At 39.7% G+C, this 123091-nt stretch overlaps 1 protein-coding gene and 1 long non-coding RNA gene across 7 annotated transcripts; both read right to left on the bottom strand.

The window, feature by feature from the left end:
• Positions 1–4331: 4331 nt before the first annotated feature.
• FILIP1 (filamin A interacting protein 1) lies at positions 4332–110636 on the bottom strand. Of its 6 annotated transcripts, none has more exons than XM_027697071.1 (8): positions 110249–110636; positions 82254–82394; positions 68585–68863; positions 48938–49111; positions 46773–46951; positions 19747–22552; positions 12617–12840; positions 4332–5106 (listed from the first exon to the last, which is right to left on the bottom strand). In XM_027697071.1, the coding sequence occupies exons 3-7, from the start codon at positions 68855–68857 to the stop codon at positions 12634–12636; spliced, it is 3639 nt and encodes a 1212-aa protein (XP_027552872.1). In that variant the 5' UTR covers positions 68858–68863; positions 82254–82394; positions 110249–110636; the 3' UTR covers positions 4332–5106; positions 12617–12633. The 6 variants fall into 6 exon arrangements, with proteins under 6 accessions (XP_027552872.1, XP_027552888.1, XP_027552881.1 ...); XM_027697087.1 differs by having other exon boundaries at positions 12783–12840; positions 110249–110635; XM_027697080.1 differs by lacking the exons at positions 4332–5106; positions 82254–82394 and having other exon boundaries at positions 11322–12840.
• On the bottom strand, positions 54299–66833 carry LOC113974204. The gene is made up of 3 exons (XR_003536477.1): positions 66752–66833; positions 55255–55260; positions 54299–54309 (listed from the first exon to the last, which is right to left on the bottom strand). It is a non-coding gene; the product is annotated as an uncharacterized LOC113974204 (long non-coding RNA).
• Positions 110637–123091: the final 12455 nt, after the last annotated feature.

Genomic DNA, 123091 nt, shown 5'->3' with positions numbered 1-123091 from the left:
AAATTTTTTTCTGATATCTTATCTGAATTTTCCCTGTCTCAGTTTCAGGCCATTTCCTCTTGTTCTCTCACTGCAGGAACGGCAGAAGAGATCGACCCCCACCCCACTACAGCCTCCTTTCATGGAGTTGTGGAGAGCGATGAGGTCCCCCAGGAGCCTCCTTTTCTCACAACCTCAGCTCCCTCAGTCGGTCCTCAAATGTTTTGTGCGCTGGCCGCGCAGGCGCTGCCGACCTGGGCAGGGCTCCGGGCAGGGATCTCCTGTATTACACACAGGGCAAAGTTAAATCCAGCCGTCTTGTGCCCCATAGTCCGGGCGAGGCCTGGGCCCGCAGCCTCCTCACCCCGCCCAGCGCTCCAGGAGGGCCCTCTCCCGCGCCTCGTCCTCCCATTGCCATGGGGAGGGGTGCTGGTAAAAGGCAGCATCCAATGGGTCGAAAATGGAGAAGTGCAACTATAGAGACGTAATAATGCAGGAGAGTTGTGAGAGCTTAGCGGAGCCGTGCATGCTAACCACCACTTTTGGTCAGCTGTCAGGAACTGTGTGACTGAATCAGTGCAGTAAATTGAATTGATCAGGTTGGAAGGGACCACAGAGAGTCATCTAGTCCAACTTCCATGCTCAAGCAGGGTCATCCTAGAGCACATCACACCGGATTGCATCCGAAAGGTGCTTGAATATCTTCAGTGAGGGAGACTCCACAACCTCTCTGGGCAATCTGTTCCAGTGAATGGTCATTCGCACAGTAAAGAAGTTCTTCTTCATATTCAGGTGGAACTTCCTGTGCATCAGTTTCTGCCCATTGCTTCTTGTCCTATTGGTTGGCACCACTGAGAAGAGCCTGGCTCCATCCTCTTGACACCCTCCGTTCAGATAGTTATACATATGGATGTTCCTGTCAGAGTTGTTGCATTGCCCTTAGGAGCTAATCTGATTGCATTACATAGAATCACAGAATCATGAAATCAATTAGGTTGGAAAAGACCTCTGAGATCATCGAGTCCAACCTATGACCAAACACCAGCATGTCAACAAGACCATGGCACTAAGTGCCACATTCCAGTCTTTTCTTAAACACCTCCAGGGACGGTGACTCCATCACCTTCCAGGGCAGCACATTCCAATGCTTAACACCCTTCCTGTGAAGAAACAGTCACCTTGTGGAACGCAGTGCAGGAGTATGTATTTGTATCTCAGAATACTTGCCTTAGCAGGCTTTCCTCATCCTAATGCGACATTGAAAGTCCATGTTTCTCACTTTATTGGCACTTCTGCATTACTCTTTGTGAGGACTCTGTAGTCCTTCCTCTGTAGTCTCTAGAGTGTAACCAAAATCCACTTTCGGCAAGTATTTATGTATTTACTTGACTTTAGGGAAAAATAATTAGAATTATTTAATAACTTTGTAAGCATGTAGTTCCAGTCTTAAGACTTTTTAGCTGCCTGTAGAACAGTTTCCCTAAAATAAATGCCTTTTAGTTCTCTGCAACAGCCAGAGTATAAGCCAAGACCACTGGGGGGAGCAAATGACTTGTGCAAATGAGCCTCTGCGGAGGCTCAAAAGGCCTCTTGTCATAGACAGCATAGGGAATTTAGACATATAAGCATCTAAAATTTAAGAATTAATTCGGTGCCTAAAAAACTCTATAGGGTACAAAAGTTAATCCACAAGTATTCCTTGTGTCATCTGTGGTAAAACTATATCTCATTCCTAGTTTATCTTTTCCATTATCTTGTGGGCCCCACCTTTTGCTTCCATTCCCCATAGCTAAGCTGCTTGTCCCTAATATCACCCTTTTCTTTATTATATTATCTTTTCCATTACCACCTTCAGCTATGGCAATATTTATTCCCACAGCCTTACAGAGAATCAGGGAAGCTCAACCTGGGATGCCAAAGGAATAAGACTGCATCTCTCTCTGTGCTGAGAGATGGCAAGAAATTTCTCTGGCAGCAGGATAACGGAGAGGCAATATTGGGAAGCTGGGACCTGACGCTGCCAGGTGTGAGAAGACTGGCAAGAAAGGGCATGTTAAATTTGTCCAATTATATTTCACAGCAAGGCAAAAGGAAAACTCACAGGCTGCATAATTTCTCCCTAGAAATCAAAGTATTTGAGATTTTTTAATAGATTGAAACATTGTATTTTATCACCTATAACTATACCCACAGAGGTCTTTCAATCCTCTTTAGACAGGAAGAGATCTTTAGGAGAAAAGTAGATCTTTCACTGGTTTTCTATTACTTCAAAGCTACTGATATCTTTAGCCCAAGGCAGCCTCTTCATTGTCTTAGTCTGAAAGCACTTCTTGATTACCTCCTTTAGGATGACAATACTTGTAGAAATTAATCACCTTTAGTCTATATTAATAGATTTCTTCCTGAGTGTCTCTGAAATACAGGCTAATTATGTGGCTAATGCACTTTTATTACTTATTTGTCTTAAATTCATATCCAAATAAGGTAATGTAAAAAATTGACCAAGAACATAAATGCATTGAAGATGAAATCACCAGCCTCCTACTCCAAAGTGCTGCAGCTCATCAAAATTATTTCAAATATATCATGAAGTATTTATGCTTTAAACAAATCTTTATTTTGTGAAGATTAAAAACTTAAAAATATATTTGCCATTTGTTTAGGTATCATAAACTTACACTCATATTGAAGTGGCTTTATATTAAAATCTAGACAAGGAAAAATATTTTCTACTTTGATTTGGACCTTTTAAATGTAGAGTCAATTTCAGAATATGATTTTACTTATGGCTTATTCATATTTAAAAGCTGAAGTTTATTTCGGGCGTGTCACTGTCACTTTCAAATAGACAGGAATTTCATTCCAGATGAGCTCAGTGTAGATCTTAACATATACAGGTTTTGATTCTAAAGTGATGTTTTGAAAATACAAGATCTGGGTCACTACAATATTCATTCTACTGAGCAGTAAACACTATGCGGCACACACTAAACTTTATTCACTTCAGCTGTATTGCTCTCTGAAAGCTGGAATTGTTCTCGGATTGCTCTAAAATATGATCTACAGACACAGCTATATTATTGGCATACATTGTCTGCTGTACAAAAAAAATCCACTCCTTAAAAATCATGGTGTACTAGCTAAGCATAAGATATACCAACAAAATTACTCTTCTGCCAGGATAAGCAGTGCTTATTTTGATTCCTCAGTATAGCTGTATTAGCAAACCCTTTACAATGGAGATCAAGTCCAAGGCATATCTCAGAATATCCTGCTTCTCTACAATGTTAGCATTTGCTGCAGAACTCATATGTAGAAGGAAAAAACAGCTCCCATGGCTCCAGTGAAGATCAAATTGAATACACAGCAGTGCAATATTCCAGCTTTGAAGATGGACTGACCTAGTCATCCCAGTGGGATGCTGAGTTAATGTACTCTTTCTGGCGTCTCACAGCACATCTCCTTCAAGCATCACCATTTTCCTTTCCAAAAAAGTAGTTTCTCCCAGTAGCTTCTGCAGTTAAAAAATCTGCAGTATTTTAAATATATGCCAATGACTTATATTAAAAATAATTGATTATGAAGTGTATAAGAAAAAAAAGACCCTGCCTGGGTTGTATGTAGTTTTAGATATAATTAATTCAAAAACCATATTAAGTATAGCTGCCACAGAACTCTCTGGATGCTACTTGAGAAGCTACAGCTACCAGTGTAAAAGGGGCCCTTCAGTATGTGCAGAGTGCATGGTGTCTAAGTTTTACAGTCCTGCTAGTCCAGGACTAAAGATTCTGACTGTACCAGTCAAACATCTCTGCCAGTGCTGTGATGCACAAGATTAGAAACAATCAAGTCATTAACGGCTTAGTGATTGATCCCTCTCCTTAATTTCTGAGCCTACAAGAAAGATGGAGAGAGACTATTTAGAAGAGCATGTAGTGACAGAATAAGGAGGAATAGTTTCAAACTGAAAGACAGTTTAGATTAGGTATTAGGAGGAAATTCTTTCATGTGAGGGTGGTGACGCACTGGAACAGGTTGCCCAGAGAAGTTGTGGATGCCCCATCCCTGGAAGTGTTCAAGGCCAGGTTGGATGGGGCTCTGAGCAACCCAGTCTAGTGGAAGGTGTCCCTGCCCACAGCAGGGAGTTAGGAACTAGATGATCTTTAAGGTCTTTCCAACCCAAAACATTCTAGGATTCTATGAATCAGTTTTACTCTGTACATCACTGTGACACCAGATGAGACATAAGTCAAAAAAAGGAACTTCCAAACCCATAATTCTGTCCCCATAAACAAATACAGAGATGAGCACTGCCAGCCTTAAGCAACTGGAGTTAAAATGCAAACACTTGATTATATTTGCATAGTTGTGAAAATTTATTAGTTACAGTGTAATGAAAATCAACCTTTTTTTGGTACAGGCAGAAGTAAAAACATACTTTACATTAAAAAAAATCACAGCTTTAAAAACTGGCTTACATTGTTTAAAATGAGCAAACCTGGTTGTATTTCAAGGCATTGGACTTTAATACCTAATTTTATGCCAAACCATCACACAGTGCAAGAAATATTCTGCAATAGTACAAATTCCATACAGCAGTGCTGAATACTTTTCCACTTAAACTCAAAACATTGCTGTAGTTACATTTTTCTTTACAAACTCTCTATTACAAAAATATCAAATTGCAAATTAACAGTGTATTCTACAAATAAATGCGCCATGAGCAACAGGAATTGCAACTTTGGGACAGTTACTTTACAAAGTGTATTATAAAAATAAATTATATGGCAAATATCAAACAAAATCAAGCACATGCCTTAGGCTTTGCAAATAAAAGTGAAATTCAGCTGGCAGAAAGAATGCTTCTCTCTCTCTGACTAGGTACTTTCAAAATGCCAGCAAGGCCCTTCATTTTTAAAGCTCTACCAAGAAAAAAAAAATATATAAAATGTAATGGAAGCACTAATACTTCCATGAATAGTCAGTAGCACAAGTGACCCTGGTGTTGATGGCAGGGAGCTTTACAGTGATCCATCCCACAGGCGTGGAGGGTAGTGCACACAGGGAGCTCTAGCGGGGCCGTAACTCATCTAGAGTTCATGCGTAACTGGTGAATGATGACACTCTCTAAAAGAAAAGAGAGCAAAACATTTGGGTTTACGAAACTGCAAATGCATTCATTGCAAGTTACTTTAAAGAAGAACAATTACAGTGGCAGTGCTAGGCATTTTTCTAGAAACATCTCACAGACTTACCCTCACATCACTGCTTGATAAAACTGTCCTGGCTAATGCTACAGAGGGAAACTAAATTAGTTCCTGTCTAGGGCCCAGAGCCCCCTTGCTTCCACTTTGATGTCAAGACTATCATTTGGTCGTCCATAGGGAAAAGAGAAATACAGTTCAATGGATTAAACCACAGGGACACTAAAGTTTCAGTTCCACAAGGAAGACTTGGAGTTGGATGTCTTGTACCCTGTCTAAGCAAATCCATCATAAATCTGATGACAATTCTGAAATGGAGATGAGGAAGACGTACGGGACCATTTCTCACTTTTTCTATTTAAACTTGGCTTACAAACCTATGCTGGATTTATTCAGCAAGTCTTCTTGAATTTGCTACTGACTTTAATGGGAATAAATTTCAGCCACAGCATGCAAATAAGTGTTGGCCATTTCTTCAAAAGGCTGGATTTAACTTTGGCCTATATATAATATAGGAGGTCCCTGATCCTGATTAATTCCTGGCTCTGCTGAAGTACTAATGACCTGGTCCGTTCTTCTATTCTGTATACATGGCTCTTACAGGCAACTTTTTTAATATAAGAATTTAGCTATCAATGACATTTTTCTCTGAAAAATTGTGTTTTATGCAGGAAATTATTTTTCTTAAGATTCCTTCCCTTTTTAATAGTCTTAAGATTTTTCAAGATGTACACGACCCAAGAAATGTCACTAATCAAATCATTATTGCCTTTGACATTTTTATTGACTTCTGCTTTTTTTGCTTCCTAACTAATATTTGCAAGATGTTTAAGTTATATTATAACTTAAGAAAGAAAAATGAAAATATTTTCCACGTACTCTTACTGCCAGAACTTTGCCACTAGATGGCAGATCATAGTGCTGATGGTGATTCCTGAATCAGAAAAGCAGTGTTGAGGCAACATCCAAGACAATACGTTAAGGCAAATGAAATAATAGAATTTCCCAGACTGAAAGTATTTATTTTCCATACAATATATCATTAACAAATGATTTTCAACATCTTAGATATATATACCAGTTCTACCACATTTGAGCAGTGAATGTGAAAGAACCACAGACTACTGTATGAATTTACCTTACAACCAGTGCTGTTCTAGCTTGAAGCTTTTGTGAAATACGATGTTAAAAGCTGCATTTATATAATATCAGACTGTAACCTCAGGCAAACTCTCCCCTAATTTCAATGGGAGTCACGTGAACTCTATATGAAACAATTATTTTCTTAATATTTGCTATGCACATTATATATTAATATGGAGTTTAGACTTGAAATTCTAAAAACTAATTGGAGAGCAGAAAAATATCATGCTCCTTGTTAAGGCTCAGTCACTGAATGAACAGCAAAACTACAGCAGGTTTCTCAATCTGTCTTCCTCCTACAGGCCCAATACAGCAATTTTGCATGAGTAGGAGAAACAATTTTTAAAAAATCAAATAATTGTCTATCAGTTGTTTGTATTTGAAATGCTTACAGATATATATACATATATATTATACACACACACACATACTGTAGTTACTAAAAGAGGTGTCTGAGCAGCTATTAAGCTAAAATTAGAGTAGGGCATATTTTGTAAGAGTTCTTTTGGACCAGCTTCTGTAGGAATATGATTATATCTGAATGATATGATTACATAATTTTTTTTAGGGTTATAGATGTGAATAGTTCTAGGAGCTATGAATTAACTTAAACAATTTATTTTCATGACAGTTAATGTGAAACAACTAATTCTGCTTTCAGTCCCACTGATGTAAATCAGAACTTCTCCAGGAAACTCATCAGGATACCAGTTCACATAATGAAGCACATAAACTGACATTTTAACATACAAAGTTTAATTTCTTCTTATAATATATACAAACAAGTAACACCAGGTAATACAAAAATGTATGTGCCACAGAGCACACGCCCAAGCAACAGAAGAGAACATACATCAGTAATTTTATTTTTAAAATCCCAATGAGAGTTTTTTTGTTTGGAGAACAATTCACACCTGAGTGTTTAACACCTGACTCCCAGAGCTGATAGTTCTGAACCTCACAGTAGTTAACCCTGGTGGCATTTTCAAAAAAAAGCCAGGTTAAGAGCAGTGTGCAGGGAGTAAGATTCAAAGTGAAGTTAACATCTGTAATGAGAAATGTTGCATATAGTTTTGCCTGAGAGAGCTCAGGCAAAATTAAGGGAATAAGGATAACTCACATTGACGTAGGGGAAAAAGCCATTCCCCTAAATGAAAACAAGTTTGAAAGATGAGCTCACAGAAACTCTTGCCAGAAAACTACGTATTTCAAAGCAACTCAATGAAATTGGCCACTGATGTGTGATGGGAACATATAATTGGTCTGAAAATTGTCCTGACTGTTGCGGTTTATGCCAAGTACCTGAAACCCAGCAGGTAGCTTACTCTCTTTAAAGACATGCTCTTCCACATCTGATCAGAAATCATGTAAATATTGAGCATGTTTTTGAACATTAGTAGTGTATTTCAGGCAGTGACCTATGACTTGGCATCCAGTTGGCATGAATCAATATATTAATGTGGCTTTAATTACTCACATGATGCTAATTACTATTAGCTGTAAGTGGTTTGCGGTTTAAATACAGTAACATGCATATTCTGTGGACATGTTCAGAAGATTCACAAAGTGTTGTTTGATTTTTGAAAATTCACACTAATGGGTGTCGCAAAAGGAAAAACGGTGCGCAAAATAAATGAAGATCTGTTTTTCCTCTACCGTTAACTTAGCATGTTTACCAATTTTGAGAGAAATCCCTCAGGCATGAGGGTTGAAGCTCTGTGCTCCTTCATTTTTAGTCACACTTACTCAAATGTATTGATCTGCTAATGACTACATTAGCAATACTCACATGTAGCAGTAATTCTGGTGATGGGAAACACAGTAGAAAACTTATTAGGAACTAAATTTAAAATCAGAGAGATCACCCGGAGAACTGAGGACTTTCTTGGTCCATGTGTGCTGCTTATGAATGAGTTGGCATTTTCCCTACTCTTCCCCCTCTTCACCTTACTGCTGTCCTATGTTCCCAGTGCTTGGCTTATCACAACTGCTTATATGGCCATGCCATCAGCCAAAACAGGATATTTCTTCAGCCGATGTTGAAAACTACTAAAAATGCAAAGATTGGTTCTCAACCACCTTAGTTTCCTGACGAACCATTTTAACTATCATTATGACTCTGAGTTGAGTGTGTTTTGCTACTGAAATTGTTCCACTTCATTAAAAAAAAACAAACAACAAACAAAATGACAGAAAAAAAGGTAAGAGAGAGAAAGTATGAGGATGAGTGATTCCAGATGATCACTTAGGAAAGCTTGTTTTCCACATTATAATCCACTAATGTAGAATACAAAAAAGCCCTGTAAATAAAGGCCCTAGTATTTTCCTATGGATTGGTGTATCACAGTTGGATTCTTTGTTGCCTTGTCAAATCTGAGGTTTGAACAAAGCTTGTCCTTGTGGTACTTCTGACATCACTCTCTTGTGTTCATTCTTTGATCCTGTATGAAGGTGAGCTCATGCTCTACTCTTCCGCGCAGTGGGGCACTGCTAAGATCTTGCTCCTCTTCTCTGCCGCCCTTTTCATTAAACTGGATAAAATTCTTATTCTGAAGACTCCTATTGCTTTGTTAGGTTTGGTTGAAATTGGTTGATGTGTTCAGTGTTATTCATCAGGGAAGGACAGATGGAACGATGGACGAACACAGACACTTCATCTTATAAGCTTTTTTTTTCACAAAAGGCTGGGCTCAAAGGCAGCCTTTGGAACAAGGACATGAAAATAGGGGGGCTCCCTCCTCCTAGTTCAATATCCTGATCACTCAACCACTCACTTGTTTCTGCTCAGTGAATACTGAAGCACTTCATGCAGAACAGCCCAGCCTTCAAAGGAGGGAATAAGAATGCCACCTTCTTCCCCTCCTCAGTCTGTCAGTGCCATTGGTGAACCTGCCTGCAGCTGATGTGAGTTTGAGTCTCCTCAGGTATTGGTGGGAAGGGGGATCTGTCTCCTACATTTGAAAAAAGGTTTCAATCAAAAATTTTTTAAAATAAGTAGCAATACCCCTGCATTTCTGTGGTATTTATCTACTAGGAAGAATTCATGATTCCAGTCACTTTAAAACAGCCCCTGGTTTCCTGTGCCTTCCTTCTTTTTCTGGCCTGAGAGCCTGGAACTAAGCTATATTGAAGCTAGCCTTTCTTTGTTTTGCCAGATTCCTTTTAATTCGGATCAGTTCCCCAGTTAGGTTCAAACACTTGTGCCAGCTCAAGGGACACATGTTGAGTGACTAAGTGAGCATTTTCTTGGCTGGAGATGACAAAGACAGGACTACAGCTTTCCCTCCAGAGTGGGATTACATCCTGACTTTAAGTGACCAAGAAATTGTGGCTTGACTTAGAAGCTCTTAGAAGAAATACAGGAATACCTGGATTATGGATCTTGGTGAGGTTCAGAGGCTGCAGTGCTAGAGTTAACTCACAACAGAAACACTGACTAGACAAAGGCAGTGGAAGAACATCAGGAAGATCTTCAGGATGCCTCTGGGGCTTAGATACTGTCTTTAGACTTGGTTGTTTAAACTGTCTTCTGGACCTGACCTATTGAATGGAGAATCTTACTGTAGTCACTAAACATAATTGCCTTCAGACTTAGAGGAAATTCCAATATAATACAGAGAGTTACGCTTCAAATTTTGAGACTTCTGAACTACAGGCTTTTTTTTTTCTTCATCTTAACCTTCTTCTACCTTTAAGAAACAAGGATAAGTTCAATTAAAACAGATGTTAAAATTTATAACTAAATACCTATTTTTAGCTAACAGTTAAACCAGCTGCCTGATTCCAGCTCTTTAGGTTTCTGCTGTGGAGTGAAAGTTCCTTTTTGTTGTGCTTGCCCGGGGAAAAATAACAGGATCCTCAGTCTGACCTGTCTGGAATTTCTCAAATCTGTCTCATCAAATCCTACTGACTCCACAGGAGCAATCCCCAGATTGCGCCTGCAGTTCTGGCTCTAGTTGAACCAGCTTGTGTGCCCTGGATTTCAGGTACTGTGCGGCTGGCTTGTTTCTTTGGGTGAATTAGTTTCTTAGACCTCAAACAAAAACAAATTTTTCAACCACAGGTATGCACAGAACATTGCCTTGAGTGCAGCAACAGTTAACTGAGGAACTAAGTTTCTTTGATATAAGGAAGGCTTAAGGCAGCTGTAGTTCATCACTGTATCAAGCCACATTAGCTTGGGGCTCATGTTCACAATATTATTTAAATGACTGTTTTGACCTTAAGACTTGCTTCCATGCCAGTATTTAGAGTGAATATCCAGGAAAAAGCTCTTAAAAATGTGTTTTCTTCAAACATCTGTTAAAAAATCCGTGTTACAACAAGAACAGTAAGATCTCAGCAACAATTTATTGACATACTGAGGCTTTCAAGTGATAAGAATTACTTGAGAGCATCTGATGTATTTCTGAAACAGTAACTCATATTGCTTGATAATTCCAGTTTCCAAGTTTTATCTGAAATACTGAATAGGGTGTTAGGAAATATTCATCTGATTTTTGGATGTCATAGGAACCAGAACCTTCGAATTAACAGGTACTGTAGGTGCTACATATGTAAAAAAATCAAAACCTACTTCTTTTTTGATGTGGCAAATTAAAAAATGCCCTTCATGCAAATAATAAAATACTAGCTTTATATTTGAATCTTAAACTGGAGAGCAATGCAAAGCACAGACTGAAAACTAAACAGTGCTTGGATGAATATAATTTTGTTGACCTTCTGTGACAGATACTTCCATCAAATCTCTTCTCCTAGACAGAAAGCCATTTCATATTTCACCGACTGGTGCATTTTCCTTTCTGTGAATTGTATTTATTATTTATGGGTGGTCTTCCCGCCTTGCTTTCTGAAAGCTGTTTCAACCACTGGGTCCTTCACAGCTTGCTGAGATGGTTGAAGCATTATACAAACTTTAAACCCATCACTTATCAGTCTGCTTGGCTCCATTTCTTTTGGTTGAGACTTTCTTCTGTGGAAATTGATCGCTTAATGGAAATGTCCTTTAATAACTTTACTGTTATTAAATAAAAAATCATAACAATCATGGGCATCCACACTATTTCCATGCTGGAACAATTTCTTAGAACATGCTTTAAAAATGCAAGCATATAAATGAGGAAATTACAAAGAGGGAAGGAAAAACAATGAATCACCATGGTATTGTGAGGCAGTCTGTATTTATGACAAAATATTATAAACTGAAAAATGAGACTAACTTCCTTATCAAACCCTCTCTTTCACTGTCTGTACCTGAGCTGTGTCTTTAGATAGCAATTCCTGCCACCAGCAGTCTGTATTGACTTCCCCTGTAAGACATACAGATGCTTGACAACTAAGGTTTAATTATAAGATCCCAACAAAGAAAACAACAACTGAAAACCTAGTTAAGTCAACAGAGTGACTTGCTTCATAGCGTTAGTGGTCTTTGGAGCAGGCATAAATGGACTGTATTGATTTTAGCCAGATCAGTGTTTCTTCAGCTTTTGCTAAAGACTAAACACTTTTTGGCTCACGTAGCTTCATCTGAGCCCTGAGCTGGCAGTACCCAGTGTGTGTAAGTCAGGGACCCGGTTCTGAGTACTGTCTACAAATGTTAATCCCCTCTGGAAGAATTAAGTTGGTGCTTAACACTGCTGCTGCCAAACATTGTGCTACATCCCTACGCCCCCAAATTCTGTAACTATCTTGAGAAAGCACCTCACCACTGAGAAATGCTAACTCGGATGGGAGGCTCCTCGAGAGAAGGCGGGTCACATAGTGCCCATCCTTTCTCTCTTCCCCTCCCTCCCACAGCTGAGGTACTAGCTTTCAGTAAAACAGGACCTCAAATGCACTGTCTCCTGGCATTGCTTCCCTAGGCCAAGTGGCATTTCAATAATGTGATCACAGGCAGGAAGAAAAGTGTCCCATGCAGTAGCAAAGGTGCAAAGTGATCCGTTAAGGTGAAAGACAACCAGTAAAAGTGACCAAACTTCCTTCAAATGACCAAGTCCATCATTAAGAATTCCTGAACTAGATTAATAACCTAGTTTAGCTGCACCATTCTCATTTCCTAGACTGAAAATCTTCCTGGCATACAAGAACTGCCTTTATGATGGCTTTTTTTTCCTTTTTTAAACTTGAGTTCAAGAAAACAAAAGGATATTGTTACTTAAGTAGTCAGTGCGCACACTTATTAGTTTTTTGTAAGTGACAGCTGCAGGACTTCATTAGTACAGGCAAACGTGAGCAACTACATAGACAGGGGGGCTGACTTCCATGGGAGCAGTAAAACCTGCAGAACGTACCCCCTGAGCCACTGCCATCAGCCCTGACCCCCGCCCAGGGAGGCAGAGCTGCTGGCTGAAGATTTCTTCAGTTCTATTTTCATAGACTGAGTCTCGGCACGAGGCTCGAATTTTGTCACATTTCCTGCTCCCGGGGCTGCCACTACTGGCTTTCCTGCTTTCATACCTTTTGACACAGGAATGCGGGTGGGTGTAGGTCTCGGGGATGACCCATCCTGGCCTGTCTGCAAAAGAGAGAGACAGAGAAAAATGCCATGAATGGAGGACTTTTTCTTCTCATGTATTCTTACCTTACACTTTTCATCGGTTCTTCATTTATCTCTTAAGCAACACTATTCCAAATCATACCCATTAGCAAAGTAACGTTCACATTTGGAATCTGGCTGTGGCACGTACTGCTAGAATATGGCTGAAGGTACAGTCGAGATCAAATGAGTTTCCCAGATCTGAGGTCCAGTGTTTTGAATCAAGGTGGGATCAGGATGGGAATCGTTGCAAAACTCCCATTCCACACCACAACACAGTGCAGGCTGACCTTAGAGGATACCACAACACTGGCTTAGTTGTCAGACAGGTACAATATTAGCATTGTGTACAGAGACTAACAAGGGTCCTCAAAACAGTATAGCCATGTGAGGCTAACACTGAACCCAGGGTAACTGCCATATTTTCAGAGCTGGGGCACGATAGCTTAGCATTATAGATAAAATTGAATTTTACTTCACAAAGTATGCTGGGGTCATGGCTGGGGCCACTTATTTCTGCACTGGAAGAGCAGGGGGGTTGAGAGAAAGAGACAGAGCAAAGATTGGGATTTCCTTTTCCTGTGACTGTGGTAGGAAGGATGTAGGAAAAGGCTCTCCCCCTCTAGCCCACCCACAACTTAATGAACTCTTGTGAAGGCGAAGCAGCCAACCTAGATTTCCAGGGATACCTCATGGCAGTGTGGACATGGTCATTTTACTGTTTCTGCCAATCTGCTGCCCTGGCCAACAACCTATCAAGCACACTTATCCTCAAGTGTGAGTACTTCAGAATTAAAAAAATATATATAAAAATGGCCTAAGTGTTTGGTCTGGGGCAGGCAGACCCAACATGGCTCATGTGCCCTTCTGGAGTCTGAGACAGAGGCCAGGCCAGAGCTATCCCATAGCTTTGAAGTTGCAATCAGTTCATATGCTTAGGCAACTGAATCCCATCCTGTAAACGCACAAGGAGTACTTGGATAGGATAAAAAGATTCAAAAGGGCCAATTGCATTTTCTGTCTCTGTTGACCAGATAATGATGCACGTACTCTGCAAGGTCAAAACTGGAAGCTACCTCCTATGAACCATGACCTAAAGAGAATATTTCTAAACATGACAATTCTGAAAGGAAAATGGGCTTTATCTCCTGCAGTGTGCAATACAGACACAAATATTCATGGTGACAACTTCAGTGTCTTCGCTGACTTTCATATGTGATTGTTTTCTGTTCAGATAACGGATGAAGATTTTGATCTAATGAAAGAGAACAATTCTCATAAGATCCTGGAATTCTAGCTAGGCCCATCTGCTAAATTACTAAACCCTGTAACTTATGACACTTAAGCAAAATAAAAGTAAACTACTGACATAGACTCGATTAAGGGATCGTGTCAGCTGCAACATGTATTTGCACATTTACTAAAAAATGCTCGTAAAAACGCTCAACAAAGGAGCACTTTTCTCTCTCCAACATTTTTCAGTCAGTAGCATCAGAGCTTTCTGTCTGCATCCTGAGTATGCAAAGGAAAACCATTCCTTAATCTTCTAAGAACAGTTCAAAACCCCATGTGTACACTCAAAAAAAATCACAATTGGAAAACTTGAATGCAGTCTGCCTGACAGGAAGGAAGCCATTTTCAATAACTAAGAGCAACATTTACAATAGCAGTGTAAAGGCTAATATGGAACTCACATGTAGATGTCAAAACAAGTTAGGCCCATACAATTGTGTAGGGCAAAACATGCAAATACATTCCATCAGCCTTGGAAAATATGTCAACATCCCAGGGAACCCAAATGACAAACATCTTGTACTCCCTGAAAGAGTTTCACAGTGTGTAAACATGAGGCAATCAAATGGAGTAGCTGGAATCTCAGGCATTTCTTCAGCTTTATTCACATGTAAATTATTAACTGAGGATTTGGGTGCTTTCAAGTTACTCATTTCAAGGCTAAATCACTCAAAAGCACTTTGAAAAGAACTCTAACTTGGTTCAAATTTCTTAGTTGCGTTCCTTACAGCATACTAACATGTTCATCCTATGGAAGCTAATGCCTGCTTCACACACAGTTGCTTAAGTATTTTGTGTTTGCCAAGTGAAATGGCACAAAGGTGCCTCTCCAGCCCAGCCGGCAGTCCCCTCTGGTGCGTGACAGGGCAGGCAAGCAGAGGACACTCTCCCCTGTGTCTGTCCTGTCTGGCAGAAAACCCACAGGGCTGTCTGTCTCTTCGTCATTCCTTCCAAGAAAAAAACTCTAGACCATTCCTTCCAGCTCTGTTTGTCTGTAGGCTGCTGCCTTTTGCTTGATCCAGGAATGTGGATCCAAACAGAAAGGAACTCTTACACAGCTAGCATGGAGCGCATGAGATGAGACCCCATAGGACGCTGGGTGATGTGGGTTGGCTCTGACCTAGTGAGGCAGTATGTGGTGTTCGAACACCACGGGGACCGAGTGAGGTTACTAAAGACATTACTGAGAGTGAGATGAACACACACAGCTGCTGAGCTGGTTCAGTCAATCATCAGCCCTCACCAAGGACACTGGCAGGTTTTATTAACCTGTGAAGTTGCAGTAAGGCTGGACAGTCCCATTAAAGGAAGAAAAGCAATTTGAATATACAAAACATTTAGCATGTTTTAGTAGTTTGTAACAGATCTTGCTTGGTGCATTTTACAGACACACACCAGTGCTTTTATGCACACATTGACTTTGGAATATTTTAAGAACAAAGGTGATTTTCAGCATTTGTTCCTGATCAGATCAGGGCCCAGCTTGCCCTGGACAGAAATGGTTCAGTTCAGTGACCAACAGACACCTAGTGTAATTTGAGATGCCCTGGGCTACTCAAGCTAGAGCTGGCAGATGAGCCACAGGACCCAAGGAGAAAGGAGACATGCAATCTCTGATAAAGCAGCTGGAAGTTAGGTAGGCACTTAAAATGACACTAAAAAAGTATGTTTAGGCAATTGCATCCTGAAAGAGTGGGACTGGAGAACTAGCCAATACAGTCAGTGGACCCCAGTGGGCAATTCAGCTCACACTGAAGCTAGCTGAAATCTCAGCTGAAATCGCACTCCAGTCTCCATGGAGCCAGCACACAGACCTCAGTGATGACAAGGGGACTGATGACAACAGGCTGACTCAGGTGCCCACACTGAGGCATCCTGTGCCATCTGAGGTGTCCCATCAGCTGCCATAGCAGAAAGGTACAGGTCTGTGCTATGCCTCCCAGCCTCAAATATGTGTCTCAACTGCCACAGGACACACAGCCAGCACCACACACCTCTGCACGGGCAAATGAGCTGACCCCTGGATCTCCAGCAGCTCTAGCAGATGCTTAGAGCATATCTGGGTCACCTACAAAGAGCTACATTTAGATGCTGACCTCAAACTAAATGCTGCCCAAATGAAAGTAGCCTTATAGCTGCATAAATGCGTGTCTAGTTCGCTCAGGCACCCAACAGCCTCTCAGCTGTGCCTTCCTGCTCCGGTCACAGGACGCTGTGCATGGTTGGTGCTGTGCCACTATGCTGGCTCTGCTGCAGCCAGGATTCCCTCTGCTTTCTGCAGATTTGCATGGCACTGAAGTCACTGTGGAGCCTGGCAGCATAAACAGCTGGCACTGATGTCAGGCTTGTAGGAGGTGGGGAGCACAGGGATTACGTGATTATAAGACTGACACCTATCCTGGTAGCCAAAGAAGATCCAAATTCACCAGCAATCCTACCACCAAATAAAAGGTCTGAATCAAAAAACAGGATATTGGCACCACAGTTTGTTTTGGGTTTTGTCCACAAAGAATATTTGTTTTTAATACTGTGGGATTTTTACTGTAAACTGTATGAACTGTCCTGGGAACAGGAATTTGGGCCAATGTGCTAAGGCACAACCAGGCTACAGAGTTTCAGGCTCATTTTGGTCTCCATATACTCTGTGGTCCACCTGTAATAAAAAAATAATCTCCTAGGTCTGCTAGGGTAGTTCAAGTATCTCCCTAGGAGTGGGTTTGACTCTAATCAAGCTAAGGAGAACCAACCCCCTGTTTTCTACTTCAGTGGGAACTGTCTAAATCCATAGGCTGCCATAGAAAAGGCAATTGCCATTTTAGGGTTTGGTTCTTTTTCTTTTTTTTTTTCATCAAAGTGGTGATGGTTCTGTTAAATGCAGAACTCAATCCAACTGATCAAATAGTCTCCATCACATCAGCTCCTACCATGGAGACCCCTGTGGGACTGTTGTGATGAGACCTGCTGTTCAGCTGGCCAGCCTTGGGCTTGTCCAGCAGGCACAACAGGAAGCACTTCCAAAACATTTGAGTCCAGTGAGTCCAGGCACCAGTGGAGATATTGTCACTGAGGGGTGCCTTTTTTGTTTTTTCTTGATTAAATGCTCAAAAATTTCTCATGTTCTCCTTCAGAGGCCTCTGTCTTTCTTTGGACAGGGTCTCATTTTATATAATAAAATATAAATCTCTAGGTACTCTATAGAGTATGTCAGTGTCAATCAATGCAACCAGAAACCCTCTTAATCCATGGGATTCATGGGATTCAAAAATCATGAGGGTCCACAATGAAATCACAGTCTCTGGTTTTGGACTCACATATGCAGACAGACACCACAGTTCAGGCTGAACATTTAAAAGTACTGTGTGTGCACACTGAAGATTACTCTATAAATTCAAATGGGAAAAACTAAATGTTTTCAAACAGGAAAACGGTAACTACAAATCTGTTATAGAAACAGATGAGACCTAGCAATTTCAGACTTCCCCTTTGTAGCTTGGCACTGCATTAGCACATTGTACAAAGCATCTCGTATGAGGAACATTAAGACAAAACTTAAACCCAGTGAGCTAAAGTAAGCAGCTGTGTATCAATTTGTCTGGTTTGATTTTGTTAACTTAAACCCTCAAAATTGTATCAATGTTGGTTTCTGCTAGGGTTACTGAGTAAATGATCAGATACTTGTTTTTTCTGACTGTTTGTAAAGTAATTTGCAAAAAATACGGGGAATATACAACTTGTTTTCTTTTTTGGTTTTTTTTGCAGGAGGTTGGGGAGGAAAAGGCACATTTGGGCTTGTTCGAAGTTGCCTGCTCATCTAACTAGGGACATTAAAAAGCAGAGGGAAGCATAAGATAAAGTAAATCTTATGGTTGAACTATTTTCCTTACCTTCCAAATCAGGAAGGATGAAGAAAGAAGCCAGTTTTTAGCCAGAAAAAAACAAAACAAAAAGTTTTGTCTGCCATGGTTCAGTGCATCATCACAGTAGAGACAGACATCTAGTTAAAAAGAAAAGTTTAAAAACAAGTTTTCCAAGCTTCTGAGAGACAAAGGAGCTTGTAATTAATTAATTCAAGACTTTTTAAAAAATGAACAGTTGCCTCTAATATGTAGGAAAGCACTGTACAGTAAATGTACAACAATACATTATATATGTGGGGAGAGAGACAGCACGTGTGCAACCCACAAATCTGTATGATGAATGCAAGTTTTCTTAATGTCAGAAGGCTTAAATGGGAATGGCAGCCTCTCTGCAAAGGTGTGGAAGTGTATCTTAAATACACTTCGATATTTCAGCTTGGAAAGAGATGGCTGAAGAGGCGTGTTGTAGGGGTCGGCAGACTCCTGAGCTGCATGGACAAATGAACAGGGGATAACTATTCAGTATTTTTCAAGATACAAGAAAGAGGCTGTAAACAATGAAGGTATTGCATAAAAGGTATTGAACAAAAGAGCATTTTTTCCAAAGCCCACAACTGAATTCACTGCCCCCGATGTTGTGGAAACAGCAGTATAAATCAGTTCAAAAAGTAATTTAAAGAATAAATAGAAGAAAACTCAGCCATCGTCTATTAAAGACAAAGATGTTGCTACAGGCCCTGGTTCAGAAAGAAATAACCACCTATTGCCAAAAACTGGGAACAGACACTGAGGGAAACTGTGTGTTTACCCACTCAAAATAATCTTCCCCTAAGCATCTGTTGCAGACTCTGTCTAGCTAAGTAAGTTTTTGGACTAATACAGTACTGATGGTTTTCTATTTTAGTTAAATTCTTCTTTCTCAGGGTATTTCCAACTAAAGCAACACAAAACTGCATCCAGTAATAAACGGGGGGAAGGATTATCAATAAATACTGCCCACTGTGCTTAAAGACAGAGGTGAGAAACTGATTGAAGTAGGAAAAGCAAGCTGGGGTACCACCACAGAAGCCCAGAGAGAAAGCAGAAAAAAATATGTTAAAGGAAGCACTATTGTAATACAGCACTTGAGGAAGTTCAGAGGAACAAAAAGAGCTTTACTATTCACTGGCTGAAAGAGGCTTGGAGCTGTAAGCAATGATAATATGTCTCCTTACTTATTCCTTTGGAGTTCAGTATTAGAGCAGACATTAACTGAATTATAACTATAATGGGATTATACCAAAGAAAGACCAGCCTGCATGATCAGTCTAAATACCCACCAGCCAAGCCAAAAAACATGAGGAGTATTTTCAAAAGTCAGGAATTGCAATCACAGAAAATAAAAATACAATTTCCTACTCCGTCATCTCCATCATTCTTTGTCCATCTGTCTCTCACTTTCAATTTTACTGGATTGCCATTATGAAAATAACTTGAAAGTAACTTTGAAGGGACTTCCTCTGAAAATTACTGCTTTAGGAGATAATACCAAAAGTATAGAAGCATTCAATAGTGGTACAAAAATATATGAATCAGGCAAATTCTGATTTTATAATTAAGCTCGTATCTGAAACAAATGTAGGGAAGTCAAGAGTTTCTCTTCACCTCACCCATTTTCCTTCTGATGTCTCAAACCCAAACCAGAGTTGCCCTTCTCCTTACCATGAAGACTACATCATGAGACTAGGCTGCTTACCACTGATTGTGTTCCTCGTGTGGAAGACGTTGTAACAGGTGTTATAGTGATGGTACTTGTCACCTTGCTCGCTGCGGGTCGCGAGGACAAGTTGTTTCGAGGTGATCGAAGGACGGTACCAGTCACAACTTCTTTCTCTGCTGCTATGTTCACTGGTCTCACTGTTATCACAGGACTTGCACCATCAGGTACAGCACTGGGAGAACGTTTAAACTGGGAACCTAAGTGGATGTGGATTTTGTTGTCTTCTGTCGTAATAATGTTGGCATTGGCATTGTACTTGCGGATTGGAGTCGGGACGGTTTGCTTTTCTGGTGTTACTTTGAAGACAGCTCTTCCCAAGGTCATATCTTGTGACTGTGGAGAGACAGAGATTTCTGCTGGTGCTGCAGATGTTGATACTGTCATAATCTGAATTGGCGATGCAGGTCTGTCGGCAAAGGGTGCTCTCCCTCCCTCTGGGGACTTTTCCCTGGAGAACGTTGTTATAGTGACTGGAGACATAGAACGATCTGGGCCCATTGGACTTTCACTGCCTTTTCCTTTTTGTGGCATAACGTTTGGAGAGGGAATGATGGTTATTCGTGGCTTCTGATTTCCCAAAGTAGGAATGACAGTGGTACTTGAAAAAAATTCCTCTGCAGTTGGACTGGTTATCTCCAAAGTTGCTGTGCTGTTCTCATGGTCTGGTGTCACCCGAATATGAAGAGGTTGACCCTGTTTTGGTGAAAGGACAACCTCTCCAGGATGTGCTGGACTACTGTGGGTCCGGGCTCCTTTATCAGGAGTTGCCTGAGCCCCAGTTTCCCTCTTTTTCATCCACGGTATCCAAGATTTCCTCATAGCAAGCTCATTTGCTGCTGGAGGATATCTCTCGAGCACTGAAGAACGCTCCATGGGTTTTTTCAGACCTACCTGTCGCAGATTGCTCATGATATGATTCTCCTCCTGGAAGGATTTCCTTATAAACACTGCTGGAGTTTCTTCTTCTGCTGCTTCATTGCTTACGGCATCTGTCTGCACGCCAGTGGATGTCACAGGGACATCGACCATTCTTCGTCCATTTATGCTGGGCCTCAGAGCACGGCTGTAACGCTTAGAAAGCTCAAGCTCTCTTGTTAGGTTCAGAACTTCCTGCCCCATACTCTTGTTTTTGTTTTCTTCTTCCATGAACCTTTGCTGCAGAACTGAATAATCAACTTGGAGCTGAGAAAGCTGGTCTTCTTTGTTCATCAGCTCATGGATTTTTTCCTTAAGAGCTTGAACTTCTGCTTTCAAATCTCTGCTTTTGGCCTCTTCCAGACGAAACCTGTGCCTCAGTTCTGCCTCCTGGCTCACCACTTCACCTTTTTCTATTGCTTTGGTTTTGGCAATCTGGAGTTTCATTTCCTCCAACTGTTGAGAAAGAAAGTTAGCTTTATCCTGCTCAGTCCTAAATTTCTGCTCTAGCTGATCATATTCATCTTCTGTCTTCATCAAATCTCCTTCAACCACTTCCAATTGTTTGAGACGTTTTTTCAGTCTTTCAATTTCAATGGTGAGTTCCTTAATCTTGTTGTCCTCATGACAACCAGGCTCTGGTCCTTTCCTAGTTCGACCTCTTGTAATTTCTCTTTCTACTTCCTCCACACCATCAATTCTTTTCTTTAACAAGTCAACTCTACAGCTTAGTTGAGAGGATTTTTCTTCTTCACTTCTCAGTTTGCCAATTAACTCATCTCTTTCCTTTGTCAAACTAGACACTTTTTCCTCCATTTCAGATTTCAGTTTCAAAAATTTCTTACTTTCTTCTATCAATTTCTCTGTTACATCCATAACTTTCCCTTGTTCAACTTTAAAATTCTTGTTCAGACCCTCAACCTTTTTTTCCTCTTGTTTTATTTTCTCCATCATATTTTTTCGTTCATCAACCAACATTACAGTAAACGACTTCAGCTTTGTAAGGTCATCTTTTAAGCTTATTTCAGCCTTTTCCAACTTGCTTTCTGATGTCTCAAGGTCCTTCACTCGAGTCTTTACCACTTCCAACTCATTTATCAAATCCTTAGTCAAATTCTTTTCTTTCTCCAAGTTTAAGTGTAGCTGAGTGCATTCAGACTTACTTTTACTGAAAGCCTCTTCCAGCTTCTCTAGTTCTGACATTCTTTTCTGCAGTTTTTCCACTTCAAGTTTCAACTCTTTGCTATGGTGCTCCTCCTCTTGCAGTTTATTTTTCAGCTCTTTGCACTGGGATTCGGTTTTTGTGATCTCTTCATCTTTGCCCTCCATTTCAAGCACACGCTTGCGGAGGTTTTCCACTTCTGCCATTAAGCTAGAGTTCCCACATTCCCCTTTTGCTATTTTATCTCTTAGCTCTTGAAGTTCCTCCTCAGCTTTTTGAAGATTTTTGTTAGTTTCTTCCAGCTCCTCTATTCTGCGAGTCAACCCCACTAGCTTAAGCCTTAGCTGTCTATTATGTGACTCTTGATTACCCAGTTTAGCCGTCATCTCCTCATGTTCTTGAGAAAATGATGAAGTTTTGTGTTCAAGTTCTGCCTCTAACTTCATCAGTTTTTGTCCATCTTCTTTAGTTTTTGCACTAATAATTTTAAGCTTTTCTTCTTCTTCTTTTAGTTTTTGGGTTAAGTCCTGTATTTTCTGGCTTTGTTGACCAAGTTGTTCAATATGCATTTGTCTTTCATCCACCAGCATGAGTGCAAATGATTTGAGCTTGACTAGTTCTTCTCTTAGTTTATTGATTCTCTTTGTATGTTCCTTCTCCTTCCGGGCTTGATAGACTTTCTCCTGCTCAAGAAGTTTCTTCAACCTGAAACAAGTTGGAAGAGATGCATTAAACTAATATATATATATATATGTGTGTGTGTGTATTTCCCCATTTTAAAAATCATCTTTGTTTTAGTTTCTTTTTTTATTTCAAGTAGTCTTGCAAGAAATCACAGAATGACTACCTACTGCAGTTACATTCCCAAACCCAATATTTTAAATTACAAAAGTTAAATGAAAAATGTATAAAATCATCTAGAAATCTGAAACACAGTGAAATTTTATACATGTATAGATAAAAAATACATCTGGTTTTAATTTCTTTCTATTTATTTCTCTGTTAGAATGATGTTGGTAAAAGTACATAATATTCCAACAGGACAGGTATTATCTACTCACCAATTAATTTATATCAAACTTGTTTTACAAGGGGGATTCCTCCTTATGTCTTGCATATAGAAAAATGTGTAAAGATAAAAAGTGAAAACTGGTTGCCATATGCAGCCACACATAAATGGACCAATCCTGGTTTATAAAAAAACCAGCAGGACAGAAGATACATTAGCACGCAACTGATAACTATCTGGGCATCACAGGCATACAAAATTAGCAGGAAGATAAATTTGCCAGCACATTGACTGTTATGTTAAAAAGTTTCCTCTTCCAAACACATTTCCATTTAGTAGATTTTGTGAACCACAGGCATCAGACTAATCAAACCTTTGGCTACAGCTAACCTCATCTGGAAAATGCTCTTCTCTATATGGTCTGTAAAGGTGTATTTTCAGACACTATAAAAGCTCACAATAGACAAATTAGATGTATCCTCAGAAGGATAATAAAGACCTACATTTTCCAGCCTTACCCATGCAACATGGAGAAATTATTAGTAATGTAAGTATTTTATACCTGTGATTTATATTCAGGATATGCTGACATCAGCAGAGGAAGTTCCTGAACGTGTTAAGGGTTGGACTTGATGATCTTGGAGGTCTTGTCCAACCCAATTGATTCTATGATTCTGTGCTGTAAGCATAGATTTCTGAGGATGGTGATCCTCAATTGACAAAGAGGTACAGACAACACAGGGATGTATGCCCTAGCAATCTAAGAGCTTTATTGTAAAAGCAGCACTCCAACTTAGAAAGACAGAGGTACACACGCTGAATTTACTGTGAAATGGTGTTTTCCAAACCACTGTCATAGTACCTACAACTCCCATATACCCTATCAAGACATGTGATAATTCAAATCCACTTGCTTTGTTTACCCTATTGTCTGAAGCTTTTCAGCTTCTTTTTTATAAATGAGACACACATCGAAGTGATAATAGTAGAGCAATTAATGCCTGTTAACTGACTTGCAATAACTGGACCATTCATATCTTAGCAAAGAGACTTTTATCAGTATTTTTATCTTAAATGCCAGACTGTAGATGATAGCGGGTGAAGCACAGATATAACATTCCTCTCTGCTACCCCAGCAATGAAGCAGTGCAAAGGATTCTGGGGCACAATGTCATACACACAGGATGTCTCCCAGAGCCCTCACCTGAACTCTAAACTCATAACAGCCATACTAACTTGGTACTCCAGCAACTGTTAATGTTTCACTCCTTTCTCCTTGGGGACCAGAACAAAGAGGAACTGGAAAGAAAAGCTACAAGAAAAGAGAAGGAAGTCAGAAAGCAGAACACAGGATGCAGTAGGTAGGGAAGGAGAAGGCTAAAGAATACATTTGAAAACAAGAGTCGGATAGAATGTGGGAGTAAGAGAATAGTAGGAACCAGGGGGAGAGAGAAAAACAAACAAACTTTACAGCCAACCTTGCTGGGTCACAGATTACTCTCAAAAAAAAAATTCTCTTTAGCTTTGGCATCTCTTCGGAAAGGACTGAAAAGGCATGCTGGTGGATAGGTCAAGTTAAAATATCAAAAGGTAAAAAAAGACCCACTGTCACTCACAAAGCGTGCACTTTTCACATTGAAGAAGGAACTTTATTGGCATGCAATATATTCCCTGGCTGCTCTATCACACTGCTACACGTAAATGTTTCTGCCAAGAACTCTTCCTCATCTCCCCCAGGCTATATTTTTAAAGAAATAGTATGTACCCTTCGACAAAATATTTGCCAAGACAGAACAATGTACCCTAACTTAGTGGTGCTCTAAATGACCCATCTCCCAAAGTAATGAAAATAATAGAAAGTTTCCAGCCTCTCTTGTCCCACACTCAAAAGGCTATGTAGAGATGCTTAGAAAACTGCCTATGATTTTTAATTCCTAGGCACGCATGTGTGATTTTCACCCAGCAGTTGCTCCAGGTGGTATACACCAGCCAGGCTGCTAAGCAGAGTGCAAAATAATTCACTGGCAACACATGGCCCCATGTGATTACCTGAGAGTCTACTGGGGAATAATGCCAAGAAAGCCAACAAATATCTGTTAAACTAAGACCAAAAAAAATGCCAGTCATGAGACTGAGTAACAGGAGAAGAAAGTACGTTAGCTCTGTCACTGCCCTGCCGGAGAGCTAACTGGCCTGGCCCCTCTGGGAAAACAAAGCACTGTAACTGTGCCAATACATGGAGGTGAATTTGCTACCATATCTCTGCTGAGCAAGGTAGGAAGCAACATGCAGCATTTTATCCTGCCTCAGCTTTAACATGGTGAAACTACACAAATCTTAGATTTGACAAGTGAACTTTCAGAGAAAAGACACTTGACAATACTTTTGTTTTCCACGTCTAGGGGAACTGTTTCTAAAATCTGTTTCTGTGGGGGATGAATGGGAAAGCAGCACACAAATCTGTGTGCTAATTACCAAAGTAATTAACAAACTCTACACCTTTTCGGTGCAACTTCTAAACACCAAAATAAAGCTGAGTTTAAGCTTGCTCCCACTTTCCGCTTTTCCATTCTTGTACAACTTTCATACTTCAGTGGTTAAACTGGAATTTCAGCAGACTGCAAGGTGAGGTTGTTCCTTCTTGACCCTCAAAAACAGATTTACTACCAGGCTTCTCATCTGACTGCTCCTGCTAATGTTTGCTAAGTAAGGCAGAACCACATGGGCTCCAATGCAACACTAAAAGCCTCTCAGACACCCTGCATGTGCGTCTTCAATGTGTTATCCAGAGCAACTACATTCTGGATTGTCAAAAGGTTGAAAACATCTGCCTTCAGGGTCAAAATCAAAGCAAAACAAAATCTTTTTAATAATGAAACATGGGGCTACATACAGCGAAAACACTGACAAGCCAACCATTTGGTACCCCCAGCCCAGTCCCTGTATTTGCTGTCTTGGTTTGTGGTTGTTTCTGGAGATGGGAAGAAATGTTTGGATACAAACAGGGGTTTAGCATCTAGATCCCATGTAGATATGCTCCAGTTCCCTGTGGAGAGAATGATCACATTGCCTGCTCCTCTACGGACAGCACTGCTAAGTCTGTGTGTTTCTCAATGGCTTACCACAAGTATCATGTCAAAGCATGCAGCCCAGGTCATTCCCCGATTACATGATCTTTTGTTGCCATGAGAGTCCTGGTGGTCTCTCCCTCTCCTTGCTATCTGTCCTCCCCACAAAATTTGAAGAACAGGTGCCCTACAGGTGTCCAATACTCAAGATGATCACATTACCCCTTGCAGTCCACTGGATAAATGAAGTAGCAAACCCTTAGGTATGACTGTGTGCAAACTGTTAACTACCTCAGCTAAAAACAAACACTCCAGGACAATGCTGGTCCCTGATTTTGAACCATAAAGAAAGATGCTTGGCTGACATGGCACAGGATGCTAGACTACAGAAGCTACCAATGCAATCTCATGTGGTCCATGCTGCATAGGGAGATGCACCTCCTGCATCCCTCCACAGCCTTAGCTGTTCACAACAAGGGTAGCAGGAGGGAGGTCTGTGGGCAGCCATGCTGGGGAAGTAGGCGACTGAGGACTTTCAACAACGAATCTCAGCTTGCAGAGAAAGCAGACACCAGGGTGGAGGAAGACCAACTATGGAATTAGTTTTAACATCTTTCATGAATGCTGTGCTGGAAGCAGTCAGCAAGGAGGAAGGCAGAGTGGATGGGCAGTAAGCAGGCCTTCCCTCTCCTCCTTCCTTTAGGTTTCATTGCACAAGGTTTTTCTGCTTCCCCTTTCCTCCTACAAGCTACAAATTGATCAACAGAGGAACGATGGGATGCTGATAGCTACAACCCTACTCTTCCAGAGATGTGCCTTCATTTCTTTTACTATGGTTATATTCCTGTGCTTCATCCTACCAGTTCTGACTGCCTTACTCAGGCTGGGGCTCATCATTCCTTCAGGTTTGGATGGTAAACCTGGTCCACACTATACCTTTTTTCCCGCCACACCCTCAGCTGCCAGAAAGTCTAGTTATCCTGTCAATGTATTTGTACGAGGCACTCCTGGGTTACAGCATAGAGGCAGTTTGTAAAACAGCACATTGGGTATGTTGGGAAGTGATGTCCAACACAGGCAGGGCTTTGGTCTGCTGCAAGAGAGTCCCTGAGTCTGCCCTGAAGGAGGCATGGATGGCTGTATCTCCTCCTTCAAGTGAGAAATGCTGAGTAGCTGAAGGGCTTCTTGCTGGAGTGTTCTGAGTGGTTTAACATTCTCTTTAAGACCAATCAGTTCATTGTATCAATAAAGCTACAGACTTCACTTATTGTTTTTTCTGGTTTAAGTCTACATGTCAAGTGCAATCACTGAGATGCACAGGAGAAACCCCACAGTACCATTTTTACAGTGTCTCTACTCAGACTAGAGCAAGACTTTATAACATTTTCATGTTTTTGAAAGACACTGCAATAGTTTCCCAACAGGAAAGCTCCAATGGGCACTACTGGATTTTAGACAGGATTTATTTTATTTGTAAATGGTAAAAGTAGTAGCAGCAGCAAGACCTTAGCTAAAATCAAGATGTTCTTGTTCACATTTGCAAAAGAAATTACAAATAGTGGTCAGTAGACAATTTCTTCCTTTCTGAAGGATAATAAACTTCATCATTACATTTGAAATGTAATAAATAGAGCAAATTGGGAACTGTAAAACTCCTGCTTAGCAGTGATGATAGCTGATATGAGAAGCCGTTCTCTGAAGTGGGAATACTTTAAGAAAATACAAAGAAGTTTCAGTTATCGGGGAAAGATGCTTGGTGATTTCCAAAAAAACACCACTCCCCTCAACAAAACATTCACTTTAAAGTATTTAAAACAGAGTATGGAAAAGTGAATAGCTTCCCAAACATTTATTGAAAATTATACCAGTGTGTGCACCTCTCTTTCCATTTGTACTTCCACCAAGATGAGAAAACATCACAAATACTCATACGACCTTTTCCATCTCTAGTGTAGAAATGGGCACTTACCTCCACACAGAAACCCTGGGAAGGCAGGGCAAGGCAGAGGATGTCCTGAAAGGACACAAGCTGCCTCTGTGGTTTGCGTACATGTGAACATTTTGGCACCACATTTCAGCTATGTTGTCCTGGTTTAGCCTCTTGCTTTGCAAACAGACTAAGCCAAGCTTTCCAAGGTGTCCCCCAGCATTTAATAAAGCACTTGCAGGAGGGGCCAACGAGGAGAGAAATCTAGAGCTATTTCCCCTGCTATCAAAACAGGCAGCAGAAGCAACTGCAGTTAGAAAAAAGACGATGGGAAGGAGGGAAACTGGTAAGGTCTCTGCAGGACCTTTTAATTGAGTTCACTGACAGCCTGAAGATCCACAGAGCTCCTCATTGCTGCTCTAGCACAAAGCCATTTGTTGTACTGCTCCTATAGTACCTATTTTGCCATTTACATTCCAAAAGGTTTGTGGCGATGGAATGTAATCACTTCTAACCTATCCTTTGGAAAGCCTGTAAGAGGAGATTAAGGAAAAGTACGTTAATGAGGACTTGGTCACTCTAAGGATGAGTTGACTGATGGCTCATGAAGGCTGCTTCCTCCCGAGAGGCCAACAGCATTTCTATGCCACTCACACAGCAATCCCAAGGGAATTTTCACTGGGAAAGCAAATGCCTTTGCAAGCTCATCTTTCCACTTCAAACCTAGAGAGTTTGCTACTGTATCTGCAAAGTTACAGAGACTGGAAAACTTCCTAGTGGTAGCTAGAAAGCTGCTGCCCATTAAGGGATGTCAGACAATGTAAACCAGCAAGAGGTGGTTGAACTTAATAAAGGAGTTCCCTCCCTCCCCACCCCCCCACCCCCCACTCCCCCTTCAGTGTACAACAGCTGATTTTGAACATTGTTTCTACAACCTCTGGGAAATCCTCCACATGTCAGGACTGTTTCTGAGTGCTTCCATGTTTGGGCCAGGCTAAGATACCCAAAGGCTGAATTTTGCTAGTTTTGAGTACTTACAATTTCATCTAAAATCAAAGAGAGACAAAAGGTGCTCAGGCTCTCCAGGAAGCAAAACAATCCAGCCCGACACTTAAATTGAGCAATTCAAAATTAGGTAACACTTTCAAATCCTCAGCTTCACTACTTCCCACATATCAATCTCGGCTGGGAGAAGAAATATGTAAATGAGAACAGATCCCATGGCAAACAAAAGAATAAAGCACATCTGTATTACTTTCTCCTTTCTATCCATTACACTTTAAAGGTAAGCAATGAGAAAAATTTTTGAATGACCTTACTCTAGAACTTGCCAAGCTGCTGTTGAGTTTTATCACAGAATTTTTAAAAAAATGTTATCGGTTCTAGTAAATCTAAAGACAATTTTCTGTGGCTACATATTATACAAACTCAAAGTGCAAAAAAGTGCATATTCTTCATTGCTGAATTAACTTTTGAGAAGTGATTGTATCAAACTATATCACAAGCAAATTAATATTCTTGCTACTTCTAAACTACGTGAGAGTTCCCAAAATATACTGAAGGTAAAGAAAGTCTTTTCCTCCTTATGAGGACACATTACTTACCACCTACAACAGGTTTTTTTCCTCCTTCTGTTTCTAATACTGATTTTGTAAAAACTAAAATCCAGTTTGCTGAAATAGTTCATTTGTTTTGAAAGTGTCTTACTCCAAGTGAACAGTGATTAAAGGCAGTATTTTTGAATAAGAACACTCATTAAATTCAGTGTCCCGCCACCTTTTTAGCACCTTGTTAACATCAAAAAAGCACCAAAGATCTTCAAGAACAAAACCCGACCGACACCCGTTCGGACTTCGAAACGGTATCCGAAGCGGACAGGCAGTTTTTCCAAGCTCCCCAGTCGAGGTACCCACATTAATTTCGGCAATCAGAGAAGGGGAAGTGGGATGCACAGAAAGCATGCAAACAGCAGCTGGGAGCAAAGGCGCAGCAGCGCTCAGCTGAGAGATTAAAACTGCCAAACCTGTCTCCGGGCTGCGGTTCTCCTCCCCTGACCTCCGTGTGCGCTGCTCGGGAGGGGCAGCCCCGCGGCACAGCCCCACCAGGTGCACCCTCCAGGGCTCCAGCCCAACTCTACGGTCAGCTCGGGGCCGGCCCGGCTCCTCAGCGCTGTCTTGGCCTGTCCAGCAAGGCTGGAGCCGGAGCCGCGGCGGCGGGAGCGGAGCCGCCGAGCATCCCGGCCCCTTCGCTCCGCACAGACCCCGCTCCAGCCTCCTTCCCTCCCTCCCGCGGGCGCCTACGCTAATGCCCAGTGCGCTCAGTGAACCAGCGCAGTGCGCATGTACACAGCAATTAGCAGCGCTCAAATTAAAATTACGTTAAAAAAATCTGAATTTCTCTTACCTTATAACTAGATTTTTTTTTTAAAGCCACCAAAACAAGAATAAAAGAGGGAGATTCTGGGGCACGGCTTAGCCCCCACGCTGCTAGGTGCTGGCTGCACCTCCCGTTCTACTCCCCTCGGGGCAAGCGAGGGGTGGAGCCGGCAATGGACCGGGGAAAGAGTCCGGCTGAGCCGGCGGCTCGTGCCTGCCAGCGCTTCCCTTTGGGACCGCTCTCCAGGAGTTTGTTATTGACAGCCACTCCGGGCTGTTTATAGGTACAGTTTAGAAGTGAACGATTACGAACTAATAATTTGATCGCAGAGAACCCTTGTGAGTTGCTTTGTTTAAACTGAACTTAGATGCACGAAGCGATGCTTTCCAGTCCCAGCTGCCGAATCATTCCTCAATAAAAGTTCTGTTGCTTTCCTGTTGTCTTCCCGCTGTTTGAAGTGGCAGTACTACTGCTGGTGCGCGCTGGCTGATCTTAACATGAGTTGATAAAGGCATGAATACATGAAGAAAATCTCCTGTGGATTTAATATATGCACGTGTTTGTTTTTGAAAAGCCATGCATAGTAGCAATGCTGAGTCTGGTGAGGTCTGAAAAGCATCATTTTGCTCATACCCTGCATTAAAGAAGTCCTAAACCAGCTCTTTTGTTCGCAAAACTAAATAAAAGAATTTGGGGATTTATTCTATTTGCCTAACGATTCCCTAGATTGCTCACAGTCACCTTTTCAGTCTTTACAAGGGGAACTAGAAACCACTCTTCCCTTTCCCATCTCCTTCTCTTTCTCCTCCTTCATCCTTGCTTTCCTCTTTCCCTTCCTGTTCACTTTCCACTTTTCTTAAGAAACTTTTAATAGCCAAAACACTGAAAGCATATCATGTCAAATATTATTATCCATTAAAAACGGACCAATGTATGTTTACATTTTTGAGAAACTATCTAATTTCATGTTCTTTCATTATTTTTCCTTAGGACCCTTACCTCATTCAGCACACAGGCTGAACAGAGCGCATTTGAAAAGCAGGTGCTTAGTGATTGATTTTATGCTCTTTATTCAAGGCCCTGTTTACCACACCCTCTTCAGACTCTGCTTGGAACAGAATTATTAATTTCTGGGTGTGAGAGAGAAGCACAAAGAGACTAAGGTTTTGCTTGGAACACCTGCTCCAGGGTACACAGGATGTGGGTTTCAGAGTGCTGCAGAGTACTGCGTGTGTTCAGATCACAACCCCATTTGCCTCCACCCAGGAGTGGATGCTCCAGACTCCTGTACATCAGAGCCCAGATCCAATAAGCTCCCCAAAATGAGAACCATTCTTAGAGTGAAAAGCATTCACAACCCATGTAAATTAGCTTCACATGACTTAACTAGCACCATGTAGGAAATCTGTCACACAAATGCAACAGGAGTAGAGTTACATTTTCCAGGGAAACATATACTAGCCTTAATCATTCACTCCCATTTTATATTCCTCTGCCTCATGTACTAAACACTTTCCAAAAGATGAAGTTGGGGGTCCTACAGAGAGATTGTTTCTTCCTGTGTGCAAAGTTGATGCATCTCACTATGTTTCTATTTTTCCAGTGTCAGAGGAAAGGTTTCTGTACAAAACGTGTTTGATTTTGCAAACACAAATGATCGCATGCATTGAGCAGACAAATGTTCTGCTTACTCTACTTACTCTACTTACTTTGTGTCCTTTGCAATCCTAACAATTGTTTGGTAGAGCTAAATATTCTTTAAAAAGAGGAAATTGCATGCACAATGGCAAACACTAAAATAGATGTTGACCATTGAAATTTTATGATGTAGCATTATATGGGCACTTCAGATGTCAGAAGAGTTTAGATCCTTTATATTCCTGGCATAAAAGTCTGCATTCTAAGTCAAAATAATGGATGGCAATAGCAGGGTGTCAGCCTGGAGGCAGTTTGATACTAGAAAGGCATAGAGCACTTCGCAAGCAAGTTTCAAAACTATCTGCTGACAGATGGGTTTGTCTGTGATCAGCAGCTGAGAGCAAGGCTCTGTTCCACCAGCACTGCTGGCTCGGCAGGAGGCTATCTGGTCACACACGCCATCCCAGCTGGCTCTGGGCTTTGAGCTCATTGCACAGCTTGTCCCAGTCCTGCTGCACCCCCTGATCAGTCCCAGGTTCTCCTCACCTCTGCACTCCATTTCTAACGCCCACCTCTCCCAAATCAACAACCCTCCTAGGTGTCATCTCATATCTGCTTTGGCCCTTCTTTTGTCCATGTTGCCACACTTGGGCCAGGCTGGAACTGCAAGCAACACATCTTCCATCATCTGTGTTTTCATGGTCTCATCTCAGAGCAGAAAGTTGTCCTGGGACATCAAGAGGATCCTAATAATTACATTAGGAAAGCAGCCATGAGTTTATAGCAGTAAGCTTTGTACAGATGTGACATGAAGAAGGGAGGTTCAGGCTAAAAGGGATCACCTATCTCGTGAAGTTCAACAACTCAGAATCCCAACAAAGATGCAGCGGACTCTCACACTGGAGACCTCAAGGGATTGTCTCTACCCATCACAATTTTTGTAGCAAAAAACCAGCAGCCAGAACTATAATGTGCCACAAGAAGAAGAGAAGGTGACCAGGGGCATTGCCAGTGTCCGTACCTGGCAAGAGATGTGCTAAAGGGAATGCTCAGAGGATGCTACAGAGCCCATCCCAGTTTAAGTCAAGACAGGTGTAAGCAGAGTCATTAGGAAATGCATGTCCTCCACAGGGTACCACAACATAAAACCATGGAATGGTTGAGGTTGGAAAGGACCTTGGATATGTCAAGTCCAGCCTCTTGCAGGTCCAGTTAGAGCAGGTTGCACAAGGCCTGCTCTACTTCAGTCTTAGACACCTCCAAGCATGGAGACATCACAACCTCTCCAGGCAGCCTTTTTAGGGCCTGGGCAACCTCATCTTGAGAAAAATCTAAATCGGGCTGGGTCCCTAAGAAAAGGTGATGTTTACCACATACGATGCCTCATGACAGTCACCAGTGGCACCTGTGACCACCAGTGATCCCCAGAGGGGACTTATGCCAGACTGCCAGCTCCCTCAGCTTACTCTGCAACTTAGAAATGAAAGAGGAAGGAACATGATCTAGAGTTGCCAAAGTGGCCTGGATGTGAGCCAGCAGACAACTGGCTGCAAGACTTGTCAGACAAAGTGCAGTGTGGTAGTGGTGAGCCTACACACCTGCACTACTTGAGATTTGTCTGTACCACTATGAGACTTTACAATTACAGTATTCTCCATCCACATTTCAACTACTCCAGGTACCCACCACTGTGCCAGTACCAGAACTATAGGAGAGATCATGTAGGATGTCACAACTAAGGTCAAACAGCTTAACATTTACAGCTTTTCTTTTACTGCAGAGAAATCACATTATGTATCTACATAAAAATATAAAGGTACTCCATATGTTGTTATTTCTCAAGAGTACCTTCAACTTTAAGTCACATCAAAGGCTGGGAAAATCTAACTTGCTCATGAATCTTTTTGTTCATGCTTTCATTGGGATGAAGTAGTCCAAGAAACACATTCCTGAGTAAAGCAGCTCTTTCAACATTGTGAGACAAGGTAAAAAAACAAACAAGAAATAAAAGCATTGGAGGGAAGGGGAAGGGAATAGATAGGAATCCTAAATTCCAACTCACCTCCAAAAGTTAGAAATTATTCTGTGCACCTGGTGCGGTTGTCTGCTACAGGGGAAAGTAACTGGGAAGCAAAAGATGAAATTGGTTTAACAATTTAATGCTGTGCTAATAGACTACACATTTCTTTGATAAGTTTCTCTCTTTAAAAATTCCCTAAGCTTTTCACAGCAATAGATTCCTCTTGTGGATCTTAGAGACTTGTAACAAATGGTTGCCTGATTATAAAATTATCTGTAAATACGGCTTTGTAACATTTCCAGCAGAGTTCCCTGCTCTCTGTTGGCTCTTCATCTTCAATGAAGAAACACATGTAACATTTATAGTGAAGGCAGAGGTCTTGCAACTCTCTCCAAGTTCTCTAACGTTACAAAAAGCCCAAATATTTCTGTTTGTGCAAAGCAAAGCTTTTCCTAAAATTGTGTTTACTTACATACATGAAAAGGTACTCTGTGTGCTTATCAAAGGGGGTTTTGGTTCATAAAACCTTCAAAGCAGTGAAAATCTTCCATCATTATTTTAGTTTTGGTTTTTTGCCTTCTTTTGGTAAGTCAAACTCATTTGGTAAGTCAGACCTGATCTCCACTTTCTACTTAGCCAGTTGCCTACTCTGAGTGCAACAGATACAAATCGATTCAGTGGCATCTTGTTAGAACATGAAAATTTTGAATATTGAGGGAGAGAAGAGGCTGATTTTAATTTGCTGCTGAAGATATAGTGAAAAGGTGACCCACTGGGCTTTTTGGAGAGAAACAAATAATGAAGATAAATGTAGTAAATACTTGAAACATGACTTTGTAGGAAAAGCCTGAGAAAAAGACTTCAAGCTGGACTCTGTGCTGTTATATCTCAGGCAATACATTTTATATGGCATACGTAATGCACATTAAAAGACTTCATTTGGTGAGTTGCACTGACAACTGGCTTTGTTCACCTTTGTGCTTATTTAAAACAGGTTGCTCCATGCAGCTGTTAAAGAAACTGTGCGTGCACACACACACACACACACATTTGCACACAGGCTTTTTTATTACTTCTCAGATCTTTCTAAATAAGTCATGCTGCCTAGGTTTTAAATTATTTTTCTCTTTGCAGCATGAAAATTGCCCTACATTAGAATCTGCTGCCTTTTATGGAAGCAGGATTTAAAACTTTAACAAAAGCATTTCTGACTTTTTTTTTTCTTTTGGTTTTCTGCTTTCTTTTGGTTTTCTGCTTTCCTAACACTTGTGTATATTTTTCTGATAGCTGGGAAAGCTCCGCATCTCCCATACTGGTGCAACTCCCTTAAGTAAAAGTGATTACAGCTGAAGCAGGACCCATCAAGATTACTGTTGTGTAGTATGATTTGATCACTATTTTTTGAATAAGCACCAATAGTCTCATAGAAGCCTGCTGTGACCCTTTGACCAAAGCATCTCTGGAGCCAGGGGAAGAGGTGTCCAGGACCTCAGGGAAGTGCACATGGCAGGATGGTTCCTTGCTGCACTCTGTGGACCTGCCATTGTTAGTTCTGGCTGCTTCATCTTCCTGTGCTCCATCAGAGCACCCTGCTAATGCTGTCTTTACCTGCTCTGGGCTCCACTCTTGTTTTTCTGAATTACTCACGTTTGACGTGCTAGATGTTCTTGTGGAAAAAATAGGTGGAGGACTGAGCTCAAGGCCTTGAAAGCAGGGAGAACCATGCCTGTTCTCGGTTTATGCAGAGAGAATTAGTCTTTTGAGAGTGTCTTGGCCTCTTTTGCTCAAGGGGGGTCTGGGACGTGAAATTAAGCCTGACTGATTTTCACCTTTGTGTTGTTTTTATTCTGTTGGCCTAAACCTGTCTCTCTGCTATTCCTCATCCTTTACCTTCTAGGTCCCTCAGTTCAGTTCTTGCCCTGTTGCTCTAACTCCTGCTGACCTTTTCCAGACTTGCTTTTCTTTTATGCTTCTTCTCACTGACCCCTCCTCAAAGCAAGGTAATACAGCGACTGGCTGGGGTCGAAAGGCACCTGAGTCCTACACCTAAAACTAAAGGTTGTCCACTTCACTGCTTCCTATTTGACACATCACTGAAATGACGTATTTGATAGAGTGAATAAAAAAGTGGTCAGGAAAAACGAGAGAAAACAGGCTCCAAAGAATTGCTGCTTCATTTTAGCATCAAACAACACAAGTGATGGTGTCTGCAGTCACCAGGAGAGGGTCTCAAACATGGGAAAGTGTACCAAAAAAAAGAGTGAAGAGGTTTAAAATCTGGATTTAGGAAATAGCATCATTCATATCATTGCACACACTGGGATAGTCAAGCATGAAAAAGCTCACACAGCTGTACAACAGCAATGCAGCTTGAGAGCAAGACTGCTCAGGTGTAGTCAATATAAAAACTCATCTCTGTCAATGCAGGGTCTCAGACACTTCTAGAAATACAAGGTATGCGTGCACTTGCTTATATCATACTTGGCCACCTCAGCCACAACTTGACATAAGAATAAAACAATCACACCTACAAAAGTGGACAAAAATAAATAATCTCATGAAGATTCCTTCATGATTTTTAAACATGGCTTCCTGTGAGTGCCATATTCAGTGACTTAGCAATAATGAATCCTTAGCAAATTTTTCAAATGCTGTGGAAGAGCACTCAGCAGCTGCTTTTGTGAACTAAAGAGGGACTGATAGATTTTAACAACATCAGCACTGAGTAATCCCTGGTTGTCACACCACATGCTAATATGCCGTGTCTCAAATCTCAATCTGAAAGGCTATGAAGGTATTTCCATCAATTTTCAAGACACGACCCTGAACACAAAAGAGGACACACCTGCCTACCACATCCATCTCACAACCCCACCTTTGCTAGTGCTTTTTGCCCATGTATTCTGGAGGTGCAGCATAAATGAGCACCTCTCCCCCCCTCAGAAAAAGGAACAAAATACAAACCCGTCACAACTGTGAAAAACCCACCAAGTAAAAGCCCCCTACACCTACACAGAGCTTTTTGACTACCACATAGCTACTTAGAACAGCTCATGCAATTCTTAGGTTTGCTGATTGTATTAGATTTGTGTCCATTGAGAGGCATTATAGAATAGTCTGTCCCCACTGCACCCCTCCCCAGCCCTCACACAGGGGCTAGACATGCTCAAGGTTTGAGCCTGCTATTTTAACCTTCTACTTCTAGTTGCTTAGAGCAGGATCCAAAAAAGACTCCCATAGGTATCTGGAGTGCAATCAATGAAGAATTTTAAAAGGAGAGGATAAAACAAACAAAACAACCCAAACCCAAACCAAAAACAACAAATGCACATATAAATTCGAATATTCACAGGCACCTGATTTTTGAGCAGATCTGTATTTGGCTTGCCCAAATGTGCTGTTGCACATCCTTGGTAGTCCCATCATCTTGTCTGAGCTGAACATCATTTTTCACCTGAGGTTATTTGGGCCTTATGAAATACTTGGCTTTTGTTCTGAGGACAAGAGGTATGGGGCTGACCACAGCCATCACACAAGGATGGGAGTCATAGGTGTTTCCATTCGAGGAAACACAAGTGGCATGACTTTTGCACCAGCATCCATGTATTACTTGCTCCAGGAGTGGCATATCTGGTTTTATTTGTCTCCTCAGCCTGACATAATTAATTCTAGCTTGCACTACCCCTTTCCAAGATGATGTGCTGACCTGTTGAGTGTTTGAATGGTGAAAAAAAGGGCAGGGAAAACTCAGGTTGCAAGATGGAGAGCAAGCAAGGAGAAACCGGCCCAGTTTCATAAAGTAAGTGTGAATTAGAAAGAGCTGTGCTTGCCTTTGCCTTAAAATTTCTTTCTACCATGTCTGTGTTGCTCTCTGAATAACTGCAGAGCTTGACTTCCACTGAGCATACAAATCACTATTATTTTTAAAAATCTTATGGTGACATAAGTGCAAATGATGTCTCATGCACAAAGAGGCAAAAGTTTACAGCCTCCTTTGTAGTATCAATAAGCAATACTGACTAAAAATAATTCAAAATACAAGGGCATAATTAATCTGTAGAAATTATGAAAAAAAAGTTGTTGTTATTGTTAATATTATTATTATTACTACTACAACTACTATTATTATTACTATCATGAACCAAAATGCATACAGAAGTTATATAAAAATATAATCTTACAGGAAATATGTATAAGTTAATTTTCTGGAGAGAAAACCCTCATGCAGAAGCTATAACTCCACTCAAGAAACTGCTGTATGTAATACCTTTATAAATGCATGTATAAACTTCTACAGGTATATGCATTCACACAGTTCAGAATTCCTGCTCTGATTCTCATTAATCCCATTAATCAAGAAGAGCTCTACTGACTTCAGAGGAATTGCAACAATGCCAGCTTTGTGCTCATAAAATCCAGCATCAGGATGGCATGTTTACAGATTAATTATTTCCTAAGACCTGAAGAAGCTGGATGTAGAGAGCTTGGTGTGCTAATGATGGGCACAAGGCAATAGTGCTTGCCACCAAAAGCAAGTTGGACCGACAGCACTTGGTCTGTCAGGCCAGTCAAACCAGGGCAGACTCTTCTCTATTGTAGACTAGCCATGCCCACATCACATGAGCTGTGCAACAACAACTGCAAGCGGCAATACCCCGTTCTCCACACCATCCGCCTGCCTTCCACCAGTACAGACACTGTTCTTCCCCTACTGTTTTTGGAAACCAGGGTTGTATCCCAGTCAGTAATTTTCAAAATGAAAAAATGTTGAAAGCAATGCATCATTTTAAAATGAGTTAAGTCATCTAGGAAAAGACTGACATTTAAATGATGAAAGAGAATGCATCTATCCCTTTCCAGTTCCTCTGAAAATAAACATTTTAAATGGAACTGTACAGGAACTTTCATTCTGTAATATATATACTTGTCACCAAGAGATACTTTTTCAGCTATGACATAATTGCTATCATCAGAAAAGCATTGCTGTCATTCTGCTATAATTTAGCCTCATTTTCTGCTCATTTCTTTATCTTTTCTCATTAGGGCATTACATACTCAGCTATGTTACTATTAATCATTCCCTAACATAAGCAGCTGAATAACAGAGCTGTGTGAGTAATTGATTTTTCAGTTTCAGAGCTGAATCAAAAATTCAATAAGTATCAAGAAAAAAAAAAGTCTTTATTTTTCTCTCTCATTCAAGTGAAAAAAGTGTTTCATGTGGATTTCAGTGAAACATTTGTCTTTCTCAAATCAGTAATTTCATTTCCATCTTTGTCATTTTAAGAAAAGCAACAGATAGAGAGGACCATATCTTGACACAATTCACCAAACCAACAAATCCTCACTTTTTCAGAAGATGAAGTGACCTGCCTGGACCAATGAATTCCTGTGTCTGGGGTAATTTGAATACCCAGACACTGACCTACAAGAAGATTTTCACCTCCTTGGTGAAAAGAACTCAAAATTATGTGACTTGCAAAAGTAGAACAATTTTGCCCAGGAAGAATGGGAACAGACACTCCAAGGGACCAGTGATGTGACCAGGAGGGCCTCCTCACAGAGGTGGATTCAGGTCCCAACAGGTTGACTGAAGGATTGAAAGTCTCCCATGGTGCAGGTGAATGACATAATCACAAGGTCATTTGATATGGTTCTTTGACTGGCTGGTCTTGTGAACTAAGCCACCAGATTTTTTTTGTTGACATTTATAATAATCTTACACCCATGTAAGATTTAATGTTTTCATGTTTTAATGAGTTTTTAAAAAGTTAGTTGAAACACTAACTATGGCAACACAATATTATAATCAGGCACCTACTCAGGTACTTTACAAATATGTGGTGAATTATACATTTTGCATTTCTCTCCCCTCAGATTTGTACAGGCCGCAGCAAATTTCAAAAGAACACTTTGTTTGGATATGTGCACCCCCTGGATTTTTTATTTCTGTCTTACGATTTTTCCACATATAAGCCTTCAAAAGAAATGAAAACTGAAATGATGCAAATATAAAACTAATTATTCTCCATTGCTGCTGGAGATACTGCGGGAATGAGAAGGGAATGCACAACTTAGCACCCTCTTGGGGAAAGAAGATGGAAAAAGCATTACATCTGTTTAGGGTTAGGAAAGCTTCTATATAACCCACTGAGTCACAATAACCCCTCTAGTCAGATGACATCTTGAGGTTATTCGCACAATTTAGTGGAAATTATTGGACTCTATAGAACAGGTCTTGAATATTAGTAGGGCATTAATGTAAGTAGTAGGTCATGTACTTCACTAATTACTCTGTGCATCTCTGCACAGGTAAACTTTCATTTAAACGTAAAGCAAATATCCAACATGTCCAAAGTTGAGTGCCTATTATCATATATTTATACTTGTAAATAATTGGCATCTATCTAAATTTTTTAGAAATTCACTGAAACCTGGCACTTTAACTGAAACCTGTTTCTAATCTTTCTGAATGAGGAAGCAATTTTCCCTACATGACCCTGATTCAATTCTTGTTTTCTTTGCCTAAAAAAATGACAACTTAAAACGATTGCCTCTGTAGAGCTGTGAACTGATATATAATAACTCTGAAACATGCCAAAGACCCTTTAAATGTTAAAATTTTTACCTATTGCACCCTGGACAGAGTTTGAGTTCATGAGCAGATTTTGAATGAAGTCATTTTTTCCCCTGTCTGACCCTGGGAGCATTTGAATTGATGATTTTAGCAAGTAAAGTTTCAGGAATAGTGAACTACATATAGTTTTGTATAATAATTCTCTCTCAAGGGCTGTGAAGCTGATGCCTACTTAGAAAAAATTTTGGAAGAATAGCTGAAACAACACATGATACCATTTTATATAATCCCAGAAGTGACTGAAAGACCGGACAGTTTTGAGGACTATCCAAGTGTAAAGAGATGGATTTGGATTAGTCCCAGTTCACATTGTGTAACACTTGCAATACTTTCATATTGTTTCTCCACAGTCAGATGTGGCTGTTTGTTCTCTCATTTTTAAATTACCTTCAGAGCCATTTTGTTGGAACTTGGGACCAGATTCATTAGTTAAAACATGAACTTTGAACTGTCGCTGCCTTACAGTCAGATGGGGCTGTAAAACAGGACCTACAAAATGGATGACCTTCAGATTTACTTAACTGTGCAGAAATTGTATTTGTCATTGCCAGGCTTTTTAAATTATTTATTTTAATAGACTACCACAGAATTTGTGATCTGTGATCCTGTGAATATACTACATTTATAGAAAATACCCAGCATTTCCAAACCATACAGATAGTATGTCAGCCTAAAAGAAAAGAATAAAAACTGTACTGCTGCCCTTGTATTCTAAATGATAAGATTAAAAGTTCAGAGATGCACTTACTGAAAAGTAGACCAAGAGTGTCTCACTACTCTACTACAGCCAGTAATGTGCAGTCAGATGAGTAACTACTGTAGGCAATGGTGTATTCCCACAGTCCCATTGGGCTGGCTTTTCCTCTTTTGGGGTCACAATTTGGATACCGGGGCACAGAAACAGTCACCATACCAGAGTACCAATATGGCTAAGAACTCTTGGGGGAAAAAAAGATTGCGAAACTATTTCTGTAAAGTAATTTAATTTCCAGGCTTTAAAGTAATCACCAACAGATTACACAGTTATGGGCCAAGTGTAACTATGGGATCTTACACCTCACCCCAATATCTCTGTATAGGGCTATTCTTATCACAAAATTTGGTCTTACAGTGGTAAATCACAGAGATGTATTAGTCTGAACACTTTATATTTTTGGCTTGATTGTTCTGTAAATGAGTAATTGACTGATGGATACTCTGCCCTGCTGTCTTCCTGCCAGCTTCTTTATTTTACAGTCTTCATAAAAATAATGAGAAAATACAAACTGGAGAGGTAACACACATAAAATCTCCAAGCTATATTACACTCCAGCCTTTGCAGTTGCTTAGGTCCATGAAATAGAGGGAAACAAAAAGGCAAGCACTTCCCAATGGAAGACTTGGTGCTGCCGTCTTGTGGGAAAAGGAAGAAGGGGAAGTTTGTTAATAAAAGCAGAAAGGCATAAAAGGAAAAAAGTGTTTTAAAAACTTGTTAACATCAACACTCTCATTTTTATTTCAAGACAGCTATATGCTTTATTGCTCACAGATCAGTTTCCTTTGCAGGTGATGCAGGCCTAGAATTACATCACCAGCAGAGCAGCCAAGAGCATCTTTGTGCCAGGATGACCGAAGCCAAGAGGAATGTATTATCACAGACCTCCGAGGGACTTGCCAGTGCATTCCTTGCTGGGGATGCTGAGATGGGGGAGGCAAAGAGGAGACAATTTTACATGAAGACTGACAGGAAACTTTTTGGAGGAAATATCTGGGGTCACAGTCTTGCTGTCTCCTCTAAGCAGATCTAATTATGGCCATGTACTTCAAAAAGAAGGTTTAACTAAAACCAGATTTAGCAGGGCAATGCTTAGGAACTACAGACTGAATCCTCGGCCTTGCCTTGAGGAAAACATGAAATGCTTCAGTGCACTGGGAACACTGTCGCTGTGGTTGTAAAGAATAATTTGAAGCAGCATGGAAAGCAAGAACCAATTTAAAATCCTCATCACTTCAATTAAATCTTACAATGAAACATGGCTAAGCATAATATCAGTGCTTTAGGACAGACAACACTTAGACACTGGGTGTATATTTACTGACACCTTGTGTGGTAGGGTGACAGAGTCTCAGCAGTCTCACGGGTCGTAGTGGAAATGATCAAACTACTCACCAAGCAGTCACATAGATCCCCCACAGCAGAGCTTCAACAAAGCCTTTTTGCCATATCACACCCTCTATTCAGCAACCCACTTCCCGTGCTTATAAAAGAAACTCCCTACTCCCCTTTCGCCCCATTTTTGAAGTCTTTCAGGCTATTTCTTCAATCAGTCCTGGATAGCAGTGGTCCTCACAGTAAGCCTGCTTCTGGACCATTAAAATCAATGGGAGCTTTCCAGTGCTTTTAATAGCAGCAAAATGTGCCGTCAACAAACGGGATTAAAAGAAGGGTACAAGACAAATTGTTCAGAGATTAGCACCTCTAAAAATGTCAGCATTTTAAAGCTTGTCTCCTAGATCAATCAAGACGTCAAAGTGTTAAGGCTACACAGAGCTCTACCCTTTTCCACCAGAACAAAATCCCTGCTGATCAAATGAAAAAGTTTATAATTGATCCTAAAGATTCCCCCCACCCATCCCAGTTCCCTAAAGGGGAAGGCAAGAGGGCTGGGACTAGGCAGAACAGAGAACAACCAAGTACCATTTCATGTTAAGCCTGCTTTACACATGAATTTTTGGAGTGGGGAAGTACCAATAGCTGGTTTAGCTGCAGCCAGCTCAGCTCAAACTCAGACCACCAGCTGTCTGCAGTAGGAAGACTAATTTTATCCCTGAGGCTGCTGCTGCTGCCTACTCTTCTGCTCTCCAGGTGTCCACTGCAAGCCACACTGTCAGTGCAGTTCTGACCAGGCCCCTCATTCTCCATCTGTCAGACCAGAGACTCCTTACCCCACCATCTGCCACCCAAGGTCTCTGAGAGGGCCCAGGGGCCTCCAGCTCTTCTCTGTATTTCTCAGCCTCCTAAGGAGGCTCCAGGAAGATGTCTGCTTTTGCATTCCTGGGGATAGGAGATGATCAAGAACAACTGGATGTTACAGAAACAGCAGCTGAGGTGGGCAAGCATTAAAAAGGGAAATTTAGTCACATAGAAAAATAGAAAGTACTGTCTGTAACTTTCAAACATCATTAGATATTATTATAGCATACTATAGGGAAATTTGCAAAACACTTCAGCCACCATGTCTGCAGAAGCACCTTCCACTAAAAGTAGCAGATTTCTTTCATCTCTATCTGGCAAAGGGTTGTCACTACTCTTTTCCTCTAACATGCCAACTTTTTCCACAATCTTTCTTCAGGTCAGTTGCACTTGGTTTTGCAGAGCCAACACCAACAGCCAGGCCCTCCAGCTTTCTCCCTTTACCCTCCCAGCTGTCTACATGTTGAATATCCCAATGTACAATGTCCACTTTCTTATACTTTTCGTGCATAATTACTCTTGATAAATCATGTTTTCCTGTTACTTCCTTCCTGTGTGAGGCTGACCTAACAATTAGTCCCTTCGTAGGAACGGTTTGCTTTCATATCATGTTGTTGTAGGTGGATTAGAGATAATGTATGAAAGTGTTTGTAAAAAAAATATTCCAAAGTAAATACATTAAAAGAGTGCTAGACATACATTAGAACTGAGGCATATTTCTGGTCTTAGAGAATTCCCCTTTTTCCTTTGTTCAGACTTTCACAAGACAGCAAAAGCAGATGTGGCCTGCAAAAGTTGATGTGGACAATGGTTAGGAAAGGTTGATAAAATACTGTGAGGAAAGAAATCACTGAAATTACTTAGATCCAGGACAGGAATTATTACTGCTCTCATTGTGGCAGACTGCTGTGAGATGGCCATCCCACAGCACTGTTCTTCTTCTGGCTCACCCTGTCTCATTAACATTATAACTGTGAGCGCAGCAGAGTGGCTGACGGGCAAAGTTCACCTCTGTGTCCCTTTTCGTTTTCATGGAGACTACAAGTCTGTTCAGTTCTTAATAAAATAACCCTCAAAGCACCACAGTAAAATGAATTATATACATAGTGGTACTTATAAAACTAGAATGCCTGTGCAGGACCTTGAATAATGCCTTTGAGCAGGTCAGTTCTCTGTCCCAATATGCAGATTAGGTGAGTATGAGTTTTTTGTATGTTTTATCCTACTGCAACTTAATCTTTACACTTCAAACTCTTTCTTTTTGACAAAATCTATTGTCACTTTGGGGCTTTCCTAAGAAGTCATCCCATTGCTCTTTCTTTCTTTGTGAATATAGCCCTCAAATACTACTTCTAGTTTTTAATACTTACAGAGATGTGGGTGCAGCCTCAGTTTCATATGCACTCAGCAAGCAAAGGTGAGGAGTTAGGATTGTTTAAGACTACATGCTAGTAAGTGGTTTACAGCCCATCCTGATTTTGCTAATCTGCTCTGTGAGTGATCTGGGAGGAGGACTCCCAGAAGAGGGAGGGAGGTGCATCTTGGTTTTTTATGTTTAGCTAAATACCATATCCTCTGTGCTTGGTGGCTGCTGACTTGAAGCAAATTTTCTCACTAGTGCCATAGACAAACAAAGTGGATTAAATAGCAAACATCAGGTTTCTGGTTTACTTAACATAAATCAACAGGGCTTCAGCACTGCAATTATTCCCCTGCAGCCACCAGTACAGAGGCACCGGTGACTAAAGCCAGCAGGCTTAGTTGCTCTTAAAGATCTGCTTTCAGGAGAAATTCAAACTCAAATTCTCCTTTTTTTATTGCTGTTTTTTCAAAAATGATAAAATGTAGAAAACCTGAAGTTTGAAAGAGCAAAAAGGGTAAGAGAAAAAGCCCAGAGATGAGACTTGATATCTTGGTAGCAGTAGTAATGTAAGGTGAAAATCCTTTTAATCACTTCATTGAAGGAAGTCAGTTCAAACCACGTCATAATCTTATTTAGTGGCCTTCACAAATTGAGAGGGAATAATAAGAGGGCAACAATTGTCAAATTAATGTGAATATGAAATGTAAAGACAAATGTAAATGGTATTTTAATACCACTTTTACTTTTGTAGCATTTTAGTGGCTGCATGTCCACACATACATGGATATTCAGCATAGAGAGAAAATGGCGGCTATGAGAATCAGATGTGAAATTGCTCTTTACTTGGAAATACAACACATTTTTTATTTTCTACTATGAGAATCAAATTGCTAGGATACAGAAGCATTTTTTTCCTTTAACGTTTGCCAATCAATCCAGGAAAATAGAGACAGAAAAATAACAGCTATTAACCAGAAAATATGGTCACTGTAGCTCACGTGCCACCTACTCAAAGCTGGCGCTGAACTGAGCTCAAGAAATACACCAAACAATTTCACGCCTAGCTTTTTGCAAAGGTCTGCCACAAGCTTGTGGTTTCCTCAACAGCATTTCTTCTTTGAACTTGCCTTAAGTGTTTTTCTCAGAGCTTTTTTTTTTAAAAAAAAAGAAACACAGCATCATGTATTGATTTCAAGCAATTTGGTATGAGCATGAAAATTTCACATTGAAAAACTGAGTGCTCAATCTTCACCTAAGGTAATTATCTTTCTTTTCTTAGAGACACAGAGACTCTTCCCTCAAGCAGGATAAACACTTGGAAGAAACAATCTTGAGTGAGATAAACACTGCAGATACCACAGGCTAGGCATGTTTTGTAAAACATGAAAATATTTTCTTCCACAGGAACAGAGAACTTGCCTGAGGCATGTGTCTTCAAAGATATTAAAAAGAATGCAAATGGTTTGTGACTTTTCAAGCCTAAATGTGAAGAGCATGGCAAAGTCCCACCACTTGTGTGTTAGTATCCTAATATGTGTTGTGGTTTTCCTTACCCTGTCTTCCTGCTGTGATAACAGTGCTCTGGCCTTCATGAAATGTAGCACTTAGCTAAGCAAGCCAGTCCCAAACTTAGCCAACATAAATAACAGCTGATCAAAAGCTACCTGGAGGTGAACCCAAAACGGGCATGACTAATTAAAAACAAATCCATTTCTTAATTCAAGCGCACACTACAGGAACATTCAATGGTATTCCTCCAGCTCTAGACTTGCACAGTAATGTACTTACTAATAACATGAGTGGACTGACATTTGCAAATGGTTTACACGTGAGTTTAGTGTCATTTGAACACAGAAAATACCAGAACAAATCACTGCTGAACTGACAAACACTGGGACACTGGGTATAGTCTTTGCACTGTCTCAGGTACTCACCTCTCCCGCTCCTGTTCCAGGAGATTGGTAAAGTCATCACTCTTGTTCATGTAATCTGTATGTTTATGTTTCTCATTTTCTAGCTCATAAACTGTGCGACGATGGCACTTTTCTGCCAACAGGAGCTGTTCCAGCATGCGCCGATACGTCTCTTTCTGCTTTTCTTCAAGTCTGTCTAGCTGGATTGTAGGAGATGAGAACAGACTGTTTTAAAGGTCTCCTTGATTACTTCATCTGATTTATTAACCAACAGTGTTCTGTTTGGTAAATGTGAGTCCCATAGTTTTACATCTTGGGCTTTACATAAAGTAGTGGCTAGAAATAAGAATAACTGTCCTGTGAAAGTAATGATTTATCTGGATGACATATTAGCAATAAACATTTGCACAGTTTTCACATACACAAAGGGCAGAACTTCACTTAGTTTTAGGGTAACAAATTTGTTGCAGTGCAGAATGTCCACTGTGGTGAGGTGCTGTGCACCCTTTTTTCATTTCACACAGGAAAAGCTGTAGCTGAGAACTCTGACCCTGGGAGCCTGAGTTCACACACACATACGGGGACTAGACACCTACATGTGGAGCGTAAAGTGTAATCTCAAGGCTGAAATTTGAGTTATGCATCTTCAACACACCTGTACAACTGCTGAGATAATCTATTTAGATTCAGTACAGATTCAGTTTTACATTACCAAATACAATTCATTATAAGCCTGTTTTTTTACAGAAATTATCTTTCTTTATTTGCAACACTTTACCTTTTTTGCCTTCTGTATTTTTTTTAATTAATTTAATTTGCCAGTTTTTATTCAAACAAACACTAAGACCAGGAAGGTGTGTCTAAAAAGATGCTAGGGCACTCCAAACACACCATGGCTGGTTCTTGGGTGCAGATAAAAATCTCCATCCTCCTCCCTGCCAAAGCAGCTCACAGCCCTGGTACTTCTCTGCCTGCCTGCCCCCGGCACAGTGTCTGGCTGAGCCTGCTCTGTGCACCCCCAGCCCTTACCATCTTCCTTGGCCCCAGCTGCACCAGGCAGTTGTTTCACAGGGTGCCTCAGCAAACTAAGGAAGTAGGAGAGCAGGAGGACTCTGGCAATTTGATCTCCAGAAACTGACCATAGCAGTCAAACAGTCATTGCATTTTATAGAGGAGACAGGTTTGGCTGATCTTTTGAGAGTAGATCTTTTGCACTTAATTTTGTCACCATTCTATTTTAGTTTCAATGTAACCCTTGTGAACCTACACATGACAAAGTTTTACTTTTTTCACTGAGGTCCTTGTCAAATTATCATAGAAAAAGGTCTTGCTAAGCTCTTTTAATCTTGTTTGACAGTAATTTTTGCATGCTCCCACATGCTAAGGTTGGTTTGCTTTCCTTATTTACTGTCATCCCCAGAATTCCAGGAGACACTTCAATGAGAATAAACAGTATAAAGATATCTCATGGTAGACACAATTCCTGGTAAACAAATTAAATGTTCTAATAGGAGGAACTGTGAAGATTTGGGCAACCACTACAGTATGTTGTTGCATGCTCTTTCTCCATGCCCTGGACTATTATGAAACTATAAACATGAGCAGTGGGTGTTTATTTTGGCGTTCACACTGGCCTTAGACGTTCCCAGGTCTATTCCACATTCATTTATTGCTTATATTTTAAAGCAAGGGATCAAGTCCTATAGGTCTCTTTTAGGGGCTGAACTGACTTTGGAGATCTAGAGCTTAAGTGATGTAAAGTGAATACAGATTTATGATCCCATAAATATCGTCAATCTCCAAAGGTCTTCTTTTCTTAACTACCCACATGATAGTGGTCTTGTATGCCAAGAAAATCAAAGAGTTCGTACCAGTGCTGTGAGCAATAGAGGTTGAAGCCTATAATTGAAAGGAATTTAAAACCCAGAAGGTAACACCCAGATTTTGGTCTTGCTTAACAGCACCAGCCCTAAGAATCATACAACCTCTTTATGGTTTGTGTTCAAATCCAGTGACTTCACTTACAAATTATTCTGCGTTTGAGCGAACAAGACTTTCTTTGATTTCTTGTCATTGTACAAATAGTGTGTTATCCTCTTGAGTGCTTTGCACATGTTCAAAATATGTGGAGTCTCACTTCTGGTTAGGATTCCCCCTGCACAGACATAATGTTGTAAATCAATTACCTCTGAAATTGGTTTTTCATAGACATCTTCCCCTATAGACTTTTCTTGGGCAAGGATGGCATCCCTGTGTAGCACTCGGAGCACATTCTCTGGAGCTGCAGACCCATAATGAGCTTCTAAAACTTCAGGTTTGGTTTTCTCTGTCTTCAGCATGTGGATCACATCCTCTCTTGCCTGTAATATTGCAAATCACTAGCATAAGCCAACCTATTAACCAACAGGGAAAACAGGGAAAATAGGGGCATTTCATATGTACAGGCTGCATACACAAAAATAAAATAAATTAGAAAAATGCCAGGCTGCCAGTGCAAATATAAAAACTTTGGGAGCTATCAGAGTAAACATGATCTGTGCAATACAAATGTTGTCTTAAAGATATTAAATATTCTATTCCTGCCTGCCATTACATTTGAACAATATGAATTTTTATCTGGGTTGCAACTATAGCCAGGAGACATCATTGTTTCATCTTATTTGTTGCCCATGCTGTTCCCTGAGAAGCATAAGGAAATGAGTAGAAGCAGCAGCACAAGTGAGCTAATATTTCTCGGACAGCTTTAAATCAAGTACTTCCGAGACACTCCTACCCAAATCTGTGACTAAATACTCTCTTCAAGTAACTTTTGAAGTAAATTTTTGTAGCTTTCATTTCTTTAAACAAAACCCTAGAAAGGTTGCAGACCCTGGCTAACCAGCACAACTGGCATCAGACATGGAAAGGCTGAGCAAACCCTCCTGGCAGTGGAGGAGGGCTGCTGACCCTGGAGCCAGGGCTGGGGGCCAGGGTGCACCTGTGGCAAAGGGGAGCAAAGGTCCCAGCTCCTGCTCCGTGCTCCCTGCCCCAGGTGGGAGACCCCAGTTTCAAGCAGCAGGAGCAGACATCTGGGCACGACGAGACTGTTCTGCAAGGCCACCTGGTTTTTAGGGCTATGCTGTGGACATACACTTAATCCCGAGCTCTTTTTCTAATGATACTTGCCAACATCTGTTAAACCATCTGTAAAATGGGGGCAGGGCACCTGCTTGTCTTTCAAGATATGTTTATAAGGCCAAGGTCCAGGGAAGGGCTGTAAAACCTACCAGCTTTTGGTGGGCATAAGGGAGCTCCTGGATTTCCCTGGAGAGCATCTTTCCCACAAGCTCAAATGGATGGGGAAGCAGAACAGTATGGGCATCAATTTTTCTCTCGCCTGCTTTTCTGACAATGTATGTGAGCTTGGGAAGTAAATTAAGGACTAAGGAAAGGTTCAGACATTTAAAGAAAAAATCCTTTACAAATCCTACCCCTATGTAAGCAATGACTGTTTAAGATTTATGAACTGACCAATGCATCAGGCTTTTTCACAGTGTTCGTAATAGCACTCAATATTATCCCTGTAGCAAATCTTAAATCTTTACCCAGTACCACAGAGGCATCACAGTTCTACAAAACGACCTGCTTTTAAAATGAGCAAGAAAATAATTTCAGGAAATGGCAAAGACCCTTTAATTCTTTTTTACCTTTAAAATAAAGTAGTCTAACATGACAATAAAACAAAAAATGAACTTGAGGCAAAGATTATGCCACCCAATTGAGAACTAGCCCAATTACACGGGGCTGGTGTATATTAGAAAACATATCATTTTGTAACCTTAAGTAAAAGCTATGCATATGTCTGCAAAATACAAAATACAGATTGGAGTGTTATTCATCTTATTCCAAAATGAGAGTGGGAAAGGTACATCACTCACAGATATCACAACTAAGTGAGCTAGTCTCAAAGAAAGTCAGAAGAGTATGTACACGTCAGTACATCACATCCTGAAACTGTGCCACTCTTAGTACATGAAAAATGTCATTTTATGAAAGTTTTAGACAGGTTTCAGAATGTACAATTTTTTCTATCCCTGTAAAAATAACAGATATGTTAGTGTCTTCATCATCATGAGGCCAATGCTTCTAAACTGAAGAAAAAGCTCTTAAAAAGTCTAGTAGGACAGCATGGGAGTATGGGGGGGATTTCTAAATGTCCAGATTTTATGATGTGTTGTCTTAAGTCCTTAGGAAGGGACAGTTTTGAGGCCATACTTGCCTCCTGTCCCAGTGAACGAATTTGGTATCCCACTCTGTGCCTCGCAGCGGGGGCCCTGTGCCACAGGCATGCTCAGGAAGAGCACTGTGCGAAGGGAGCACTGAAAACAGTAGGATGAGGGGGCAGCCCCCTTCTGCCCTATGTACAAGGCCCACAGCCAATCATATTGAAACCCCATTTTGTTTTGATTCTGAGCACACAAAGCTTCAAGCCTCACACACCCCATTCCTAAGGGACAGGCACACCTCAGACTCTAGGCTTTTTAGGAGGGGAGGGGGATGAGTTCATTCTTTCCCATTGAAGCTGTTGGGCCCTGGATGGCATAATTAAACACTGACAGGGCTGGGCAGAGCAGAGAGAGACAACTCAGGCTTGGTGATTTAGCACTATGAATAGGGAGAGCAAAGAGCTGGTCTCCAGTCCCTGCAATGGTTATTTGATACAGAAATAGCTGGCAGAGGCAGCTGCTCTGCCCAGTTGTGCCCCAGCCCTTGCTCAGTTGTGCACTGCCATGCGTCCTTTCCTTCAGCCTCCTTAGTCTGTCATCACTCACAATTAAAATGGAGCAACTTCAGCATGAGGGAATAAGAGTCCCTGAAACAGCTTATAACTTGCTAGCTAAGAAAGGCTTCCGGAAGCTGCAGGTTTGGGTCCCCCAAGAACCAAAGGGAGCCAAGTCAGGAGAGTGGGTGATGATGAATGAAAGAACTGACATCCCAAGAAGGAAGAAAGGTGCCCCAAACTCAGTTCAGAGCTTTCAAGGAAAACACTTTCCTTGCTTCATTTTTAAAGGAAAGCAGTGACACACCTAGCTCCAAGGGGACAGGCGATAGGACTGTCAGCACTGAACACCTCTTGCTGCAGCCCAAGAGGAGGGTACCAAGGCCAGAGACAGGCTGGGTGGCACCATCCCAGTCAGTTCTCCTCTCATGTACCCTTTCTTGGTTACCCAACACTCTCCTGGCACTCTGGATTTGGATCATTAATATAGCAAAGTGCCTTCTGCCTTTCATGTACTTGGCCATTTCTCCTATCATTATCTTTTCAAGGATATCGGTTAATTCACCAAGTACTCGGTTTCCACAGACTTATGAAAAGCAAACTGACTGACAGGCACTCAGGTTGCTAGGAAGCATTGGACCGAAAAGGGAATTTCATGCTAATAATAAACTAGAGGCAAATTTACTTTTATTTGATCAGAAACAAGCCCCATCATACGGACATTCTGAAGTGCAGTTGACCTAGGTGAGAGAGAGACCCAGGCAACACCTTAGCCTTCCATCGGCCTCGGGGTTTGTGAACTCCAGTTAAATCTCTCCAAAATTTCTCAGGATAATGTAGAGGCAAGGAGCTGAAACAGCACGCCTGTCTATCTCCTTGATTTCATGTTTCCTCCAAATGACTAATTTTCCACTGAAGCGACAAGAAGAGGACTCAGATAGAGATATTTTCTTTCAATGTATAGCGATCTGTGGAAAACAGACTATTTTCAGAAAACAAATGGGAATAATCCTGCAGAGGAACACTTGGGCTACTTCAACACACATACCTGGAAAGAGGCATGAGAGGCTCAAAGTGTGGGGTCCTAGTTAAGAAGAGAGAACCTTTCTGGCAAGCTGTTTCTACTAATGGACATTTGCTGTTGGTGCCTCCCTTGTCTCAAAGCACAATGCTGTTTTGCATAAATCACAGGGTAGGAGACAAACTTCCTTTGAGAGGAAGATATTTCAAATTGGAAGTAAATTTATATATGAATCCCAGAGGAAAGTTTTTAGCTGTTTTGATAGAAGGAACATGGTGTTTGGCACAGGAAAACCATCTCCCAAGTCCTTTTTTTGTTTTGTTTTGTTGGTGCTGTGATGAGAAAGAGCATCCAGGCTTGAGAAGACCACATATTGCAACAGCTTGTAACACAATGAAACTTATTTGTAAAAGTCCAGACGACTGCAATTAGTCAGAGAAGCTCTTTAAAGTCAAAATATGGAATTTAAAAAATTTGCTTTTATTGGTTTTTCATTACTTCAATTGTCCCACAGAAAACTCCAAGCTAACTTTCTGTTTATACTGTTCGTATTGTGGGTTCTTGAAAATAAAGAGACTTTTTCATTAATAAAGTGCCCTCAAGTACCTGATTCTCTAAGTTGTAGGATCAATGAGGACAGATTAAAGAAGAGACCACTTATCTATTTGCAATGGTCTCAAGGCAAGAAACAAAGAAGGCCAGATATATTGAGAGCTATTTTTCCACACTCATTTTCCTCGGGAGCAAAGCCTGCTTAGAGACTCCCTGTTCATCAAACTCATAGAACCACAGAACAGCCCATGTTGGAAGAGACCTCAGAAGATCATCTGGTCCAACCTTCCATGGGAAAGGAAGTCTAGATGAGATCATCTACCCCCATGTCCAATTGCATGTTGAAAACTTCCAGTCACAGGGAGTCATCCATGGGATTTTGTTCCAGTGATGGATTGTTTCTTATGTCGAGATGAAACCTCTCCCAGTGCAACTTGTGCCTGTTGCACCTTATCTTTTCCATGAGGCTCCTTGTGGAGAGAGAGCCTCCATCTTCTTTGCAGCTGCCCTTTAAGTATTGGAATACGTTAATGAGTTCTCCCTGAGCCTTCTCTGCTCCAAGGAGAACACACATAATTCCTTCAGTCTGTCCTCATAAGGCAGGTTCTCCAGTCCTTTGATCACCATTGTGGCCTCTCTTTGGACCTTCTCTCCAGCTTGTCTGCATCTTTTTTGAACTGTGGGGACCAGAACTCGACACTGTACTCTGTTAACTCCTTCAGCTGTTCCTGCTGATAGAGGAGCTGCAAAGTTGAACTGTGTCTAAGCCTTGTTTTATGCTTACTGGGGGTGCCAAAATCTAAAAGCTGATGACCTCACTTCTTCAGTACCTCCTCTCTACTACCCACTGATGAGTGTGCTTACCTAAGATGCGGAGTCTCCGTTACTACCTGGGAAATCAAAACCAATGCTCCCCTCCCCTCATGAGCCCACTCTTTGCAAGGCTACCCTGATACACTCACTTTTTGACAGAATAAAGTAGAAGGACTTTCTTTTGCTCACCAACTTGAGCAGAGCAAGGGGCTGTGTTCCAAACTTTGTTTTACTATGTGTCTAGTAAAATATTTAAAACATATAGAAAGGATGTAAAGAGGTTCCTGCATAAAATTGAAACCATTTAGGAAACAATAGCATGACTCTGCTGCTTGTAAAAGGGGTCCAGCAGCCTAGCAACCAGATTCTCCATCAATGGAAAGACTGTTACACGAGCCGGGCGTTCAGACGTGCTTCCTCCTCATGCCCTGCCCTGACAATTTAATACAGCCCTCTCTCCCATTCCCACAGTCTTTGGCCTCTCCCATGAGACTGCTGACAAAACTCAGCACCCACTAAACGAGGAATTTTTGCCACGGGCCATTTGTCACCTGGGAAATGGGACTGAACTGATCAAACTCATTTCATGTAAGGCATCTAGTAAATCGGAAAAAATTTCAGTTGCATTCAGGATGGGCTGAATGGAGTCAAAGTAATCACTGTCAGCTGAGAGTAAAACCCAACTCACAGTCATTTCCCAGTACATCTCTTAAACTCTTCTCCTGAATTTTATTTGTAAGTAGCCTTCCTGCAAATTCACAGTGTGTCTCTCTCAAAATCAGTTACCAGTAACTATTTCTTTCATAGCTTCATGTTTGTAGGCATCTAAAATACATCTAACTACTTCAGAGCAATCTAAATATTACAAAAGCATGACAACAATCCTGTCAATTAGATGAAAGAAGTTTTGAAAATTCAGGAGCAGGAGTAGCATTTACAAGAAACACAACTATGTAATATTTGAACAATCTGATATTTACAGCTTTTGACTATTTCTTTTCTAGTTATGAAGACACTTCATTATACCTACACAAGTAAAAGCACTAAGTAATAGATATTTAATATTTATGAAGTCATACTTTCTTGCCAGTGATTAATGAAAAAAATAACTATGAAACCATCACTTCTACTTGTGTTGTTGTAACTTGCACTGCACAGAGTTCAGGTTATTTATAGTGCAACAGCTACTCTGTACTGCATCAGAAATTAGATAAGGTCACAGGTTCTCAGTGTAATGTTGTGGTCTTACCAGTGACTGATTTCCTAAATTCCAGTAGGCTTTACAAATGTTTCACCTAAGAGCTAATAAACATCACACTCAAGGCATCCTGAGGGAGATCAGGAGAATGTTCTCACACTGCTTTCTGTGCTATCCAGGACATGCTATGCTTCCATCACAGCAGGAATAGCCTTAATTCTGAAAAGTCAGAGACCTCAGGAAGTGAATATCGCAAGTTTCCATAGTTGCCTTTAATGAAAGAAAGCATCTTTGGGCAGGTGTACTCATCTGTATCTGCAAAACTTTCCTAACACCAGTCCCTCTTTAAAATCAGTAACTTCCCTTTTTTTGTTACCTTAGGAGGAAATTAAAATAATTAAAACAAAAGTGGACTTTCTTATTTTTGTGTCATGATACTATAAATATGAATACAGAAAGTAATAAAAACTAATTCTGCCTGTTGGAATGACACTATTGTTAAAGGCCTGACTCCTCAAACTAGCCGTACCTACTGCTACAAGGACTGGGTAGCAATTTGTCTTCCAGGACACATGTACTTAGTGTACAAGGCATGTTTCAAAGCTGGGAAGTTAGATGCTGTACTGCAATATTGCATCATACAAAGTTTATTTTTAATAAAAATTCAATAAATATTTTCTCTCCTATACCAGATATCTGAAGTAGCCTTGTTTGTATCACTCACTCAGGGATGCTAGCCATGCAAAATGCTGGCTAATGATATAGAATCACAGAATCATAGAATTCCTGAGTTGGAAGGGACCACAGGGATCATCAAGTCCAGCTCCTGGCCCTGCACAGGACAGCCCCAAGAATCATGCCATGTGCCTGAGAAGTCTGTCCAAATGTTTCTTGAACTCTGTCAGACTTGGTGCTCTGACCACTTCTCTGGGGAACCTGTTCCAGTGCCCAACCACCCTCTGGGTGAAGAACCTTTTTCTAATATCCAACCTAAACCTCTCCTGACACAGCTTCATGCCCTTCCCTTGGGTCCTACTGGTTACCAGAGAGAAGAGATCATACCTGCCCCTCTGTTTCCCTCCATGAGGAACTTGTAGACTGCAATGAGGTCTCCCCTCAGTCTCCTCCAAGCTGAACAAACCAAGGGACCTCAGCCACTGTATGGCTTCCCCTCAAGGCCCTTCACCACCTTCATAGCCCTCCTTTGGACACTCTCCAATAGCTTTATATCTTTCTTATATTGTGGCACCAAAACCACATACACAGGACCCAAAGTGAGACTGCACCAGCAACCTGTGTACATAGTTTTTCTTGCAAGGAAGACTCTATGTACAGCAAAGTTTTTTTCTTGCCTTTCATCTTAGCTTAATTTCCTAATACTTGAAACTGTGGAGTTCACTTGCTTGAATTTCTTTTAACATTTCTATACTCAAGTCTATGTACATGATGTACTCTGAAGGTAAAGAGATTACTTCACTGATGAAAAGTGATCATTGTTGATCATTGATTTTGTAGAAAAGTTAAGTGAAATATATCCAGAAATACAAGTGATCCCTCATGACCCTGAGGAAATGAAACAGAACTGTCCTGTCTTCTCCACACTGTGCAGAACTTTCTGGCCTTGTATGAAGCCTTTGGAGCTATACAGCATATTTCATTTTATTGTGCGTTATTTTACAGTGATAACACAGAAAGTCCTTCTAAAATCAATACTGGAGAAGAGGCACATGATAGAGCAGCTCATCTACTGCACAAACATTCTGAAGTGGTTCCAGAAGAATTACATCAGAAATTAATTTGGGCTCTTATGTTTAAAGAAGTCCCCATTAAAGATTGCAGAGCTGAGGAGAAGCAGCACTGAGCAATGTATTACTTCTTACAGCAAGCTTCGAAACAGATCAAATGAGCACTAGAAGACATCTGTCTGTTATTTCCTGCCCACACAGCTTTGTTCTACTCTATTGCCAGAGCACTCCATGGATGATGTCACTTTTTTTTCTGAAGAAAACAGGCCACCAGAGCCTTTCACTGACATAATTAATTATCTGTAGTCTGGGCCACAGCCAGCAAAATTCCCATAACAAGGCCCCGAGAAGTATTAACTCCACACTGCATGATGTTTTCAGAATTATTAGGTTCTGGGATACCCTGTCTTGTCTTTTCACACTGAAAGAGTGCTTTGCTTGATATTATCAAACCATGGGACAATTACTGCAGCATAAGAATTACAGTGTCACGATCCAGTCAGCACAGAGAGATCACTGCCAGGGGTCTCTGTCAGTTATGTGCACAAGTCTGCATATTGGGATATACTCTACATGCCTCAGCAATACATCATAAGTTCAAACCCACTGTTTTGGGTTTGCTGTATCCAGTCATGTAGTTTTCGTCTCAGCCAACACTAACTGTATAACAACATTTTTCACATGACCAGAAGCCCAAGCAGCAAGCAGAATCCACAGATTGATCCAACTAGCCATCAAGGAGAGGAAGGAACATCTGTTAAAACACTTTTTCAGACACCTGAGCAGGAAGAATAATTGACAACAGCACATGACTTACCATGTTTGAGTTCAGGACTGCTATGTGGCTGTGTGATACAGTGTGCATGCCAACAAGTGAAGTGGTTAAAAAAAGCAATCATAGGTGTTTGCTCTGACCAGCACTAGTCACCACAATGCTTGCGGAGGCAGAGGAGAGTTCCCTAGTTCATGTGCTCCAAATCACACATGACAGTCCCTATTCTGGTTTATTCATGCTATGAAATGATCTGAAGCTTTCCATATCCCAGACAAATGGCCCATCACAAGCTACTGTAGCAGTATAAGGAATTCATTAAAACTGCAGCACGTTTCCCACACATTGAGTGGTTTTATATAGTTGGAGTCATGTAGTAAGTTGCCATGTTCCTTTTGTAACCACAACTTTTTTGTGATCAGTTAGCATCTCTTAAAGAAAAAAAAAAGGTGATTAATGAAAGGGTAACAACAGAAAAAGCATTTCTTCTCTTATCACCTGGCCCTTAGTTTTATCTTAGCCAGTCTGGACCAAGACACAAGAGAACCATGGATCATGAACCTCTTTCTCATGCTTCACATATAAAATTAACCTCACCATGCACCAAGTTCCATTCCATACATGAAATAATACTTTTCAGGAGTGCTGTAAGATTTAATTCATAAGCATATAGAAGATCTAGGTACCCTATGAGTGCTACGAAAAATATGGCACTCTGATATCAATATAGTTTTTCTCCTATTAATTTTCCCCATTCATTATATTCTTTTATTTCCTCCATGTTTATGTACTTCTATATGTCATCCAAGTCATTGAAATCCATTGGAAACTAAAAAAATAAAAAGTATAAAGAAACTAAAAAAAAGTATCTTCATTAGACGTGTCACTAACTTGTCTAAATTGCTCTTTGAAGTGCTACATTGACTGTATAAGGAACTGAAGCATCTGAAATTAGGTGCTCTGACCTGAATTTCAGCGATGCACTTGCAGCTGATGGCATGAGTACCCCCTGTGCAAGAGAAACAAATCTGCCCAGGCATTTTTTTTTCTGCCTTGATCTTGCTGCCTTCTGGCAGGAATGAGCACATGAAGAGCAGGATGGAGCAAGACAAGCTGGTGCCAGCAAGGCTGTAGCCACCAGGATGATGAAGTTCAGAAGCAATCCCTCTACCTCCTCCATGTAGACAGAAGCATGTGGGATACTAACAGATGTAACTGTGTGTACATGTGTAATAAATTCTATACACAACTTTCTCTTGTCCAAGCATTTTGTTGGCTTCAACAAGCTGTTTTTCAGTACTCTGTGCTAGACAATGTGCATTCAAGTTATTGATGACTGATGAACGGGCAAGAAGAGTAGGACTGCACTACAGCAAGCCCTCACCAGCATAGCCAATAATTTCAACAGATGAGTTGCCAGAGGAAATGAGGAAAGTGGCACAAACTCTTAGGGTGAAGTGACTAGAGAGGGTGGACAATGAAAGGTGCAGAGCAAGAGCTCCCAGCCATGCCCACAAAGCCCTCACAGCCTCCTGTCATCTCCAAAATCCCCCTGATCCTCCCCAATGCCTGTCCTCCCCTTTGCCCTCCCCAGGCCCCACTTGGACTTCCTTTCCCCTCTCCATGCTCCCATTGCATTACTAGGAATGACTCTGAAGCCCTTCAAAATGCCATTTACCTGAACTGCTGAGACTGTCTGAGCCACTACTGGGGAAATGGGCTTCCATTACGAAGCTGATTAGATCAACATTTCTGTTTCTGATTTGTTTAAACTTGAAGGTGGCAAATGCCTGGAAATTACCATGCAACTGTATTTGACTTAGTCAGTTCCATTCATTTTGCTGGCATGGAAGACTTGATGATAATTTTTTTTGCAAAGAAAACTAATAATTTCCAGGATAAGAAAGACGTCACTTGCAAAATCCAAACTCTTCCTGTCTTAGGAAAAGGACTTCCCTTCATAGTGTCTCAGTAGTACATCATTTTGCATGCCACATCTGCACCGAAATAAGTCACTAAGTTCACTTTATTTTGGATATCATGCAAAATTCTACGCTGAAGCCAGAAATTTCGTAAGATGTGGCAAGACACAGGATGTTCAGTAGGACCAGCAGTTTTCTAATGTTACATTTCTCTCATTTTAGTCAACCAATAGGTGGAGCCTTTAACCCTAGAAACAAGACACTTTCTCAGATAGCCATATTCTCATAATTATTATGTAAAGACTTGTATTTGCTTTTATTAAAGCTTATTTTGGATGAAAAATAATTTGCTTTGCTCTCAAGAGCTTATCTGATCCTCAGCTGCAGGAGGAGACAAAAACTTAATAAATACACAAATGGAGCAGCAAAGTTAATAAAAACAGACTCATCTACAACTACAATGTTAAATTAACAACTGGTGAGTCACAGTACTGGACAGCATTATGATACATAAGACACATGCTCATTGCAAGATCTCCCAAGAATCCCAGATATTTTAAAGCCAGAGTCCACACATTTAACATTGATTGCAAAAGGGTTGGCCATTTCCTCTCCCACAGAGTGAACCTTCTCTCAAGAAAAATGAGAAAAGATACAAGCTTCCTCATTACTGTTGCACTGAGTATACAATTTCTATTAAGTGGGAAAAAAAATGTCAAATGACATCAGTTATATAAAATTATTTTTAAAAGATTGCAAAATAGGATCAGTTACAGACACTGATCCCAATGGGAATAAAACCAAAACTTAAAACCTGATATGAGGCAGTCCTTACTGTTCTGTTTTGAACAGAAGACCAAGAATTTTTGGAAAAAAAAAAACCAGGCTGCTCATACTAGTCCTTTCACTCTAGATGAGATGTTAAACAGATCAGAGACACTTGCCAATTATTCCTCTCTCTTCTGACCCTTCAAGCCTAACTAGCATTAAGGATGTAGCTCTTTTTAGTACAGCTCAGGCATTAATAGAGAAAGATGTTAAAATGTCTTTGTAAAAGATATTTTCAGCCTACAGCTTTCCAGTGACAGTGACATTTTATTGAGGATCCTCACTTTGAAAAACATGTCATTCTAAAGCAATTTTAGTACCAAAGAGAAATATGGCTATCATCATTACTGATGATAGGTTGACATTACCTCCACCCTTAATTTCAGAGGGAGCAGGAAATTGCCTAAATAGCACAATTTAACTATATACTGTCTTATCTTTTTTTTTTTCCTTCTCTCAGAAAACAGACAGGTTCTATTTTAAAATTCATGATTCTGGGACTTGCTAGACAAGTTCTGCTTACCTCCCATGGTATGTCCTGCACTTTGCACAGCAGTGATTGCAAGCTACAGAAAAAAACCCCATACTATTCTTGACAAAATTAATCTCTGGTTATAAATTATTCAATAAAAATAGAAGAGAGCATTTGTGGTCTGAAGTCTATCCTAATTTAATATTTTTGTGCTGCAAAAGCGTGCTTCACCAGGAAAACACAAACAAACAAACGAGGGGTCAGTAAGAGGGAAGAGAATTTTTTAACTCATTGTACTGATATGCCAGACATTTTTAGGGCTTGTTTTTAGGCTCTTATTTTACTATACTGTGCATACCATCTTTCTCTTCATTGTCTTGCCTTTTTTATGTCCCCTTTCCATGTCTCTAGATTGGCTCTATTTATCTCTGTTGTATTCTTACACTCTTTTTCTTCTATTGCCCGGCCTCTTTCCCCTCATTCCATTCTCCTTAAGTCACCTCTCCCTCCTCACATTAACCCTATCTTCTCTTTTTCCCTGTAGCTCTCTACATGCTAAGGTTTTCCTCTCAGGGAATTTATATTTCATCTGTATGATATGCTCAGAACTCCTAAACTGTTTCAATTCAAACAAAATTTTGAGGTTATAAATGCCTAAAAAGATAGCCTACATGCACTTTTCTCTGTCTTTACCTACTCTTTCCACCCTGGCTCCTGTTCAGCTTGTTAATTTGTGATATTTTGCTAATGACCATTTGAAAACTTCTTCTCTTTATTCTGTTATGCACTCCTTTCTCTGGTGCCAAGGCAACTTGTCCCAACTTTCTCTTCTGATTTCAGTACTGTGCAAAAGAAATGCATCTGGTTTCTATCCACCTATCTATCCCATATTCATTGCTTGAGCTTTCAGGCAGCTCAATATTTATCAATGCTAATGCAAGAGTATCAAAAAAAGGCAATGAAGAAAAAATATAGAGGTTTATACAGTGTTTTTACCTAAGCAACAGCTAGGTGTCTCTCACAATGTCGTTAAGACATCTTGGGAAAGTCAAGTTTGATACAAAAGCAGCTTGAGGCATTACATGAAAGTATACACATTGCAGAAAGAGGAAAAAGAGACAGAAAAACATCACAATTATAGCTACAGAGTCAAACTCTCTTGCTTGTATTAGTCAGACTGATGAGTGATGGGAAGGCCAAGTAATGCCATGTCAGCAGAGAAAGTGAAATATTAAACCCAATGTACAAGGTACCAGTGAGCTCTCTCCTACAGCACCATGTGCAGTTCCAGCCACAGATATCAAGAAAGATGAACCCAGGGTGCTGATCAAAGGGTGATGGAAATTGTAGAAAGACTGTTTTGCTAGAGGAAACTAAAAGGATGTGGCAAGGTAACACAGCAAAAACAAAGGCTCAGAGGATAGGAGACTGCTGTCCACAAACACATCAGGCACTAAATAGTAGGGAGGTAGGCTTTTCTAAGCAGGATTAGTTTATAGCACAATTTCTTAAAGGTTTCACTAGAACTTAATTAAAATTGCATTAGAAATTAAAAGAGGGAAATTAGTTCTAAACATTAAAGCTTTTCAGTTCTGGGACTATTTTCCAATAGGAGTAGTCAAGATGAACAATCCACCTAACCTAAAAACACAGCTTAATAAATTAATGACAAGGGTTAAATGAAGTGGTTGCCTTAAAAAATTAGCTGCTGGAACTTGATTTACAGTAGATCTTCCACAGTTTTATCTCCAGGATTCTCAGGTCAATGCATCTGGAGTATGAGGATGAGGAAAGCCTGAGTTGGGAAGTGACAAAAAGGTAGAATAAGGAAAAAGGTAACAAACTAGAGAGATAAAGAAGGGGAAGAAAGTGAAGAGGGAAAGTTAGATCTTAGGAAAGAGAGCAGAACAGAATGATTATAGAATAAAATATATTAATAAAATATGTGGCTATACAAACAGGAAAGAAAGTAAAAAGCAGAAAGATGGAAACAGTAAAGATTTTTCCTTTCCTTTACATTTACAAAGCTTAATTTTCTGATAGAAAGATAGATGGTAAAATATTAAAATACCTTTAAAAAATGTTAGAATGCAACAGGTAGTCATAGATATATCACCTATACCCATGTGAGTACCTGTTAACTGACTTAGTTAAGAGAGGGGATTTCCCTCGTGGCAGGATGTGCAACCACTGATCTAAGTGTTTCATAAGGACTTTGCCAGAGAGAACAAAACACACATTCCTCGCAAACCTCTGCTAACCATTCCCTGAAACGCCCAGGTCAAAAAGAAAATCTTGCAGCCCTGAAGGTGAGCTCCTCCTGGGTCTGTTGGATGAGACACTCCTTCCCCCCGCAACTATCCTGTTTCAACCACAAGCAACCTGCCCTAGAACAACCTGTTGCACTCTCTCTTGTGTGAGCACTCAAATTAACCATTAAATGCGGTCTTATATAAATATAGATTAATGGAAAGGGCTTGTTTGACAACAGAGTCTTTTGGTCTCTCTCTCTCTCTGAAGGAGGGATGCTATTCAAATAGGTTTACCTCTGAATATCTGCTACAAAGTGTTTCCCTTCAAATGTCAAACCAAACCCAGTGTTATATTAGGTCGTTTGGAAGTCTGAAGACTTCTCAGGAATTGTGTCTTGTGGTTAATCTGCGTATCACTGGTATATTATCAGTACTGTTCCCCAAGACATCATATTTCACATATTGCCTATCTGCATCCTCAGGTCTGCAACAGAGGAAACGTACAGCTGACAACTTAACATGCACTTCCTTTATGCCCCATGGCTGCCTAGCTCTGTGGAGCTCTGCTCCTCCCCAGTGCCAGGCTCTCAGGAAACATTTCCTTCAGCCCTAAAGCATGCAAAGGTCCTCCACAGGAATGGGTGGCTGAGCTGAAAGGGAGGAATGCCGTGTTTGCACTGGGGAAACACAGTAAAACACTGACTGTAATAAAGGCCTCAAGTGGAAAGGCTGATCCTATTTAAATTGGTGTGACATATAGCAAACTGTCTCCCAAGCTTAAATTGTCAGCAATAGGCACAGAACATGGCTAAGAAATTATTTTTCTTGAAAAACTTAATGATTTGTAGTGGGATGCTGTCTTCATAAACACAGTTGTATTATTCTGGGTTTTTTTTCCCAAACATGCAATAGAAGAGTGAATGATAAACATGTTTGAATACTGCTCCTCATTTCCTTTTGGGCCCCCAGTCAGGAAATGTTGAAAATCAGTGTTGGTATTGCAGGAGATTAATAGCTGCTGCTCAGAAAGCATACAGAAAGGGAATATATTCCTGCCAGGACAAATACATAGGCCATTGGACAAAAATCTGTGAACCACAGATAGGACTATACTATCATTGTAAAGATCCACTGCCTGTGTTGCTCTGTAATTAATAATATTCACACGTGGGTTTGACTGAAATCACTGTAACAACCAGGCAAATTAATGCCATATCTTCATGGTCTAACTTATTCTAAGGTATTTGAAGTTTTCTTTTCAAATCAGCTTTGCAGCATTTAAAAATTAGATTTTTCTTCCAGGTATAGGCAGAATTCCTTCATGGATTTTTTTTGCCCCTATATAGTCAATATGGGTTTAAAGACCATGTAATCACTGCTTTTTTATATGAGCAGTTGGATCTCAAAAGAGCAAATACATTCCACTGAGCTATAAGGCCTTTAAAATCAGTCCCTGTCATCAGTTCATTTGTTTCCCACTCTCCTTCAGAGGTTGTACTTAAGAGCTCTCTGGCTCCACGTATATTGGGACACATCACTGTAGCTTCTGTATACTTTTTCTCCCCTTTTGTTTTCTTACAAAATAAGGAATAGGCTACAGTGACCTCTGACATTTATGAAAAGCTTTCCTTCTCTATATTCAGTAAATTCACAGGGTCTAGCCAGGGAACCTGAAGACAGGAAGACCTGAGTCCAACTTGGTCCTAGAAGCTAAAGCACAGGCAAGCTATCTGAGGTCATTATAATTTAAAAAAATAATAAAGTTAAAAATGATGACATAAAACGTCACTGCCAGGGCATGTCCCCATGGTCTTCTGGCATGTTTGCCTTCAAAATGAAGAGCTGGGGGGTCAAGTCCTAAAGTAAGGACTCAAAATTGATACCAACAGCAACGTGGCATGGATCTGTGTTTGCTTTATTGTTACATGATGTGAATAGTGAACTAAGCCCATGATACACGAGTAGATTACCAGTTGTGGTGGTTTGAAAAAGGCTTTTCCTCAGGAGGTATTGTTTTTGATATGGGACCAATTAACAGCTTCGTACGCTCATGCGGAAGTCACATACTCACAGAAGCGGAAGAGAAGAGGTTAATTCTGGACTGCGTGGTTAGAAGCAGAGGCAGCCATGCCTTAAGCGTGCCAGGTGTGCCCAGGGCCGGGGGGCCCTTGCCCCCGGCTCCTGCCAGCTGGGCCAGGAGCAGCCACCCATGCTGTGGAGCTCCCTCTCCCCGCCCCGAAGCCGGTGATTGAGGAGTACCCTGGAGGATCAGGAAAGACCTCCGGGTCGAATTTTCTCCACTTCGCAGAGATGGAGGAGGAAAACGGCAGCGGAGTGTTTAGTCGGCCGGGCAGAGGCTTGCGACTGGCGGACATACAGTATTGGAACGGAGCCAGCGTGAATCAAGGAGTGGTGAGGGAGAGAGGGCTAAACTGGGAGAGAGAGCTAAACTGAGAGAAAGCCCTGACCTTTGGGAAAGCAGCTGCAACGCCCAGATATGTAAGTGCCGCAGGGAATCTTTCCCCCAGGCTTGAGGGGGAAGTCCTTGGGCCCCCGCAGGTCCTAGCCTAGCTAAGACTACGGGAGTAAAAACTCCTCAGGAGTGGTTTTTTTCAGCCGGCCTTGCCGCTTTTCTTCACCGTGGGAAGGAGGGGTGGAATTCCCAAATAGTCTTCCGAGAAGCTCGGAAGCTCGGGCCTTGGGAACTGGGATTTTCACAAAGTAAAACCAGGAGATAAAGACAAGATAAGAGACATTTAACAGTGCCAAAAAAATTAATTTAGAAGAACTGTAGCTTGAAAGTGAAAAAAGACTTCTCCTCCTTTTTCTCCTGGACTCTTTTTGGAAGAAAGGAGGGACTTATGTAATGTAATATATTATTTTACTGTATATGTAGAAGAAATAGTTAAGTTGTTATATATATATGTATGTATGTATGTATGTATGCATGTAAATAAACTTGTAAATATTTCCCTCCCCCTAATACCAAGTTGTATGTGTCTGAAAACTTCTTCCCTTTCACATTAGACCAAATTGTAACAACCCCTTTAAATTGGCCTTTTTGAAATTCTTGTGCTTTTCAAACCACCACACCAGTTTACCCTGCTAATCCCATGGTTGTCATGACCAGATTACTTCCCATGGCTGAGCTCACTGTTTGGGGGTTACTGTTCAGTGGTACAGGCATAAGATGCCCCCTGCTCATGGCTGCTCAGTAAACAGTCATGGTATTTTATCCCATTTTTTTAATTCAAAAACTAATGGACCTCCCTACAGATACAGCCTGGTGGCATTCTCAGACTAAAGTCTTATTCCATATGCCTATATAATATTTGTTTTGCCAGCATTGAAATGGCTTCAAAATAAACCCACAGTCTGATTTGTCAGTCTAACAAAACGCTAGCCAGCCACCAGAGATGTCCAAACAGATATGAAAATCAAAAGCCATGAAATGACTCAGTGCCTTAAGTCACTGTGACAGCCAGGAGGTAATACCAGTCTATCTACTTTGGCTGGAGTCTTCCTTGGCTAATTTTCATTTGCGATGTTAAAACCAGGCTCTCATCTCAAGCCAAAGTGTTGTAGCTTGCCCACTTCAGAAATGGGCCAATGCAGGTACCGGGAAAATAACTAAAATGGGGGGGGGGTTGAAATGAAATTAAAAACTCCTGTGGCCACAAGGAGCAGAAGAACAGTCGTGTTCTATGGCTACCAGTGTGGTTGTCCTCACAATCCTCCTGTCATGTCAGGAAGCTTTAGCAGTGCCTCGCATCTCTGTGGGGTCTGTATGAACGAATATACGTAAAAGTATTGTCCAGGACAATGGAAGTATCAGCTTGTTGAGGATGTTCAGCCCATATTGCACAGCGCAGATTGCAGCTATCCCCACCATCTACATAGGGATTATGAGAACATGAGCAGTTCTTTGAAGGTTCTGTAGCTACCTCTTGAAGTAAAAGCTTATGGTGAAGAACAGGGGAATTACTCAAATAATAAAGATCACATTTATTACCACACTGGAAACTTTTTTTAAGCTCCCCTTTCCAGATGACAGAGGTGACTTCAGGGTAAATCTTTTTGAACCACACAAGCATGATACATTTCTTTTGAGGTTTGACTCTATTCACCACAGAAGCTACATGCTAGCTCCATCTTTAAAAAAGAAGTGATATATACAAGTTTTTGTATGAAGTAAAATGAAGGACTGGTCTGTAATTACAATTTCATTTTTTCCTTTGCAAAATTGCAATTTCAACAGATTTTCTTCCCTTTTTTCCTTCAGTTTTTCATTGTAAAATGACCATTATCTGTTTTTGACAAAATTATTTATTTTGAATGCATACTTCCTGTAACTTGAAAGTATTTTCTGACAAACCAGAGGTGAAATATGTACAGAAAAAGTGATACCTAATGACATTTAATGAGATGGAATCTCAGAGTTGCAGTAATGGTGCAACTCAGGTGACTCATGTATCAAAGAAATTAACAATACACTTCTTGTAATCAGCTAAGATGGTAACAAGTTCAAAATTAAAGTAAAAATGTTATGAACGAGGGTTTCAGGGGAAAAGTAAGACCTTATATGAAATGCTAAATAATAATGCTTAACTAGAATAAAGAGATTAAGACAAAATGTTTTCACGCAGGTTGGGCAGCCTGTCCATAGGGTCAGAGAAAAAGATCACTAAAGCACAACCAAAAGAATGTATAGATTTGGTAAGCAGTCCTACCACAGAAGGGGTAAGTCTCAAAAAGCCAGAAGTCTTCATATGGACTATTTGAAATACCACCTTTCAGCTCCTTATTTTGAAATTCCCTGAAGGCTGACACTAATGAGAGTTCAATGACTTATTAGCATCAAAGAGAATCTCAAAACTGGACAGACATTTGGGGGACAAGTTGAGTGCTGGTTGCTGTCAAGGACTTACTACTGGGCAGAATTAACATGCAAACCAGGACAATTGAGAAAGCTTTCAAGCAAGCACTACTCCAAGAAATAAACCTAATGGGTCTTTGTGCAGAGCGCTGGACACCAGATGGGACAGGCAGAGGTTTGGCTGAGCCTTCAGCAACATCTGAATATGCAGAAGGTCCAGGGGACATCTTAAGTTCATTTTCTGTATTTCTGACTTGCAGATTTTTCTCTTGAATATTTTCATTAATGATGGTAATTACATTCACTATATTTGCTTGTCTTGCCCCTCCCTTTTTTCCCACCCCCTGCAACTGATTCCCCTGTGGCGGTTTTCTACCTCATCTGCAGAACCCCATTTCCTTGTCAATTCTGACAGGTGTTAGTAATTTATTTTGCTTTGGTAGCTGCAGATAGAGATGGTAAATAAAGTAGTACTTAAAACTGTTAAACACCGACCACAGCTCTCTCCTTGTGATCCTTTGCCTTTAATTTGCATGTCCCTGTCCGTTGAGCCCTGTGCTCTTTGGATAAACTAAAAATAAACAGCTACATAGAAAACATGGTTTAAAAGATATTTAATTTACCTGCAATTCTCCTTCCATTATACTAAGTAGTTTTATCAAGTCCTCTTTAGAAAGCTCTATGGACTTCTTGTTCTTTCGTTCAGAAGGTCCAGGTGATTTTGAGTGCCGTTTGACAGTTGCTGAAGCCATGACCTCATCTTCCTTCCGATGAGGTTTGTTCTTTTTCTTGGCATCCTCCTGAAGTTTTTCATTCTCTGCACGGCTGATGACAGGCTTGGAACTGGAGAAGTGCCCGTTAGACGAGCTTTCTCCACCTTGGTTTCGGGATCTCATCCCTGCCTAGAAAGAAACAAACATAAAGATGCATTTATAAACAAAATTATTTACAAAAAAAGCCACAGTGGAAATACTGCCTTTGGAAAGAACAACAATCTACTATAAACTGAAAATACTGTGATGCTCAAGAGACTGTGGTAGAAAGCTCAACCATTTTAACAAATCTGTGTGTGGCAGAAGCAAAGTCCTAAAGTAAGGGTAACCATCATTTTCACCAAGCCAAGATGCTAATATGAATTTAAATCTATGGAACTTAAAAGTGATGCAGGAAAATGGTAAATAACATGTTCCAGTGTTTTCTTTCCTTCAGTTGACATTTTGATCATTTACAACTCAACACTGCAAAACAAAGCAGGTTGTTAAGTAGCTCTTATTTTAACATGTGGTTTACTTGAGAAACAGAAATGCAATAAAATTTTAGAAAAGCATATTCCTTGAGTAAAAATTCTCCACAAGAGTGGAATGACAATGCCTGACAAAGGTTACTCTGTAGTTTCCCTAAATGAAGCAATGATTTTATTCCAGGTAATGAAGAAAAATGGTGAATGCAGAGTAAATCAGTTGGCAAATAATGCACAAAATCACTAGTAAGTCCCACAAAGGAAAGTTGAAAAGAAGTTTGAAAAAAGAGCACAGAAGCATGAAATCACTAAGAGGTAATGGGCAAGATCAATGCAGTCTTTCCAGAAGATTTCTCTGAAATGTCAGGTCATGGTTATGGAATGCTCATATCTGTCCTCTTAAGCACCTACACTGCAGTCTTAGACTATGACAAATGTTCCTCAGCTCTATCTCTTGACCTACTGTATTGCTAAATTTTTATTTCAATAGATCTAATGAATAATATTCCACTGTTTCCAAGTATTTCCTCTCACTTAAATTTATCTCTGGATTTGGTCTGCAGCTTGTTCATTAGTCAAACAGAAGCTTCTCAACATCAATAACACCTCACACTTTTCTGATAAGGATTTCAGAGCAGCAGGTCACTAGTGATGGGGCAAAACGTAAAATACATTGACTAATCAGCTTGGCTAAATTATACTGGGCCTGCTCTGGCTTGCTACTTGCTTGACTCAGGTCAGTGTTATAAATCTCTTGCTCACATTAGCCTTGCGCTTCTGTAGTCTCACACAGCAGGAAGATTGTCTTTTTATTGTCACTTGATACTCATGTCTTCATTAATTCAGTGGAATTCAGTCCAGCATAAATGGAGAGAAAATTAGACCCAATGTTTTCGAGCAAGAGAGTTTCACAGAAATTCCTAGCATTGTAGGTCTGCTCCTATCCAAACAATATGTGATACAGGTATACAATGGCCTTTAGCTTCCTGAATGTTTATGCAGTGTGTTTTTCATCAAACAGTTTGGATTAAACACTTTCTAAAAACAGATCTCCATTATAAGTATGAACAATACCTGAGAACCTCAGGAAATCTTTTAGGTTTTGGATTTGTAATGGAAAAATAAACACTGTACTATGTTTCCTCTCAGATAGGGCTTCTCAATTTGTTTAACTTAAATGGGTTTTAAACTTTCCAACCATGCTTCCTCTTGGGAGAGAGCACTTGGGATTCAATCTGTCTCTATTTTCTAAGTGTTTCCTTCTGAGTCCCTGTGGGTCACAGCCCCCAGCCACTTTCATCTCTAAACCAAACCTATTTTTTATGGCTTACAGTGAATGGTTTCATAGCTCTAGGACATCCTACATGTTTTAAGAATAAATATTTAAAGACTGTCTTGTAGATGTTTTCCAGTGGAAAACAGATTATTATATTACAGTATTCTGCTTAGTAACATGCCATATTAGTGATTTCTCTATAGTAAGATGACTCAACTGTTAGACCTGAAGGCGCACAATTAATTTTAAATTGAACACATGACTAGTTGAGACACATCATCCACCTGAAGCACTGCATAATCACCCAGATGCAATTAGCTGAATATATTAGACTTCACAAAAAGTGGTCACCCTGTCAAATCATAATTCAAGACAGCCATTTTGATCCATCTGCCCCTGTGGGAGCTGAAATAACAATTCATGAAGCCATGTAAAGACTGAGCAGTTGACTATGGGCTTATAAGCCTGTTAACAGAGAAATTAGGAATGAATATTTAAAGTGTGTTTCTACTTAATGTAAATCAATACAGGCCCACAAAGGACAGATGCAAATTTATGTTTTTTTCAAAATTCGTTAAAACAGCAAGAGATCAGCTTAGCAAATTGACCTGGTGTTTTGTATTATCTGGCTAATTAGAATATGATTGTCGTTAAAGGAGATCAGACTTGGCCTCTTTCGAAATTTCTTTTAAACTTGCAGATTTATTTTGCAGCAAGTCTTACAGGGCAGTGACTGCAGCAGACAATCTGTCACTCTTGGGGGTAATGCCCTTAAAAGCCTTTCTTTTTTAAAAGCCTACCAAAATCAATGTAACATTAATACTTACTCTGTCTTCCCTTATAATGTTGATACTTTTCCAACGTTATCCAAATGCAAAGGTGTCCTGTGCTGAAGCCAGAGATGTAGGTGGCAGAAGCTTAAATGGTGACAGAAAGGGCCAAAGTTTTGATATTCACACAGTAATTTCCAAGGAGATTAAGGGCCAAAATCAACGGCATGATCCAGCTGTTGTGCAGTGCTCTAGGAATATAAAGCAGCTGTAAGGATGACTGAGTTTTAATTAGAGTAGCGTGAAGTAGCCAGAACATACCAGTGATCTTGGCTGAAATACTGCGTGCTGGAAAGGAATGCTTAGTATTATCATTTTGGACATCCATCTGTATTTCTGATGGCATCATGATAAAGAAGAAAAGTTTCTGAGCAGTTGCATGACATTATTTTGATATGCAAATATCGAAATCCCAAAACTTTGCTGATCTGTTTTTTCACCAAGGTTCCAAAATTGATTCTGGGGACACTGCCAGTCCAACACTGGTAACAAATGACCTCCTGCTGTCAGCCCTGATCACATCTCTATATCTTACAGCATTCCTGATCTGCTGAAGGGATTGTGTTCCCTGAAGAAATAGCGGGTAAGATTTATAATGACTTTAGCATTCAACTCTACTTTTTTTTTTCCCCCAACCCTTATCATATTGCCTATTAAACTGGAAACTGTTTCTAACAGTTTCCAGTCAAACAAGAAGACTTTATATGATCAGTCACCTTGATTTTGAAATTTTTGGTTACTCATTTCAATATGTGCTCACAGTATTGGTACTTGGCATGGGAATTCTTCAGCCCCTCCTCTGTTTCAGTCATTTGTTAAGCTTTAAGCACGAAGGACAAATGCTATGATTATTTATTTGAGTCTGTACTGTTGTTCTGGGCATGGCTCCTTCAGTTTTCACAAGTTAGCAATCCACACAAGATTTTATGAAATAACCTTTATTTTAGTTTTACTGACATCAGGAGGAAATCTGTGAGGAATTTGCTGAGTACGATGTCAGGAGAGGACAGGCTGCATGCTGTTCCAGATCCTTCCCCCATTGACAGCAATTTGTTCTCCCTATAGCTCTCAAAATGACAGGTTAGATTAGGCTCTGTTACCAGTGCTATTAGAATCAGATAACGTAAAAGGGTTCTTTGAACTTAATATGTAGTCCCTCTTGCTAATTGGACATGCTGATTTTGGCTCTATAGTGCTTTCCCTTAAAATAATAATAATAATAATGTTATAATACACACACACAAAAAAGTTGATTTAAAGCCGTGATATGGTTGTTGCCATTGGCTATAAATTTGTAGTCTTGAGTTCAATTGCAGATCTAACTGATTAGGATATCACATGAAAGTGCTGTGTTTCTGACAGGCTAACAATGTATTGTATGGTCAGTGCAATTGGGTTATTAGTAAGCCAAAACTGGAATTGTCTGCTGTGGCTCTGGGAGCTGTGTCTTTCAGAGGCTCTGCTGTGCAGGCTTTTGGAGTGGAGCAAAGTGTTGTGCAGAAGCACCTGGTACACGGGGTTGACTGGGGAGAACTCAGGCACTGCGCAAGGCAAATCTCTGCCCAGTGACTACCAATCAATGTGTAGCACCAGGAGTGAAAAATAATTTAAATATACTCAAGATGGAGACCATATCATATAAAACCTCCATCATATCTGAAACATCCCATAAACAAAGAGGAGAGCTGGAAAAAAATTTTAAGTAGTATCAGTCTGTATCTGTAAGTAGTAGATACCAAGAAAAAAACACCAAATAAAAACAAACAAAAAAAAGAAGATACTTTCTTAAACGCCAGGAGGAGGGGAAGATAGATCAAATTGACCTTGTTGGTTTAGAAGTCCCAAGCAAGGACCACGCCCAGATGGGAATGGATAGCTTCAGCCCCAGGGGATCTAGATAGCCACAACTAAGGTTACATGGCCTCAGTGGTGTGCCTTTCACAGTCCAAACATGTAGAAATACAACTGTTCACACCACCTCAGAGATTGGCTAAAATTATTAATTTTCTTATTATTTACTCAAGGTTGTTCTCCTGGACTCTACAGATGTTCATTATTATTGTTTTGTCTGACTAGAAGAAATTAAAAGGAATCAAATTACCAAGAGGTTGTGATAGGACCAGGTAGGAGCTGCTGGCTGCATTGTTGGAGGAACATGCTAAGAAATGCTGCACAGCTGGACTTGAATGCTGCGTGAAGCAAACGTGAGTCAGACTCCAGATTGTGAACGACACCAGGCCAAGGGAATGCAGACCTTATTCTTGGTTTGCTTTTTCAGATGAGTCCAGTGTTTGTTTCAGTTATGCTGGTCAGAGGAGAGTGATAAACCGGATGACTAATGCAATGAAGAATGGAACAAATATCTACCCTTAGCAATTCTGGAGTTTCCTGAATTTCTAAATATTCACGCCTAGAGTACTAATTCATTGTGCTGTCTAACCCTCCCCCAGTCTCTTGCCCCATAAGCATCATGACTTGATTTGAGCAAACAACAAAAGATCTTTGTTCCTTCTGACAGTATTACATGTTGCCAGTGTGCGTTTGTGAGAGCACATGTTCTCTGCTCACCCTTGTTGGACTATTGGCACGGAGGGATAGATACTTTTTGAATCGGGACAATTCTCTACTCAGTAAACAGCTTGAATAACTGAGCCATAGGGCTGTAACTCCTATGCAGACTAGGAGAGGACTTGTCTAGCTACGTAACACCACTGCTGCTTTCATCCTTTTACCTGGTTTGTTTGCTGTCCATGGAAGCATTTGTCATACAGGTGTTAGGAGGAGCAACACCCCAGCATACGTGCTGAGCCTCATGCACTGAAGAAGAAATGTTTGTTTCGTTCTGTTGACACTGCTGCAATAGCAAGGTTTGCTGTTTGCAGGTAGTATAGAAAAGCAGCAGTTATAGCAGACACATTTTTTGAGGTACAGCATGAGAATCAGCAAAGCCTTTTTGCTTTATCAAATATTTATTTTATAGCTTCTAAAATTGATTCTTATAACAGTGGAGCATAGTAGCACATGGACTATATTCACCAAAGACTATATCAACAATAGTTCCTTTGCTTGAAAAAAGAAATGAGAGGAATATGCATAAATATAATCTCAAGAAGAAAAGAAATAGATTTGTGAAAATTCCATATCCAGGTGTCTTTCTGAATAAGTATAAACTGTGTAAAAGCAGAAAAGGATTTCACAAAACTTAAGAGGAAACCCAGTCATCACTAAGGCAGATTTATACCATTTTAACAACATTTTCTTAATTCCAAGATAAATTCTCTGGCTAAATTATGGCATAGATTTACAAAGAACAGAGTTTATGCTGGTGTAATTCCATTAATTTTGTCATTTTCAGGAAAACTTGTGGTTTCATCTGGAATACTTTTTCTTGAGTAATGCAGGCTGACCAACTAAGGAGTAACATAGAGTTGTTTCACAAAGATGCACGTTTCCCAGGCTTCATCTGGAAAAACATCTTGCATGCATGAGGCATGAGGAATGATAAGCTATTAGATCATCATTGAGTCAAAAAAATAAACTTTTATATATGACTCTACCCATGCTTTGATTACTGTGCTTCCAGCTGCCAGAAAGTACAAATAGGAGTCATAGAGAAGAGACAGATCAAGTAGCTGACACCACTAGACAAACATGTCACTAGGTCTGATGAGGACTTACAGATTTATTCTCTGGAGTGGCCATGGGGGGGACAAGGACTAGCCAGGAGCAAGGTAGGTGGCAACAGTGCTAACTGCCCACAGTGCAGCCTTTCTAGTGTTTCAGCGGAGCTGGGAGACATGGACTACCCATCCCTCTTCTGCCCACTGGGAATAAATATTCCTGTGCCCAGGACTACTTCTGATTTGAAGGAAGAGCATGACTCTTTGGAGGAAAGAAATGTCCCTGCTTTCTGGGGCCTTGCACCCAGCTGATGGAGCCTATCTTGAGACACAGATACTCTTTGAGGGCTGGATTGAGCACTGTGCCTTATCATGAGTCTTCTCATATTGTTTTACAGCTTTCTGTCTTTTGAGTTATCCCATTTCAAATCAAACTTCACATGAAGATAACGCTAGCAATGTCACCATTAGTTTCAGTCCAAACCCACTAAACATTTGTTTTATCACCTGACAGCCAGAATGTGCCTGGTAAGAGACGTGATGCAGATTAGCTAGCCTACCAAAGATTTTTGACTCCTGCAGATGGGAAATCTTTGGTGTTAGGTAAGCGTTAGTAATTTCTTTTTGCTGACAGCATAGAACCAAGCTGATAACCTGGAAGATCAGATATCCTGTGGACATAGGAACCACAGTATGTCTCTGGTAAGGAGTTTCTAAAGACCACTGCTCCTATAACAATGCACTGTCTCCTGCCAAGATGGTAGGAAACTGCTGAAAGCAGCAATAGACAGGAGCAGGCTGATAATCATCACAGGTCTTGACTCCCAACCCCTCATTCTTATCCTTACTATGACCAATCCAAATACCTATAACTGATATATCACTGAGGGAACACTGCATGGAAACTAAAGTCATTCCATGGTTCATGCAAGCCTTCTTTAACCTAGGAATAAACCATGGGGCAAATAGGGCAATGAGGAAATCCTTAGCTTTTTACAAAATAAGTTTCAACTTTTCACTTTAAAATTAATTTTTATTTCAAAATTAACTTGAATTTTAGCAAGTGTGAGATAAGACAAAAAGATGAATGTCCCAAAGCAAACTTCAAGCTTTGGGTCGAGGTAAGCATATTGCTGTCTCTTGCTGACCTAGTGTGGATTGTGATTCCCCTATTTTTTTCATTAGCCATGATATGCACAGCTGATTTTGCTGAAACCAGTCAACAACTATAGCTACATTTTATATGTGGCTAATTTATCTTTCTTTTGTTTTTTAAAAATGCAAAAAATAATCACAATGTAGATACTCTTACAGATTTTACAGCAAAAGGAAAAAAATAAAATCAACAGAGGACCTGTATCTTCTACAAATGTTGTCTCCAGGAGACAACAGTGTAAAAAACCCATCTGCAGCATCTCAAATTTCAGCTGAAAACCAAAACAGGGTGCAAGTTCCAAATCTCTCTCAGTGACCCCTTTGTAGGAAGTTTCAGTTGTTGATAGACAGAGAGTACCAGCTTGCACATGAACACCTAGTCATCTTGTGAGATGTGAATTTAACCCTCTCCATTTGTCCGGGCTACCTTCCACCTCCCAAAAGGTTCCTCCTCTGTGAAGCTTAACTGGCTTCAAAACAAGGAGATAAAAATAGTTTCTGGTCCCAAGCCTGCCCTTGAGTTTCACTATCAATTTTGGTGGGTTTACCATAGTATTTTTCCCATTAGGAAAAAGAAAAGAATTATTTGGCTCCATGTATGCTGGAGATTAACCATGTCCAGGACTGGTCTCTGACTGTGAGGCCAGCTGTCCTGGAAAATCCTTCAGGCTCTTAAGCCCTCTTAGCATCCATAACATGCTGGCTGCATCCACACTGCCCACTGGGAATTGCTCCTAGCCCATGCTAACTCCTGAAACATGCTCTTAAATGGTTCAGGAGGGTGTTAAATAGTCTGACCAAAAGTGTACCAGAGACCACTCAAACAGTTTAGTATGAGTAGAGACGTTCCCCTTCCAGTATCTCTGCTCATGCCCATCACTGTTTAATTTGCAGCCTTTCCTTTCCACAGACTGCTCCTTTACAAACAAAGGAAATGGAAAACTAATCAGCCATGTAAAGGGAAAGTGCAACTCACCATAAATACACAGCCTGGAGAGAGAAAATAAGCAGAGGGCGGTGGGAAAGCAGAAAAGGATCCGAATTTTTCAAGTAAGTTAGGTCAAGGCATGCAGAAGTCTATTACTTATTCTAGAGGCATACTTTTAAGTTGCTGCTGAAGCATGGTTTGAGGTAGAGCAGTTCAGCAGGAGTCAGGAAGGGACAGGGCAGCTGAAGCAGAGAGGTTGCACAGCATCCCTACTTCACACCAGTCTTATCCTGTCTTTTGCTGGGCTTGGTGGCACAAACTTTGAGCTCTTGTGCTTCATGTCACTGATAAGAAGACTAGCACTGTGAAGTTCCAGAGTGGTCTTTGCATTTTTCAAAGCTTTGGCCTCCACTTGTCATTACTATTTGCAAAGAGGTTAAAGGAGAGTCTTACTTCATTTCTGGCAGTGCCAGCCCAGTAACTGTCATTATTTCCCAATAATCCTGCAGGCTTTCCACTGACTTCAGAACTTGTGGCAAAGAAAGTAAAGAAATAAATGTCAGCCTAGCTGATTTAAGTAATACCAATGCCTTCATGCTGACAGGGAGCAGCACAAAAACCTGCAGATACCTCACCTGGACATTGAAAATGGCCTCAGCCACCTTAATAGCTTTCATTTATACAAACCATATTTATGTGCCTCTTCTAATGTCATGGTTTCAAAATTCCTGGACAGCAATTTCTTCACTTGAAAAGAATGAAGTTAAAGAGTTATTCTGCAGGTACAGGTTGAGCTGGTTTTGATCTTTTTTTGAACAGCCTGTCACTGTTAATCTGCTCAAATCTTCACCTGGCTTTTTAATTCAGAGCAAAAATTCAGGCTAAGCTGAAAATACAGCATAGTTGCTTTGAGGAGGAAAGGAAGAGAGAAGGAAGAAGCAAATAAATGTCTCTGCATGGGCTTGGTCTTCCATTAACATTATTAAAATTACCTGCTGCCAGATTCAAGTTTCTTTAATGTCTGTGACTTCTTAAAATCCAATGTCAACAGGGATAAGTTCTAAGTGAATTGTGTTTGTCTTGTTGCAACTAGCCAAACACCCTACCTTTCTTAATTTTAAAGAAAGGGTTGAAGTTTCTCTGTTTCCCACTAGGATAGAGTTAAACTTCCTTAGCCACTTTTCTTAGAAAGTAATTTTTGTCCAGAGCCATGGAAAGATATTAAAAAGAGCTCCTACAAGTCAAGTGGGTGTTTTACAAGCCTACATGAAGTTAAAATCATCTGCACTGGCATAAGTTCACACTGTTCAGCTTTAAGTATTTCACTTGTGTTACTAAGATAGGAGTTCAGATTTCACCTCTAATCTGCAGTGTCTTTGAAATGGAGCCTGAGCTCCCTGAGGCTATGTTAAGGCTTCAGGCCTTTCCTCATCCTCAGTTATGCAGCTCCAGTGACCACTGCTAAAGCCAACCATGGCTCCTGTCTATCAGGGAAAGCATCCCCTGATTTTCTTTCCATAGAAAAAGATGCTGGGTAGAGGATGGTGTTGCTCCAGCCTCCCTGTGAGAGGACACCACTGCATTGTGACTCTGGAATGTGCTGGGAGGTCTCAGTTTTACCCCTCTGAGCCACCACTGCCCTCTCTAGAGAGGCTGTGCCCTTAATTTAGGCACATCAGTGCCCTTCCTGAGCTGACTGATAAACTGGCCTGGATCCAGAAATGGATCCAGAACTGGGAGGCAATAGCAGGTATTTAGCACCTCATTATCAGCATCTGCCAGAGTGAAACACTTGATGGCAAATGTTAAGACATGACAGAGGCTGTGGGGCTGTGTCCACCCTCACAGTCCCTGCTACAACCCACCCTGCGAACTTTGTGTTAATGAAGTCACAAACTCAAAAGGCTTGGGATGGATTTTCTACAAAGCATCAGTACACAGACCTCTGCTTGCAGGCACACTTCTGGCTGAGAGGGGCAGAGAACCCAGTATTTCTAAAAAGTACTGAAGAGTCAAAACCTCACCCTCACTGAGCTCCCTAAATGGGAAATGAGCTTATTTGACTCTCCAGTCACAACTCCTCATCCTGAACTCTGTTTCTTGGAAGGAAGAGTGGGGGAATCTGGTCATAATTGTACAAAACAAGTAATTTAAGAAACAACAGTAAGAAATGGATCTATGTTAGCTTTCTTTTAGATGGAGCAAGTGAAATTAGAAAATAATTTTTAATAATTAAGGTAAATCTGAAAAAAATTAATCATAAAATTTTCAAGTTCCTACTTTGTATGTGGAGGTGTATGACAGAAAAGCAATATGGATCTCAGTGTTGCTGAAGGGAATTGGTGGATGTCTCTAAATCTTAAGGCATCATTGTATCTTGGAATACAAATTTAAAAGATTCAGATTGTATATGATTGGTAAATCAGTTAAGAAAGCAGATAAGAAAGCAGAATATAAATAAAGACATTACTGTTTTTCTTTATTTAGTTAGAAAGAGTCTGAGCCAGCAGTTATGTAATGTCTCAGCATTCCTTATTTGTTTCCTTAAATATTTTTCATCTGCCTTCAAGGAAGTTTAGGTGACTGAGAAATTACTTTGGGCTGCTTCTCCTGTGCACGTGTGGTGGACTCAGGCCTTGGCAAGGACCTAGTGAGGTTGCTGCTGGCAGCCCAGTCACATCTTTGCTCCGCTGGCACCAACCTGTGGTTTGGGAAAAGAAAGACTAGCCGGTTTTCCTCTTATGAGGAAGCAAATTCACCTCTCGTTACATATATATATATGTATATATACTTAGTTATCTTAAGAAATAAGATGTAACAGAGAGGATTCTCATGTGTTTATTTCAATCCTAAAGAGAATAAACCTCATTCACGTTTCTATCCCTAGTGAAAGTGTTTAAGTGAGCTTTCAGTACCACTGCTTTCTTAGTAGCCACTGCACACCACACAGATTAGAGATTTTCCTTATCTGCATTTATCCACATGCAGACTGCAGGAATTTCAGAGGTGAAAGAGTTTTTTTCAGACCTGCCCAGCTGAAAGTTAAAGGACGGCTCTCCAGAGCACCCAGTAGCCAATTGGTAAGCACAGCTGTTCTGAAAAAGCAAGCCCAAACTAAGCGGCTGAGCCTCCACTGTATACATACTGAAAATACTTCCCAAGGCTTTCAGAAAAGTCAGAACAAAGTCCCCATGTTGAATAAATATTTCCTTATTTTTATTAATTAAGAATGTAATTTGAGCAATGTATACATCCTATGCCTCCATAATAAGTTGTGTAACTCATTTAATCAAAGTAAATTCCAAAATCTGATGTTCTAGTAAATCTTTTCAATTCATCCCACACAACATCATTGACTGCATGTCAAAAAAGCCTACATAAATTAAAAAGAAAAAAAAAGTCCGTCAACAGTTTGTGAGTTGATTCTAGGACAGCAAAACTGCCCTGCTATGAAATGGCCATATTTAGAGAAACTCTCTACAGCTGGGGGGATGCCACGTACTTGACCTAAGGTAGCTGTCATGTTTGCAAAAAAAAAAAAAATCTTTATTCTAATTGTACTTACTGATGCTGTTATTAATTTTTGCCATGAAGAAAAATCAAAATCTTGCATGGAAAAATGTTTGGCACCACATGCTATTGTTGTAGGATGTCTTGGCTGTAGCACTGGACTTCCAGGCACTAGAATTCACCCTGTAGAAGCAGCAAACACCAAGGAATCGACAAACCTTGGACTTGTTGAAATAAACATAGGTGTCAAAGACAAGGGATTATAATTAAAGGGATAGGAAAGCCTAGAAAATAAGAATGTTGTCAACAACACTTAGCATTATAGTACAAACGTCGTGAACTGGTGTGCCAGCAGCAGGCTTAGGTCCCCTGCCCTCTGCTCAGCCAGGGAATGACACAATGTTGTGCAAACCATTTCTGCAGGTAGCCAAATACATGACATTATCTCTATTTAAGTAAGCAAGAACAAGGCTGGACAGTTCTATGCAAATACTTGTTACTAACTGATCTCTTATACCTTGAAGAAGCATTTCTAGAAAGGAAAAAACCCAGAATTGTTCTTCTCATTTTATCTTCAAAAAAGCTGAAAAGTACAATTTTATTAGACTTTCTCAAACCTCAGAGAAATTTTCCAAATATCTATAAAGGCAAATATTAAATAAATGGTTTGCTGAAGTAATGGAAGAGTTATTGGAGTTCATAACACATGCATGTTTTTAAAAGAAAAAAAGAAAATACTGTGAGGATTTTAAATATCTTTTTTAAAAGTTTATAAGTAGAAAAACATCATTAGTAATTTGTACTCACATCAACTTTATATTAGAAAAAAATACAGTTTTGTCTGTGTAATATTGTTAGGTGAAAGAGTAACTATACAAATTTAAGAAATAATTTATGCCAAGTTAATGGCAATTAGCATTATGAATGACAATTTAAGGAGGATTATATGATGTATTGCAGGTTTCAACCAACTAAAAATAGAAAAGCCATACAAGCCATAAAAATTGCACAATGTACAATTTTCAGTTCCAGGAAGACTGTGTTTGCAATCCTTGACTACAAATGGAGTTGCTTTCTGACTATTGAGATAGATCTTCTGGAGCCATAATTAATCCAGACAATGCTGAACTTTCCAAATGAGTCAGACATTTTAAAATATTGGGCTTAAAGTTGTGAAATTTTTATAAAATCAATTAGTATTTGCTTTCCAGTTTTTGAGCTGGGTTCGCAATTTCAAAATATGTTCCAGCACTGTGAGGCATTTTAAAGCTGGAAATAAAGTACAACCAATGTGATACTAGCAACGGGGCTTTTAAAAGACAGGCAAAATCTAATACAAATATTGTGAGACACCCAGTATGGTCATAAAAGTCCACAATGCCTGCTGAAGAGTTCCTCGTTACACTAAGTTGTTAACTCAGGATGCTTATTTTTAAGTCATTATGCTAAAAAATTTCAGTAAAAATAACGTGCATTGAGGATGTCCTTGGGAATCCTCAACAGTTCCCAAGGGCTTTGATTTCCCAAGGGCAATTCAGATGAGCCTTTGAAAGACAAGAGATGATGCAAGTCATTTTGGTCCCCTCCTGGAGCTGACATCTGTAGGAAGCTCAAGTGTTGCTTTCCAGCCATGCTACTGCAACAGCATCTCCTTAATGTTAGTTATTCGGGAGCCCGGCTCCACCTGGAAGCTCCTGTGTGTCAGCAGAACAGCTCGTGGTACGCAGTAATACCTGTGTGGAGGGATGTTCCCAGGGCAGGGGCTTCGCTAGAATCTAGGTCCGAAGGGGGGAGGAGGGAGTCGAGGGTAGAGGCGTCCCTGTGCCATCGCTCTGCTGCTCCCACCTGAGGCTGACTAGGGTCCCTGCTGCTCCCTAGAGAAAAGATAAGGCTCAGGGGCTGCATGCCAGGAACAAAGAGAAAAGCAGCATGTTCTGCTTGCTCTGCCAGCCAGACAGCAGGCCAGCTAGAAAACACAGTCTTCCAGACTTAAAGTGACTTGAAAATACTTATATTTTTTAATTTAGAAACTCCCATTGACTTTATTCATATGTTTCCAAAGGCATGACAGAGCAGAGTGACCTGAAGAATCCAGAATACACTAGGCAATGTGTTTGCAGGTATGATACCAACCCAGGTGGTACAACCTTGCACTCCCATTGCCTCCAAAGAACTGGTACCACAAGTCTCAGCTTTCTGCTTAAATCTGGCAATCAACACCAAGTAACCTCCTCCATCCCAAGAAAAGGAGCCGTAATGAGGGAAGCAAAAAGCTGGTACGTAATGTGCTGGGTTCCTCATTGAGAGCAGTTCTGCAGAATACGTGCAATACAGTGCAATGACATGGCAAAATGACAGCAGAGAAGAAATGTGTCCAGCTTGGCCCATGTTATCAGTGACCCTGTAGGCAGTCTGTAGAGTTATACCTGCTCAGGGGGAATGTATGACTCCCTTGGCTGGCCAAGCTGGAAAACCCACAGCACAGCAAGAGCTACAGAACAGTTGCTTTCACAGCCCACAAAGCAAAGGAAGGCTTGGGACATGGTGACAACTCCAAATCCCATGGAGGTATGGCAGACATGGAGGGAGCTAGGAGCTTTGCTCCTGGAAAGCTGGGGATGTTACAGGGCATATGGGGAACAGAGCCATAACACTGGAGGGAGGCAGGTTCTCATGTTGATTAAAGCTCATTCATGCATTTGATTAGTTTGCATAAACAAACAGAATTTGATTCCACATTGTGGATCCCCTGAACTCTGTCCTGACCTTCTTGACAGAGCACTATGGTTATGGTATAAAACAAGGTTTTGTAGGTCAAGTGCATTGCAGAGACAGCTGACATGGAAACGTGTCCAGGCAGGCTCAGTGGCAGGACTGGTGATGCCACAGAGATTCTGAGGGCTGTGAGACCATGGAGGTCTTTCCTTGGCAAGGAGAACTCTTGGAAATGTTCTGGGAAGCTGTGATCTTTTTAAAGGAAGCAGTAACAATCCTGTTCAACTCTACAAACTGACCATTATTTAAATAATTTATATAGTTCTCCTAATAACAATACAGTCATACAAGGAACACTACCATTTAGGGAATAAAGCAGGACTACTACGGTGTCAGTTAATACCAGTCAGAACAGCGTATGACACATTCATCCATTATTTTTTAACAAACTGTGTGTGAAATATCGCAAAATAGTAAATGTCAACTTGGTATTTGTATATTTTTTTCCTTGCTCTGAATTGAAAGAACAAGATTTATTGGATTATCAACAACATAAGGATAGAAACAGTAATGAAGTCTTAACCAGCTGTAATCACAGTTAAATTGGTGCAGACACATTAAGGAAAACTTAGCTTTATAGGAAGGTTATTTTATTGATAAATACTTTAATCTTCTAGAAAATTTATTTAGGGAACTTCAGTCTTGAGCAGCTAGTTCTTGGAGAATATTGAGCAATTATCCATCTATTTATTTATTTATGAATAGCAGAAAGCATTTCCTACATGTGTAAGAATCAGGTTATCACGCTATTATACCCACAATCACTGAATCACATCTGGCATGACAATTTACAAGAAGCAAGGTAGAGATATTTGTATGAGGTACATGGAATTTACAGAAATTAATTCTTTGCCCTAAAAAATATTTGTCCTTTAAAAAAATTCAGTGAAACTTTTCTCATTAATTTGAATGGAGGAAGGATCAAGACTACTGTCTTTAAAAGACAATATGCAACTATCTAGAACTAATTAAAGAAAATCAATCATGTTTTCGCAATGAAAAGCTGAATTTTCTGTGCAATTCACACAATATAAGAAACAAAGAAGAGTTTTCTGTCAATCAGTACAAAAAGGGTGGACCAAGTCTTAGTGGGTCAAATTTTGACCTCATTTGCCTTTACTCTTCAGAGTTTACTCTGGATTTTCATCAATCTAAGTGAGATTAAAATCTGATGGTCTGAATGCAAAAAAGTGGCGTTACTCGTGATTTTCACAAACCTTGCTCACAGGAGACATGGTTTAAAAATAGGCCTTTAAAGGTATTTTCTCTCCACTATGTATTATTTTAGAGTCATTTTACAGGTGTAGCAACTACACTTAAACCCTCCCAAGAAGACACATCCTGGAACACAGATAGGACTTGAGTAATTTCAATCATCTGAAGTTTTACTAAGCAGAAGGATAATGTAGATGCTTTACACTCTGTGGAAGAGCTTTTTCTTCATTAAACTTTAAAATATCTTGATATTTATGCCTATACATGTCTTCTCCATTTTAATTTAGTGATGCCACAGTAGATATGGCGAGCAATAGAAACATTCAGGATGAACATCACTGTATTAATTAAAATACTCTCCATTATACAGCATTGTGTTGTTCTGAAAAGCCCATGGGATTTTGCTGCTGTGTTGAATAAAAGTGTTATTTCACTCACAGACATCACACAGCAGCACCAAAATGCTCCTAACCACCTGTTAGGCTAATGAAAGAAGCAGCTTTGGTTGCAGACTTCGCCACACTAGCAACTTAACCTAACAGAGCTACAATAACATCTCAGCCCTTTGCACAGCAAGATGCCTCTTGGGCTGTTTTTTCCATGCCAGTTGCTGAGAGTTTTATCACATGCGCTAAATAGAATATTTTTTGTTACTCTCAGTGCAGTAATATGAAGATATTGATTCTATCTAGATTTGTTTTGGAGAAAGCCTCTCATCTTTCCTCATTCCTATACACACGACCCCTCTGCCCCAAGGCACCATGGATCAGGAAACCAAACTTAGCAGAAGGAAAGCTGAAGTTTTCTTTGGCAAGTTTGCCAAGATACCCTAACTAAAGGGGTCAGTGAAAGTCCCTATATTCCCATTGATCTACAAGCCACAGTTCCCAGGACCCTTGAAGGAACATCCAGGGAAAGCAAAGAGCTCTTCAAGCTGCTTTTCATACCCTTGCAGCTCCAAGTCCAGGCTGCCACACTGGGGAAGTGTGGCAAGTCCTTCTGGGCAGACAGTCTGACTGTGCACTGTGAAGATCTGGCTGTGCACAGGTAGCCAGGATAGGACAAAATGTGAAGCTGATTTTGCCAAGCATCACCGGAGAACACTTCGGGATGCATGAAGGAGCACCTACTTCCCATGACCCACAGGCCACCATGGGGGCAGACAGCGTGTGACAGCTTCCACTATCAAATCAACTATTTGACTATGACTGTTATCATCAGAAATGTTTGTTAGAATTACAGTTCCATTTAATTTATTATCAGTGCCCCCAGGACCACGTGTCAGCCCCCCTGGGGCCATTAGCCCCTGCCTCAGGATTGCCACAGCAAGGCTGGCCTCCAGCTCCACACAACCCTGCCATGCCGTGCCCATGGGACCCATCAAGCTGGGCCAACGTCCCATCTCAGACTCATCTCATGTCCAGGAAGGTGCCTGATGCTCAGGGCTGGGACTGCCCTCAGCCCTCTAGATTCCATGGGGATTCCTCCTGCTCCCAATCTCCAGGAAGCAGCCACCCATACGGTGCCTTGGCATGTATTTCCTTAATTGTCTACTTAACTGCTTGTAATCATGGTTGAGATTCCCCTTTGCTCTTGCTTAAGAAATTGCTTGTATTTTAAAAGCTTTTAATTTTCATTGATCTTCCTGTGCACATGTAGTAACTTAAAATTGTGCTTCCCTTTTCCTACAGCATATTGCCCTTATGCTACAGGGCAGAGAAAAGATAAAAAAGAAATCAGTGTGTTTATTCTTGAGAAAAGAAGGATTGTAGAAAAACAAATGTTTCCCTAATGCCTCTCCTTCACAATTAAGAGAGGCATGGTACTCTCCAGTGATCCTGACATTAAGCACTGGGATGTCAGGCTCAGCATGACTGGAAAAAAGTTTTTGTCTGAAGCTCCCCTAGAAACTTGATTAAACTATCAACTCAGTAAGGACTAGAAGTAAAACAGCCAGAAAAAGATTGCTGTCACAGTCTTAACAGCTGGCAGTCAGGAGTGTCCCAAAGTTTTCCAAGAAGCTATGGCAAAAGAGACCAGGGGATACTAGATTTGACCACATCCTTTTCTCTGTGATACTAGGAGGTGGTGGGATAAGTTGTACCCACATTCTCTTTTGATTTCTATTGGCTTACACCAAGAGGAGCACTCTACAGAGCTAACTCCAGGGAACCAGCCCCCCCAAACCCTGTAACTGAAATTTCTTAAGGGCAATGTGTGAAAGCAATTGTGGCTTCTCCAGGAAAGGTTCATTACATATTATACAGTGTTCATAGAAATTTTCTCTGGCATAATTGTCAAACAAACTTTCGATATGGCAGACCCATTTTTTCAATGATCACAAATCTAATCAACTGCATGCTATGTTGGCTGAAGGTCTCAACCAAAAAACAGTTTTCATTGATTTTCCAGCTTTTGATTAAAACCCTAAAACTTTTCATACTGCAATTTTAATCAACAACTTTGGGGAAAAAACCCACATTATTTCTAATAAAGGTCCCCTTAGAAGATGTCAAAACCTTTACTCGACCTCTTAAATATTTGGCACAGCATATCTTTGCAAGCATGAAATTATTACTCTGCTTGCTGTGGTTTCTTTTATTATGCTATTATGCAAGACTGTTGTACTTTGTCATTTGTAGCACATTACCTCAGACTCGTTCAGGTACAAAGATGGACTTCTGGGATGATCAGGGGAAAGGAGAGACTATCATATGAGGAGACAGAATGAAGAGCTTAGCTTGTTTAGCTTGGCAAAATAAAGGCTGTTAAGGGGTCCAGTTGCTGTGTATAAATATATCATAGAGACAAAAAAGAGGAAGATGGGAGAGCCATTTAAATTAAATTACAATGTTGGCAAGGGAACCCAACAGCATAGATTGGCCAGAATTTAATCTGTGCTCACTTGGAGCAATGAGATTTGGGAACAATTTTCCCATTGGAGTAACAGCAGCAAAAATCCTAACTGCACTCACAGTGGAACTTGATAAGTTTATGAAGGGGATTATAAAACCTGATTCCTGCAATAGTATGACAATGGATTTGATGACCCATTAGGTCCTTTCCAGTCCTGTGTTCCCATATAAAGCTATAGTATATCATGCAGATTCTATGACCTTCAACCATGCATGCTTCAAAAGAAGATATACCAGCATACTTTATCTGCTTCAAGCTATTTAAAAACAAACCAAAACAAATCAAAACTCCCAACCAAACAGTTCAATTTAGTGAGTGTATTTTTTCAGGGTAAGGATAAAACTTCAGTAATTTTCTCACCCATAATGGCAATAAATTCAATAGAAACCAAATATATTACAAAATAAACATATTTTACATTCAGTTGTCCATCACTGAAATGCCTACATTTATTGACAATTAATTCTGCTTGTCATCCAGCACTGTTTAGCTTTATTAAAATTTTTATAAAATATTTTACCCATGGCTTCAAAACCTTTGCAGCTGAAGTTCAACTGTTATTTATGGTATTCTGCTCTAAGCTATAAATTAATTAAGGACAAGAACATTTTTGTGCTAATGCATTTTATGTTGGAGGCTATCCAAAAGTTATAGCCAAAGGAACAGAATTATGATTGTTTCTAATTTACATTGGTCATATCATGAGTTGTACGTGTGAGAGGAAAGACATTTTTTTAAAAACAGAGCCTTCTGGTTTTGGAGATACTTAATTTTTTTCATGTTTAAAAGATTGCTTATGGTGAGCTTGAAGTAAAAACCCATTAACTTCTACAAAACAGAAAATTTCTTGAGTTAAAAAAAGAGTTTGGAAAAATCTACTTTCACCAAAAGCAGCAAAATGTTTACATAAAAAATAATAATTTACAAAAAATATTTCTTACACACAAATAGAGCAACCTCAAAATGGGACCTAAGTATAGCCATGGTGGTATTACACGTATTTTCACTGTTCTGTAGCTCCTATTTGAAATTTTTATGGAAATGCCAGCATGCTATCTTCATATAAAGTGTACTAGCACATTGAAGGCAAATTTTACTATGGATACCCCCAAAATTACTATAATATTATATCTCAGGGTAATTAATAGTGTCATAATCTGATTACTCTCACTTAATGTGGCTTCATAAACCTAGCACCAGTTTTGCTAGTTGTATTAGCAGTTCACTGTCTTAGCCAGTCAAAAGTCTCTCATCACTTTCTTGTGAACAATGCTAATTTCAGCTCTTAAGTTTCAGCATTAGATGATCAGGAAGAAAGGATCCAACAGAACAGAAAACATCTCTCCATTGTGATCACTTAATGGATGGCTTAGGACCCGAATTATTGACTTCTAATATCTTATATAAAAATTCTTTTGAAAGCATTCTAAGCGTCTGTCTTTAATCAAAGGTGGTGAAAATCAAAAGCCCATTTACATATGTGTTCACCTACATAACTTTGCATGCATTTCTTAATTTTATTTTTTTTGTTTTTACCATATGCACATTTGCTCATTTATTGTGAAGAAGCATTCACCCATTCGTCTTCTCTAGCCTCTTCTTATTCATCATCCTTCCTTGATGCCTCTTTACACTTTTGTCTCTCAACTAAGCAATCACAGTTTCACTTTTGACTCTGACAGTGCTAGTGATTTGCATCATAGCCTCTGTTTCCATTCCCATTTGTGCTGGTTTTGGCTGGGGTAGAGTTACTTTTCTTCACAGTGGCTAGTGTGGGACTGTGTTTTGGATTTGTACTGGAAACAGTGTTGATAACACAGGGATTCATTATTGCTGAGTAAGGCCTACACAGAGTCAAGGCCTTTTCTGCTCCTCCTGCCACCCCACCAGCAAGGAGGCTGGAGGTGTACAAGGAGTTGGGAGGGGACACACCTGGGACAGCTGACCCCACCGACCAAAGACTAATACACACATACAGTGTCATGCTCAGTAGATAAAGCTGGGAGAGGAAGAAGGAAAGGGGACACATTTGGAGTGATGACGTTTGTCTTCTCAAGTAACTATTACCCGTGGTGGAGCTCTGCTTTCCTGAGAATTAGCTGAAGACTGGCCTTCCAATGGGAAGAGTTGAATGAATTCCTGGTTTTGCTTTCCTTGCATGTGCGGTTTTTGCTTTATCCATTAAACTGTTATCTCAACTCACAAGTTTTCTCACTTTTATGCTTTTTTTATGCTTTTATGCTTCTGATTCTCTCCCCCATCCCACCAGTGGGGAGTGAGTGAGTGGCTTTGTAGGGCTGAATTTCCACCTGGGGTTAAACCATGGCACTATGATATATGATTAAGGATTCAATCAGAAGAATATGCATTTTTCATGTTCCTGATTTATCTCAGCAGTCCCTGTGACACATAGAAATCAAAACAGTCTTGTTTTCTCCTTAAACTGATACTTTTGTCTCACGCAAAATTAGTTCTTCATTTGAACAGAAACTGTTCACATGCTTTGAACTCTTTCAGAAACAAATTGATCATGAATAAAAGGAGCCTGATGACTTTTCAGAAGACTGGTGTTCTGAAACATTTTCTCTTACATGGGGAAAACGTCCTTGCTATTTTTAAGAGAAAATTTGATCCATATTCAAAAGAAAAGTTACATACTTTCTGACACTAGATTCTGAATTTACATATCATTAATCCTGAGAAATTCTGAGGCAAATCATAATGGGCCATATTATTTTGTTCATGATTGTTTATCAGATTCAAGAGATAGCTTCACCAAGGAATCTTCAGCACCATAGGTTTTAAGTCCTCATTACAAGCGGTCTAAGCATAGTAGAGCCTCCCTAACGACTGCTAGTTTCTGTGCTCCTCTGAAATATTAGTAGGAAACAGTATAAGGAAGGTCAAAAAATTTATGGTACTAATTCTAGATTTAGAGCCCAGGGTAAAAATTTCATGTACAATTTTTTAATTCATTTTTTGTGAAAGGCATATCTGTTCTCAAGGATCTTCCAGAGTTATCAGATCATTTCTGTGCATCACAATAGCCAGGGAGTATCTGCCTTTATCTTTCCTTGCTCATATGCAGCTCAGGGATCTGGGCTCCACAGGGCTCCAGTACTGACTGTCTTCCGTCCTGGCTGTGTCTGGGAAGGAAGCCAGGAAGGTGGGTGACGTCGACATATTTCAAATGCATAGAGTTCTAGTAGAAAACTAGTCTATGTTCCTGTCATGTGGCACCTGCTCTTTTTTGGTTGTTATTTCTGCTTTACACAGGCTTTGAAGCAATCTCCACCGACAGACAGAATGGGACAGTTCTTCACACACTGAGCAGCAGATCTGCAGAATGCCTTGTCCGTGGATGCAGAAGTTAACATGACTTGGAAGGAGACATCAGAAATCCTTGGAAGAAATACTCACTTATGGTTGCTAACCAGATAAACCACATTGGGTTCGGGCAATCTCTTAAACTGAAAATTGATGAAGGCAGGAAGAGTGCTCAGGGGAAGTTTCAAATCCTTGCCGTGCACTTGCTCTCCCCTGCTAGCAGCTTTCAGCCACTGGTTTGCGTGTTAGGTGGTTTGTTTTCTTGTCCAGAGCAGAGCACAAATGCAGTCCCCATCTGATGCTAATTACGCTGTGGAGCTCCCTGTAGTTGACTGAATTGCAGGGGTTGGCAGAGAAAAGTTGCAAGGCTTAAATCTCACCTTGGGAAAACCAGTCAGTGGCCTACTACTAATTTAGTAAACTTCTTTCTCTTCATCTGATTGCTTATGACAGGACATGGAACTAAAACTGAAGGACTTGATGCTCAGCTATTTTAAATGGCTTGGTTTGGCTGGGACCTTTGAAAGAAGGCTTCTTTATCCCACCATAATTCTGACATGAAAAGCATATTGTTATCTCACTCAGGATGGTTTATTGAACTGTTTCATTCAAATACAAAAGGCTTCTATTTTTAGAAGCAAAACTGTAATTCATACCCTACAGCAACAAAAGCTAACTATATCCTCAGAAGAAGTACACAAAAAATTATAGTATCTCCCAGCAGGTGCTCTGGAACTGACTTATGTTACTCTTAAACCACAAAAAAATTGTTGCCATTACTAAACAGTTCAAGTGCAGAAGCTGTTCTTGCAAAATAGTAACTAATGGGCCTAAAAATAAGAATAGAACAGCAGGGAACTGCAAAATGTTATCTCAAAAGTACTTGCCTCACCCTCAAATTAAATCCAAAATCAGCTCTTCTCGTGAACTGAAAGAAGGGCAAAGCATGCTGCTTATCGTTGAGCATGTAAACAAATTGCATGCCATGGCTCAGATTTCACAGCACTCTTTTCAATAACATTTTTAATCTTTCAGTAATGCCTCAAGCACCTAAAATTAAAGGTATCTTGAACAGCGAGGATCTTAATCTTACATATATTTAGAGATTTATATTTGTTGATGTAACAGTTATTCCTCAGAAACTTTTCAGCTGACTTAGTGCTGGAGTTGAAAGTTCTTGAACATTCAGTATCCAAATTTTTATAAAGCCAAAAAGACTATTTAAGATAATAGTACTGGAAACATGAATTATGTTTTCAGAGCTACAATTTGAAAGTGTATTTAGTTGCTTCTCAATTGCAGATTAATCTTATATCTGAAATCATTAGCAATGTTCAGGGTGTATTTCACAACTAAAATTCCACATAAGCATATTTTAAAAATTATCTCTTCTTTCACTTAGGCATTTTGTTCAAGAATCCTTTTCTCATGGATGAGCTGGTAAAATATGCATCACTCAAAGCTCTGTAAAGAATGCAGCCTCTGTTCTGCTTTATGTTAGGTGATTTCATCAGCTCTTGGAGAAGGATTTGAACAGGCACGTTGGCAGATAACTGTCCTCTTGGTGTGCTTTAAAATTGTGATATATTAATTTCAAATTTTAACAAACCATGCATTGTACACAGAGCATTGAAAAGTTTTGTAAAAGGGGTGTTCTTTGTACTTCATGCTATCACTTCAGGATGGAGTTGCCTTTGAGTTTCTGCTTCACAAACAACAGGAACAACTCCTGGAGCTTTAAGGCACCACCAGTGAGTGTCCTTTCACCAGAGAGGAAGGTCAAGGAGTTCAACCAGCATCAAATCCTCATGAGCTGCTGCAAATCTCAATGCTCTACTTCTGCGTGGAACAGTGCAGAAAGCCCTACAAGGCCTAGTGTCCTCACAACATAAAAGTTATGTGCTCCATTCTGCTGAAGCCAAGAGTTCAAAGTGGTTATTTGAGTTTCTGGTTGGCTTATTGCCTGTTTATAGTTTAGTTGTTGATGCATCAAGAATTATTTTTTTTCTGACAGGGTTCAGAATTGCCTGTATGAGTTTTTATGTTACTCACTGAACTGCTGTTCAATAAAAGATAGTCCTCAAAAACCACATACCATTAAAATAAACTTTACTGGCATTTTTTTTCTTGCTCACATGTTACCTTTTGAAAAAGAGATAGTTTTGTGAAATCCTGTGCACACTTGTGCCTGTAGCTCTAAGCATTCCTTGTCCATGAGGAACTAAGAAGACCCAATGAAGTGTTATTAGCTTTGGAACATCTGACCAAAGTATCATCTGCTGTGCTCATTAATTACAACAGTTCAGGTGGAAACATTGGTCCCTGAGCTTTCTTATAGTTGTTTGGGTTTTCCTCTTTTTTTCTTCATTTTTTTTTCACTCATCTAATGAAAGGAGTACAAGGAAACAGACATTTGCAGAAGAACAGTAGAAAGCCAAAGAATGCATGCAGAGGAGATATACTAAAATAATGCCTAAGCAGCTAACTCTAAAAATCAGTTTAAACATGTGCCACAAAATTTTTTCCAATGCTAGAATTTTGCAGTGTTGGAAGTTCAAAATATGCTTGGAAAGCAGTCACTCTAGCTGTAATCTTAGAGAAGTCTGATCCAATAACAATAACATATATCTTTATAACACAGAAACGTTTTATGTGATTGTTCAGATGATCCCAGGCATTTGATGAGTTCAGATGAGTATGACATGATGATTATGTCTAAACTGGGAGATTAAACAGTGCCAGGCCTTGGTCAAAATTTTGGCATGGGCTAACCAGTGGTCTTCCTAGAATGGTCCCTGGTTGGGAACCAGCTTAGCCAGGGCTTGGCAGCCTGCACATAGTCAACCTATTTTGAAGGCTTCAGTTTAATAATGTAGGTATGAGCAGCTGGTGACAACTGGAATGAGGGTCAGAGAACCAGCACTAGCATTGTCTAATTTTCTGAAAATAGACATAGCCAAAGTGTTGCCCACACATTTTTGACTGTTTTCCGTATGGCTGTTACCACATTGCTTTCAAAAAAGGAGAAAACTGTGAGAAGTGGAAACTTGTATTGTTGCTTTACAAAACCACAGCAGAACTGCAAAGCCCTGACTTTTGAGAGGAGGGCAAGCAAGTGAGAAGCACTCAGACAGATGGCACAGTCAGATGGAATGAATTCCTGAGGGGAAGTGCAGCAGAGAGAAAAGGAACAGTGAGCATAGTCAAAATATGGGAACAGCAGCTGCCATAGCTGTTTCTATGAGAGTAAAGCAGGTTGAGCAAATTGCCTTAGGAGCCTGCGCTGTTTCCAAATCCAAATGGCAGAACTAAGAAGGCAGCTTTGAAGGGAAGTATGGTGCCATGTAGGTGGGTGAGGTTGGATAGTTGCAGCTATTAGAGAGGGATTGGAGATGAACACTTCCAAAGCTTACAGCTCGAAGATCAGCTGAGGTGGACACTGGGACCCAGAGAGAAGTCCAGCTTGCCTGCCAGGCAATGGTGAATGCCGAACAGTGCAATGACACATCTCAGACCACAGAGAGACATGAACTGAGATAATTCTTGTTCCAAATGTGAGTCAGCTGAAAATCCAGATAAATTTCTAATAAAAGCATATTTACATTGGCAAAGTGTCAGTGTGATTGCTGATTATTCTCTGACTTGCCACAGGCAGCGTTTTCATTCCATAGCAAAGGTGATGGACAATACCTATTACTGGCAAAGAAATCCTGACTAAAGCATCATAGAAGGGCTAGTGTTCCTCCCTGGCAGCAAGAGCAATCATGCTATCCATGCATCTTTTCCCACTGTGGCACAGGCTCTGCTGAGAAAACTATTGTTGAAACAGAAAAAACAAAAGCTTTCCTCTCATTTCTTTTTGTGCTGTAGGCTGTAGCATCAGATGAAGAAGTAGCTGTGGGAAGAGTATTACTTAGCCCTGTAACTATGACATGGAGGTGCTCTCTGGAAATGGCATATGCCTAAGCCAGCCACAACAGGTGAGATGCGAGGAACTGCAACAGCATTTAACATACATAGGCTATTCTGAAAAGTTAGCTACAAATCTCTACCAGGTATCCTTGGTGAAATTCTTTCCAGTGGCTCTTAGCCTGGCATAATTTTCACAGGGATGGCAAAAGTCAATTCGCCACAGAGCGGTTTCCTGGCTGAATTATGATAGATCACTCTGGAACGTGGAGACATTAAAGCTCTTCAGTAAAATGGTTATGGGATTGTTTTCACATGGGCAAACAAGACTTTTCTCTCAACTAATTCTTGGAAATGCTCAAAGCATTCTAGTTGAAACTTCCAAAAACAATTCAGACTCAGCCAGACATCCAGCCTGAACAACTGAAGTTTGGCAAAGCTGTAAACAACTGGGCTACAAGACCAGATTTGTAATGAAAAATGTCAGACTGATATAGGTTTTTTTGTATCAGCTTGTTCTGGAGTATGTCTTCTCTTATATATCCCAACCTAACATTGCATTTGTAAATCAATTGGCATATCTGACTAATATTATAGTGTTTTAATATAGCATTTAGTATCTGCTCACATTTATACATCACATTTTCATCTATTGCTAATCCACAGTTGATTGATTAGCTATATATCGCCAGTAATACAACAAAACTTGAGACTAAGAGAAACTCTTCAAATGCCTCTATTAAAAGTTTTAGGTTATTTTCTAGATCAGAGAAATCTGTGTCAACTGCACAAAAGTATCAAAATGGATCATCTTGATTTTTCCCAGTTTTATCTTGACTTTTAGGAAGGACTCGCAAAGAAAATTTAAGAGGAAGCTACTGAAGCAGTTGACTTAGATCTCTTAGAATTAAACCAATGAGACTCAAAATGTACCTAATGTTGATAAGACTGTTTATCCAGAAATCCATTCCCTTCCTTCTGTGTTTTAAAAGAAGCATTTTTAAAAATGCTAAAAATAAAACGGAGGTTTTGTTAAATAAATTAATATATTTTTGTTTGTAACTGAAACATCAGAAATAGTGTCTGTTTTGACTTTCACTATCTTATTCTTGGTGGATATCACAGTTTCTCAGACAGCACACGAAAAAAGGACATGATCATGATTGATGAGCCGACATACACAGCACATTCTCAGAGATGCCCCAAGAAATTTCTAAATATTCTTTATAATTATTTTAGCCAAACTTGGTAAGTCTTTTTCTTTATTTGATCTGGAAATGACCTATTTTGACAGCACTCAAAAAATATGTAAAAATAACATAACATCTGCAATTTGGGTTTTCGTGCCTGCAATGCACTGTGACATCATTTTTAAGATGAACCAATCTGACACTACCAGACTTTTCTGCAATGAGGTTCTCGGGAATTTTGACCCACTAGCTACAATGGAGTTTTAATGCAAGCTGTTTAAGGCAGACTTGTTTCCATAAAGAAAGTGTTTACAGGGGTTACACAGATGAAATCCTACTCCTCAGAGTTAGAATCCAGATTCCACTGAACTGCAGGACAGAATTGCAAAGTTTATGCCATCTTTGAAAAACCTGTGGAAGGAGAGTTGTACCAAAGAAGGCAAAATAAACCAGTTATAATACATCAGGTGTTTCTTGCAATGTCAAAAGCTACATAATCTAGTACCATCACTCGACTCACAGAAAACCTGGGTTCCCTGCTTTCTTCTTAGTATAGTGACACCATATTATTTATTTGTACTGGTAGATATTTTCTTCAGTGATGGCTTTGTGCTTGCTTAGGTTCTCTCTATGCAGAGAAGTGGGAATATGAGGTTAATACCAATGTTCTCCAGCACTAAATCAGTTCCCATGGGCTCTAGAAAAAAACACCTGCACACTATCTCTAAAGGCTCAAGGATGTGCTTTTCTCGCTTAGCCCCTGGTGTTACAGCTACACAACCATCCTGCTGCCAAGGCTTTGCCCCTTTGAGAATCCCACCACATGGGGACTGGAAGCAGAACAGTCTGATTAGAGCCTGCAGCCAAAATTATGCTGGGCAATTTAATCTAGTAAAGAATTCATACTGTCTAAAAGCATGGGTTTGAGTACTCTGAAGCAGGTTTGGGTCAAATTTGGTATAAAGTTTCAGAGAAACAAGAAATTAAAATGGAATATAAGAACTCCGGAAACAGTTCCTTTTGCTGTTTCTGATTTTTTTTCCTCATAATAAGATCACAAGAAGTCAGAAGTACTATTTGAGTGAAGTAGAAAAATTATGAGAAAATGGTTCCTCTGCCTTTTTTCCCCACATGTCCTAATTCCCTGTCAAAGGCCAGTAGTGTTTTAAATTCTTACTACAGAGAATAAAATTTCAAATTATACACATGATTCAAAATGGATATTTGAATAAAAATAAGTGAATTTTGGATCACAGGGAATAAGAACAACTCTATGACTTTGCATGGAGCTTTGGGTCTTCCCAAGTGTCAGCTTTGACTCCAATGAATATTTAAATACTTCATACAAATTCAACTTTTTTTTCTGTGAAGAGTGAAACAGTCAAAGTACTTTCCTGGGAGGTGGGTGACTGTGTTTTAATGCCTATACTGTAGCAATAAAGTATTCTAACCTCTTCCTTTCTGGGTTGTTTCGGTTGTTTTTTGTCATATTTCCAAACTCCCACTTGTCTTACGGTTCTTTAAAGTTTGATGGAAGAGCCCTCCCAAAAAATCAGTATTTTGCAATCTAGGAAAATATTTAATCCAAATGAAAACTAGTGGGCCACACTGCAAATCCAGGAAAAACACAGCAAAGCATTTTTCTGTTTGTTTGTTTGTTTGTTTTTAAATTCAGCCATCAATCAAAAAAAGTACAGATATATCATAATTAATTTTCCTGAGAATTCCTTTAAGGGACTAATTGAGCAATGCCTCGTTTTCACTTTTCTCCGTGTGTCTCTCTCTTACTGTTGGCTACTTTTGCAACCAATCCTCCAGCTTCTTCTTCTTTCTAACAGATTCAGATGTTTAGGGACAGAACTGGAAGTACTGTAACTGGTCTTATTTTCTCTGGGAGGAAAACAGTCCTACATTTGTAAAAAGTTCCTTTTGTGGGTGAATCACCACAGTATTACCAAGTGATTGATTATTACATGAAAACTTCTATGAACCAAGAAATCTAAGCCTGTTTCCTAGGGGACTATACATTAAGATAGATAAAATATTTTTTAAATTGACCATGGTAACAAATACACTAAAACAACGTAAACTAACAACGTAAAACTAACGTAAAATGTAAAATATCAGTTGATATACTGCAGAGTTATATATACAAAAAATACTTTTATATGCAGACTCAGTTGCCTATTTTATTATGCATGGGAGAAGAGATGAAGGAAAAGAACAGGAGCTGTTGCTGCGCACTTCGCAACCATGAAATGGCTGATGTGCTCCCCAGCACATGACCTTCCTGCAGCCCTCTTTCTGCTGCTCCGTCACAAGTGACCAGTAGGAATAATTGTACAATTACACAGTTGCACTGTGATGCAGGTAAAGCCACAAGGAAGGTAACATTTTCAGTCTAAGTAAGGGAGCCTTGAGACACAGTTGATGTTGGGGTGAACTGAAATGTTATCCGTCAGCTGTAGCTGTCAGCAAAAATATTAAAGAAAGAGCAGCTGCATCATGCCACAAGCAGGGGAGTGGAGCAGTCGTAGCTCCAAAATAGATTTTAGAGTCAGACAGATTTTTCTTTGGAAGAACCCCAGTAATAGTCAAGGACCATTTATTTTCTGAGCTGCTTGGAGCCAGTTGATAATGCTACTGCTTTTAAAATGTTTTAAATAAAGGTTTGAGATGCAAGTAAAGGACAGCTATTTAGAATAGGATGTACTAGAAGGTATGTTACTACCTATATAAAATGTAATTTTTCCTACTAATTATTTTCCACTTCTGTAGCTTTTAATTTGCCCTCACCATTTTTTGGTGTAAATTCTGATACAAAAGTAAAATTGATGACAATAAAAAATCATAACTAAGTTTCTCAGCTGGAAGAAAAAATATTGGCTTATTGTAACCTCTGTAGCATTTATTCTTCCTTTTTAGAATTATTTCCTTTTAAGATACTAAGTTATCCTGACAATATTTATTCAAGAATAGCATCTTACATTCTTTTTGGATTGTCATTAAAGAAAACAATAATAAGCAGCAGTTTCTTCAGGATCTTGAATTCCAAGATAAATGTAATAAAGCTTGTGGCAGTGTTTTATTGTTTACTGCTTGGAAAAACTTATGCAACAGCAGAATACTGCTCTGATTTTTGAGCTGCTGCTAATGAAGTACAACTAGACAGGCTACGGTTGCCATGAGTCAGGAAATGTGAATGTTCCTGGACGGAGGCCAAGGGAGCTTATGCACATCAGAGATGAGATGTATATGTATCCTCTGGAGAAGATACACTAAATTGTTTTGAAGCATCTCAAACTGCCTGATCAAAGAAGCAACCAAATGACCACCCTGAAACAAGGTTACTAGCTCTCTGTTACTCAGTCCTTAATTTTTATACCAGGAAAACAAGAATGAAGTAGGCTGTACAAAGGAACTGAGAGATTAGATATTAAGTTCAGCCATGACACAGTAGGGCCAAACCCCCGAGGACTTAACTTTGTTTTTTCACTGTAAAAAGAAGAAAAGAAAACTCCTAAGTTAAAACAAACAAACAAACAAACAAAAACAAAACCAAACACAACCCAACAACAACAATAAACCAAACCGAAAACAAACAAACAAAACAAAAATACCCAAAACCCACCCAACAACCAAAAACCAAAAACATCCCCTCTGATATGCTACAATTTGCCGTGAGACTTTAAATAAACCTTTTGAACTCATAGTCTGCTAAAGTATGGCATGAGTTTTTTTTAAGAGAATGGGTGCCACCATTGTATGCATGGGGAGAAGCTCCACTCTCCACAATGTCAAATCATTTGCTGAAATGCTGCTACACTTCAGTGCTGCACCATATGCAACTCCCTAGCATTCTTTGAGCCTTTGAAATGTTGTTACTGTAGGTCCCTATTTTTTGAGTGAAATTAACTGGTTTCCTAAGCTGGCTTAGATCATTTAAAAGGGTACCACTGGTTTCTTTTCTTTTCTACATCTCTTTCTTGCAACTGAACATAACCACCCCCGGAGACTTTGAGTTTTCACTCTCCCATACCCTTTTTTGGTAGGTGTATTGTCCTTATCTTCCCACAGCCCTTTCCTGTGTCATGGTCCAAGGCAGGACTACGGCTTTCACTCCTCTTCCAGCAGTGCAGGACATGCAGATCAGTTTCCTGTGCTGGTCCACCCAAGCATGTGGGTGGCTGCTTGGATTTCCATATTTCACATCTTTTTTTCAGGAGAACTCTCGCAACCAAGACCTGAGCTCCCTTTCATGAAATCCAGCGAAGGGTCATTTATTACCCCATTTTTTCCTACACCTGGAAAGGCCCACAAGTAAACTAAGAAATAATTTCCAGATCTCCTATTTTGATCTGGGATAGTTTTGAGGCCTCCTTTGTAGTTGTCACTGCCATTGTACCATGGCAGGGCACAGTGTGGCTGACCCATGTTGCCTTTGAAGGTGTTTCAGCAGCTGTGGCCTGTTCTGTGCAGTGGCACATATGTAAGAGCGGGACTCTGCCCTGCTCCCAAACTCACTGTCTCTTCTGTCTACTGGTATTGCCAACCATGGTGTTCAGAATCCTGAGAAAATCCTCCAAAGTTGTTTTTCAGGAGATTTTAAAGAAATACATCATGGTAGCAGATCATCCTTAGGTCAGAGACTTCAACTTTCTTGAAGACATCAGGACAGTATTTTTTCTAATTTTCTCTGATTTCAATTAAAGCTAAGAGTCATATAAGGCATTACTAATTCCTAGGGTAAATCCTAATCAAAAATCTCAGTTGCTAAAAGAGTCATTTGAGCTGCCACCTTGCTTTAACAAAGCAGTCATGACTGGAGAACCTGGCTACCCACTGAGCCTGCAGGAGACAGGAAGCAACATATGACATTTCTGTTTTCTAGATGCTTTCTCTTCCTCCAGACATTACATGAGGTTTGTGCAGTCTCCCCTCAATCCCACAGTGGATCCAGAGCTGCCCCACCACCAGCTAATTTGGGCAGTCACCTCTTGCCCACCCCTTCTCTCAAAGGTCCTTTCTGCTCCAAGATTTTTTCTTCCCCAGCAGCCTCCTTCTTGTACTAGGAAGCTTGTTCTAAGCACTCCCAAAATAACAACAAGCCCACGAGTTGACAGCACCCTCTTTGCCCTGTGAATTACTTCTGGTACAACTGAACCTGAGAGAATGGTTTTGTTTTTCCTGAAACATCTTAATATTGACACTAGTTTGGTTTCTATTCTGGTTCTCTTCTTGAAGCTTCCTGGTCACATCCCTGGTCCTTTTCCTTCCTTTTTCTGCTGTGTTTTACCAGTATGGCTGACTTTTGACCCATAGTTAAGCTTTCCTCTGGGGAGCTCCTCCAAAAATACATATTCTTGTCAGTCAGACTAATTCAATTTCTATTGCTACTTCTCCCAGCAGAATCTGGTTTCCAAGGAGGGCTATTTAAGTCTCCTTATTCAAAGCTGTTGACATGATGTTCAATACTGCAACATCTCAGAGTGTGAAAGTCACAGCTATGTTTATTCTTGTAACATTCCAGGTTGTTATTAGAAGTCTAGAAGTAAATAACTTGCTGAGAGTCATACAGGGAGTCCCTGATGTGAAAGCCAGCAATTTAACCAGATTCCTTTTCCCCGGTGACAACTACCACCTCACATTTTAAGGTAACATTATTTCAAAGGGATAAACAACAAAATTCAAATATTACATGAATATTTTGGAGAATATTGAATTTTGAATTTAGCAAAGTACCTCTCATGAATAAGGAATCTATCAGGAATCTATCTGTCACTCTTACAGCCTGTTTCCTGCAATGTGATTTAGTCTTTGTACAACTAATGCTGGGATAATTAACCCTCTTTGTGTGCAGTTATGCTTGCCTCATTTCTAGATAGTCACTGCTGTCTTGGAGAGATTTTTTGAGTTGACATCAATAGCCTGTAGAATTGTACCTGCTCCTGTAGAATTGTTACTCCTTAACAAACTATTACAACTGTTGTGTTACGTTAAGGATATTCACTGAACACTTACGTATATTATTCAGTTTATTTCTGATATTTTCCTATGTTTCTTTTGTGCTAAGCTAAGGAGAAACTCATTACACTGTCTATAGCTATCATGTATTTTTCTAGCACTTCATTAGTTCTCAGAGACCTGTAGTGATAAAGGTTGTGTGGCTGCTAGTGATACTGAACAGAGGCTAAAAGTTTGTATTACTGTAGGGAATTTGTTTTCTTGGAATGATGCAGCTGTGTCACTATCACAGAGAGGGCTCTAAACAGTTCCTCCTGGGCTCCCAAGTACCACAGCAATCCTGTTGTGTAAATCCTGTAAATTTCCACTTGTAAATACATCAAATTTTATATCAAAGGTACTTACATTGTACCCCCTTAATCTTTTTAATAAAATGCTGTTCCAAAATAATCTGGGGTTTAAGAACATGTTCTCTAAAAGCAGAGAAATGAGTTTAGCTTTTTTTTTCCTCAAACTCATAAGCTGCTTTTGAAACCTTGGCCCACATGGATACGAGGCAGGTAGTTAAAGATGCTGTTATCTGGTTAACCCATGGTTTAGAGGTTTATCTTTAAAACACAGCTCCCTGGCCTCTTGCCAAAACATTTCTTGTCTGTCCCAGCTTGTTCTGGTGTCTTTCAAAGTATGATCTCTTCTTTCTAAATCACGCTAACTTTCTCATTAACTTAAGCCCCACTGAAGCATACAGCAGCACTTTTATTTAAAAAAGCTGCAAGGGTACTTTGTACGACCTCTGTGTGTGTGTGTGCACGCGCAAGACATATCAGCTCCTCGAGTTCCTCTCTGCATCATGGGCTGAGTTTGCCCTAGAGAAGTACAATGGAATCTGAGACCTCTAATACCACCATCTGTGAGAATTCCCTAGTCTTCTTCCACCCATCTGTACTGATGATGGCAATATTTTAGTTACAGTTCCAGTTTTAGGAGCATTATTTTCTGAATTACCTGAAGAGAAGAAGAATACCTGTCTTCAGTGGTAATTCTTACCAGGTATGAGAAATCCTATATGGAAAGACTGCCATATCCCTTTGAGTGCCACAAAGCCTCTATTTTGTCCTTGCTTCATGCTACAGTAATCACTATCAGGCAAATTTAGATGCTTCCACACGAAGGGCTTTTCTAAACAAAAGAGTGCAAACTAATCTCAGGTTAACCAGAACTCCATCTAGGAAGCCTGTTTGCCATATGTGCATCATGCTCTGTTCCTGATTATGATACAATTGGAAAGAGATGTTCAGTGAGAAAAGTGAACTCAGCAGTGGAAGCAGTCTCCAGAGTTTCCTTCCTCAAAAGTAGCATCTGTTTTTCCTTCCTTATTTGCATATTACTTACAATCTCAATACTAGCCTTTCAACTTATTGGACTACCTGGAAAGATTAAGATAGAATATACTTAACCTTTTTATTAACATAATTGTTTTTGCACAGAGATGGCACCTTAATGGGTACCTGATTCTAAATGTTTTGCTTTCAAATAGTATGTGGCAGGGAGGAGAAGGAAGATGGTGTGCATTCTGAAAGCTGGAGCAAGCTAGGATAAAAAATTACATACAAGACTTTTGGTCTTTATTATTCCCATTTTAGGACATAACTCATTGAACATAAGAAAATCAAACAAAAAACCCACTACAAATATTGCTTCTTTTTCAATTTTGAAAGTGCCAAATACCTATGATTTGTGTTACTATCAACCATCTCTCCAGCCATTTTTATTCAGTGTATGTATTTTGATACACTGATTATCATCTCTGGCAAAATATTCCTTGGCCAGTCATGTCCAAAACTTTGTAATCCAAAGATCACAAAGATGTGAGACTGTAGAATAATTATAAATTACAAATTCTCAAGAGCCCCAAGCAATCTGATCAGAATCTGGAGTTAGTCCCACTTTAAGTGAGACTGGATGACTTCTTTTCACCTGAATTCTGGTTCTGTAAATAAGTGGCACCTCTCATTCAGAGGATATGCCACTGTGACCCTGCCTTTTACTATCTGCAGCGTGCTGCCTTTTGTGACTCAGATTCTCACTTCTGTCTCATGCCTCGGAAGCAGCAGTGGTTCCATAGCCAGCTGCCTCATAACACATGGTTCCCCTGGCACTCAGGAGCTCTGCTGCCATGTATGTCCTTCTGTGCAGAAGGGACATCTTGTTCTGCGCTATGTCTAACATGCTTGAGGACATCTAGCATGGCATCATTCCCTTCTTTCTGTCTCCTGCCCAGAATCAAAAATTGGAATGTTTATTTTTCTCTAAAGGCTTTTATCAGACTGAGGAACTGAAACCCTTATCTACTGGAATATAATTTATGTTTCTTTTCATTACAGAAGTCCTTGTTGAAGAATAAAAGGAGAAGAAATAACACACTATAGAAGAACTACTGTAACCTTTACCTTAAAAGTTGGACCCAAGAGGTTTTGCAATTACAGAGGGTGAGACAAGTGAGATCTTGGGGATAATTAGGAATGACAGACACAGGAATTGAATAACTTTAGCATGATAAATATATGCTTAATTATATTTTAGTATTTTAGACCAAACCAGTCATCATTACCCACATGTGTTTTCCCACCCTTTCATTCATGTCCTTGCATATGGCTATTTCTATGGTCATTTTTTCAATAAAAGGAAGAATGTTCTTTGAGGCATATAACCACATAGCGTGAGGTTTTATGAATACCTTCTCTACTGTGTTCACAAATTCGAATTCGAGGATAAGTTGTGTATGTTTTTCTTCAGTGTATATTTGTTGTCACAGTAACTGCAGTTTTCCCAATAAATGGAAATTGCATCGTTTCCTTAGCATTCAGGTTATTACACTGAAATAGCACCATGAACTCACCATTACTTCTCCCTTCCTGTTGTCAAGATCTCATTCAGTTACAGAAACAGGCACTAAAACAGGTTAGTAAAGATATGTGTGGATTAGAAAGCTGAAGCCCCATTACATGACTCATGCCTGTGTGGGAAAGACCTTATTTTCACAGAGATCTCTTAGATAAACAAGGCAAGTTGGCAGCAATTCGATTACACTGATGCGAGCAGTCTCCTGCTTTCTGTTGTATTCATTTACTTTGTATTTTCTGAAAAATGCAAGCAGGCTGATAAACTCCAGAGAGAATTCTTGTACCAAGGACACATGAGTTTTCATTTTCAACTACTTTTTTTATAATAGGGCCAGCCTTGAAACCAGTTTCTAAAAAAATCCTTTTCCGTTACTCCAGTAGAATCCTTTTTTTTTATCAGGGTTTTTTTTTAAAGTTTATTAGTGGAGCTGTAGGTCTTGCTATCCACAGCCATAACACACTAGTTAGTTAGATGCCTCCCTCCTGCAAACACACGAGCCTCTAAATACTGTGGACTTCAGAAAATGGATTTAGCTTCCAAAACGTCACTTTTACATATGCACTGGAACAGACTTTTGAACAGCACAAATCACAAAACACTGTGGTCTTTGACACCATTTCCCCAAAAAGGAAAAGCAATGAAAGCAGCCCTTATTGTATTAAAGAGCTCTAAAAGCGTATAAATCAAACTGGAAAAGTTCTTTGCAAATTGATTGAGGTTTTTGCTCTTGTTCTGAAACCCCACCTGTTTAAATCTGACTGACTCTGGCCACATCTTAGACAATTAAGATTTTAATTGTCATTTTATCAGCTTTGAAATGTGACTCACTTGGACAAAGTACAGCAGTCTGTTAGATTCACACACCCCTTTGCTTCTGTCAGCACACAGCAACCAGATGGGTTGTCCATTTAAGGGAAAAAGTACAAGCTCCAGCCTATTTCCCTGTACTTCGGATGTGTTTGTCCCACTCCTTCAGCAATGCATTCTGTAATGCCAAAAAACATTTCCTTTCTTACAACAGTCATACACACATGCACGCACACATATACATTTCTCATCAAGTTTTAATTAAGCTTTTAATTGTAGGAATTGTCTCTTTCTCTGTATTTCTGAGTGTGTAAAACATTGTGGAGGAGGCCACAATCTATGTAATCTTATACATCATCTTCAGAGTTACAATTTGTATGCTTTACTTGTGGATTTAGATTTAGAGATATGGTCCAGTCAAAGCAGAATGAGAATGAGAGGGCAAAGCCATCTTGAATTAAGAAAAGCACAGCTGTCCCAACATAGGCAGACTTTCTGTTTGCACTGATATTAGTACTTATGTTACTATGATGCTAAGAATAAAAAGTAATATAGAAAGTACAGATTATCTGCAGAAGCAGGAGGAGTAGGTGAAAAGACCCAAAATAAAAGGAAAAATCTAATCAAGTACTCTGAAAGGCATGCTTTTCAGAAATAGATTATGTGTCACACAATTTTCAACATGATCAGAGACTCCCACTATTTCTTCTCATCAGGACATAGGCACGATTGTTTCTGTCCTTTGGACACCTAACCTCAAAGCATAACTACAGGACTATTACAAGTTCTACTAGCACTAACGTGGTACAAATACTAGCTACTAAATAGAAAAAGAGAGGTTAAGAAATTTTAATATTTTATGAATTGTTTCCTCAGTTATCCAAAGCCAAGAAAAGCCTGTATTCCCAAAATAATTACCAGTATACTGTATAAAATTAGGAAACAACTTTCAGTAGGAAACACTGAGAGAAATGAAAAGAGAAAAAGCTAAAAATTAAAATAACCACAATAAGATGGTGAAGCTGAAAAATTTAGGTCTTTGGGCTTCTTGTAAAGAAATACTGAAACTATTCTATAGAACAGAATAACTTTATTTTATCACATACACTATTTTATCTTCCCAGCTTTCAGTTCTTATCCTAGGTTTTATATACTAAATATTTTTGGTGAAATAGGAAGCATGAATAGATTGAGTTCCATTTCCTTCATATTGTTGTTTCATCTGGCTTCTTCACAAATATTCACTCTATTTCTCCAAATAGCATTTTAGATATGTATAAGGACAAAATTCCCTACTCCAAATTCAGTTTATATATTCAAATTGCATGGCAACCTGCAATGACAGACCTTGAGAAAGGAAGAGAAGAAACAAGAAATTGGAGGAAAAGTAAAATGTCTCTTAGGAAAAAAAATGTTTGGACAGGAATATAGATGATCCATTTTGTTAAATGCTCTTGAGGGAAATTTATCTGTTAATTACTGAACACTAAAACCTGATCTTATTGAATTCAAAGGAAATCTCACTCTTAGTTCAGTGGCATAAGCTGACCTCTGACTGGCACAGCTCTGAGGCACATTCTTAATTTCTGCCTGAGGGTACATCAGATGAATTAGATAAGATTACCAAAAGCCTTAAATTAAGCATGTGTGGACTCTGTGCCAGCAGAAAAATCCTGTATCAGAAGGAGTTTTACTGACACACCTTTTAGTATGGAAATGGCTACAGTGGTGAAATTGTGAGCCAAAGGAGCAAAACAGGGCATACTAGCAAAATAGAGATTTCCTAATTTACTAATGCTTACTCCACAGGTTGCTTCCAGACAGCACATCTGTATCTTCAGGAATCCTACCTTGGTTGATACAGCTCTGTTAATATTAATGTTCAGTCTTTTCACGATATGAGTGTCAGGTGCTACAGTGAGTGGCACTATAGAAAAGTCCTGTGTTCTTATGACAATTTCTAGCTTACTAAAGCCAGTATCGTAGAAGGTGGGCCAGCTAACACCAGAGCTGAAGGTTAATAGTCTATCAGATATGAGAAGGAGAGGTACAGGAAAATCAAGGCATATCTAAGCAGGGACCAAACAGTGCTCAGATTTGAAGACGAATTTCAAGTCTTTGAATTTGGTGTTAAAAACAAGCAGATATTCTATAAAGAGATTGAAAGACTGAGGTGATGAAAAAAACACTCAGTTAAGATGATGAATTAGCTGTGGCTAGGTTGGCTAAAATGATAATAAAATAAATATAATAATTAAGTAATAGTTTATAATAAATAAACATTAACATAAAATAAATTATAATATTGCTTCAATGAAGGTAAATGAAGAAGCCAGAGAGGCTGGAAAGTGGATTCATATTGGGAGGAATACACAGTCTTTAGCACCATTAAAGGCACCATTAACTCCACAGTTATTCTAATATAAACAAAATAAAAATAATACTAAATGGGGAAAATAAATGGATATGCTACATCTACTTGTCTTCCACAAAAATCTCTACAATGGACTGTATCACCAAAACATAAACTACTTTTTGATTTGATATAAAATGGACCTTGGTTTCACTGTAGTCAGTAGGAGAACTGGCTGTTTTTCAAATATGAAACCATCTGTTGAATAGCCACATTACATATTCCACAGATTTGATTGGAAAATCCCAAAGCCTCTTTGTGGACACCTGTTGAGAAAAGTAATTTTAGCCTCCTCCTCCATTTTGAAGTGGAAAGGAAGACAGATGTATGTAAAATCACAATGTGTTAGAGTTGGAAATTGCTATTAGGCTGTTCAAATGTCACTTCATTTGATAGTTATCAGGCTAATAAATATGCCTTTTGATTTTAAAAACTTTGCTAAAAGTAAATTGTGCAAGACAACTAAAGTTGTAAAACCACACATTATGCTGAGCAACAACTAAACTGAAAAAGCAGTCGATATCAGCATATCATTTTCCCAGATTTTGCCATCCCTATATATTCAGAAGGTCATTTCTCCACAGTTTAATTTGCCAAAAATTTCACTAAAGAGAAGAAACAGTAATTTTCACTTAAATGTCAAGATGACAAAAACTATACAAATCATATTGTCTCGGTTTTAATCCTCACTGTATAGACTTCTTACGAAAAAATAACTTTCTTAGGATATGTCCCTATTAAAAAGTAATTCCAAAGTTTTCTTTTGAGATTTAGATTTAGGATACCATAGTGCTCTAGTAATTCCACAGTAATGATTATCACATTAAATCATGGCCGCCAAAAAGTGTTTCTGTTTAGTGCTTTAGTGTGCCCCTTGCTATGAAATAAAATGTAAACTTATTATTTTTTGCTTTTAAGAATTTTTTTCTATCCTAATACTTCATTTATTTTGTTGTTTCACAGGCAGTTACATTCTCAGTCACCAAATCAAAGTTGCTTCAAAGTATTTTAATTCCATCCAATCCATCCACTGCTAAGATGTGGTATTGATGTCATTTATGTAGTATGCAGGGATGCAACTAGAATTATTTAGTGAAAGCAAGACATTCTCATCTCCCCGAGGCACTCCCAGAGTCCATAGACTAAGTGTCAAACACCACAGACAGTCAGCATAGACTCAGTTAGTTCATTCCTTCTTTAGAACAACAAATATTTTTCATCTGAGACAATTCTATACAAATCTGTGGGTTTGCCTGGGTTAAGTGCATTCCTTAAATCTTTGCTTTCACGACTGCATTCATATTGCATATGAACTCATAATCAGTATGTCTTTTAAAGATTCATGCATACTCGATTCCTTTCTTTGGAGAAAACGGCTTTAAAATATGTGGTGGGGAGGGCGGGTAGAATTCATTCTTCAATTGTTCAAACAGCTTTTATCAGTTTAGACAAAGTAAATCATATTAAGCAATTCCTCCCTTTAAATTACATGAGCCTTATGGGGTCATAGGACATGCATTTCCAACAGACAATCAGGCTTCCATTCTACTGTCAGGCTAAAACATCTGAGAACTGGTTTCTCATTTATTTTGCCAGAAGAAACATACACTTTAGAAACAATGACCCAGCTCAAGCACACTTAGGTACAATAAACATAAGGCCAGTCTTTTTGACACTTGAATTATACAGCTAATCAAATGAGCAGACATTAATATTCATTATATGTAAATAAGTATAAGAGAAAGAACCAAGAGCTGTTGTCACAAAGGTAGTACAAAGGCATCAGGTGTGTCCGTGTGAGTTAATAAGGAAACAAAAAGTACAAATGCGCTGGGTCACGAAGTTAATTCTGTTACTGAATGGCTGTTTCCTCTTATTTATCACACAGGCTGCCACTGTTTTTAATAGCTGCTAGACTATCATTGGTAAGGGATGATATGTATTCTATTATTAAATGTTGGTTCATCTTCTGTCAGCATGTAAGCAGATATAAGCAAGATACATGTCAAAATCTATGCACACTTTTTCATATTACCACTAGCTACTTGATTGTGCTTGTTCTCAGAACTGCAAAAGTTATTTAAGCAATGCTTTTCTATGGTGGAAGTATAAAAAAAACCCCAAAATCTAAAACTTTTATCCCAGCTTTCATCTACTGACAATATTTTCAAACCATTCAGAAGATTGTTCAAAGAAGGAAAAAGACAATATACACTAGAAAAGAAAATTCTTGTAAAAAAGACACTGGAAAACAAAAGTTCTTGTAAGAGAAAAAAAAAACAAAAAAGGCTTTGGAGCTCAGTCTTACCTGTCAGCAACACGAACCCAGGAGTATGTTCTTTAACACTGTAAGATCGCAGTAGCTTGTCCCACAGCACTGCCACAGCAGTAGACTGCTCCAGCTCAGGAGAACACAAAGACAGAAACTTTTCTCACGTTTCTAGGTCTACCAGCAGTTAAAGTAATGAAGAAAACAAGGTAGAAAAGAAGAAGACCGGAGCTGCTTCTCACAGAAATCCCAGGCAGGAGGAGTAGGAGTACTCTGTCTGTGTCTCACCCAGACTTTTGTTTAAAAGTTTTTTCAACTGTTGCTAGGTGGTGTTAGGCTTTGGCAGTTTAGTTCTCAGATTGTATTTCCCCTCTTCTGGTCTCTTCACACAATGTTACAGCAATGACTTCGTTGAGCTCAGCTCGCTTGTGCTATATTTAACCAGTGTTCTCAGCAAGTCAAGCCTGTCAACAGCTGAGAAGTTTGGAGCAGGCTTTCCTGAGTTCCTCAGCTGCTGAATTATCAGTGGATGTAGCACTGCACAGCCCAGCTACTACATTCACTGAAAGATTGTGGGGAAACTGTCAAATCCTTTTAAGGGCTTCCAGTGACTTCACAGGAGTAATTACTATTTAAAGCACTAAGTACAAAATGTGTATTTAGGCATATATTTTAGACTGCTAGAGAAAGAATACTTGTGTTTGCAGCAGATGAGTTCAATTATTTATACAGTGAGAATTTTCCTAGGACAAGTAGGAAGTTTATAATTTGAAAGGTATGCACTTCAATTGAGGAAAAAGTACATGTGCGGAGAACTTTTTGCAGCATAATTTCTTACAGAGTTTAAATATATTAAGATGACACAGAGAAATTAATGAAAGGCTTAGGCTGGAAAGTTTTCACTGTGATATTTATTCCAAAGACAACCTTTTTCTCCCAGACCAAGAGCTTCCTACAGTAATTTCTACACTGTCTCTAACTCTCACTGAAGAAGAAAAGGAAAGACACACAAATCACAATTTGTTTAATATGAGTATTAGGAACACGTTACTCCAGGGCTGTACACATTCTGATGTATACACACTTGCTTCTGGATCTAATTGCTGTTCTTAATTCTAAGCCATAAGTCTCTTAATGCACAGATCAGCAGTAACATTGGACTGCTTTCAGCTGACAAACCATTATGATATCAGGACTCTACGAAGATGTTGCAGATCTCAGACTCCAGAACAAGGTTCTACCACCTTATGGCAGAACAGTTGCTGAAAATATGTCTGGGAAGGAAAATCCCCTACCCCAACAACTCTGCTTTTCTCTAGTGTTGATCTGTGGTATTGATCTAGGATTTGATGAAGAAGAAAGAAAGAAAGAAGAAAAGGAAGAAAAAAGTAAAAAGATACTAAGAGATTTGATGGTTGATATTTATACAAGAAGACATATCAACCTTTCAGAGCAAAAAAAGAAAGATTCAAGCAAGTTATAACAGCATCCTGCAGTGATGCTAAGTTGCTGTGCAAGGAGCAGGATGGGTAGTGAAAACATATCATGCTCTGTGATTTCAACATGCAGGAACACAATTGGCCACAACTACATGAGATACCAGGGGGTGAGTGCAAGCCCTTATGAGAAGCAGCTGCAGAATTAGCTGTAGCCTGGTGCTCTAACCCTGTCTCTGGAATTACTTCTGCTTGATCTGTATTATTGTCTAAACAAGCAAGGAACAATGAAAAAATACTTTCATTCCCAAGTTGCTCATAAGGAGAAAATGAAGTAAATATTAGGTATTATGTCAAGTAACTGATATTTAGACATTGATGACACATTTATGAAAGCCCTAAACACTTGATCATGTCAAATATATTTTATTTTGGAGACCAAGAAATAGTCACTAATTTCCATTTCCATTTCAATATTTGACTTGGACAGAATAGCTAAAATGTATAAAAAATAGGAACACTTCTGTTTTTCAGAAACAGCTATTTGGAAGACTATTGCAGAGACAGATAATATACGGGCATAAAGTTTGCTGTTACATGCTTCCACTTTGAGCTGAAGTGAGTTACAGATATCCACATTCTATAAAGAATATCTAATTTTGTTCCCTCATATAAAATTGAGGTATTCCAACCAGATGAGTAATGTTTTGACTATTCTGGCGTTAACTTCTTGCTCAAAGTGCAATATTAATAACACTTTATCCATTCAAGTATAATAAATCAGACAAACAAAACAATTAACTTGGCTCATAGATCTCAACAAAAAACAAATGATTCTCAACATTTCTCTCCCATTAGTTAGTGCCATATTCACCGAGTGGAAAAGAAAAAAACTTCTTAGGAGGCATTCTCTGCTGCCAGCCCTTGTGGGTGGGTTTCAGTAGCGACCTGCTGGTACAAGTCTGCTCATTCTTGTACACTTACAAACTCACTCCCCAGCTGTGCACCATTGATATTAATCCTCAATAACAAGGCAAATTTCAGCAAAAAAACTTTGGGAAAATACAATTGATTAGGTTTTGCAAGTGGAATAAAAGGAAAAACAGAACCATGAAAGAAACTTTATAGTTTCACATCCTACATGGTCCTAATGTCAAGATCCAGCATTATCTGAAGTTCTAGTGACATCCTACAATTAGGTTTAAAAAGTGACTTCCATATAATTTCTGACAATTTTGTTATCTCTTAGTCAAGCAACCAAGATACTGGAGTCCAAAGCAAATAATTCTAACAAAATTTGTCTATGGAAGCCAAAGCTCTCAGCATTATTTCAGCACCAAAGGCCAAAACAATGCAAAGCAAAGGGAACAAAATGTGGCTCTAGGGAGTGAACAAGAGCAGCAGCAGGACCTGTTGACATTTTTGAAGATAATGCTAGTCACAAATACATAAGAGGGACTGTCATTTTCAATACTATCATATTTCTTTGTACTTACTTTGCTAGAAAATGCAAGAAAAATTTTTATTACCTGAGCTGTTCTAGAGAAATTCCAGTCAGAATTGCTGAGTCAGAAATTGCTGGCAGAAAACTCATGTTTTTTACAGAAAAAGTCAAAAAAGATGTCTTCTTCTGACCTTACTGGTTTCTCTTGGCCTTAAAATGTGTGCCCATAAAAAAGATTTTTCTGGAACACATACAATAGTATTACTATATAATTTTGATATCAACAATCCATCACTTTGGTATACGAGTATATCTCACTCTCTTAAGTCATAGAGGCATCCAGAGACACAGCCTACTACCTTTGTCCTTTTCAAATATTTTTACATCATAATTAACTGGACCAATATATTGGAAAAAAAAATCTATCTAAATAGAGTTTCTTAACTGTGTCCTGAGGAGCTCTAGTATGCGTGCAATTCTGTGTGAGCAACCATTGACAGTTCTTCATTAAGTTGCTCCTTAAAATGCATTGAAGTAATCAGTGTTTCAGTTTCTAAAAAATTAGTTTTTCATTTGCTTGAAGGGTAATGCACGATAGTCTTCTGACACCCTGCTTTCATAATAGGTATTGCTCACTTCTATAAAAACTGTACTATTTGAGGTCATGCTAGTTTTAGCTTTGTCTTGGCTTTACAGTATAAATGTGCTGCCTTACATTGTCTTAGAAGGGAGGGTGTTCAATCATGTTCTGATTAATATGATCTTGGCTGAACTCCCTCAAATCTGTATTTTGGGAGGGCTAGGTATTTATTTTTTTCATTTTTCCAGACAATATTGCTACCTTATAAAAGCTGATAGTGCTTTTTAGATCTTAGGTCTGCTACATTTTCAGCTCAAGCACCTGCTTTTTTATAACCAAAGGAAAAAACCCCCACATTTCTGCCATTTAGTTCATAGATTTAGTTTAGTTTAGTTTATAATTTTACCAAAAGATCCATGTTACAGTCACAAACCTCCAGGAACACTTACTGGATTTTTATAGTCTTTTCAGTAAAAGTTTTGCATGCTTTATCAGTGAAATAAAACCAGGGTACCTTTCATTTTGGTTCTTTATATGCTGCCTTGATCTATATATTGTCTTCAAAAAGTATTTTTGGCTTTTTTTTAATTGTCATTTTAATGAAAGAAACATATTAAAAGATACATCCATATCAGTTATTTTAAATCTCTGATTTCTCCATTGTGCAAAGAAAAATATTGACATTTCATAAGTTTTCTCCAAATGAAGTGAGGTGCAAATCAAAGACGGGACAATTAGATACACAGCCACATCCAGAACATCAGATGGCCCATCCGACTTAGAGGGGAACAACCCTGTCTACAAAAAATGACAGGGAAAAACAGTGATAACTTTAGAATGACAATTGGATGCTTTTGAGTCCGAAGACCCAGAACCTGGGTCAAATGAAGACAGTTTGAAGCACAAGTCTGTAGGAAAGTGCCAAATCAGACCTCTGGAAATGGAGTAAATCACCTTATTAGCTTCATTGCTGCACCCCAGGAGTGGTATGCAACTTGCTCCAAGACTAAGATAAAAATGAGTTGAACATGGATTAATTGCTTTTAAGGCCAGAATAAACTATTTTCATAATCTAATATAGCCTCTTACACAGAAAAGGCTTGGAATTTGCCTCATGCAAAACAGCAAGTTGCAGTGAATTACAGCACATCTTTTAGAAAGAGTATATAAAACAAATACGGGCAATTTCCTGCAGCAATGTATAATGCAGTACAACAGTAAATTACACTTACTGTTTCAAGGTAACCCAACCTTTGGAATTTATTTCCAGTTTGATGTCGACTGACTTTAGCTCATAGCCCATGAGATGACTATCAGTGGCCTTCAATGTCTCTCAATTTGCTCAATTCTAAACAAGTTCCCGTAGCTATTAACAACCCTGCAGAGAAAATCTCTTTACCAAGTCTCCTTCCCCCACCCCTTACAAATTAATCATCTTTGAATTGCAGCACTCTGAGGTGAAACACGGCAGTCATCGTAACCTAGGAATATTACACAGTAAAAACCAGAAGTAATAGAATATTTTCTCCAAACAAAACAGATCATCTGAATTTTTATTAAAGCTGCAACACCTAAGGACTAGATGACCAAGAAGGGCACCTCTGGTCCTCGGAAAGAGAGACACATACTATTGGATGTCCCGAGGAGGTGAAGCTCTGGTTTGACATCTCCAAGAACACAGTGCCACCTATCTTTGCGTTTGGGTTAGCTCATGGCAGGCAGCGGGAGAGGATGGAGAGAGGGGGAGGTGTTCTTTGCACCCAATTCTGCACCATTCTTTTCTTCCTTGCTTGGTTTCCAGCGGGCTAGGTGGAGGCTTCCTCCACTGTAAATCCCCAGATTGCAGCTGTATTTCCTCTAAGACACTGGCTTCTGTCATCCACTCATTGCCATTTACATGGTTCACTTCAGGCTGGTTACACCTCACTTCACTTAAGACATTGTAAGCTGACACTTATCATTAGTGCTTTTGCAGATTTTATTGACAGAAGCTTAAACTCATTATTACCCTATCTGTGCACCTGCAGAGCTTGAACTGCTGAGGAGAAAGAAATAGCTAAAACATATATAAGCATCCTGATAACTTCAAAAGAGGTACCTGCCCGGAGTCCTCCATCTAGGAAAGAAAGGGTAGGCTATCAGGAAGCACTCTTTCCTAATTTTGTCTCCCTGGAAGCCTCAGGACAAGATGCCCCAGAGATAAGCCACAGATGTACTCCAGATATAAATAACAGTCCAACTAACGTTTTCATGAAGAGCTGTTCCTAGTCCTATGACCAAACTGTACACATACACCTCTCAGAGACAGTCATAGGATTGGTAATAATTTGTGTGCACTGAGCAGGAGAACAAGAGGGAAGGGATAAGGTATTTAGATTCAGGCATAAATCCATGCTTGAGGAACATCTCTGCAGGGGGTCAGCAGCAGAGTTTTGAAATTCAAGATTTTAATCTACATGAAGTATCAAAGGCATGGCATTTTAAATATAAAGGAAAAGAGGATATATGCAAGATAGCTTACTTCTGTCAAACTGGTAAGCAAAGAATGGGCCCTATTTTCCAGATATTTCTAAACATTTGCCATAATTTACACTTAGTGGTTTTACTTTCATAGATGTGGGAAAGAGGAATCTGCTGAAGCACTTCTTTCTACTCCGTATTATTTAAGATTTGGTGAACAAAATGAAGAGGGCTCAGTTAAATTGGTGTTCCATTAACTTGCATATGAAGAGACATTGTTTGCCAGTGATAGACAAAAGTATTTAAAAATGCCTTGTTTTAAAGAAGTGATGTTTAGAACAGATCTCTAAAAACACATTTTACTGGAGAGCGTTAGAAGGGACTCGTTTTGCTTTTTTAATTGACTGTGGAAAGGGCAGGATAATATAGATAACAAAATTTCAATAGTAACAAGTGCAGGTGGAAACAGGAAATTTGGGGAAAAAAAGATTCTATTGCTTTAGAGTCACTTTTCCCCGCATTAGCATACAAACTTTCTGTATATTTTGGCACTAAAACTACAAAAATACTTTTGTTTGGTTTTTGGAAACAGCAGGAGGATTTGTGTTTTTAAAACATATCTGTTGGAAAACCTCCTCTGGGAAAAAAACCCCAAATGCTACTCCTGTTATTACCAGTAAGTCAGCAGTTGGAATGACATTAAAAGTTTAAACTATAACATGTTTGGACTGAATATAAAATCTGCCACCTTTAGTCTAACTACAAAGCACTATGCTAGAACATCACCCCTTGGCACGTGACTGACTTAAACCATATGCTCATAGTGCTGAAGAGCAAACTGACAAATCTAACCCCTTTTCTTCCATACATAAAGACTATGCAATTGCTTAGGAAATCCATCTGAACCAAAACCTAAAACATATGTCTGATAATCTCACTACAGACTGGTGTCCAATAACTGTCTATTAACACCAATAACTGAGACAAAAACCCCTCTAAGTTAGAAGAAACTACCTGAGATTCCTCTCAGTTCTCGTAATAAGAATGCAGTTTTTTAGAGAAACAAAAATAGTGATGGGAGGTGAGATGAAGAATCCACAGGCAACAGGGAAATGTGCTTTTGCACAGTGCAGAAATCAGGAGAGGGAATGGATACAGAGAGGAAACTGAACTGCAGTAGCAAGAGCACTGCAGAAGGCTTCCTCACAAGGCACCTCTTCCTAGAAAAGGAAAGGAAGACAAACTGAGAAAGTACCTTGAACACTCTGCATCCACTGAAGTATTGGCTTTCAGGGTATAAGCAACCTCAACAGAACAAGGTACACAGTAAGTAAGAGGTAGGCATCAGTCACCACTGATGGCCATGTAGCTAATTTAAGCAGACCTATATTCAGTCAATTCCCGAGTATCCCCTCTTTCAGTAATCAAAAATGTAACAGCATAAAAACTGCTTAACACAGAAGCCAGAGCTAGTACTGGATAAAGAAATTTGTAAGAAAACTATATGGTACTGTTTATTTTATTTGGTCACTTTTCTTTTTACAAATTAACGATATTACCACTTTCTACTTAAAATGTCATTTTTTAATTTAAAGATGTCACAGAATCAGACAACAGCTGAAATTCAGAGGAACCTCTGGAGGTCATCATGCAGTCCTTCTGCTCAAGCAAAGTGACCTAGAGCAGGCTGTCCAGCACCATGTTTAGACATTTTCTGAGTATCTCCAAAGGCGGAGTCAGTACACAAAATGAACAGGTATATATATATCAGAACAGGTCTATCTCACCTAAATCAACCATGAAGTTAGGTATACAGTCTGAGCTGGTTGATTTTGCTTCCTCTATCGTCAATCAAAGTGAATCATTGAGAGGAGATGATTAAACACTCATTTTAGGATAGTGTGAGTAATGTGAGAAGAATCTAGTCTGCAGCACAATTCCATATCTTATATTTATATTTTTTCCAGAGTAATGATTTGTTTTATTTTCATAAGTATTAGTAGCATTTTTCATGTGATATTTTATGTAACATACTTTTAAGTAGTAAATAAAGTTTAGGTTTGACAGGAAAGTTAAAAAAAAAATAGATAATTCTTTGGTTTTTTCCCCAAAAATTTCTGAAGTTCTGGGAGTTTTTATGTTTTCAAGACTCTAGATGTTAAGACCCAAGTCTTTATAGTTAGCTAAATAAAACTGGGACAGGCAGCAAGTTGCACTGCTGGTAGTTCAAAATTATAGTGCTCTCCTGAACATTTAAGTGCTACAGGTCTTCCAGTGCTGAAGAGCTCAGTATCTCATTGTCTTTAAAAGCCAGAGTTTAACTACCTAAGAAAAGTCCAAAGAATCTCTTGAACTACGCATTTGAGTGATACTGAGGAAACGTACAATTAAATTAATATTCAGAGCTGATCACTTGATGTTACTTCTGTTGTTTTATCCCTAGAATATATATTAAGCCTAAGATTCCCTTAAACAGAAACAGATCTCTTTTTGGCAAATATTACCCTCACATTTCTCCTTTACTGAATGTGGGAGGCCAAGATTTTTAAGTATTTTGTGCTTCCCTCCCACATATATACCTCTAAAAGTTGAGGCTTACTTTATTTTGTGATGTCTTTCCCACAACTCTTTCACATTAGGCAGATTTTTTTTCTCCCCGAGGTCTAAATAAATCATTCTAGAAACTCAAAAAGACACTTATGTATCTCAAACTATTCTTCTGTATTTCTATGAAAAGGATGCCCTCCAGATTATCCACTAAGTACTTCTTCATTACTTGCTTTTTATTAGTGCTGCATGTAAGATAGGTTTTTCTAGCAACCACAAATTTCCAGGGCATCATCACTACGACTCTTCAAGGGACAGTTTACCATTTAGAAAACAACTAATAGATAAAAAAGCCGTTAGTCTCCAGTCCATAGTGACATAGCTGGGAATTAACTCAAACAGAACAGAACAACATGACCATTTGTGCTGGTTTAAAATTTAACCAGCAAGGCAAAATGAACTCAATTCAAAAGAGAGATTTATAAGTCAGAATAACAATTTATTAAAATAATGCAATAAGTACAAGTATACAGACAGACAATTGGTTTTAACCCACAAAACCCAAATGTACAAACCCAGCACCCTGGGGTATGAACAAAAGTGGTGTACCTTGGCCCACCCCCCGAGTCCAAAGCAAAGGGAGAGGGGATAAAACCTGCTGGTGGGAGAGCTGCTGCAGTCTGGTCAGAAGTGGTGATTGCAGTCCAGTTGAGGGTGGTGGTCTCAGCCTGGTTGGGAGCAGCGGTGGTCTGCTGTCTTCCTCTGGGTCCCACGAGAGAGAGCGCCAAGGCTCTGAAACTCCCAGTTATATACTCTCCAGTTCAGGCGGGAGTGCTCAGTCCCTCCCTCAGAGTAGGGAATTCCATAAAAGGGCATGCGGATGCTCAGTCCCTCTTATCAGAGCGGGGAATTCCATATAAGGATATCAGAGCAGGGAATTCCATAAAAGGGTACAGGAACATCTTCCCACCTTGCAGGCCTCTACTGACAGCAGTTTTTGGGAAATGGCATGGAGGCTATAGAATACACAGTTTTGGGTTACACCCATCCAGGGATGAATTGGTCCCAGCCGTTCTAACCAGGACACCATTTTAAGCTAAAACCAAGACAAATCAGTAAAACACTGCACAACAAGTAAAATAAATCATTCTCAACAGAGGGTAGAAAGTACTGAAGCAGGACCTGAGCACCTGAAGAAAAGCTGTAGCTGAAAGATATGGCTGGTTCGTCACATACAGCTCTAGTGCTCTGTAAGACAAAAAAAGACCAGAAGAACTGCTTACTAATCAAAGAAGGAGTAAAATTTGATGCAGAAGAGCTCTGTATCCTTCACCATAAATACTAGTAGGAATTACAATTCCTTTATTAAGCAATAAGCTGACAAATATGAGAGAAAAAGCTGTTTAGAAACAGCCAAATAAATAATCTGAGAAAGGGAAGAAAACAGAAAAATGTCCCGATGCAGACAAGAAAAGAAACCAGTGAAGAAGTGGGCTAAGCAGTCAGTGCACCCAATATATTTTAGCAGGAGTGAAGAATTTTCAGTGATGAGGGCAGTCTTAAGAGACTAAGTAGACATAAATGACTGTTTTGTGCCATCAGTTTGGCTTACACCATCAGCTGACAGACATTGTTAAATATAAATCTCTCTAAATCCAAGATTAACAAACACTCTTCGTAGGCGTGTGTTTCAAGCCTTTACCTGCACTAAGGTTTATTTCTACCATTCGTAACAAAAACAGGGGCTGTCAAATAGAGCAAGAGATGGCCACCAAGATAGACCTTTAGCTGCAAACAAGGAGCTACATGTATAGAGATACAGGAAGATATATAAAGACATACAATAAAGCCTTCAAACATCTAAAGGAACTTCAACAATCATTAAAGCAAAGGACATGCTCGTGGATTACTGTAACATCAGAAGAAAAATACAATGAGAAATAATAAAGTAAATTAGTAAAGGATATTAACTAGCTTTCTGTACTGATAATTGAAGCCAGTTAACTACTACACTTTAGGAAGGAGCTTCCTGCAACCACAGATTACTGTAAACACTCTAGCTTTACTCAGGCCTGAGAAAAGACTTTAACTCAAGAAGCCGAAACCCATCTGAGGGCAACATCCATCTCTAAAAGGCCAAAATATTATACAAATGTTGTGTCTTCAAAACATTTTCTTTTTGGAAGGAAGCAGCAGAAAGGAGTGGGCAGCCTGTCTCCATGTAAAGGTGGTGGGCAGGCAGCATGTTTGCTTTCTATCTGTTTCCACACATACAACCATTTTACATCTTGCCACTCACAGGATCAGCCTAATCACTGTGCTCAAACTACAAAGGAAGTACATAAAAAAATAGAGAAAAATACACAAAATAACTGTTTTGCATCTGCTCACCAGCATTTTTGGGGTAGGTCTTAGGGAAAATGGAATGGACCAGGCAGCAGCACAGAGCCAGAGTAGCGCCAAGTGGGCCCTGCACAGTACAGCAGCATATCACAGGCCTTTCACACCCTGTGAAGACCTAAAACTGGTGGGGCAAAGCAAACCTGGAAAAACACTGTATTTAAGTGTAGCTGGTAACCTATGCAATTCTCCTGGACAATCAAACTACTGATCTCAAATCATCAGGATGCCAGAGGTGGAACTGAGGTGAGTGTAGAGTAAGAGCTATATATGAGAAGTTTTATTAGGGTAGTAGGAAAGGATGCAGCTCCTCACCAGCTCCCTGATACACATTTTTCCTTCTGAATACAAGGGAGTTACCAGTAGTTGAGCGTAGTAGACTAGAAAGGCAAAGGATGGCCAGGGTCTGAAGCTACAAGTAACACTTCAGTGCAGAAAAAGAGAGAGCCTCCACTGTGCAGGCAAGGACATAGGCAAGACTAGTCATCCCTAGGAAAACACTGCACCCTAAAGAAAAAGGGTCTCACTTCCCAGTGAAGAGGAGTATCGCCTTACTTTGACAACTCTCACCATCAAAACCAGTAAAACCTTTACAGAGGCACTGTGGGGAAAGGTCCTTCCACCTCTGTTTTCAGGTCATGGATAGAAGCTGGAGGGATTTTAGTGAATACCCTCTGACTTTTTAGTCACCCTTTTTTTATTATCACTGATTCCCTGCTTTTTTATTTAATCCTAGCTAGCGCATGTCATTTTATTCTATCCCAGATTTTTTTCCTGGATACATGACAAGAATGTATGGGAAAATAGGTTACTCCACAAATATTAAGATTTGCACTTTTGAGAGATTCCACAAAGCACAAAATCTAGTCCAAAAATATGTGGTTCATATAAACTCCAAACCCATTTATAGAATTGGATATCAATATCTCCCTTTTTTATGGAAATATTTCTGAGATCCCAGATCTTGCTTCAGGTTTCTTCAATAAGTAAGTTCAAAGATAGGAGCAGACTAAATTTGCCATGCTTTTAATAATTCTCGAACATCCTTATCTTCACAAATAAGAATTTTATAAATTTTACCAAATTACTTTGTTACAACAGAATAAGCACAACTGTAGCAAACCCTATTTATAAAGAACAACTTCATAAACAAAGACAATTTTTTTTTTCTATACTGTCTGGATAAAATAAAAATAGATGAGTTGAAGAATATAAAAGGAAAAGAAGGAGCACTGAAATGCTGTTCTGAAAGATCACTAATGAGCAAACCCTCCCAAATTCCTCTTCTTTGACTTCACCACAATCATGAAATTAATTCCTGTGGAATGTAAACAGGTTTGTCTTCTCTTTAGCTACCAACAAAATTAAGTCACCCTTCACCTGACCTTCGTAAAAAAATGGAATCACAGAGATACACATTCTCCTGGACTCCCACAGCTTATAAAGCTTCTCATTCTTTCTGTGGTACATCTCATGGTAAAACAGCAATTCACTATTTGTTAAAAAAACAGCATGGCAGTTCCTTGATTAACTTTTGTTACTTGTCTAGCTCCATCAATTTAATAAACTGCACATTGCAACTTTTAAGTGTATTATAACAAGTAAATATTGCTTAAACTCTCTCCACAGCTCTGAGACTAATTCATGATGCTAACAGTAGTTACATAGAAATACATAATTTTATTACTCTTTACAAAAAGAAATGCCACAATTGCCCTTCATACGAGGAGTCTGGATGTAAGAAATCTGATACCCAAAACCACTTCAGATTAGATACTCTAACAAAACTTCATGGGAGTGTTTGTGACTTTGGGCTTCAGCAAATAAACTTTACATTATATGGAAGGAAAACACAACCACAATGAGCTCAAGATAACTATTTATTATATGGTACATAGAGAGATGTCAGTAAAGCGGCTAAAACCCCCCCAATTTATTTGGTACCAAACACCTATCAGTTTAAAAGAGTTCTGCATGCAAAGCCTGAGGAATTTCTACAGGAAGGAGGGCCAAGG

Source organism: Neopelma chrysocephalum, unplaced genomic scaffold (assembly GCF_003984885.1).
Source record: "Neopelma chrysocephalum unplaced genomic scaffold, ASM398488v2 Primary Assembly neopelma1_23b, whole genome shotgun sequence".
NCBI classification, from domain to species: Eukaryota; Metazoa; Chordata; class Aves; order Passeriformes; family Pipridae; genus Neopelma; species Neopelma chrysocephalum.
The sequence above is the reverse complement of the archived record's forward strand: the minus strand, read 5'-3'. Positions and strand labels throughout refer to the sequence as shown.

Excerpts from the sequence above, each read along its gene's own strand:
- FILIP1 (XM_027697071.1), bottom strand. The coding sequence starts at position 68,857 with ATGAGATCCCGAAACCAAGGTGGAGAAAGCTCGTCTAACGGGCACTTC. Across the intron at positions 49,112-68,584 it reads TAATGGAAGGAGAATTGCAG|GCAAGAGAGGATGTGATCCA; the intron begins GTAAATTAAATA and ends GCAATATTACAG. Across the intron at positions 46,952-48,937 it reads ATGAAAAACCAATTTCAGAG|CTAGACAGACTTGAAGAAAA; the intron begins GTAATTGATTTA and ends CCTACAATCCAG.